This window comes from Schistocerca piceifrons, chromosome 1 (genome assembly GCF_021461385.2).
Source record: "Schistocerca piceifrons isolate TAMUIC-IGC-003096 chromosome 1, iqSchPice1.1, whole genome shotgun sequence".
NCBI lineage: Eukaryota > Metazoa > Arthropoda > Insecta > Orthoptera > Acrididae > Schistocerca > Schistocerca piceifrons.
In genome coordinates this window covers 185,635,809-185,772,324 of record NC_060138.1, presented here as the reverse complement: position 1 = coordinate 185,772,324, position 136,516 = coordinate 185,635,809, and the positions used below count along the sequence as shown (strand labels likewise).

Sequence of the window (136,516 nt, the reverse complement as noted above, 5' to 3'; positions counted from 1 at the left end):
TGTGGCCCACCACCAATCTCTGCTTCGACAAAGTGGTCCCCCAGCCAAAACTATTGCCACCCCTGATGTAAAGGGTTGAGAATATTGACGTTTTCCGTGTGAAACGCAATGGCTATTGAGACGAAATACCATGTACTGCTGGTAAACTTGTTTTATCAGAACGACAGCAACAGCAGCACTTCATTGCGGGAATATCGTCGACAGAAACGGCTGTGAAGAGAGCCATGTCAATCAATGCGCTAAAGAATATGAACCAGAAATTTGAAGAAGCAGGTGAATTAGGTGGTGCAGCAGGGAGAGGAAGGCGGCCCATTCCCATGGCAGTTGCTGGCGAAGTTGCTGCAGCTATAGCCGACAGTCGAGCATGTGCATCAAATTCTGCAGCCAGTGCGCGAGCTGTGTCGCAGGCATTGTCTCTCCCCTGGTCAGAAATTCAAAACATTTTGTGGCCCATTTTGCACCGGTATCCCCACAAGATTCTGAATGTGCACCAAAGAATCCCCAAGACAGTTTATACTGCCGTGACTTTGCCCTTTGTTCTTCGGCACGCATGGAAATAGATTATGTGTAGCGAGGGAATATTCACTGAATGGATGAGGCACATTTTACTCTGCACAGTGCTATGATTGCACAGAACTGTCGCATATGGGGTTCTACTCCGCTACGTGTGCAGTTAACATTCCCTGCCCTTAGCTTATATGACTGTGTGGTATGGTATCACAAACTCCTTCATTCTCAGTCTAGCTTCCTTCGAGGAGACGACACCTCCCAGGCCTAATAAGTGCATAGTGTTATCTACACAGTATGAGGACCTCCTTGTGGAACACGTGACACCAGCTTCGCAAGAACGCAACTGTGCCTCAAGATCTTCACGCAAGATGCGGATGACAACACATATCGCTTGTTAGGTGAAAGCTTTGCTTCGAGAAACCTTTGCTGATCACCGTATCGCAAACAGCCCGACCTAATCCACGTGACCTCTGGTTGTGGAGGTATCTGAAAGGTTGTGTCCATTAGGGATGTATCTGGACTCTTCCTGATCTGAAGTATAGCATACAATGACATATCTCTCCGAATACACCAGATATGCAGCAAGCAACTGTCGGCCACGCCGTGTTACGAATGCAACATGTCACTGAGTCAGAAGCACATACTGAAAACTTGTTGTAACCCGTGACCACATGCTAACAAACAGGCCAGAACAAGCGTTATCGTGTACTTGATCGTTCCTCCCCTTTTGCCACACCCACACCGCATTCTGCCTGCTTACAGCGCTATATTTTCACATGGTGACAGAAAGTGGAAATATTATTTTTTCAGCTCACTCCCTGCGATCCTGATTAATGAACATACATATGATGTTTCAGAATCCTGCATTGTATACAGCCTGCATTGCAGCACTCTAACACTATCACTTTAATAACAACTACCCAGTAATTTCTGCCTGTCAGAATATGGAAAAGAATCATTGTTGGATAGCACTTGTTGCCAATTGTGTATATGTGAATATATACAGTCATAATTAGTAAAAATTGATATTTTCTGTCTTTCAGAATGTAGAGAGGAGTAAGCGCTGTGTCACACTTGTCTTCAATTACGGTTGAGGTATTTTATTGTGTATTGTCGGAATGAGTTGCAAACAGAATGCTTACCTCTGACAGCTCAAGGTAGAGTTCAGGAACTGAGAGCTGCTGGAGAGGTCAAACCTGTCGAGTGGTAGAGCGTAATTGATTTGCAAAGGTATACAGCCACTCTAAGACAACTCTTCGACTAAGGTTAAGCTACTGAGAAAATAAATAGTTCTTAAATTGAATCATGAAGTGTTTGCACCTTTATCACTTCCTACAACTCACAATTTCTCCATTGCAGAATTTCCTATGCTGTGCATCCTAGGAGACTTTTTTCCTCTCACTCTGTTAAGATTGACTTAGTAGACTTCAGCCCTTGATAAAAAATTTTGTTGTCCGTATCCTGAGTGCACTATACAGGCCACACCCTCAGCCAAGGTGGTGATAGGATTTGTACCTGGACGTGTCAAAAAATCTGACTCTAGGTGTGGGATACATCGTGTAGAAGCATTCCAATGTATTCAATCAGGTGACCGAATAGGAATAGTATCAGAATCAGACCCTCGAGCCATGTCAGACAATAACACGAGTGACCAGGCTTGTGCAACGGGTCAAAAGAAGCAGAAGCCGCCTCGGGAGGCCTGCATAAACTTGGTTAACTTGTTTATCCCAGCAGAGGAAGAAATACTTCAAGGAGGAAGTACATGAGATAACCAGCAGAACTAATGTCTCACAAAGAGCTCAGGCAAGAAACAACAGCAATAGTTTTAAGACTCTGTGTACGACATAGTAAGATTACTTCCGCTAGCTCAGACGTAAGGTGTATCAGTGCAAAGGATGCGCTTGTATTAAGGAATGAGTCATTTAGTGGAGCTAAGTCCAGACTTAGGAAAATCATTAAGAGTGTAAATGCAGCATTCTAAATAGCGCAGAGGAATAATAAACCGATGGTATTTGAGAACATCAAGTCTAAAATTAGTAATCTCAGATGAAAATTATTCAGATAACGGCACCATTGACTTTAACGTCTGTTGGATGTTTCAAGCCACACAGCACCAAGGGGAAGCAATTGCATCATGGCGAAATCGAACAGATGAATTATCACAATCATTCAATGAGGCAGTCACCAGTGAGACAGGGCGGCACATTCACAAAGCACATCAGAACTGGTATGCACTCTAGCATGGGCTTGCTTCATACAGGGCCTAGCATGTGACAGGATGCAGACAGTTGTATGAAGCGGGAGTGATGCAGTGGAAGTTGCGCTGCGAGAGAGAAGCGTGTTATTTTCCATGAAAGGAAAGGGTTCCCAACAATGGTGTATAAGAAATTTGAATATGGAAATTGCATAGGGGGAAAATGTTATAATTGTGGGCAGAGGAATCACATGACCAGAGACTATGGAAAGCCAATGAGGACCACTAATGCACGACTGCGTAGCGTAACTCACGAAGCGGAAGAAGCCAAGAGCTTCCAGATTTTTTGTTATCCCTGTAATAAACCAGTTCTGCAGATACTGAATGTAAAAAAAGTCAAAGTGCAAAAGATGCAGGCATCAAGCAAAAGATTCTAAAACATCTAAGGTTACAGGTGCGACCTATATGGGCACATTAGGCCCCAGAGCAGTAAGAAATTAGGAACTGTACAGACAAGTTAAATGAGAAACTTAGAGTGTGATACAGCCACATGTTACCATGACGAAACGGCCAAAAGTTAAGCATTATAAAGGAAGAGAGGCTCATGAAAGAAGCAGTAATTAGTAGGGAGATATCTATAGGGTGAAGGGTGCGACGTAAAGTACAGTGAACACATTGGGAGCCACGTATCTGCAATTGCCAATTGTAGGGAAGTGCCAGTGAAGTACGAGTTCCATGTCGTAGGAAGAGGACCGATTATGACTGTTTACGGAGAAACGACGTCCAGAGGAAACAAAAGGTTGCGATTAGTGTTGGTGAAAAGGTGATAAGGATATAAGGTCTAAATATTCCGCTGCTGAGAGCGCCCAAGACAGAAGTAACGCCACAAGTTCCTAGGAGATCCACAGGTCGGGCAGCAACCACGATTAATGGAAAACAAATTTCAGACTACCTGAAAAAGTGATACATAATGAAAGAAAGCATATGTTGAGACAGTATGTGAGTCAGACTGCAAAGAAAGTGGAAATGAACGGGAACAGTAGAGGACAAAAAGGATCTACGAAAAGAATGGTAAATCCCACACGCAAACGAAATAAAATGAACCAGTGAACTTCATAGAATGACGAAGGAAAAAGTAAGATATCCAAAACAAAAACATGTCTTGAGACGAAAAGTGATGAGTTACCTTTAAGACAAAATAGCTTTGTACCAGAAAGTAACATGATAATGGTCCTTCGGAAAAAAACATTATATGGACATGTATAGCAACAGGGTCAAATCCTAGTAATGAAATAGAAGAAATTATTCCGAAATAGGAAATTGTAACAGGCATGCGTGTATCCAAATCGGTGGTACGAATAGAGCAAATGAAATGTATCCTCAGTGTATTGAATACGAATGAGGGTGAGTGCAAATCTCAGAGCAGGAAAGGTAGTTGGCGAACCAATAGAGAAACTGACACGAATATGAAATGTACTGGGGACAACAGAGGTAATGGGCATGTACAAAAATCACATCGCCTGGGTGAGTGGAGCAATCCGAACAGAGCAGTCGAATAAAGAGGAGCGCTACCAAAATGAAGAAACTGTAGCTTCATACACTCCTGGAAATGGAAAAAAGAACACATTGACACCGGTGTGTCAGACCCACCATACTTGCTCCGGACACTGCGAGAGGGCTGTACAAGCAATGATCACACGCACGGCACAGCGGACACACCAGGAACCGCGGTGTTGGCCGTCGAATGGCGCTAGCTGCGCAGCATTTGTGCACCGCCGCCGTCAGTGTCAGCCAGTTTGCCGTGGCATACGGAGCTCCATCGCAGTCTTTAACACTGGTAGCATGCCGCGACAGCGTGGACGTGAACCGTATGTGCAGTTGACGGACTTTGAGCGAGGGCGTATAGTGGGCATGCGGGAGGCCGGGTGGACGTACCGCCGAATTGCTCAACACGTGGGGCGTGAGGTCTCCACAGTACATCGATGTTGTCGCCAGTGGTCGGCGGAAGGTGCACGTGCCCGTCAACCTTGGACCGGACCGCAGCGACGCACGGATGCACGCCAAGACCGTAGGATCCTACGCAGTGCCGTAGGGGACCGCACCGCCACTTCCCAGCAAATTAGGGACACTGTTGCTCCTGGGGTATCGGCGAGGACCATTCGCAACCGTCTCCATGAAGCTGGGCTACGGTCCCGCACACCGTTAGGCCGTCTTCCGCTCACGCCCCAACATCGTACAGCCCGCCTCCAGTGGTGTCGCGACAGGCGTGAATGGAGGGACGAATGGAGACGTGTCGTCTTCAGCGATGAGAGTCGCTTCTGCCTTGGTGCCAATGATGGTCGTATGCGTGTTTGGCGCCGTGCAGGTGAGCGCCACAATCAGGACTGCATACGACCGAGGCACACAGGGCCAACACCCGGCATCATGGTGTGGGGAGCGATCTCCTACACTGGCTGTACACCACTGGTGATCGTCGAGGGGACACTGAATAGTGCACGGTACATCCAAACCGTCATCGAACCCATCGTTCTACCATTCCTAGACCGGCAAGGGAACTTGCTGTTCCAACAGGACAATGCACGTCCGCATGTATCCCGTGCCACCCAACGTGCTCTAGAAGGTGTAAGTCAACTACCCTGGCCAGCAAGATCTCCGGATCTGTCCCCCATTGAGCATGTTTGGGACTGGATGAAGCGTCGTCTCACGCGGTCTGCACGTCCAGCACGAACGCTAGTCCAACTGAGGCGCCAGGTGGAAATGGCATGGCAAGCCGTTCCACAGGACTACATCCAGCATCTCTACGATCGTCTCCATGGGAGAATAGCAGCCTGCATTGCTGCGAAAGGTGGATATACACTGTACCAGTGCCGACATTGTGCATGCTCTGTTGCCTGTGTCTATGTGCCTGTGGTTCTGTCAGTGTGATCATGTGATGTATCTGACCCCAGGAATGTGTCAATAAAGTTTCCCCTTCCTGGGACAATGAATTCACGGTGTTCTTATTTCAATTTCCAGGAGTGTATTTCATTTGAAAGGTGACAGAATGTCTTTACAACGACGGTAAGGCATGCACTGATATTGGCAGAACACCAAGAGAAGGCCACGAAAGCATCCCCGAATAGAATATTATAAGCACAAAAGATGGTATTACATAGGAGAAAATCGAGAAACTTGTTAACTAGGATATAATCTTTGGAAGTCAAAGTCTATGGAACGCACCTGTATTGCTGGTACCGAAAAAACAAAACGCCATCGGAATAGCGAAATATAGATTCATAGCAGACTACGTAAAACTGAACAAAATTTCAGTGGGGAAAGCTTTTTCTATTCCCAACGTAAGTAAGATGTTGAATCAGCTCGGAAAAAGTAAGTATTTCTCCACTTTAGATCTACCAGCAGAACAGAAAAAAAACAGCATTCAGTGCAAATTATCAGTATAATGACTACAAAAGCATGCCATTGGGACTAAAGTATGCAACAACTACATTTCAGAGACTAATGAATGTTGCTTTAGCAGAATTGCAAGGGACAAAGTGTCTAGTGTACTTGGGTGACGTAATTTGATATGGAAATCCATTAAAGGAACGTAAGGAAAAGCTGCAGGAGATGTTGCGCAAATCAAGAGTATATAGGTTGAAGTTATAACCAAATAAATGCAAATTCCCGAGAAAGGAGGTAATATTCTAAGGACACAATGAAAAAGACAAGCGTAATGCGGAAAATTTAAATAACTTTCCAGTTCTGAAACCCGCGAATGAATTACAAGGGTATCTAGGGATGACTGAATATTACCGTCTATTCATTTTGAACTTCAATAAAACAGCAAACTCATTACACAAATTGTTGAAGACCGAAGTGCCATATACGAATGCGGAAATCAACAACGACCAACAGTTTTAAAAACTAATAGAGAGATGAGTAAATCCTCCTGTACAGAGCTGCGCAGATATCCAGAAACAGTTTATACTAACGATGGACGCCAGCGGAGAGGCATTTGGAGAACTTCTGTCACATGGAAAGATAGGTGTGGATCTACCAATCACCTGCGCTTGACGATCGCTGAATAAGGCTAAAAGAAACTTCCTGCATTTGATTTAGACTGCTCAGCATATTGTAAGGGCTGCAAAACGGGTAAGACGATATTTGTGTGGGAGACATTTCAGTGTAGTAACAAATGAAAAGCCACTTATGTGGATTTTTTGTCAGTGATCCGTTATCAAGGTTACTAGAATGGAGTTTGAAACTAGGGTAATATTCTTATGACATTATACATAAACCTGAAAAGCTCAATGCAAATGCAGGCGCATTACATAGAATGCGATCTGATGATGTAGAGGATATAAAGAAAGTACGGAACACAAAAGAGTGATCAGGGAAAACGAAGAACAGGAGGAGGAAAACGATGAAATTAGTGCAGAGAAAAAGGCTCTTCCTCCTAGGAAGAGCGACAAGAGACACATTTCAAATTGCCTGAGCGGTCAGCACGAAAATTTTGTCTCCAGCATTAATAATCCTGACCACCAATGGAGAAAGTTCAAGAGCATTGTAAAATAATCTTTGGACAGGACTTCTGATATTATAAAATTCATCTCATACTCGTCAATATTAAGCACAGTCCTAGTACTTTAGCGTGCCATAGACCTATGACTAACTAGAAGTAAATATAAAAAATTTATGTATTCAGTACTCGGTAACAATATCTTCTTTGTAAGACCTTATAAATTTAATTTATAATTTTTCTTTTTATAAATCAATAACAATCTCTTCTTTGTAAGACCTTCTAAATTTAATGTATAATTTTTGTTTTAATAAATCAATAACAATCTCTTCTTTGTAAGACCTTCTAAATTTAATTTATAATTTTTCTTTTAATAAAATAACTAAATCCCTTCTCGTCTATAGAGAACCTAAAAAAGACAGAAAAAAATTATTTTTTGCCCTTCAACCCAATCACCAAAGCTAACCATCACATATTAAATATTATATTTAACAATTTAAATTATACCGCTCTTAATTGAGCTACACTCACATCCACAACTAATTAATTCTAACCTTTCATCACTTCCACACCGCTCGCCTGCACAGCGGTCAAACATACACACACACACACACACACACACACACACACACACACACACACACACAGACAGACAGACAGAGAGAGAGAGAGAGAGAGAGAGAGAGAAAGAGAGAAGCACATCTATTTCTATATACATTATGGACCGCCCACTGTCCTCAAAGATAAATTATTTTCCATTTGATAGCCACCTCACCATGTGGTGGGCCGCACAACATCAAAGTACCCTAAGTGTAGTAGGAGTTAGGTAATGAACAGTCACCTTGTTTAAATTATGTAAGATTTCACTTAATAATGAACAGTCACCTCGTTTAAATGATGTAAGATTTCACTTAATCAGGGCGACTGGGGGGTGGATCATGTAGTTTAACGTTCGGCTCCGGTATAGCTAGTGCAGCGTCTACTTCATACGTCTGCTTCATTAATAGCAGATCGGGTGGGGTGAAATTACTTATTTCATACTTTTAGCTAACTAGGAAGCGAATCCGCCACATACAGAATACACCTCATATAATGGGCAAGGCTAGTAGATAAAAATTATCAACTTTACATACAGCCATTGTACAATCAGTAAATTAATTTTATGTCTTAAAAATGATTATTTTATACTAAATCTTAAATTACAATGGTGATGAACTCTATGAAAATATGTGCGGGCTAAACGCTTCGATGAATCGCGTCTGCTATTCGCCACGTGACAGACTGTCAATCCTAAGTGCTCGGGTTCGATTCCCATCTGGGTCGGAGATTTTCTCGGCTCAGGGACTGGGTGTTGTGTTGTCCTAATCATCATCATTTCATCCCCATCGACGCGCAGGTCGCCGAAGTGGCGTCAAATCAAAAGACCTGCACCAGGCGAACGGTCTACCCGACGGGAGGCCCTAGCCACACGACATTTCCATTTACATTTCCATTTAAGAGCAGTTTGCTATTGTGTGGTAAAATTAGGAGTTGTTTACATCTTTGTGGCCTGTGTGAGATGATCACAGTCGCATCAGTGCGGGTGTTTTGTGACAAATATACTCCACGACTAAATAAAAGGGGCTCCAAATAAATAGAGTGCAGTCCTTCATTACTTCCCCGAGCAGCACAGCGCAGTCTGAGCGGTTTTTACGCAAAAACTGCAATCTGGTCAGATTGTGAGTGAGTCGAGAAATAACTGGACAAAATTTATCTGTAGATGAGTTACAGGTCTGGATGGGAATGAATATCTTGATGGGTGTGGTTGTGTTGTCGCGTGTAGTGCCCTACTGGAGTTCAGAACCTGCCTTATGTCAGCCTTACATATCGAAACCTATGAGATGCAGAAGTTTCAAAAATACACTCCTGGAAATTGAAATAAGAACACCGTGAATTCATTGTCCCAGGAAGGGGAAACTTTATTGACACATTCCTGGGGTCAGATACATCACATGATCACACTGACAGAACCACAGGCACATAGACACAGGCAACAGAGCATGCACAATGTCGGCACTAGTACAGTGTATATCCACCTTTCGCAGCAATGCAGGCTGCTATTCTCCCATGGAGACGATCGTAGAGATGCTGGATGTAGTCCTGTGGAACGGCTTGCCATGCCATTTCCACCTGGCGCCTCAGTTGGACTAGCGTTCGTGCTGGACGTGCAGACCGCGTGAGACGACGCTTCATCCAGTCCCAAACATGCTCAATGGGGGACAGATCCGGAGATCTTGCTGGCCAGGGTAGTTGACTTACACCTTCTAGAGCACGTTGGGTGGCACGGGATACATGCGGACGTGCATTGTCCTGTTGGAACAGCAAGTTCCCTTGCCGGTCTAGGAATGGTAGAACGATGGGTTCGATGACGGTTTGGATGTACCGTGCACTATTCAGTGTCCCCTCGACGATCACCAGTGGTGTACGGTCAGTGTAGGAGATCGCTCCCCACACCGTGATGCCGGGTGTTGGCCCTGTGTGCCTCGGTTGTATGCAGTCCTGATTGTGGCGCTCACCTGCACGGCGCCAAACACGCATACGACCATCATTGACACCAAGGCAGAAGCGACTCTCATCGCTGAAGACGACACGTCTCCATTCGTCCCTCCATTCACGCCTGTCGCGACACCACTGGAGGCGGGCTGCACGATGTTGGGGCGTGAGCGGAAGACGGCCTAACGGTGTGCGGGACCGTAGCCCAGCTTCATGGAGACGGTTGCGAATGGTCCTCGCCGATACCCCAGGAGCAACAGTGTCCCTAATTTGCTGGGAAGTGGCGGTGCGGTCCCCTACGGCACTGCGTAGGATCCTACGGTCTTGGCGTGCATCCGTGCGTCGCTGCGGTCCGGTCCCAGGTCGACGGGCACGTGCGCCTTCCGCCGACCACTGGCGACAACATCGATGTACTGTGGAGACCTCACGCCCCACGTGTTGAGCAATTCGGCGGTACGTCCACCCGGCCTCCCGCATGCCCACTATACGCCCTCGCTCAAAGTCCGTCAACTGCACATACGGTACACGTCCACGCTGTCGCGGCATGCTACCAGTGTTAAAGACTGCGATGGAGCACCGTATGCCACGGCAAACTGGCTGACACTGACGGCGGCGGTGCACAAATGCTGCGCAGCTAGCGCCATTTGACGGCCAACATCGCGGTTCCTGGTGTGTCCGCTGTGCCGTGCGTGTGATCATTGCTTGTACAGCCCTCTCGCAGTGTCCAGAGCAAGTATGGTGGGTCTGATACACCGGTGTCAATGTGTTCTTTTTTCCATTTCCAGGAGTGTATATGTCCCAAATAAATACACTCCATCCATCGGCCTATGGACTTAAATTATTTAGGAAAATTAGGAGTTGTTTGGCTATTTGGACGTAAATGTTTTGCATTATTTACGAGCGTTTGTAATGTCTGTAGGCTGTGCTATGCGTTATTTTTAACTGTTTACAATTAGCAAGCATGTGTCTAGAGCATTATAAATGCGTTATCTAGGAGTGTTTTGCAGGTCTGTATGATGTGGGACATTCCTAAATAAATTCGTTCCTCCATCCATGGCCCTAGTGCAGGGTGAGTCCTTTTAGCAGAAACGTGTAGGAAGAGGTTGAGTGCTGGTGGCTTAGTTTGAAACAATTTTCTTAGGTTGGTGGCGGAAGCGCAAGTGAGCTTTGTTCACTGGCAGATTTCAAACTTGACGCTGGTTCCTAGGAGGAGGAGGAGGTGGAGGTCTGGTCCTCAAAAGTAGTTGAAATTAGGGAGTTGAACACGTTTACATATATATATATGAAATTGTAAATTGAATTATTTAATATAGCGGGGTGGTGAGAGTCAATTAGCGAGCGTTCTCGCGACGATCAAACATGCTCTTATACGGTCATGGTGGATTCCACTGTGGGTCAAACTCTAGCACCAAACGTATCCTTTGTCTGGCATGTGGTCGACAGGTTATATCGTGTTGGGCATTAAGTGCTCGCGGTCGCGGCAGGATGTTTATGTAGCAGCCTCTGGAGCAGTGGCTAGTGTGGGCTGGGCTGCTAGTCGACGCCCTCCTGCCGCCCAGGGCCTTCGGAGAGAGCCCCGCACGTCGGCTGAACAGGGTAGGCCGTGTGTACATCAGCCGCGCTCTGCAGTCGTTGTGTGAGGGTGGAGAAGTCGGTTGGGACACACTTGCATGAACATAATGATTGAAATAAAGAGTCCTTTTCCCCACCTTGTCACTTTGGGTAGAACAAGTGATGAGCTTTTAATAATGTATGTGCAGGTGCTGATTTAGAAATAAGTGGCCAGATTCGACTGGCCTATCGACGGGTGTGACATCGGGGCGGATTCCACTTTCGAGCAAACAAATTTGGCGGCAAACGTGTGGCGTGGCGATGTTTGTCCCACAAAGCCACGTGGTGGATCACCAACTGACTGGCTGATGCTTACGCTGGCCGAGTGGCTCCTGTGACGTCAGCGGCGGCTTACTGGCTGGACCAGCGATGCGCGTGGGCTACCGCCAACCAACCTCTGCTGGCAACAACATGAACTAAACCATTTGGGCTCAGGAGTCCGTGGTGTGACCATCTCGAAGTCAGTTGGGACACACCTGCATGACCATAATGCCTGAAACAAAGTCATTTCCCCACCTGGTGACTTAGGTTAGTACAAGTGGCGCGATTTTAATAATTTACGGTGGAAGCATAAGTGACCGCAAAAATTCAAACTTGGTGGACGTGACCCAATTGGATTTCTTGCCGCCATATTAAATGACGTCATGGCGACGTCCTCGGGTGGCTGAGATACGAACTAACACACAGTTGGTCTCCAGACCTCGTAGCAAGCACGGTGGATGCTGCTGCGATCTCGAAGATTTGATGTTGGAAAACTAGTGATGTGCGTACTGTTTGAAATAAACACCTCAGTCCATTTCCCACGAATTCACAGGAGTTGACTTAGATTAGTGGAAGTGCAGTTTATTATTATTATTTGATGAGATTTTGATAGCTTGGAAGTGAAACAATAAATGACAGCGAGAAAATTCAACCCTAGTACGATGAGGTGGCCTATTTAGTATGTGTGACCAATGATCGTGTTGGAATTTGAACTTGTGACCAATTTGTTGTAACGGAAATGGCTTTCTTGCCTCCAAAATCAGGTGTATTGAATAAATAATAATAAATGATTGAACTTGGCGCAATTTTCCATGTTAGTGGAGGTAGGCCAATAATAATAATAAATAATAATAATAAATGATAATAAATGAACATAAATAATAATAAATGATAATGAATGATAATAAATAATAACGAATAATAAGAAACAAAAGTAAGGGGATTGCAGCCATTATCGTGCTGGAATTTGAATTTGGAGGGAAATTTCTAGTGGAGACAGGTCGATAACGATAAATAATAATAAATGATAATGAATGATAATGAATGATAATAAATGATAATGTATGTTAATAAATGTTAATCAATAATAACAAAAGCAAGTACGGTTTTTGCATGTATTATCGTGTTGGAATTGAAACTTCTCGCCATTTTTTCTTCTGGAGGCTTAAGTTAGTGGACTCAGCCCAATTGGGCTATTTTCCCGCCAGAATTCAAACTTCCCGCCATTTTTTCTTGGTGTTAGGTTAGTGGACGTAGCACAATTGGCCTATTTTCCCGCCAAAAGCCGCCATCTTGGATGACGTCATGCAATGTTGCCATGTCTACATGCCGCCATCTTGGATGACGTCACCGCCGCCATCTTGAATAAATTTGGCAACAATGCAGAGTGACCTGACATGAAGGTTGTCCCTCTACTAATGCGGTCTATGATATAATATAAGAATCGGCTTAATTTTTCAAGGAACTCATTAACAGAACAGGAGTGACCCATGAGGAAACTCTTCAGTTTCGATTTGAAAGCGCGTGGATTACTGCTAAGATTTTTTAACTCTTATGGTAGCTTATAGAAATGGATGCAGCAGTATATTGCACAAGAGTTAAGAAAGTCCGATCCAAATGCAGGGTTGATTTCTGCAGAGTATTAACTGAGTCAATGCTGCTTATTCTTGGGAATAAGCTGATATTGTTAACAAGAAATGGCAGTAAAGAATATAGATATTGAGAAGCAAATGCCAAATACGGAGGCTAGTGAACAGAGGTCGACAAGAGGTTTGGGAACTTACACCACTTATTGCCCGAACTGCCTGTCTCTGACCCAAAAATATCCTTTTAGAATGGGAAGAGTTACCCCAAATATAATACCATATGACATAAGCGAATGAACATCAGCAAAGTAGAATAACTTTCGTCTCGAACAATCACTTACTTCAGATACCGTTCGAATAATAGAATGGCAGCATTAAGTCTTTGAACAAGGTCCTGAATGTGGGCTTTCAATGATATTTTACTATCTATCTGAACATCTATAAATTTGAACTCTTCAGATCCACTAATCATATACCCATTCTGTGAAATTAAAACTATAGGGTTTTGTTGAATCATGTGTTAAAAACTGTAAAAACCGTTCTTACTGTGATTTAGTGTTAGTCTATTTTCTACAAGCCATGAACTTAATGTCATGAACTACACTACTTGAAACCAAACCAATGTCGCACACAATATTCTTTACTGCCAAGCTAGTGTCATCAGCAAACAGAAATATTTTAGTCACCCTTAATTCTAGTGAACATATCATTTATATAAATAAGGAACAGGAGTGGCCCCAACACTGATCCCTGGGGCACCCCACTCAGGCCCCACATCATAGCAATTCTCAACACTATGAACAATGACCTTCTGCTGTCTGTTGTTAAAGTAAGAGTTGATCCAATTGTAAGCCACTCCCTGTATTCCATAATGGTCCTGCTTCTGGAATAATTTTCTGTGATAAACACAATCAAACACCTTAGTTACATCAAAAAAATATGCCCAGTGTTGGTAACCTTTTATTTAACCCATCCAGAACCTCAAAGAGAAAAGAGAATTTAGCATTATCAGTTGTTAAACGACTTCTAAAGCCTAACTGTATATCTGAGAGCAAATTATGTGATATAAAATGATCAATTATCCTTACATACACAACCTTTTCAAAAACTTTAGCAATCACTGATGGCATAGAAATAGGTCTACAATCATCTACATTATACCTTTCTGCCTTTTTACGAAGTGACTTTCCTGCTGAGTACTTTAATCGTTCAGGAAACTGACCATTCCTAAAGGAAAAATTACAAATATGACTAAGTACAGGGCTAACGCTAGGTACTCCATCATATCCATGAGATTCCTTAGTCTTCAGTGATTTAATTATTGATTCAATCCCCCCTTGTCTGTATCACAGAGGAGTATTTCGAACAGCAATCTCAGAAAGGCATTTGCCAAGAGAGCTGTGTTTCCATGTAGAAACTAAATTTTTATTTAGTTCACCAGCAATGCTCAGAAAATGATTGTTAAATATTGTATGTATATCTGATTTCTCAGTAACAGAAATATTTTTACTACGAACTGGCGTTATATCGTTGACCTTGTGCTGCTGGCCAGACACTTCCTTCACAACTGACCATATGGTTTTAATTTTATCCCATGCATTATTTATTCTATTTGCCCACCTCATACTCTTTGCCTTCCTAATAATATTTTTAAGCACCTCACAATGCTGTTTTTAATGGGCTACTGTAGCTTGACTGACTACTTCTAACATTTTGATATAATTCCTATGTTCTAAATGATATGCTTATCCCACTAGTCAGCCACCTGGGCTGTCTTTCACTGCTAGTACCCCGTTTACAACGTTCTAATGGAAAGCAACTCTCAAAGAGAACGAGAAACATGTTAAGGAAAGCATTATATTTGTCATCTATGTTATTGGCACTATAAACATCCTGCCACTCTTGTTCCATGATGAGTTTTAAAAAACTCTCTATTGCTGTTGGATTAACTTTCTTGCATAGTTTGTAATTATATGCCCTTTTACTAACAGAATGCCCATCTAGTAATGAAGAAATATTGTCTATTGCTGTGCTACTGTTCCCCTGCACCCTAGTTGGAAAAAAACGCAGTGCACATCACATCATACGAATTTAGGAGATCTACCAACATCGTTTCTCTTGCACAGTCATATACTAAATTGGTATTGAAGTCACCACATATAACTAATTTCTGGTACCTCCTATAAAGTGAATCGAGAACCCTCTCTAGCTTGAGCAGAAATGCTCTGAAGTCAGAGTTAGGGGACCTATAAACAACAAAAATTAGAAATTTAGCTCCATTAAATTCAACTGTCCCTGCACAACATTCAACTATCTGTTCAATGCAGTGCCATGATACATCATTGGACTCTAATGGAATACTGTTTCTTACATAGCCATTATCAAGGCAAGAGGAGTTGTGATACAGTATTAATTTGATACTCCCCAAGTGACCAATTTCTTGTCCAGTGTGCTTGCATGTAACACAGAGAGAAGTGGCATGACTAGCGTTCAAAGGCGTGTGACGTTGGTACAGAGAAGGAACCAGCTCATATACTTAGTTACTGAGAAAAATAAATAAATGATTGAAAAAAGTGATATTGCAATTGAAGATTGTAAGAATAGTTACAAGAACATTGTAATTGTTCAGCAACTTGCATGTTACTGATTATTTATAATTAATTACTCATCTCATATCAATTTATATTCAGATCAAGATAACGAATAACAGACATCGATTTATTCGCAGGATAAAGAGACTGCAGTTCGTTTATCATAAACATTACTTGCTGAACATTTATTAGACATATAATGAAATGCTGCTTAGGTTTTTGGAGGTCTGAGAGGATGTTCTGGATGTGCAAAAAGCAATGTGAAGAACCATATAGGGCGAGTGTCAAAATGTGTCTGTATAAATAATTTATGTTTGAAGTGTAAAGGTTGATGATATGAAAGTGTGCGAAAGGAATCCCTGTTTAATAAATGGCAATTCTCCATAGTCATTCCCAGTCTGTTCAAAGGTTGAAATTGTGCTTTGACAGGTTAAAACAACGATCTCATCGAATGTTCCTATCTATTGTGGGAACCACATAACATGTGTGCGAGCATTACGAGATATAGACAAGTGTGACATATGGAGCACCAAAGGTATGCATGGATAGCCAAAGGCGACTGCTGGCGATAAGTGGGAAATCTGGCTTGAAGTCCCAGTCTGGAACAAATTTTCATGTGTCACCAATAAACAGTGTAGCTGAAGCCAATTTAGATTCGCAATTTGAGAATAAAATTTCATAATGCCAGGTCTAAATTGTCTATAATGTTGTTTTATAACAGTAGAAAACACATGTGATTAAAATAATGCACTAGACAGACAAGGTAGTTATACTGGACAATTCCAGACAAACAAATGAGCATTCATAATTCAAATAGTATTTAACACCAGAGGCTGATGGTGTGTGTCATAACATGGCAGTAGGTGTCAGTTACTGGAGGAATACAAATTATACTTGCATTAGAGAAAGTAATTGATATTAACCATATTTCTTCTACTCGAAATATTTTACAGTTCGAAAATTATTAACGATCCACTTAACCACCATTGCCTGACACACAATCAGCTACTAGAAAATTAGTGTAAATGACTACCCAATAGCTGTGTCACCTTTATAATCTCAGTACCTTTTATTAAAATTGGTAAATTCATTAAGAAGCATTATTAAGTATGATACAATAACTAGAACAATTGTAAATTGTTCAACTGCAATTTATAAGCTATTACTCTTATAGGTACGAAACAGAGGGTCATTAAGTGCTCCCAACTACCGATTTTTCGCTGCGTTTCAGAGATGAGAGTTGCTATGGTATCAGCTACCTAGATTTCGCTACTTTTCACCACCACCAGTGGAAGACACAATGGACCCTCAATTATTTTCGCATCACCCTCTCGCACTCTCTCTCTCTCTCTCTCTCTCTCTCTCTCACACACACACACACACACACACACACACACACACACACACACACACACAGCCCTGGAAATTATGAGTGACAGTGAGTGTTCACATCAAAACGAAAATTTCTGTTCCGACACTGACAATGTTGAGTGTTTATGGAAAAAGTTCAAGGCAATCGTAAAATGCGTTTTAGGCAGGTACGTGCCGAGTAAAACTGTGAGGGACGGGAAAAACCCACCTTGGTTCAACAACAAAGTTAGGAAACTACTGCGAAAGCAAAGAGAGCTTCACTCCAAGTTTAAACGCAGCCTTGGAAATTATGAGTGACAGTGAGTGTTCACTGTCACTCATAATTTCCAAGGCTGGAGAAATCTTAGTGTGGTGTATCACTTGGAATACATGTTTTTGTAATACACAAGAATAACTAGGGAAACAGCAGTGCTTCATCTCACCAAGGGCCATTTTAGGGGAGAAGAAGATAATGATTTATGTTCTACTTATGTTTGATAGGTGTTGCCCATGGTTGCCATTCTGAGGAAGGCTGACTATGACTGGATCTATGCTGCCAAGATTCTTTAAAAAATGTTATAGGCCATACAGAGCTAACTCCAAGATAAGATCAATAACATGTTTAGCCACATTACTGACAGTTCAGCACAATGAACTATACTAAAAAGGATCCATTTTCGAGAAACTTTCAATGCAGTGTATCAGTTAAACTGCCTACTGTGGATGACCCTTGCAATGCCAGAGTTGAGTTGAGTCAGTAGGTTGTCATCAGGATGATGCTTGATAGTCGCTCAAGGAAACATCATTATTAGTCATATGAGCTATTAGAAAACAAACTGCATCATTCAGAGTGACACTCTGCAGCAGAAACACCCCTCTCTTCTCCTCTCTCCCCCCTACATAAGAGTACTGATGACAGTGAATATGATGGTGCTGATGAAACTGGCAAGTGGCTGGGTAGGAACGCTGACATATACAGCTAGTGGCAGCACCAGCACACCTACAATCTGAGCGCAACTCTGCATCTCAGTGTAAAATACACAGTTAGGTGCAGTTACGTTGGCAGCCTAAGGACCAGCAGTAGGCTCGCTATTGGTAAATGCCAAGTCTCATGGTCACTGTTAGCAGAACCATGTCACCCAATTTTCAGATGTGGGCCTCACTTCATAGATAGTGCTGCTGGACTGGCATCCCTTTGACTAAAAATGATGGCTATTTGTACAGGTTCGGTGTCTACTTGTTTTGCCAAAACATTGCTTCCAAACATGTACACCAAAACACAAACATAGCATGGAGATGTAGTAACTGGCGTGCTGATGCTGCAGTGTGGTGGCCCTATCTTTCCACTGTATCGATGTTATTGAGTTGTGGGACTTTGGCTCAGCTTGCTATGTGGACACTGACCAGTGTCTTGCTGCATGTGAGTTAATGGTGGTTTGGTCTGTTCTGCAACTGTCAGCTGCTGTGACCATTTTGCAATAGCTGTGGCACTGTCGCTGTCTTACTCAGTAGCACCGAAAAATAGTAGCAGTGCTATACAACTACCGTCTCTGTAGACCTGGCGTCAGGATCTTAGTTCAGGGAAATTCTGCAAAGACTCAACATACATTTCCACACTGAAAATTGTGTATAATATATTCTTCTTAAGACTAGTCAATTTAAATAACAAGATTCATTGACTGCATACTACACCTACAGTAGTAACCAACTGGCTCCTCATTTTTACACGTGATAAGTAACTTCTTCCATTGATCACCTATGAAACAACAGGGTAAATCATCAAATTCTTCACCCATATTGTACATCCCTTAGTAAATGCTTAACAATTAATTGACTCAAACAATCCCTCATGAATTATCCAAAATTCCCTTAAGACACTAGGCCTTTTATCTCATTTGTGCATTGTAACACATGAAAAGTATCTGTAACATCACTCATTAAACATCTTAACCACTGAGAAACAGTCACAATAAATGTTCACATGAAATGACGAACCCTTTAATACCACTGCCAACAGGTACAGAACAAACTAAAAGTAATACTGAAAAATGATTTCATCTCTAAACAAACTCTCTCGACAAATCGTCTTTAGCAGTACATGGTCTGACTCCATTTCCTCTTATGTCGAGCATTTCTGTTTTTTATCTGAAGGTTTCTTAATCTGCTGTTTTGGCACATCATTCGGAGCTTTGTCTCTGCAACAACAGTTCCCGTTATGTTTTCTTAGAAAACACACCCCTGAGACCATTCTACCACAAAATACACGTAAGGTACTATTACACACAATACGCTGACAAGTAGTTTCACTTATTTCTCTAATTGTGCTAATCACAGACTGAATTCTTCTTGCAATGCTAGCCTTTCTTGTACCCTTGCTTATCCAAAGCAACTTCCATGTGCCTTGTGGCAGTGTATCATGCGAATTAAGCCTTCGTGATCTCACTCACAGTTTAACAGGCTTGTCCTTCAAGACAGATGAACTGTGTGACAGTATTTCACTGGCGATAGCTTTCCCCAGCTGGAACAATGTTCCCCTGAATGCCACCGTACATCGCCAGAGGTCAGTTTTGGCATGATGCTCGAACAGAAAGCCTAACCCTAGGGTTTACCAGTACCCTTTACCTACATTACACGTGTCATGCACAATGAATCGTGACTATGTTGTAAACAGTTTGTCATTTGCGTCAGCAGCCTACGCTTTCTAGCACTCCACAAGACTGTGACATAGCGTCACACTACTGCAACCTTCCGATCCCCATGCACACACTCCTCAGCCTTACAAATGCGTTCCCTCTCTCTTCTCTTACCCCCTCCCCGCTTCTGTAGGGGTGCCACCTCTTCAGGTGGCAACAAATCTGCGTTCTTTGGAAATAAATGCGTCTGTCCTACTCTATTGCTCACAACATCCACTACACTGTCAACCTTATCGAAAGTTTCTTGTGCATCCTCTGCAGTATCTACAAGAAAATTGCTGGCTGCAGTTCCACTTTTTACGATACACAAATACTTCACTGTATATGTGGCCCAGGCTCCACACCCTCTAAATAACACCCATTATCACCCAATGGAGAAGATAATACTGCACTTAGATTGCCTGTGTTACTATCCACACACTTATTTACTTCAGTAGAAGACACACATACCTCGTTTGACACTACAAACGATTCAGACTTCGCATTTTCACAAGATCTTGGAGCAGATAACTCTACATTTCTCCCCTTAACTCCTACAAAGTCAGTACTCTGAGCATCAACTAAACTTGCACTGTTAGCTTCTTTTCCCTTATTTTCTGCCCCCACATACGTATTAGTCTTTTTCCATCTTTCAGTCCTCTCCAGAATCCTCAAATCCCTTATCACTGGAGGTCCGTTTTTAACCAACCAAATGTCGAATTCTTTCTGACTCTTCTCCATATATTTTGGAGTAATGCTTCTGTGTAAGCTATGTTCCATTCCTCAATATTTATTTCCTTAGATAAACATTGTCTGCTTGCAGCTAAGCTTCTTGAGATGCTAAAACTGCAATGTTAACACTCGCAGTAGCCCTCCATGGTATGGCAAATGTTATGGCTGAACTCATACTTACACATCCACATAACATTGCCTGAATTTACTTGCCCCATACTGAATCTACAAATACAATTTAACCTCTGGCAAAACATTCATTGACTTACCATGACACTTGCAGTCAAAAAGCACACAACAAAAAACACTGCACCACCCCACTTCACCTTGAAGCTATGAATTGCGGCTAGAGATGAGGTTTCTGGTCCCGTTGCAGACGTTATTCCCACTCCTGGCACCAAAATGTAGAGACTCTGGGTGGATCACCTCTTTGGTGGCAGTGTTGAGGTGCCAGATTGTCATCAGGATGATGACCGATGGTTGCTGAAGCAAATATCATTATTGGTTCAAGTGGCTCTGAGCACCATGGGACTTAACTTCTAAGGTCATCAGTCCCCTAGAATTTAGAACTACTTAAACCTAACTTAACCTAAGGACATTATACTCATCCATGCCCAAGGCAGGATTCGGACCTGCGCCGTAGCGGCGTGGTTCCAGGCTGTAGTGCCTAGAAGCACTTGGTCACCCTGGCCGACAAATATCATTATTAATCATACATTTTACTAGAAAACAAACTACAACACTCAGAGTTATGCTCTTCATGATCAACGCCCCCATGGGAGTGTCCTGACGACAGTGAGTGTGGCAGCACTGATGCAACAAGCAACTAGTGGTATGCCTGACGTAAGTGGGTGGACAGAAATGGTGACATGCTGAGTCCATGGCACCATGCATATTGTCTGGGTATGGCTCTTTAACTCAGGCGAAATGCACCAGTAGGTGCTGTCTCCCTCCATGATTCTTGTAGTGAGGACATCCATCGGCAATGATGGCATAGGTGGTTACGTGGCTGCAGCAACCTGGGCACAATTGGGTGACCTCCAGGGCTGCAGGATACCACAGCTTGAGTGAGCCCAGAGGTGTCCCCCCAGCTAGAATGCGCTAAGTCCATGGTGTTGGACTAAGGAGCAGCAGTAGGCTCATCGATGGAAGAAATATGTTTCGTGGTAGCTACTTGCAGAATAATGACACCCTGTTGGCTGCTGTAGGTCTCTCCATTTAGATGGCACTGCCAGACTGACATTCATTTAGCTAAAACTGATGGCTATTTATAAAGATTTGATGTCTATTTGGTATGCTAAAGCACCATTTCCAGTCGCATACACCAAAGCAAGCCAATAGTTTGGAGGTGTAGTAACCAGCTTGCTGATGCCTCAGCGGCCTTGTCTTTCTGCTGTATCAATGCAACTGAGCTGATGTTCCCTCACTTGGCCTGCTATGTGAACATCGACCAGTGCATTGCTGCATGTGATGCAGTGGTATTTTGGTCGCTTCTGCGCTTGCTGGCTTCTGTGGCCCTTTTCAACAGTAGTGGCAGTGCCACTATTTTACTCAGTAGCTCCAAAAAATAGGGTGGCACTTCAGTATTTTCGTAACACGCCGGTATCACTATGAAAAGCACCAAATAAGACACGTTAGCTTCATGAAGACATAGATCAACATGGCGATTGCTGGGTTTAATTCCACATCCTCTTAAGTGTATGTTTCTAACTCTGATGCATAATGTAGCGGTATTAGAGAACTAAGTTCAGCACCTTAGTAAACAAATAGTCGTTAAATGTAGTTATTCAATCAGTTTTAAACTCAGCAAATGACCTTACTCTTACTAGATACATAATGCAGAAACCACTACATTTGGATACAATGTTACCATCCTTTTTAAGCAAATCAAAATCTGAATGAAGATTCATAAACAGATTTTTCATATACTCTGCACTGCAGTAAACCTTCTTGGATCCATTGTTTTTTGTGAGTACTATAACATGCTGCCATCTTCTGTTAGTATTAAAAGGAAATGCTGATATCTTGTATTCCTCAAGTATATCCAGATTTTTTTTTGCTATACTGTGTTTGAAGAAACCTGTATGTCTTGTTTGGACATCTGTAATGGCTTCCTCTTTTTCCAATAGCAAATTATATTCTTCCTTCATGGCAGTTGTTTTACCCAAATACTCCTGATTATGCTTGCTTTCTTTTTTCCTTTGCCCTCTTCCATTTCCAGTTTTACTTTGTTTGCACATAACAAGACATTAACAGTACTTAAATCAGTAATTTCTGTAACAAGGATGGTTTGAGTCAGTTAGATACATTTCTTCTTTTTCCTTAACACATATAGGGTACCATTATTTGTAGGAGCTAATCATAATTCGGCAGTATCCGAATTTGACGGTATTGTGGAGAACAATATCCTGGATTCAAAAAAGTATTTTTCTCTAGCTTCAATATAACACTTTTATATAATAAAACACAGGAAAGTCCAAGATAACGTAATTATAATACACTCATGTTCAGAAAAAAACAGAACACCTTGAACGAATAGAGATAGGACTTCAATATTTACAGGACACTTGGATTAGTATGCTCTGCAGAAATGATTAGCATTCAGCCATCTCGATACAGCATGTGTCCTGTTGCCTACTAGGCATGGGGTCCACCATGGGTCTTGATAACTTGTTCCGTACATGATGGCATCGACATGTATAAGTTGTGAATGGCTTCTTGTAGTATAGCTACCCATGCTGTATTTATTTGGTTCCAAAGTTCATCTGTGGTAGTTGGCATTGGGTCACAGCACTGCACCCATCGTTCCACCATATCCTACTGCGAGTTTGGCGATCTGGTGAGCCAGGGCAAAAGGCTGACACCCTGCGACACCAAGAAGTACGTGTTCATGCAGCAATATGTGGTCGTGCACTGTCTTTCTGAAAAATGGCGTCTGGGGTGTTGTGCAAAAATGGTATGGCTAGGGGTCACAGGTTGTCATTCATATAGATCCCACTGGTCACAGTGTCCTGGACATGCATGAACTGTGGCTTGTGGTTGTACCCAATAGCATCCAACACCATAAGGCCTCGAATTGGCACTTTATGTCTTGTGCTAATGGGATGCCACTGTGGCGAAAATGCAGCTATCATTTTCAAACAAACAGAACCTGTATTCATCCAAAAATACTAACTGATGCCACTTCTGTCCCCACTGACATCGTTCCATATGCCATTACCATCTAGTACGTTTCTACACATTCATCAAAGATAGGTGGAGAAGTGGATGGTGCACACGTAACTCATGCCATAATAAACGATGACAGAACTGTCACCCCTGACAGTGTATTATTTGTTACACTGTACCACTCTAGGACCAGAGCCGAGGAGGACACAGATCTGTCCTGCAATGCCATTCAGATGAAGTGTCCGTCATCTCGGAGGGTGATTGGGGTGGTGCGACCTGACCCATCCCATTATGTTCTATGGCATTCTGTGAACCATTCTGCAGACATCCATTGCACTGGTGAAACACTTTATCCAACACAAGCAGAAATTTCCCACATGGATGCAGCACATTCTCTCATGCTAATAATGCACTCTCTTTCAAGCTCCTAATTCAATGATACCATTCGGGCATACATCTGCAAGGTATCCTGCATGTCTGCTCAAGTCACACTGATCCATTATCTTCGGTTTATTTAGACAACAGAAGCCCGAGCACAATTTACCAGTGGGTGGTGTGGTGCCGCGATATCTATGTTGACCTTGAACCCATGGGCTGACATGGCTCAAATGCTAATCATTTCTGTATAACGTTCTAAGGAATATGTCCTGTGAATATGGATATCCTGACTCTAGTCGTTCAAGGAGTTCTGTTTATTTGTGAACATAGGTATATTTTCAAAATGATAGACTGCTACTCACCACATAGAGAAGATGTTGAGTCGCAGACAGGCACAATGAAAAAACTACTCTGCACACACATGACTAATGTTTTGGATGCTGTCGTCAGACTGAGTTGTAACTGCACCTCAGGAGAGGCGTAATAAGGTGTTGGGGCTATGGGGGCAGTGTCAGGTACAGAGGGAGGGAATAGCAGGGTGGGGTAGGGGAAAGTGTAGTACTGCTTGTGAGAGCATGGAGGGGTATGTTGGGGACAGGGTAGTGCTGCTAGGTGTAGTTGGGAGGTTTGGGGGGGGGGGCAGGGAGGAGAGCGGAAAATGAGAGGACTAGATGCAGGGGAAGGGACAGAGACTAACAAAGGTTGAGAACAGAGGGGTTATGGGAATGTGGAATATATTGCAGAGGGACTTCTCACCTGCGCAGTTCAGAAAAGCTGGTGTTGGTAGGGAGGATCCAGATGGTACAGCCTGTGAAGCAATCATTAAAGTGAAACACATTGTCTTGGCCAATATGATCTGGAACTGGGTAGTCCAGCTGCCTCTTGACCACTATTGGTGGTAATTCATCAGGCAGCTTGTTAGTTGTCATGCCCATATTAAAAACAACACAGTGATTACAGCTTATTTTGTAGATCACATGACTTCTTTCACAGGTATCCCTGACTTTGATGGGATATGAGGTGCCTGTGACTAGACTGGAGTAGATGGTGGTGGGAGAATTATGGTGAGCCATGAGGCAAGGGGTTGGGGTTGGGATAGTGTAAGTATGGATAAGACTACTGTGTAGGTTTGTTGTATGACAGAATACCATTTTTAGAGGAATGGAAAGACTAGTTGTTAGGATATTCCTCATTTCATGGCATGACAAGAGGTGGTCGAAATTCTGTTGGAGCAAAAGATTCAGTTGCTCCAGTCCTGGGTGGTACTGAGTCATGAGGGGAGTGCACCTTCGTGGTCAGACTGTGTGTCAGAGTTGGTACATGACTGAAGAGACTAGGCACAGGAGATCTGGTTCCATACAAGACTGCTTAGGTCATTTTGTTTTCTGAAGGATAAAATTCTCCTGCTTTGGAATCAAAAATTCCTGCATTCCACCTCTCACACTGAAATTCATGCCCAGCATGAACTAGAGCAACACGAACAGCACCACCCCAAACTTTTCTGCCTCCTACTCTCCCCTTGGACTACCACTATCCGCTACCTCTACAAGACCCTCCAAACCCCCCCCCCTCCACACACACACACACACACACACACACACACACACACACACACACACATTTTCTCATAGCCAAAAAACCCTGCCTCACAGACTCTCTGCATTTACCACGTCTCAGAGACTTCCTGGCACTGCTATCCAGAAACCAGAATCTAAACAGACCTGAAACACAGTCGTGAACATTACTTCCAAAAGCCTTGGTCCCACAGAAGTATCAGTCCTTCCCAAAGGCCTTAACTTTTGTGACACTCCTAAATCCAGTCAAGCTGGACTTAAAGACCTTCTCTCCTTCTTCCAGTCCCTACAGAGGAAACACTTTTTCGACACCAACCCCAACAAGCAGACTCAAATGAAAATTAATATTGGATGCTGCCCAACTCAGATCACTCCTCCGTCCAACTGTGATCCATCTCCACTGCTCCCTAATTGCCTCCTATTAACATTCCAGAATTTCCTAACCTCAAATCTTGCCTCACCATCATTCCCCAAATCCCTCAATATGGAAACCAACCTTACATCTCCAGAAACAACCGCAATCCACTACCTAAAAACTGACCATGACCTTATAATCCTGCCTGCTGACAAAGGATCCACACTGTGGTTCTAAACTGTACAGATTACCTGGCAGAAGAACTCTGCCAGCTGTCAGATTCATCCACCTAATAACACTGCGACGGTGATCTCATCCAGAAATCCAACAGGATCTCCATTCGCTCTACATATTCTTACACCAATGTTAGAACTTGTTCTCTGGGACTATCTCCCCCCTCACCCCTACCATTGTCTGCAGTCCTACCTTCTACATGCTTCCTAAAATCCATTAAACCAACCACCCATGGCGCTCCTTAGTGGTTAGTTCCTGTGACCCCAATGAGAGAATATCTATTCTTGTTGATCAACACCTTCAGCCTATTACTCATAACCTACACTCCTACATGAAAAACACCAACCCATTTCCTCCACCATTTCTCCATAGTTCCTGTTCCTTTAGCACATGGTGCCCTGCTTGTCACTGTTGATGCCACCTCCCTCTACACTAACATCCCCAATGCCCATGGCCTTGCTACTGTTGAACACTACTATCCTTCCCAACGCCTGACTGACTCCAAATGTACATCCTCCTTCCTGGTCACCATGACCAACAATATCCACACCTTTAATTACTTCTCCTTTGACGGCTTCACCTACAAACAAATCTATTTTACAGTAATGGTCACCTGCATGGCACCTGTCTAATCATAGGCCATCTAGGGGAATTCTTCCTAACTACCCAGAATCCAAAACCCTCACCTGGTTTAGATTCATTATGACATCTTCGAGATCTGAATGGAAGGTGAGGGCACCCTATCCATATTTCTCCATACTTGAACACTTCTCTCCCATTCACTTCATCAGGTCCTCTTAAACCCATCAAGCCACCTTGCTCGATCTTGACTTCGACCTCAAAGATGGCTGCATCAGTACCTATGTTCATATCAAACCTGTCAACCACCAACAGTACCTCCTCTTTAACAGCTGCCACCCATTCCATGCCAAAAAGCCCCTTCCATACAGCTTCGTCACACATGGTCATCACATCTGTAGTGACAAGCAGAGCCTCTCCTCATAGACCGGGGGTCTCACTGAGGCCTTCCTAGTCTGAAATAACCCTTTCAATATTGTCCAGTAACATATCTCTGGCCCCCTGTGTCTCCAGTCCTTGCTATCTCCCACATGTTCACTCCATTGCTACCGAGGAGCACTCCTCTCACAACTCATTACCACCCAGGACTGTAGCAACTGAATCACATTCTCCATCAGGGTTTGGACCACCCCTGCCTCTCTCTCTTTGAGGCTTGAATCCCCTCCAGAAAAATAGTACAAGCCACTTAATGGAATAATGTCTGAAGACAAATGTATTACATATTGCATGCCTTATCATACAAATTTTATATCTATAGACTGTATTGCAATTATATTTATAAAATAATGCAAAATTTTCAATGCTTTTGTATTTTGTAAACATTTTTTTTATTTTAAATTTGACTTGTGTCTCATAATAAGAATTAAATGTTTTGAAAGTTCTAAATAAAATACTCACTTTAACAGTAGTGATGAGTGTCTCAACTGGCAGACAGTTAAAAAAAACCTAGCAAAAATTCACATAGAAAATTGTAAGAACCTGTAGCTGGATATAATGTATTCTTCAGTTCCTTACATACTACTGCCATATAGATGGTAAAAATTTAATTATTCAACATCAGATAAATGGAAAGAAACTATAATACTTGGGGCAATAGTGGTTTATAGAACACAGTTCGATTTTTTAGAATGTGCAATACAGCATTTATTGTATTTATGTTTAACCAGACAAAGAAGTGTAAGTTCATTTAACTGACTTCAGACAACATATTCTCACTTTCCAACACAGTATTAACTTAGCCTGTCTGAGATAATGTACTTTTCATATTATCGTTAAGGGCACATAAGAAGTTGGGTGGTGGTGCAGTGTGCAGTGACAAGAGGGAATGTAAAATCCACGCGGAATACCGTGGCCCGTAGAACTGCAGATGGCAGGGCATACATGGGGAGCGCAGTAGTGGTGGAGGTTACAGGCAGGCATTGTAGGGGAAATGTGGAGTGCTGAATGAGAAGTGCAATTCTAAACTGAAACATATGCTCACGTTTTTTGCGCATATTAAGTGAGGCCCTCCAAGCCCACACTTTCATGTTGACCATTCACCTCTGCTATGGTTAGTATCTAAAAAGAATTCCGCCAAAAATGCATAGATTTTCTTTCGCCTGGCTTTTTAACCATTTGTAACTTTGAATGATGCGTCCTGAATGGCGAATTTTGAGTAAAACCTGCACAATTCTCTGGTTGTCACGTTAAAATTTGTTTCTTTTGCCAAAACTCAGCGAAGTTTACACAGTTCACTTCACTAATATGTTGTGCAAACACAACTGCGAGAGAATTCTGGAACAGTGGCCTGTTCAGTTTATTAAGCGAGGAAGGAAACATAAGCTGAGTAGCTTATGGAAAAGCACATCCTCGGTACAAAAACAAAAAGTCTAATGTCTTTACTTACGTTGTTCCAAAACCCATAGCATTTCTCGTTTCATGAGCTATTAATGGCCCTTAAAAATTACATTCCTTCGCCCAAAAAGTCAAGTTAGTGGAATAATATGACAGAGAATGAAGTTTTGCATAATAACGATAAGACAAAATACTCTCCTCTTTTTGTACTATCATTTGCCAAAATCTCATTTCGAAATCTGAAATCGTTTGTGAAACATAAGGAATGAACCTGGCCTGGAAAACCTCTGTGTAAAATTGAGAAAGACTGCAGGGTGTGTGCCTCGATTCTGACATCGCTGACTGGCCGAAGGGTGACAAATACTTGTCGACCTCCCTTTCCAAACAAACGAGTGAACTCGCCCAGCGCTTTGGACGAAAATTGGTCACTGCCCATCAGCCACTGTATTCTGCGTGGACTCTACCACGTGATGCTCCAGCCACACCCGAAATCGCCGGATCTCAGTTTCTTCAGCAATGAAACTTGGGTTAATTCTCCTGTTGGGGAAGACTTTTTCCCACAGCTTTCTCTCGCCTTTTCCAGCACTGCTTCCAGAACGAGGAGGTGCGTCAGTCCCAGATCTAATCCACCTTGCGGATTAATGACAAGGATTGATGTGCCGGCCAGCCTGGATGTAGTTTTTATGCGATTTCTGACATCGCACTAGGTGAATACCAGGCTGGTATCCACGTTTCGCATCAGCTACAAGATTCACAAGCGTTTATAAACATTTCGCTCACTTTCACATGAATAATACTACATGCAGACTGTTGTGGTACACGTATTCCTGTCCATGTGAGGAGGTAACCGGGTGACGACAAGATGGGGCTATGGCCACCCCTTAGGCTAACCATGGCAAGTACGATGATAACCCAGCCCACCCTGCGGGACAAAGTCACAAAAAGAATATTTTTCTCACAGTGCATTCATTACTTCCTTTGACAGTGTATAATAATCATCGCACGATTATTTTTACTGTACTGTTGTGATTTTAACAATTTATGATATCGTATTTTCTGAATTCCCTTTCACATTATAAGTCTTAGTAAAATGTTTGTTTAATTTTTTAACAACCTTAATGAATTTTTTTCTTACTCGGCCTGCAACCAAGCGAATTGGGTAGCATGCTGGAATAAATAAAATAGAAGTTCTCGATTTTTCCAGAACAGTCTTTAGAAGGCGCCGCATGTTCGATAGTTCGTCATTTCAATTCAAGCCAAGATAATAGGCATTACGGCAACCAACCGCTGCACAGCAGCAGAAGAAGCACTGTGAAAGTGTGAAGTTTGTAAACATGGAAGCTAATAAAATAAATTTTTGTGTAGTGTCTTGTGTATGTAGTGAGTTTGCGGATTGCGAAGCAGCTGGTGACGAGACCAGACTAATCCTGAAAATGTTGAAATTTGCTAGCATTCATAACGAAAAGTGAATGCGCAGAGCCTTGGCCAAAATGAAAGATATGATAAATTTCTTAGTGTAAAAAAGAATGATAGTACGTCGCAATGCTTGCCAATCCAGCAGAATCTACAGCTTAGATTTCAGGACGCTATGTCATTCTTACCTGCAAGGTGCTAAAAAACAAAAGCTAGTGTATTTATTCTGTGTTTCTAGGTGTTGGTGCCAAAAACAATGTGTGTGTTAATAGGCTGCGTAGGAAAGCGCTGACTATTACGCAATTTCGTGTCCTATATTTGTTCGCGGTCAGTTATGTGTGTCAGTGCCCTTGCCTTGTACCTACTTTCCGGACAATGCTAAAATATTAAATGGGACGAGTGTAAACACTGGCTCAGCGGAGTTTTGTTGGTTAATGCTAATGAATGACGTGCTACAGTGATCTCAGAAACTGGTAGTTTACATAAAATTTATAAATGTGAGTTACTTGCAGTTCAAACACTCCTTACATTTTTTTACGATAATAAACCTGTTCAGTAGGGTCAAATTTGATAAACAATTTTTTCATGGTATTTTCGTTTAAGGTCAAATAATTTCTAATTTGTTGTATTTAGATACAACGCATAACTCTCCACTACCGTTTACGTTTGTCTGCACCTCTGCATGGAAACATGGATGTTTGCTTTTGAGTGAAAATAACATATCTATTAATCGTTCTCGTTAGTTACCACAATAAACGGCGCTACAACTGCTGCTGTTTGACACTGCATGAGAAATGTCTCCAGAAATTCTGATTAAGAGGATTCACGTTATAAGTATACGAGCTGTTTCGTTCCAGTTTCAAGCAAAAGGCTGTTTTGTGAATGAATATATTAATAAGATAGCATCTCAGGTTGTATCATGACTGGGGATACTTTGGGCCAGCTTTTCATGTTTTCACTTGCATATTAATTAGGGCCTAATAAAAAATATAATAAATGAATTTTCAACGTCAAAATTGAGTTTTAACCAATTAACAAAGTATAAAGAAGTATTAACTTTTTTAAAGATACATTTTTTTTATTTTTTCACTATTTCATAAATGTTGGAACAAAGTAACCCCAGAACTTCCTGGCAGATCAAAACTATATGCTGGACCGAGACTCGAACTCAGGACCTTTGCCTTTTGTAGGCACTCCGCTGCAGATTGAAAATCTCATTCTGGAAAGTAATCCCTGCCCAGGCCCAACTTGGACCACTCACTCATTTCAATACAAATCACTCGTTAGATTACTGTAACTCCCTTACATAACAATCAGGTAATGAAATGACAGTACAAAGTAGCAAAAACAATTGTTTACTTATTTAAATACCTATAAAGAAAACAAAATTTTAGATTTGATTTGAAAATCATGAAAACCATTTATTTTTGTTCTACAAAATTTTTTGATGCTAATCTCTAATACCAACTCAAAATCAGCCATCTCAGGAACATTAAAGTGTCATTTCATGAGCTTCGGAGGGTTGATTTTTTTCTTCGTGTCATTCTGCTCGTAAACAAGAATATCCTTTTTGTCAAGCCACTTCCCGGACTTTTTGGTCTTCCTCTTACCATCTGCTGCAGAGCGTAATTCTCCCCCATTAGGCAGAAGTCACCTTCTTTCAAGTTACATTTTAATGATTCTAGGTCCGGTGCCGGTGGTGTTTCCTTGATAGGCTTGATGTTGCCAACTTCTTCATTGAAATCTTAAGATTTACTTTCAGTTAAAGAGAGGTATGAGCCATCATCAGAAGCATTGTCATCAAGTCACTTTCAGTTAAATAAAAGTGTGAGCCATCATCAGAAGCACTGTCATCAAGAAGACTGTAAGAACCAGAGTTATCTCATTTGTTTGCTAGTTCTTGCTTTCTACGCTGGGCCCCTTTTTTCGGCTTAGGTGTAGAAGTTAATGTGCCTTCAAAGTTCATTTCATTTTTGCTCAATTCGTCAAACAACTTTGAACAAAAACTTTTTCCAGCTGGAACATCCAACTTCTTATACTTCTGAGTTTGCCTAGTACTTTTTGTCACATCCTTCTTTTTTACCCACAAAGTGTTGCATGAAACTTTCTCCAATTAGATTTTTCATAGTGCTGTTGAAGTTACCATGTTGAGGCAAGTGCTCCAGTACTTTGGTTCTGTCGAAAGGTATGATACCTGTTTTTTTTTAAATCCAGATATCGTATTTTCTTTCTTCTCTACATACAAACAAAAGACCAGCTGTTTTTTAAAAAAAATGGCTCTGAGCACTATGGGACTCAACTGCTGTGGTCATCAGTCCCCTAGAACTTAGAACTACTTAAACCTAACTAACCTAAGGACACCACACACATCCATGCCCGAGGCAGGATTCGAACCTGCAACCAGTTGTTTTAGTGGTTTAGGAAATTGGTCCTTGGGCAAGTCTGCCATTGACTTTTTTTTTTCCTTCCGTGAAGTCAATATCTTACGCCACTCCCTTTTCATAGGGCCATAGTATGTGACATCCAATGGTTGATTAATATGTGTCAAGTTCAGTGGCAGACACACAAACTTTACATTGTTATCCTTCCAAGCTTTTACAATTTCTAAGTTGATATAAGAACTTAAGTTGTCCCCAATCACAACCTTGAAACCAGGCGGCTTTTTCAACCGAGGAAGTAAAGTGGTCATAAACCAATCTTCAAATGTTCCTGAACTGAGAACAGTTTGTATATGTTGTCAAAATAATCGTTGATTACTGTTTCATCAATAGCAGCTCTTACTCGTTTAATGTTGCTGTACGCATCGTTAACTTAGGGTGATGTTTTCTAAATGACGCTGCCCAATCTGGATCTGGAAAGCTGTTTTTAAAACTCTTTACTGGATGCCCCTGTTTGTCAAGATAGTATTCTCTGGAGAATGTTAAATCAAGATCAGTGATAGGAAATCCAAATGGAGCTAACTTTTCAATATGAGCCTCAAAGACTTATTCTTCGTCTTCATTGAAGACTGTAGGATGGCCATACCTTTTTGCAGGTAGGCCTACTGGTACCAGTAACCCATAGGTTTTAAGCTTATTTATTATTGTGTTTCTAGGTACATTATAATATTGACATGCACTTCGTTGTGTTTTTACTCAACTTTGTATGTCCTTCCAACAAGCTTCCAATAATCAGTGTACTCTCTTGAACCTGGCTTTCTCTTGTAAGTTCTCGTCATTCTACCATCAGCAACTGGAACAAAAACACCCAAAATAATATTTCAAAACAGTAACGTATGTAACAATGTTAGTAAAAATATTTTTGTTTTAATTTGAAAGGAAAAAACGTATTTGTAAATTGATGGGGCTACTTTAGTCCAAATTAGGCCTGGTACAAAGTAGCCCCAAAAAACTAATTTTTAGGTGAAGTTTACAAAAAGTTAAACATGTACTGTTTAAAAAAGAATAAAGAAAAACAATTATCACACATTGGTAATGGATTACAAAAGATATTTTGACACTTATCCTTATTTTTATCTTATTACTGAATTCGTCCACAATGAAAAGTTTGGAGTTAAACAAATCACACATCAAAACAAAGATTCACAAAAATTTCATTGTTGCCAATCGTAAAAATTTTAAATCGCCCCAGCCTATTAAAATACCCTGAAGTAGGGTTTAAAATATATTTTAAACCCAAAAAATACAAAAACACCAATATATCTTATCTTGTTTGTTTAGCACAAAAATTTAAAACTTTTTTTGGTGTTGGACCAAAGTAAACCCACAAAGACCAAAGCAACCCCGATCAATGGTAGTATTATAGTTGTAGTGAAACGGAATAATTTTTTGGATAACATCAGAAAGAATGTTAATGTTACAAATACGGAGATACGTTTTCTCGGGAGTTCAGCAACACAATAATGCTTACATAATCAGTAAAGAGACTGGTGATATTTGAAATCGCGCACTGAACACGTACACGAAATTATTTTTAATAACAGAACTAAAAGATTTTTGGTGGGATGGAAGCACTTAACCCAATAAGCCCAGATCTTTAACAATTTATGGAATATAATTAGCAAGTTTTTTTAGGGGGCAATTTAGATTTCAACATTTGCATTGTAAACAGGGCCTCTGTTGAGTACCTGTTGGACTGACTCTTTCATCTAGCTTTTTAAAATTGAGATTAATACTTTCGTATGTGTTGAATTCTACCTCTCTAGTGGCTCCATAAAAAAATTTTGACCATGTAAACACTCCATTTACCAACATCATCTCCATTCTGACTGGTGTCAACCATTCCACAGCTATTGCTGTGCCTTGAGATGAAGACTATACTACTCAAAATTGTATCCTCAGCCCTCAAATTAATGTTTCATCACCCACCCAAAATAAATATTTTAATCTGTCTCTATGTCACCCTGCTCCTACTACTGAGCAAAATTAATTACTACCATATGGACTCAGCAGATGAAAGAGCTGGCCAGTTCCACCTGCTACTGCAGTCCAGTTGCAAGTACTTCCTATTCGATTTAAGTTAGTGCTGTAAGTGAAAGCAGCAGAGTCATATGCCAGCTGTGCTGCTTCACTGTGCATTGCTATATAAGAGTATGCTGACTCATCATTTGCTCGATAACATGAATGGCCATTGCCAAACTTTGTCTCATCACAAACTCAGCCAACCAGTTGCTAAACAAGGTGCAGACCATAATACCAATGACTTCAACATCTGCTTCAATAACTACCTCCCTTCAACCCCCCCCCCCCCCCACCCTCCGGCCCCCCCCCCCTGCCCCAATTCCTCCCCATAGCATGTAAACTACATCATTGGGAACTGTCTTTGGAGCAGTTCCCCCATTCTCATAATCCCCACGGCCTAAATCTTTTCCTAAGATCCCCTTTTGTGTTTTGGTGCTAAAGTGTAATACTGTGGTTTGTCTTAGCAAAGCAATCACCAGTCCGAAGGTTATTTTGAACACTACATTGCATTACTAGGCATGGTCCTGTTGGAGGGTGTGTGCCATAGCCTTCTTGACCTATGAACTGACTTACCCAGCCATTCATAGGAGGACCTACAGTTCAATGTGGATTCCAAACCAAAGTACAACTCAGCATTTTTCACGTCGACAAACATTGCCAGAGTTGAAAGAAGTGACAGGTAAAAATTGTAAAAGGAGGATCGAACCTGTGATTGTTGGATTTGTTGTTTGGCCCTTTGCCACTGAGCACTAAGGTTCGTTTGTACAAGGAGAACATTAATAAAACCAACAAACTGCAGAGATGGATTTCTGACTGGAAATGGAGGAAGAAAGGTCTTATGAACATATGTCTGGAAATGAACTGTGTGCATGCAACACAAACAAATGTTCCAGTACGCAGTACAGAGCTGCATTGCATCCATATCACAACAGATGTTCAAAGTGGTCCCCATGGAACTGCAGGTGACAGGGATAGTAGTGGTTGTCATACAGGGTACATATAATCATACTTGGGCATATACAATGTTGGCGGGCCACTTGCCTGGAGCTTGTACTAGGGCTCATCTCAGTATCCTGTAGAAGCCGGTCCTCAAAATCTGGTAAATGCGTAATCTGCCCCCCCCCCCCCTCCCCTCCCCTGCCCGTTTGTCAGAAAGGATCCATGATCACACAAATGCCTAAAAAGGGCTGGAAATGTGCAGTGTGGTTGGTGTCTGTGGTATTTGTTTTGGTATGGCCATGCTGTGTCTCAAACTTTTCCATCTGCTTGGCCATACACAAAACACCATTTCGGCTTGTTCCTCATATGAGTACCAGACCATTCTGCTGCTTACAGTATGCTGCGTCAATCACACAGCCTGCGGCACACAAAGAACACATGGGATGTTATCAGAGGAACTGTCATGCGTCAGCACCGTCTATCATGGCAACAATGCATGTCCGGACACATGGTGGTAAGACCTTTTTCCCCTCAATTTCCAGTCAAGAATCTGTCCCTGCAGTTTGTCAGTTTTATTAATTTTCAACCTGTGTAGGCAATAAAAAGAGCCTCCATCCTCACAGTCCACAGACAGTTATTTTGCTCCGAGTTATTAATATCTTGTATATATGTCGAATACTTACTTTTATGCTACCTGAATGATATAACCAGTACAGTAATGACATATTTCAAACTGGCAAATTTTTTACCTGTTGGAAAATGTGTGCTTTATAAGTTCCTGATGGCTGGATGCTTATCTCTACTACTCTACACCCTGACATGTTTCACTTTCCTTCAAAGTTTACTTTTATGCTGACACCTCTGGAATATGACGTGCAAGTGAATGAATCATAAGCTGCTTTCTCAAAGACCTATCTTTTTCAAATGTATGTTAGGTTTATCCTAGATTTCAAATATTCCCCTGCTTTATTGTTGAGTTTACTTCTACATATGCAATGAGAACAATGGAGTTAAAATTATTTACAAATATGTCTTGAAAGGTGCAAATATTATGTTACATTGACTGTTTACCAAACATCTTTCTTTTTCTATCATTTTTACTTCACAAATACAAACTGTTTACTTTTGTACATTTTGTGCAGATGTAGTGCACAGTTAATAAGTGTTTTAAAAAAGCATGTTTATGTAGCACCAAGAGCTGCTGATGAAACAAAATTTATTTGCTACTACTTTTGAATTGCTATAGCAATCTATATGGACACACTTCCAAACTACTTTTTAGTACTACGTAAACAAAAATCAACTAGCCAGTTCTACAGTACACGAAGTGCACTCCATGTAACAGCAGTTAACATAACAATGGACAGTGTACAAATGTTAGCAAAATGTATAAGTGCACATTTGTCTTCCGTCTTGTCTTTATTACATGTGGGTCTCTCTCACCCTGGGATCTGAGTGACCTGTTCTGCCTTTTTAACCTTACCCATCTCTCTCTCTCTCTCTCTCTCTCTCTCTCTCTCTCTCTCTCTCTCTCTCTCTCTCTCTCGCTCTCTCTCTCTCTCTCCCTCTCTCTCTCTCTCTCTCTCGCTCTCTCTCTCTCTCTCTCCCTCTCTCCCTCTCTCGCTCTCTCGCTCTCTCTCTCTCCCCCCCCCCCCCCCGCTCTCTCTCTCTCTCTCTCTCTCTCTCTCTCTCTCTCTCTCTCTCTCTCTCTCTCTCTCTCTCTCTCCCCCCCCCCCCTCTCTCTCTCTGTCTCACCTTCCCCCCCCCCCCCCGCCTCTCTCTCCTCTCCTGACTGAGGTAGAAACTATTATTAGTGCTGAAATCTAGGTAGTGTCTCTCTTTTACTTCTATTCTATACGTGTTTGATGGCAGAACAACATATTTTGGCACTTGACAACAAATACTGTCCAGCAATTCCATCTCGTAATTTATTAGTGTTTTTGATAAGAGTTTTCGTTATACACTTGCATCACACATAATGTGTAATGCAAGTGATGTGACTAACAATTTATAATTATTAATGCTGCAGCAGTACTGATGCCATTGCATCAAGATATTCTTGATATATCTTTGGCTTCCCTCTGACAACCATGCCTCCATCCTTGCTACCCTCCCTGTTTCCCTTTCCCTGTTGCTTCATAACCTGGGTTGTGAGTAACTAAATCCACTTTCCCTTTTTTCCCGTCTCTCCTCCCTGATGAAGGAACAAAGTTCCGAAAGCTAGGAATGTAAATTTTCTGTTCTGTTTTGTGTTATCTATCGGCTGTACTGAGCTAAGTACAGGCCAGCCCCTCTATCTCTTTGTTAGTATTTGTTTCACATCTTTATATGAGATTTTCCATTAATCATTTAGATTCCCTAGAATTAATCTGATGAACATGCATTATTGGTTTAGACAATCTTCCTTACTTGTAACTTTTTACTAAAATAGTAGACAATATGGTTAATGAAATTATAGGCTAAAGTGCACTTATGGTGTCCACAACTCTTATGTTGCGTTCTGCTGTTGCCAATGTAACTGCCATTAGCTATAGTTCTGAAAATGTCATTTGAACAACTTGATGTGGTTGTAATCCCAAGAAGACTTAATTGTATTGTATTGTCATGAGGCTGCATTCATATCTACAACTGTTGCTTCTTTTAATGAAATTTCTGTTGGTTACAATGTGACATTCTTCTCACATTGCAGAACAAAGATGTAGTATTTTCTTGGTGTATGTGATAATAAAGTCTTTATGCCTCCAAAATTGTTCTTTTATTTGTGTGTTTCATATCAGCATAAATTTATGATTTTTATTGGAATGTCTAAATTGGCAGAAATCTGTCTCTGGAAAAACAAACTAAAGCTGAATGCAGAACTTTAGGACTATGTAGAAAGGCAATCAATCTCATACATTAGACATAGAAGGGAAAATGTAACACAACATAAATATTGATTAGTTTACATGGAAACGGTTGCTGCATTATAGATCACTTTCTGGACCGATAGAATTTTGCTTTTGATGCATGAAACAATAATGATAATCTGAAACTGCTCTAAAACAACTTAACTTAATCAGGACAAGAATGGTAAAAAATATTTCTTTTCAGAAAGAATAAAATAGGACTAACTAGATTAAGAATCTTAAACCAATTTTCCTTGTCAACAGTTTGCTCTGAGTGGCATAATGGAACAGTAGTTAGATGAGGATAAGATTAAATGCTGTATAGTATCATTTAATCATTGTAGCAGTTTACAGTATTTAAAATATGATTACTGAACTAGAAATGTTTGTAATCCAGGTATCAGTATCACTGAAAAAAGGAATCCCTACATTTACAAGTATCGGGTGTTTGAATTGTCTGCAAAAGTGTATTTTTTATGTAGAGCCACTGTGAAATCCCATCTCCCAAATTGTCCTTTCTTTATTGCTCATACTGTTCTTAATGTTGAGAATAGATTAGATTTATTTTTTGTTCCAGAGAACTATAATGAGGAGATCCTTAAGGATTCAAAGTGGATAGTAATATAAATTTCTGTCCTATATTTTCGAAGAATACATAATAAATTTTTAAAAAATGAGAGAAAGTGGTGTAAGCTAACCTTCTTACACAGATGCTAAGCAGAATGTTCCTCGTGTATGTGTAACAAATCAAAAAAATGAAACCTTTTTTATGTAAAATATAACAAACACACCACAAAGCATGTAAATGTATGTTACACTGGCCAAGCACCATCAATGAGAAAGCCAAAGTACAGGAAGGGAGGAAGAAATGCCATAGAACTTCAAGAGTGGACAGGGTATGTGGTAATTGCAGTGGTTACAAAATCAAGTCAAATTAACAAAGAACTTGGCAGTATGAGCCCACTTATCAGTATGACATTGCACTCCCTCTAGCCTGGATGCATGTACTGATTTGTTTGGGAATAGTGTCATAAGGCTGTTATATCCCCTCCTGGGCCAAACTGCCCCACAATTGTTGTAAATGACCCTGATATCCTCCATGCTGACATTGGGACAGAATTGGCATATCCAACATGGTCCAAAGCGCATTCTTTTGGAGGCAGATCTGAGGATCTTGCTAATCGCAGGAGTACCTCAACATTACGCAAACAGTTCATAAAGACATATGCCATGCATGAATGAGGTAACACTTGAGGGGACAGGATGTCCTTGCCATATCATCGTCCTTTCAGAATTTCATCAATTGGTACCAGCTGTGACCTGATGCCTCCCAACACCATGATGATAGGAGTAAGACAGCAACCTACGCATGGGATGGTAAATTCCTTAGTCCGGTTGCTGCTAGTCTCCAGCCAATCATGCAAGAGACACAGAGTGTTCCAGGGAGACCATTACTCATTCTCAGATGCCAGGTGGAGATGTGAAGGGGTTACAATGTGCTTGGTGCACAATACAGAGATCATCTATTGTAGTGGTTAGATATGGTTGACCAGCACCTTGATTATGAGTATGCCTACCCTCATGTTCCCATGACTGTCACAATCAAATGTGCCACAAATCTGGATATTTCACAATTCAACCAGCCAGCCACATGTAGACTTGCAATGAGGCCCTTTTCAAACTCTGTCAAGTGTTGCTAACACTGTCTCAAATGAGTACACAGCATCTCAGTGTCCTTCATAGTGATCACTCAACATTGATGCTGTTCAGTCCTCTAATATACCCTCCCAGACATTGTAACAATGCTAAACACAAACAACATTAATGTGGTGGACATTCTATTTGTCCCAGCAAATTGAAACACAGATGGTGAATACATGACGATGCTGTATTGGCATCCAACTGTGTCTTGTGGTTGCTTCACTTTTTTCTCAGGCTTTGTGTATACACATCAATGAGTTCTACTGAGAAATTCATCAGTGGTGTAGAAGTAGTTAGCCACTTGGAAGTCCGTTTGGCTCCTCTTAAACAGAATTGAATTAGTAGTTAAACTTTTTATGGCAGCTGGCAAATTATTAAAAATCTGTTTTCTAAATAATGGATCAAAGTAAGTGGCTTTAAATCTTTGTGCAGATGTGTAGACTATTCTTATTACTAGTATTGATTCCACAAACTATGCTGGAGTAATCTCCAGAAATGTACCCGCATCATTTTAAGTTTTGTTTGCACCGTGTCACTCCGGTCCACAGTCTGTTCAGATTCTTCGACGTCTGATAGTGTAGTTGGAAACCAGCAGCAGGCTCTTCCTGTAGGGTTTGGCTATTATTTCCAATTATTTTGTCCCACCACAGCTCAATTTGGCGAGTGGAAGGTGAAGAAGTAATTGCTTCAGTTGTTTGCAGGAAACACTTTCTGGGCTTCAGCCTTGAATACTGTGCTTCACTTCCAGACATGGGGTGCCTGGGATTGTTTTCCTGTTTTTTCTTTTCAATTTCTGCCACTGTTCTTTGTCTTATCTGTGGCGGTGCTATGCCCAGTTGGTAGATTTTGTTGACTGGAGTTGGTCATAGGCAGCCTGTCATGATGCGGCCTGTCTCGTTGAGAGCGGTATCAACATGCCCGGTGTGTGCAGAGTTCTGCCAGACTGGTGCTGCATATTCAGCTGTGGAGGAACATACAGCTAGGACAGATGTGCATAGGACATTTGGTTGAGCTCCGCATGAGCTATTAGTGAACTTGTGTATTACATTATTTTGGCTGCAGACTTTAAGCTTTGTTTTCCCGCAGTGACCTTTGGAAGTGAATGTTCGGTCAAGCTTTACTCCGAGGTATGTAGGGGTGTATGTATGTTGCAACTGCAGTCCCCTTCAATTTATATCCAGTTTTCTTCTAGCTTGTCTATTTCTCAAGTGAAACACACACACCTGTGTTTTTGGATGGGTTAGGCTTTAGGTGGTGGTTGTTATAGAATTTTGTCAGGTCTTCGGAGCTGCAGTATGTTTCATTTCCACCTCTTTAAATGTACGTCCTTGTGCTGCAACTGCTGTATCGTCAGCATAGATGAAAGATCTTGTATCTGTCGCAACAGGTTGGTCATTGGTGTATATATTATACAGCAGTGGTGCCAGCACACTGCCTTGGGGGAGACCATTCTTCTGTATTCTCCGTCAGCTTCTCTTGTTGTTCAGGATGACAAATACTGACTGTTTTGAAGTAAGTATTGGGTGAACTACATTTGTCGATAGTCCTTGGTGATTGTATAACTCTTCCTTATGAGCTGGTTGTGATTTACTGTATCATACGCTGCTGTTATGTCCACAAATGCCACACATGTAATTTGCCCTCTCTGTATGCTGAGTTAGGTTGAGGATCTGGCCACAACATGATTTTCCGGCTGAAATCCTACCTGTTGTTTGATTGGGCTCCGGTCTACATAAGCTGATATGTGGTTGAAGATCATTCTTTCCAACAGTTTGTATAGATGACATAGAAGAGAGACTGGTTGAAAGTTATTGGGATCTGTCGAATCTTTCCCAGGTCTCAGTTAGGCTACCACTTTTGGTTTACGCCATATTTTGGATATCTTTAGTTGAGAAATGAAGTTGTTAATTAGATTTAAAATCCACCTTTTAGTGCCTGGGTCGAACCTCTTTATTTGTTCTACTCGTAGATCATCCAGTCCTGGAATGTTGTTATTCTTCATGCAACACATGGCATCCTCTAGCTCTGCTAATGTGAAAGGGCAGTCAATAAAATCATTTTCTTCAGCATATCTTTGTAGTTTGGTTTTATTGTGAGAATCTACATCTACATTTATACTCCGCAAGCCACCCAACGGTGTGTGGCGGAGGGCACTTTACGTACCACTGTCATTACCTCCCTTTCCTGTTCCAGTCGCGTATGGTTCAGGGGAAGAACGACTGTCTGAAAGCCTCCGTGCGCGCTCTAATCTCTCTAATTTTACATTCGTGATCTCCTCGGGAGGTATAAGTAGGGGGAAGCAATATATGCGATACCTCATCCAGAAACGCACCCTCTCGAAACCTGGACAGCAAGCTACACCGCGATGCAGAGCGCCTCTCTTGCAGAGTCTGCCACTTGAGTTTATTAAACATCTCCGTAACGCTATCACGGTTACCAAATAACCCTGTGACAAAACGCGCCACTCTTCTTTGGATCTTCTCTATCTCCTCCGTCAGACCGATCTGGTATGGATCCCACACTGATGAGCAATACTCAAGTATAGGTCGAACGAGTGTTTTGTAAGCCACCTCCTTTGTTGATGGACTACATTTTCTAAGGACTCTCCCAATGAATCTCAACCTGGTACCCGCCTTACCAACAATTAATTTTATATGATCATTCCACTTCAAATCGTTCCGCACGCATACTCCCAGATATTTTACAGAAGTAACTGCTACCAGTGTTTGTTCCGCTATCATATAATCATACAATAAAGGATCCTTCTTTCTATGTATTCGCAATACATTACATTTGTCTATGTTAAGGGTCAGTTGCCACTCCCTGCACCAAGTGCCTATCCGCTGCAGATCTACCTGCATTTCGCTACAATTTTCTAATGCTGCAACTTCTCTGTATACTACAGCATCATCCGCGAAAAGCCGCATGGAACTTCCGACACTATCTACTAGGTCATTTATATATATTGTGAAAAGCAATGGTCCCATAACACTCCCCTGTGGCACGCCAGAGGTTACTTTAATGTCTGTAGACGTCTCTCCATTGATAACAACATGCTGTGTTCTGTTTGCTAAAAACTCTTCAATCCAGCCACACAGCTGGTCTGATATTCCGTAGGCTCTTACTTTGTTTATCAGGCGACAGTGCGGAACTGTATCGAACGCCTTCCAGAAGTCAAGAAAAATAGCATCTACCTGGGAGCCTGTATCTAATATTTTCTGGGTCTCATGAACAACTAAAGCGAGTTGGGTCTCACACGATCGCTGTTTCCGGAATCCATGTTGATTCCTACATAGTAGATTCTGGGTTTCCAAAAACGACATGATACTCGAGCAAAAAACATGTTCTAAAATTTTACAACAGATCGACGTCAGAGATATAGGTCTATAGTTTTGCGCATCTGCTCGATGACCCTTCTTGAAGACTGGGACTATCTGTGCTCTTTTCCAATAATTTGGAACCCTCCGTTCCTCTAGAGACTTGCGGTACACGGCTGTTAGAAGGGGGGCAAGTTCTTTCGCGTACTCTGTGTAGAATCGAATTGGTATCCCGTCAGGTCCAGTGGACTTTCCTCTATTGAGTGGTTCCAGTTGCTTTTCTATTCCTTGGACACTTATTTCGATGTCAGCCATTTTTTCGTTTGTGCGAGGATTTAGAGAAGGAACTGCAGTGCGTTCTTCCTCTGTGAAACAGCTTTGGAAAAAGGTGTTTAGTATTTCAGCTTTACGCGTGTCATCCTCTGTTTCAATGCCATCATCATCCCGTAGTGTCTGGATATGCTGTTTCGAGCCACTTACTGATTTAACGTAAGACCAGAACTTCCTAGGATTTTCTGTCAAGTCTGTACATAGAATTTTACTTTCAAATTCACTGAACGCTTCACGCATAGCCTTCCTTACGCTAACTTTGACATCGTTTAGCTTCTGTTTGTCTGAGAGGTTTTGGCTGCCTTTAAACTTGGAGTGGAGCTCTCTTTGCTTTCGCAGTAGTTTCCTAACTTTGTTGTTGTACCACGGTGGGTTTTTCCCATCCCTCACAGTTTTACTCAGCACGTACCTCTCTAAAACGCATTTTACGATCGCCTTGAACTTTTTCCATAAACACTCAACATTGTCAGTGTCGGAACAGAAATTTTCGTTTTGATCTGTTAGGTAGTCTGAAATCTGTCTTCTATTACTCTTGCTAAACAGATAAACCTTCCTCCCTTTTTTTATATTCCTATTAACTTCCATATTCAGGGATGCTGCAACGGCCTTATGATCACTGATTCCCTGTTCTGTACATACAGAGTCGAAAAGTTCGGGTCTGTTTGTTATCAGTAGGTCCAAGATGTTATCTCCACGAGTCGGTTCTCTATTTAATTGCTCAAGGTAATTTTCGGATAGTGCACTCAGTATAATGTCACTCGATGCTCTGTCCCTATCACCCGTCCTAAACATCTGAGTGTCCCAGTCTATATCTGGTAAATTGAAATCTCCACCTAAGACTATAACATGCTGAGAAAATTTATGTGAAATGTATTCCAAATTTTCTCTCAGTTGTTCTGCCACTAATGCTGCTGAGTCGGGAGGTCGGTAAAAGGAGCCAATTATTAACCTAGTTCGGTTGTTGAGTGTAACCTCCACCCATAATAATTCACAGGAACTATCCACTTCTACTTCACTACAGGATAAACTACTACTAACAGCGACGAACACTCCACCACCGGTTGCATGCAATCTATCCTTTCTAAACACCGTCTGTACCTTTGTAAAAATTTCAGCAGAATTTATCTCTGGCTGAAGCCAGCTTTCTGTACCTATAACGATTTCAGCTTCGGTGCTTTCTATCAGCGCTTGAAGTTCTGGTACTTTACCAACGCAGCTTCGACAGTTGACAATTACAATACCGATTGCTGCTTGTTCCCCGCATGTCCTGACTTTGCCCCGCACCCGTTGAGGCTGTTGCCCTTTCTGTACTTGCCCAAGGCCATCTAACCTAAAAAACCGCCCAGCCCACGCCACACAACCCCTGCTACCCGTGTAGCCGCTTGTTGCGTGTAGTGGACTCCTGACCTATCCAGTGGAACCCGAAACCCCACCACCCTATGGCGCAAGTCGAGGAATCTGCAGCCCACACGGTCGCAGAACCGTCTCAGCCTCTGATTCAGACCCTCCACTCGGCTCTGTACCAAAGGTCCGCAGTCAGTCCTGTCGACGATGCTGCAGATGGTGAGCTCTGCTTTCATCCCGCTAGCGAGACTGGCAGTCTTCACCAAATCAGATAGCCGCCGGAAGCCAGAGAGGATTTCCTCCGATCCATAGCGACACACATCATTGGTGCCGACATGAGCGACCACCTGCAGATGGGTGCACCCTGTACCCTTCATGGCATCCGGAAGGACCCTTTCCACATCTGGAATGACTCCCCCCGGTATGCACACGGAGTGCACATTGGTTTTCTTCCCCTCTCTTGCTGCCATTTTTTACAAAAAAATTACAGGTCATCCTTACCATGAGTCCATATGGCAAAGATGTCATTAATATATCTAAACCAAACCAGTGGGTAAAGGCTTATGGATCCCAGGAAAGCTCCCTCCAAGTGGCCTTTGAAAAGAAAGGAGCCATCCTGGTTCCGACTGCAATGCCTCGTATATGTTTTTATGTCTTCCCCTCAAAGATAAATTAGTTGTCCAAAAGTATAAAGTTGATTAAGGTGAACAGGAAGGATGTCATAGGTTTGGAATCAGTTGGGAGCTGACTGACATAATGTTCAGCAGCAGACAGACCAAGTACCTGGGGATGTTGGTACTGAGGGAGATGGCATCAATGGTGACAAGCAAGGTGTGTGGTGAGCGTGGGACAGACACAGGTTTCATACGATGTAGGAAAATGTTGGAGACTTTAATATATGAGGGAGTCTTGGTGCTATAGATTGCAGGTGTTGGTCAACAAAGGGAGACATACATGCATTGGGTGCATTGGTCCCAACAACCATGGGACAGCCAGGGTGATTGAGTTTGTGGATCTTAAGAAGAAGTTAAATGGTGGGAGCGTGTGGTTTGGGTGGGGTAAGAAGTTCTGTGGATTGAGGTGTTACTCCATGTAAAAGACCGAGGTATCAAGGAGGGACTGTAGGTCAGTTTGTATCACAAGGGTGAGATCTTGATGACAGATGCTGTACGTAAAGGTTTCGGACAGCTGGCATGATCCTCACTTACACACTCCAGTCATCAGGTACCACAGTGGTAGATTCCATATCTGCCGGAAGGATAATAATGGAGTCATCAGGTTTTAGGAAACAAAGAGCCAGGAGTTCTGCTGAGGACAGGTTAGAGTAATGTTGTAGGAATCTGAGAAAGAGTTGTGAAGCAATACTGGATGTTAAAAATTCTTGTAAGGCTTGTAATGGGTGATTTTAAGGTAGTGGTGGTGGATCAAGTTGGGATTGTGACCGGAAATGTGCAAGGCAGGGTTCAATGTGAGGTTTGCTGTTGGAAAGATTTTGGGATCAGGTTGCAGAGTGACATTTCCAGATCATTTTATATTGAAGGAAAGAAGGTCCTTCACCAAAGCAGCATGATTAAATGCAGGTTTAGGACTGAAAGCAAACTCTTCTATGAAGCAGATAATTCATGAGGGGAAAGTGCCTTAGACAAGAGGTAGAGAACACTGTGTTGTTGTGCCTGCTTCTTGTGATTATGAGTGGTCATTGCTATGAAAAGCAGCAGTGGGGGCTGCGGGATGTTAAGAAAGTTGGCCAAGCTTGGTTTGTAGGACAGGAGTGGTGGTTGGTGGTATGCCTGTTTAGGGAGCTGGAGAGGGACAGGAAGAGAAATATCACTTGGGGCTGGCAGGGTTTGATGTTGAGATTGAATAGGCTTTGGTTGGAGGAGTTGGTGGCAAAGAAGTTTTTCCCCTGTACAGAGTGGGAGAAGGAGAGTAGATCTTTCAAGGTCTTTCACAGGTCCAATATGGTTAAACCTGGGAATAGGGCTGAATGTGATGCCTTTGGGTAGTACTGAAACTTCCATAGGCTGTCTGTTACCTGCATCCCTAGGTAGCCCACAGAGAGTTCTACACTCTCCGACAAGCTGCTAAATGCTTCTCCCAACACCCTCCCGCCTCTCTCCATACCTCACCCTACCCCACATCCCCACCTCACCCCAGTATACCATCGGCCAGGAAAGAGCTGGCAGACTACTGGACACATTGTAGGGAGGCATGTGTGTGTTTGTGTGCATGTTTTTCCTACAAGTTGAAAAAGAGAGTGCATTCCGAAAGCTAGCCAAGCTATGTACCTTTTATTTTTGTACCTATCGATGATTCAGCACTCCTACCTTTTGGAGAGTCATCTCCCTTATCCCTAAATAATTCGTAATTCTCCGCCAGAACTTTCTGTACATTATTATACTGCCTAGTGGCTCCTTTCCATCCAAACTTCATGTCATCCATCCTTCGTTACTGTCTCCTATATTTAGCTTCCCTGTGTTGTCCATCTGTTTCTTTCTCTCACGTTTCTTCCCTCTCACCTTTATGACACACTCCATACCAGCCGCGACACATGTGGTTGCACATGACTTTTGTTACACCTTTTAGTACCCTGTTCTAAGCAAGCAGAAAGGTGGAAGGAGTATATAGAGTGTCTATACAAAGGCGATGTTCTTGAGGACAATATTATGGAAATGGAAGAGGATGTAGATGAAGATGAAATGGGAGATATGATACTGCATGAAGAGTTTGACAGAGCACTGAAAGGTCTAAGTCGAAGCAAGGCCCCGGGAGTAGACAACATTTCATTAGAACTAATGACAGTCTTGGGAGATCCAGCCCTGACAAAACTCTACCATCTGGTGAGAAAGATGTTTGAGACAGGCGAAATACCCTCAGACTTCAAGAAGAATATAATAATTCCAATCCCAAAGAAAGCAGGTGTTGACAGATGTGAAAATTACCGAACTATCAGTTTAATAAGCCATGACTGCAAAATACTAACACAAATTCCTTACAGACAAATGGAAAAACTGGTAGAAGCCGACCTTGGGGAAGATCTGCTTGGATTCCGTAGAAATGTTGGAACACATGAGGCAATACTGACCCTACGACATATCTTAGAAAATAGATTAAGGGAAGGCAAACCTACATTTCTACCATTTGTAGACTTAGAGAAAGCTTTTGACAATGTTGACTGGAATGCTCTCTTTCAAATGATGAAGGTGGCAGGGGTAAAATACAGGGAGTGAAAGGCTACTTACAATTTTTACGGAAACCAGATGGCAGTTATAAGAGTCGAGGGGCATGAAAGGGAAGCAGTGGTTGGGAAGGGAGTGAGACGGGGTTGTAGCCTATCCCAGATATTATTCAATCTGTATATTGAGCAAGCAGTAAAGGAAACAAAAGAAAAATTCAGAGTAGGGATTAAAATCCATGGAGAAGAAATTAAAAATTTGAGGTTCGCCAATGACATTGTAATTCTGTCAGAGACAGCACAGGACCTTGGAAGAGCTGCTGAACGGAATGGACAGTGTCTTGGAAGGAGGATATAAGATGAACATCAACAAAAGCAAAACGAAGATAATGGAATGTAGTCGAATTAAATCAGGTGATGCTGAGGGTATTAGATTAGGAAATGAGACGCTTAAAGTAGTAAATGAGTTTTGCTATTTGGGGAGCAAAATATCTGAGGATGGTCGGAGTAGAGGAGATATAAAATGTAGTCTGGCAATGGCAAGGAAAGCGTTTCTGAAGAAGAGAAATTTGTTAACATTGAGTATAAATTTAAGTGTCAGGAAGTCATTTCTGAAAGTATTTGTATGGAGTGTAGCCATGTATGGAAGTGAAACATGGACGATAAATAGTTTAGACAAAAAGAGAATATAAGCTTTCAAAATGTGGTGCTACAGAAGGATACTGAAGAAGGGATCAGTTGGTAGGACATGTTCTGAGGCATCAAGGGATCACCAATTTAGTATCGGAGGGCAGCACGGAGGGTAAAAATCGTAGAGGGAGACCAAGAGATGAATACACTAAGCAGATTCAGAAGGATGTAAGTTGCAGTAGGTACTGGGAGATGAAGAAACTTGCACAGGATAGAGTAGCATGTAGAGCTGCATCAAACCAGTCTCTGGACTGAAGACCACAACAACAACAACAACAGTACCGACCATTATGACAGCCGTGCACGCTACTCTACTTGCCACGTGACTCCCGATAACAGCATAACACTCTTCTAGCAACCCAAAATCATACCTCCCTCACACATCACTCCTGATTTGCTTGTCCTTGTTTCCTTTTTATCAGATATACCCCAGTGACAATACTAGCCCCTACCCCCAGCACAATTCCTTTCACCCATCAACATTATTCAACTCCCTCTACAATCATCTGACACCTTTACTCACCACTTCCAATGCCAACTTCTTTCCAGTGCTATCCCCCCCCCCCCCCCCCCCCCCCACAATGGACCCCTGCTCTATTTATCCGCACCAGATCAGAAAAGTTTCTGTATCCCTAGCCAAAACACTGCCCCATGTGCTGTTCCATAAATGCAGCCTAAGTCATGGAATTCCCCACCAACCCCCCTTCCCAACGGTCCAACCATAAAAATCCCTATTTCTGGATCTCACCCCTCTTTCCACAATGACCTTCATCTCTTCATATTCTGCCAGTCCATTTCCCTCACAAACCTGGTTCTTCAAAAACACATCTCCACAGCACAGGCATCCCTGAACCACCTCTAGTTCCTCCATAAAATACTGTTACTATGCAGTCCCCACTACCTACACCTCGTCATCCAAATTGAAATACTGACACTTCAACACATAGAAGAACATTCTAAACATCACCTATACAAGTTATGCAGCCTGCTGAAATCCTGCTTCTGCCTTTGGGCACTAGCATCCAACCCCCATCCTATCCACAGTGTTCCCCTTTGTTGACCCCTTATAGCACCCAGACCCTGCCTTGCTGACCTTTTCAACCTACCACATCCTCCAAAACCCCCTACCAACACTCGACAAAAACAAGAACTCAAACAATCCCAGAACACTGTTGTCAACCTCTCTACCATAATCCTCAGGACAACAGATGTTTTAGTCCTACCCAAAGGCCTCACATTAAACTCTACTCCCAGCTTTAACCATGTTGAACTTATGAAAGACCTACTCCCCTTCTCCCTCCCTCTACAGTGGAAACACTTCTTTCCCACCAACCCCTCCAAGCGAATCCAACCCATTTCTGAAACTGAACCCTTTCTTTCCCAGTTCATATCACCATCCAGCTGTGACCCTCCCACTACCACCTAACCATCCCCTGGTCACCTTCCAGGAATTCCTAACTTCCAACCTGGTCTCACTATCCTTCCACAGGTCCCTCCCTAAGGACAACAGCCTTTTAACAGAAGAAAGGACTGTCCTACACAACATAAAAATGGATCCTGACCTGATCATCCTACCTGCAGACAAAGGTTCCACCACTGTTGTGATGAACTGGAGTGCCTCTGCCGGCTGCCCAACACCTCCATCTACAGCCCGCACACCCACTTTCTACATGCTCCCCAAAATCCAAAAACCTAACAATTTTGGGTGCCCTTTCGTTGTTGGGTACAGTGCCCCCATCAAAAGAATCTTATCCATTGTTGATCAGAGTCTCCAACCAATTGTCCAAAACCTAGCCCCCCGCATAAAATATACCAATCACTTCCTGCACTGTTGCCACCATCAACACACCTTACCTGCCTGATCCTTATTCATCACTGTTGACACAACCTCCCTATACATCAACACCACTCATTTCATGGCCTTGCTACAATTGAACAATACCTCTCCCAACACCCAGCAGATTCCAAATCCACCACTCCATTTCTCATACACTTAACCAACTACATCCTAACCTATAACTGTTTCACCTTTGAAGGGAAGTTGTACAAATAAATTCGTGGCACAGGCATAGACATCCGCATAGCGCCCTCCTATACCAACCTCTTCATAGGCCACCTAGAGGAAACATTCCTACATTCCTAAAACTTCAAACCCCTGGTCTAGTTCACGTTTATTGATGACATCTTTATAATATGGACTCAAGGGCAGAACACCTTATCCTCATTCCTCCAGAACCTCAACACCTCTCCTATCCAGTTCACCTGGTCCTCCTCCACCAAGCATGCAAAAGCTCGGATTAGGAGCAAATGAGGAAGGAAATTGGCATTGCTCTTTCAAAGAAACCATCCCAGCATTTGCCTGAAGCAATTTAGGGAAGTCACGGAAAACCTAGAACTGCTGTCCTCCCAAAAGCGAGTCCAGTGTTCTAATCACTGTGCCACCTCACTTGGTTGTGTGTAGTCTACAAATGCAATTATTCGAGACATTTCTTCTAACTCTCAACAAAATAGTGTGGATTCCTATAAGTCTGGGGCAAAATGCCTACATTGAACCTGCAAGTTGTCATTTTGAATGTATACTGTAATGTTTAAAACTCTACCATTTCTGTACCAGAAGTAGAAGAGTAACTGAGAAATAAAACATTATATGACCCATACCTATCAAAACATTTGTGTTTGTTTCATTGTTTCTTATACTTTGCTGATGATGGCTCTATGTATTAAGGAACACCTCTGACTATCCTCTTTTTTAATGAGATTAACTTAATCACTCTCTCTCTAGCCAATGTAACATTATTTTGAAACTAATACTACTCATCACACAAGAAGTTATAATTCATAAAACAACATTAAATATTGCATTTTTCTTGAATCTGTACAGGCATGGGTGGTTACATATTATGACCAACTGCGTAATAATGCATTGGTCCACTTTCGGAATGTAGCACTGCAATGTGACAGGCATTTGACAAGTCCTTGGTAGTTTCTGCAGTTATGTGACGCAAGATGTCTACACACATCACGCAATTCTCATAAATTAAAGGCCAGTGGTTTGTGGGTGCGGAGCTGATTCCAAGTAGTGTTCCAGATATGTTCTGTCAGGTTCTGATCAGGCAAATGTTTGGCCAAGACATCAACTTGAGCTCACTACCATGCTCCTCAGACCACTGCAGCTTAATTCTAGACTTGAACATGAACATTACACTGCTGGAAGATGATATCACTGTCTGGGAAGACATCAACTGTGATGCAAGTGGTTCACAATAATGTTTACATAGTCCACATCTGTCATAGTGCCTTTGTTTGCTACCACATGCCCCCGGTTAATGTTGCCCATAGCATAATATTGTCCCCACTGGCTAGTGTCCATGGTATGATGCGTATGTCAAGTAGCCCTTCACCTGGATGATGGTGTATCGGACATGACCATTCACCTGGTGTAACAAGAAATGTGATTCATCTGACTAAGCAACATGTTTACACTGGCCCCTGATCCTGTGCCCACTGCAGCTGTAATTGATTATGTCTTTGGGTCAATGTGGGAGCACATAGGAGTTGTCTACTTTGGAGGCCTATGGTCAACCATGTGCACTCCAAAATGATCTGCTCCAAATTTCTTGTACCTGCACCAGTATTGCACTCTATCATCAGACCTGCCACCTATCCTGCTTTACAGCCTCTGAACCTCATATTTTGTGATTAGTTATGGACATCTAACACATTTTCACCTACTTGTGGTATCACTGACCTTCAACCCCTTCCCATAGATGCTCACGACAGTAACATATAAGTAGCCAACCAGCTTCACTGTTTCTGAGATGCTCATACCCTGGCACTGCCTTTTGTCAAAGTCGCCTGTGGCTCATTCATTAGAAAATGATTCCCCATTTGTCTCTGCTCTGCTGGTATACTTTCCTTACCATATTACATACCTGCAAGCAACTAGGTGGCATCCTGTCTCATGATGGGGAGTGGTATTAATGTTTTGACTCATCAGTGCATATTATAATAAATACAGATAAATTTTGTGTATTGTATCTGTGCCCATGTCTGCTCTACACATTCCGACATCAGGTGTTATAAAATGGACCAGGTTGATTTCAACAAGAAACATCCTGTTTATATTCGAGTTGCAGATATTTTGCACAATTTTATCCTTAAAAAGCATGGCAAGTGCATGTTAAAGGTCAGTAAGTGTTTGAGGGGGCGTGATAAATGTCAAAAACTACACAAAGCCTTAGTTTGGTCCTGTAAATAGTTAAAGTTGTAACACAAAATATTTTTCTCCTAGTGCTTCTAGACTCTTCCAGCGAGATTGATCATTTTAATGTAGTACGAATATGTAACCCTATATCACCTAATACGTGAAATAGAATAGGAAGTGTCATATAATCTTCTTCTGTAACAGCACCAAAGGCAACCAGGTATATTTTAAAAGCTTGCTTCTACAATTTCCGTCTCTGTGTTGCTGTTGTTTTAAGATTGGCTTGATGCAACTCTCCAGGCTACTCTATACTGTGCAAGCCTCTTCATCTCCAAGTAATTACTGCAACCTACATCCTTGTGCATCTGCTTAGTGTATTCATCTCTTCGTCTCCCTCTATGATTTTTACCCTCCACACTTCCCTTCAATACTTAATTTTTGATACCTTGAAGCCTCAGAACATGTCCCACCAACTGATCCCTTCTTACAGTTAAGTTGTGCCACAAATTTCTCTTCTCCACAATTCTATTCAACACCTCCTCATTAGTTACATGATCTACCATCTAATCTTCAGCACTCTTTTGTAGCACCACATTTCGAAAGCATCTATTCTCTTCTTGTCTAATCTATTTATCATCCATGTTTCATTTCCATACAAGAGTACACTCCATACAAATACTTTCAGAAAAGACTTCCTAACATGTAAATCTATACTTGATGTTAACAAATTTCTCTTCTTCAGAAACCTTTTTCTGGCCATCACCAGTCTAGATTTTATATCCTTTCTACTTTGACCTTCATCAGTTATTTTGATGCCCAAGTAGCAAAATTCATCTACTACTTTAAGTATCTCATTTCCAATCTAATTCCCTCAGCATCACCTGATTTAATTCAGCTACATTCCATTATTCTCATTTTGCTTTGGTTGATGTTCATCTTATATCCTCTTTTCAAGACACTGTCCATTCTGTTCCACTGCTCTTCCAAGACCTTTGCTGTCTCTGACAGAGTTAGAATGTCATAGGCAAACATAACATTTTATTTCTTCTCCTTGAACTTTAATTTCTACTCCAAATTTTTCTTTGGTTTCCCAAACTGCTTGCTGAGTGTACAGATTGAAAAACATTGGGGATAGGCTACAACCCTGTCTCTCTCTCTCTCTCTTCTCAACCACTACCCCTCGACTCTCATTACTGTGTCTGTTTTCTGTACAAATTGTAAATAGCCTTCTGCTCCCTGTACAAAGTGTACAACTTTGCTTCCGCTGTTTTTTCCGCAACATTTGAGGCATTAATGAAACAAATTGGTTACATATGTATCATTCAAAGTATTTTCCATCACTGGCCACTACTTTCTCCCATCTTTCAGGCAGTGTACGAATCCCGCATAAAAAAAATGGTCCATCTTTTGCAGCGATCCATGAATTGATCTAGTTTGTGACTTCTTCATGAGATCGGAAGTGTTGGTCAGCCAGGCCATGTGCCATTGATCTAAACAGGTGATAGTCAGAGGGAGCAATGTCTGGAGAATACAGTGGGTGGTGTAGGACTTCCCATTTTAACATTTCCAAGTACGTTTTGACCTCTTTTGCAACGTGGGGTCGAGCATTGTCGTGCTGCAAAATCACTTTATCATGCCTCTCACTGTATTGTGGCCGTTTGTCTTTTAATGCTCTGCTCATACACATTAACTGCATTTGATAATGAGCACCTGTGATTGTTTCACTTGGTTTTAACACCTCACAGTACATGGCGCCAAGCTGGTCCCACCAAATGCAGAGCATGATCTTGGAGCTGTGAATATTCGGTTTGACTGTTGATGTGGAAGTATGGCCATGATATCCCCATGATTTTTTTGCATTTGGGGTTATTGTAATGAACCCATTTTTCATCCCCAGTCACAATGCAATGCAGAAATCCCTTCTGTTTTTTCCTCTGAAGCAACTGTTCACAAATGCCGTTCAACATCTCTTGGTTTCAGCTCACACAGGACCCAAGTTAGCCTTGAGATATTTTGAAATGGCTTGCTATGTTGCTCCCAATAATGATGCCAGTTCTTCTTGAGTTTGACATGAGTCTTCACTCAGCAATGTCTCCAATTCTGCATCTTCGAAAACATTCTCTCTTCCACCACTATGCCGGTCTATGACATTAAAATCACCATTCTTGAAGCATTGAAACCACTCACGACATGTTCTTTCACTAATAGCATCCTTACCATACATACTTGAGAGCATTTGATGAGACTCAGCCTCTGTTTTCTTCATATTGAAACAAAACAGTAACACCTCCCGCAAATGACGAGAATTAGGCTCGTAAACTGACATTTTCAATCAAGAACAACTTTATGATGCAAACACGAATCGACCTATGTTTGAGTGAGGTTATGTTGACCAATGTCCAAGCTAACTGTCTGATGTCTGCGATCTGTTTCTTTTGACCGCTACTTACCGCTGTCGCCACCTATTGGCAAACAGGGAAAGCAAAGTTGTACACCATGTATTTTACCTCTGCCATTTTAAGAATTTGAAAGAGTGTGTTTCAGTCAGCATTGTCAAAAGCTTTATCTAAGTCTGCAAATGCAATAGATGTTGGTTCGCCTTTCCTTAACCTATCTTCTATGAGAAGTCGTAGGGTTATTATTGCTTTGTGTGTTCCTACATTTCTCCATAATCAAAACTGATCTTCCTGAAGTCAGCTTCTACCAGTTTTTCCATTTGTCTGGAAAGAATTTGTGTTAGTATTTTGCAACTGTGACTTATTAAACTGATAGTTCAGTAATTTTCACACCTACCATCACCTGCTTTCTTTGGAATTGGTATTATTATATACTCCTTGAAGTCTGAAGTCTGAGGGTATTTCACCTGTCTGATACATCTTGCCCACCAGATGGAAGTGTTTTGTTATGGATGGCTCTTCCAAGGCTATCAGTAGTTCTAACAGAATGTTGTCTATTCCTGGAGCCTTGTTTTGACTTAGGTCTTTCACTGCCCTGTCAAATTCTTCACACAGTATCATATCTCCCATCTCATCTTCATCTACGTCTTCTTCCATTCCCATAATATTGCCCTCAAAGCATCTCCCTGCTATATACACATTATATACTCCTTCCACCTTTCTGCTTTCCCTTCTGTGGTTAGGCCTGGTTTTTCATCTGAGCCCTTGATAGTCATTCAGGTAGCTTCTTTTCTCCAAAGGTCTGTTTAATTTTCTTACAGGCAGCATCTATCTGATATATGCTTCTACATCCTTACATTTGTCCTCTAGCCATTCCTGCTTAGCCATTTTGCACTTCCTGTCAATATCATTTTTGAGACATACAGATTCCCCTTTGCATGATTCATTTACTGGCTTTTTATACTTTCTCCTTTGATCAGTTAAATTCAATTTCCATTAGTCCCTCATAATGCAAATTTAAATTTAGAATTGTGGGTAGTTACAGTCATTAATTTTTCTTTAAAAATAGTACTTTCACTCTTTTAGTGATGTTTAGTGATGTGATGATTTTTAAGAAATCATGTTCATAATAGAGAACTAATTATCTGAATTATTTTCTGTAGTAATAATCAGGTACTAAGTAGATTAAAACTGTGTGCCATTCTGTGACTCAAACCCAGGACCTTGGCTTTTGTGGGCATATACTCTACTAACTGAGCTACACAAGCCAACTTACGACTCGTCATCACAGTTGTGCTTGTGCCAGTACCTGATCTCCTACATTTTAACCTTCACAGAAGTTGCATAAAACCAGCAGGACTAGCACTCTAGGAAGAAAGGACATTGCAGAGACATGGCTTAGCCACAGCCTGAGGGTATTTCCAGAATGAATTTCTCACACTTCAGTGGAACGTGCACTGGTATGAGACTTCCTGGCAAATTAAAACTGTGTGCCGGACTGGAACTCAAACCAGAGGTGTTTGTAGAGCACTTGCCTGTGAAAAGCGGAGGTTCCATGTTTGAGTGCAAGCCCAGCACACAGTTTTAATCTGCCAGGAAGTTTCATATCAGCTCATACTCCTCTGCAAATTGAGCTTGCATTCAGGAGGAGCTGCGGTCCAAGCTCCACCCAAGAATAAACATTTTTCCATTGTTTCCATAAATGATATCATGGGGATGCTGTGGTACTGATTACATGTAAAGATCTTCCATGCTCAGAATTATCTGTTGCCATCACTAGTATAGCAATGGAAAATCCAGGGTGGAATAACAATATTATGAAAAGGATAGATTGCTACACACCATATAGAGCAGATGCTGAGTCACAGGCAAGCACAACAAAAAGACTGATATACATCTGATCTTTCAGCCAGAAGGCCTTATTCTAAATTAGAAAACACACATACATTCAGACAAGCATAACACACACACACACACACACACACACACACACACACACACACACACACACGGCCACAATGGCCAGAGAAAGTGGTCACAATCACATCCGCGCACCCTTTGTGTGTGTGTGTGTGTGTGTGTGTGTGTGTGTGTGTGTGTGTGTGTGTAATCTAGGAAACAAATGTACAATAAATGTAAAAACATATTATTTCAGAAACCTCCTATTTGAAATGAGCAAAATGTATTTCCTTCAGAGACAGTGTAACATGTTCTCTCATTTCTGTAATGGTATTTTGAAGTTTCTCCAATAATGGGGTCCTACTACTCCTTCCCCCTGTCTTTCCCTTTCACCCCTCCTCTCTTCTGAAACATGTTTTGATGGTTTACTATTCATTGTATTGAGCCATACTGCTAGAGGTTTCATAAAATTATAATTTGCTTTCAGTTTTTACACCTCTTTTCCATTTTATTCTGCAGGTTCCTCTGTTGTTTTTCTCTATTTTTTTTTTTCTTTTCAACAGTCATAATTTCATTATGAATGAAATACTGGTTCTAATTGCAACAAATATACTGTGACTGGAATTGTATTTGATGTTGACTTCAGATAAATTTTAATTAGTTCCTGTTAAGATAGTGTGAAAATAAAGAACAAGAGATGTCTCCTTAATTTCACAACTGTATTCATTGTCAGACAATCATCTCACGTTTATAAATTAAAGTTCTCATATTACTGTAATGAGCCTTCTTTCTAAGTGAAGTTACTTTATTACCTGAAACATCAAGAACATTTTACTGTTATTCTTAACAACAAAATCATTTAAAGTTATGGAGTCATTATCAGTGATTTTTCTGTTTCCATTTCAGACACCATGGTAGGAAATCCGCACAGATATCGTGCTGCCTTACACCCACTAGAAAATAGACATGCTACTGCAGGTATGCTCAATTTTTTAATTGTTATGAACACTGAATGTGACTTTCCCTCGCCATTGTATAAATTATATATAAAATATCGTGCTTGATAATTGATAAATATGGAATATATAAAGCAGAAAGTAGAAATAATTTACAGCATATATACCTGACAAATTTATAAACGTCTGAGCAAATACTAAGATAAGCATGTGTTAATTGAGTACCTTGACAATACAATCATTATCGAGAAAACTGCAACAGAGGCCTACTTTTCAGCTGTACAGTCAAGATTAAAAATATTGCGTCTCCCACCAAAAAAATATTTTCTGAAAACTGTCTTTTTAAATGCGTAGCACATAATTAGATATGCTATGTACCCAAAAGTCCCTGGATACCTGAAAGAATACTGTTAAATTGAAAAGAAGGTTAAGTTACTCCAATATACACACCACAGCAAAATGGTGTTGCAGAAAGATAAAACCACACAATTGTGGGTTGTGTGTATACTATGTTGAACCCTAGTAAAACTGTCAAAAGAACTGTGGGCAGAAGTGTACGGTATTGCTACATACCTCCTGAATCACTCTGGGAAGTCCTTTATTGAAAACAAACTCCCTTATGGATTGTGGCATGGACAAACAATAGATAATCTGAATCACCTGAGAATCTTTGAAACAGAATGTTGTGCACATGTGAACAAGAATTTCTGTTCAAAGTTTGATAGAAAGGCTGTGCTTGGGCATCCGGGTGGTCACAGGAATGACAGAGATGGCTTTGGGTCTCAATTCCATCTCGGAACAAGGTTCTACTAAGTCACAATGTAAAATTCAAGGCTGAAGTTGTATTCAATCTGCACATCAGTGTCACTTAATTTTGAAGTTGTTCATGATAAAACTGTCTGACAGAGTCAACCTAATCAGACTTCTGATGAGAAAAAGGAATCAAATAATGTCAGCATTGAGAAGAGGAGAGAAGGTTAAGTGAAGAGGAAGAAGATTTGGATACAACATCAAATTCCAGAGAAGGTTCAGTATTAAGGCAGAAACAAAGATGCAAATGCAAAAAAGAAGAATCCAGAACTGATGACCAATGGAGACTGTGTATACATGGCTGGAACTCCTACCACCAGGGAAAAGGATACAACCTCATATACTAAAGCTTTGTAGACTAGCAATAAAATTTAGTGGCTGGAGGCCATTCAAAAAGAATTGAATTTCCTGAATAATACTTGGGCATTAATTGAGCATCCAAGTGGTGCACAGATTTTGCAAAATTGATGCATCTCATAGAAGAAAATCAAACAATGGAAAATCCAGGATGGAATGTAACAATATCATGAAAAGGAAAGAAGTTGTCACTCACCATATAGCGGAGATGCTAGCCACAGATAGGCACAACAAACAGACTGCCACAAATTAGCTTTCAGCCAGTAAGGCCTTCATTAAAAATAGAAAACACACACACACACACACACACACACACACACACACACACGACTGCAGTCTCAGGCAACTGTAGCCACACTGTGAGCAGCAGCACCAGTGCATGATGGGAATAGCAACTGGGTGGTGGTAAGGAGGAGGCTGGGGAAGGGAAGGAGAGGGATAGTAGGGTAGGGGTGGCAAATAGTGAAGTGCTGCAGGTTAGGCAGAGGGCAGGGGAGAGGCGGGGAGGAGGGGGGGGGAGGGCAGTGGAAAAGAAGAGAAGTAAAGAGACTGGGTGTGATGGTGGGATGAGGACTGAGTAGTGCTAGAATGGGAACAGGGAAGAGGCTGGATGAGTGAGGACAATGATTAACGAAGGTTGAGGCCAGGAGGGTTACAGGAATATTAGGATGTATTGCAGGGAAAGTTCCCCCTGCACAATTCAGAAAAACTGGTGTTCTTGGGAAGGATCCATATGGCACAGGCTGTGAAACAGTCATTGACATGAAGGATGTTGTGTTGAGTAGCATGCTCAGCAGCAAGATGGTCCACTTGTTTCTTGGCCACAGTTTGTCAGTGGCCATTCATGTGGACAGACAGCTTGTTGGTAGTCATGCACACATAGAATGCAGCACAGTGATTGCAGTTTAGCTTGTAGATAACATGATATGTTTCACAGGTAGCCCTGCCTTTGATGGAACAGGTGATGTTTGTGATCGGACTGGAGTAGGTGATGGTGGGGGAACGTATGGGACAGGTCTTGCATCTACGTCTATTACAGGGGTATGAGCCATGAGGTAAGGGGTTGGGAGCAGGGGTTCTGTAGGGATGGACAAGTATATTGTGTAGGTTTGGTGGATGGTGATATACCACTGTTGGAGGAGTGGGAAGGATGGTGGACAGGACATTTCTCATTTCAGGGCACGATGAGAGGTAGTTGAAACCCTGGCGGAGAATGTAATTCAGTTGCTCCAGTCCTGGATGGTACTGAGTTACAAGGGGAATGCTCCTCTGTGACCGGATGATGGGAATTTGGTAGGTGGTGGGAGGCTGGAAAGAGAGTCTCACTGAAGCCTTCAGAGACTGTAATTATCTTCCTAATCTTGTACAAATGTGAGTGGCAACTTTCCTTTTCATAACATTGTCATGGAAGAAAATTGCAGAAAATGGGTGTTTGCTTCTAGGGTTGACTTGCAGCCAAACAATGCATAGGTGGGTCTAACCAGTTAGCTGATCTACTAACCAGACCATGGAAAAGGGTCCCACTCAAGATGCTGTATGACAGACTTGGAATACAGAAGATTAAATCCATTTGAAATTCAGTACTTGCTTTTATACTTTTCTTTTGAGCAAATGTTAACATTACAAAGAAAAATACAAAGTGTGTTGTCATATATGTGTTAGATGAGTTTTTATATCTTTGTTATGCTAGTGCAATTGAATCTTTGGATTGGTAAAACAGAAAGTATTTGTTAATATGTTGTTGTGAGTGTGTCTCTGAGTAACCAAGCTGTTGTGGATCTTATATAATCTTAACAAGTATGCTTAGTATAACTTCAGCCTTTGTTTCTTCATATGAAAGAAGACACAGTGTGTTATATCATACATATTTGCTCTGTCACAGTGAGTAATGGTAATAATTTATAATTGTAGAAGTTCTCAAGTTTAGGCAGCGTGTAAGAGAAATTTCACAGAAGTTATATGTTTCCATGTCCTTTATTAATAATATTATTGTAAACTGTAAATCTCAAGTAACCACTAAACTAAACCAAATCATCACTGTGGTACATGTAATGCATTAACTGTGATAGGGACATACAAGCTGAAAGGTGCTCTGTGAAAACAAATTGTCGCAGACCATTCTCGGATGACTTCCATTGCGACTCAGTTACAAAGCTAGACTAACCTGTTGGAAGCAGGTAGGACTCAGTTGTCATAATTGTGCTGCTTCTGAACACAAAAACACATGTGTGTGCCACCACATACAGTGGTGCAAATAGTGCTACCGCTGGGATGTGGGTGGTGTGTGTGTGTGAGGGGAGGGGGGGACAGAGATGGAGTTGCGCACAACAGTATAAATAGATTCACACATATACTTGTAGGGAACTGACAGATTCTTCCAAAATGGTACAAATAATATTCATTTAAGTGGGTTTCGGTGATAGTGAAATTGACAGAAGTTCTGTCATAATGTGTTGATGTACTGCCCGATTTTGGCTTGGACCATTAGTTTTGACATTTGAGTGTTAGTAAAATGAATGCTAATGTTCATAAAAATTTTTTAATATAACCAACTTATTGTGACACAGTGGTACCAAGTTTGAAATCACATTTTAAATATGAGTTATGGCAGAAAGTAAGTGTACTAGATTTTTACATATATTTTTTTTTTTTTTTTTAGAAAAAGTGTAATTGAAAAAATTACAGAATATTGTTCATATACTTATGGCTAATTGCCATCATGTTCAATGCATGTGGTGTACTGGGACACAAGTTTCAATATGCCCTCCTTGAAGAACTCTCCCACCAGCTCCTTCCCTCACTTCAGAACCTCGTTCAGCACCTACTCATTGCTTCAAAATATAATTCCAGTCCTATGAGCCTTCAGGGAGGTGAAAGGATGATAATCTGAAGGTGCTAAGTTAGGGGAATATGGGTGATGGTTTAAAATGCCCCAACCAAATGAGTCCAAGAGAGCCTTGGTGGCTAAGCTGTGTGAGGAAGGGGGTTGTGCATCAAGCACCCTCCTCTCATCAGCATTCCCCTCCTTTTATTTTGAATGTTCCTTTTGAGTTCATTTAGGGTCTCATAACTTCACTGTGTGTTAATGGTCTCCCACTGAGGCAGAAGTTCGACCAAAATGATGCCTTTTCAGCCCTAAAGCAATGAGGCCATGATTTTTTGCTCAAATGGTGGTTTTGAATTTTTGGCAGATGAGGAATTGATTCAGAGCATGTGACAACTGTCTTTTGTTCTCAGGTGTGTAATGAGCCACCAAAGTTTCATCTCTAGTCACAGTAGAGCTCAGAAAATTCTCACCTTCCATTTCAAGTCACTCAAGGAACTTGCAGGCACTATTGGCCCGATTTTTCTTATTGCTGCTCTGTCAGCTGTTTTGGGATTTGTGTGCAATTCCTGTATCCCAGTGTTTCTGTGAGTGTCCTGTGTAAGACTTGTAGAAACAGTGCAGAAATTTCACCCACTGTCTCTTGATGGTCTACATGAACAGTCTTCTTGATTTTTGCACCAACTCATTAGTCAAAATGAAAGGTCTCCTATGCCTCTTTTTGTCATAATTATTTGTTCTGCCTTGACTAAGCTTCCTAAACCACTTAAACATGCTCATTCTGATCATAACATCCTCTCTGTAAACTGTTTTGATTAACAGAAAAATTTTGGTAGGCATTATACCTTCTGGGAATAGAAAGCAGATCACATCAAGTGGCTTGCACTTGGCAGGATTTCTTTCCGACATCTTTCACACAACTAAAGACTGCAACGTGAGTTTACATACTGTCATGTTTCTGTGATGCTCCCTCTGTTCAGGTTATCACCCTCTACCACTCAACGTTACCATTGTGGTCACAGTACACTTAGTTTCTGAACATGCCTTGTAACGACTTTTCTGTCACACTGTAGTAAAAGTTTGGAATCACAGCCTTTTTTTATCAGTTCTGGTACAATAATGATTTTTTCCACAAAACAAAGACCATTTAATTAAGATCAAAAGAAGATTATGTAAAGCTGCTGTAATTGTGTTCTTGTAATCTGACTGGAACCACTTCTGACATATTTGTGATTAACTAGTTTTGGTTGAGTGCCAGAGGCAGTTCTTCACCTCATATCAGAAACAAGGGTACTTAATTTTGCATTCTGTATATCACAACTTAGTTGAAATCCTGTCCCATGACAAAGTTCTCAAAAACCCTATTAGATTCATAGCTGAGGTTATCTTTGAAACAAACTGAAATGAACCAAATAGTATACAATAAATTGTTGTTAAGTAACCAAACATGAAATTTGTATTTCATTGTAAACTATATCTATATCTATGTGCAAACTCCAGGAGATGGCTTTTTATATTCTCAAAATGACAAGTAAATGCTATTGTGATCCAATTACGGTTGTGAGTGACTGTAAAAAGTCATGAATTGTGAAGAATATTAACTTCTGCAAATGCATATTGTTACTTTATTTACTTTGCCTATGGTATTTTCCAATGTGGAACAAAAAATAAAAGCAATAAGGAATTCATCAAAGAATGAAGTAGTTGTGCTTTCAAAGATATAGCTAATAACTGCCTGTTGAACCAAGACTGCTACAGACTTTTTACAGTAGTTACGAATAATACACAAAAAATTTAACTTTCCACTGAACTAAAGACTGTGTTAAGTAACATTCATGTCATACAAATGAAAGTATTGTTGAGGGATTAGTTTAGTGTTTTACAATGTCAAAATAATGGCTTTGCCACATTGCCACAATTGGTGATAAAGAACTTGGACTGTTGTAGTGAAACTGTGGGAAAAGAATATTATCATTGGCCTTCAGAAGAAACAAACACCAATGAACAAAAAATGGTGTATAAAATGACTGACATGGCGTGAGTGCCTCAGATTCTTTTCTCGAGAATTCATAATGTTGGATTTCATTTTTTGCTGGCAAGGCTACTAAGTATAAATGTTTAGAAAGAAACAAAACATGAAGTATTGGCAATGAAAAAAAAAATGGTTCAAATGGCTCTGAGCACTAAGGGACTTAACTTCTGAGGTCATCAGTCCCCAGCAATGAACTAAATAGAAATAGTGTATCTAGAGCACGATGAAAAAGTAGTGTGGAAAATGAATTGGATGATGTCTACATAATGTAGATGCAGGTGCAGAAGAGCATTTTGTTGGAAATAGTACAGGACAAGCTGGAGGAAGGAAAGAAATCATGGAAAATTTTCTTGAAAAATCAAGAAATTTTAGAAGGTTCTCTATCACACATTATTTGAGCCTTATAATTTCATACACAAGATGAAATATGACTTTACTTTTTCTTTACTAAGCATACAGTTATGGTAATCTTTTATAGATGTAGTGTTAATTTTAAAGTTTGGATAATTGTAAATTTCCATTTGCATTCAGGTTGCATGTTGGCAGTACTTCTGATGTTTCCACTGGCAGCACGCAGCTATGGCTTACCTGTTGTCACAGTCATTTCACTGCTGTATGTTGGGATTGTAGTGCCAGTAGCAGCAGGGTTTATGTCATTGTCAACTATCATACATGCCCTTAGGTAATGTATATTTCCATTGTTTATGTTATGAAAGGTATTTTATTTTGAAACAATATATTAATAATGTGCTAATACATTCTTTGCTTCTTATATGCCTCCATTCAGCAAGTTAAGCAAGACAGTATCCAAAACTTTATATACTAGGGTCATACAAGTGCATGACGTAACTTTGATAAAAGAATGGCATCTCAGCGGACTAAGGCCTTAAGTGAGCACATTTTTGTCTTTTAAAATAGGACACAACTTGTTGTATTTCCCATCTTTATCCTATCTCAGCCTGCACTCCACCTCTAGTGACCTCATTATTGATCGGTCATTGAACCCTAGTCTTCCTTCCTGTCCTATTGGAGGAAGCATGTCACTGCCTTACTCTGAAACCAGTGTGTCCTGAAAATCTGAAACCTAAAATATATGAATTTTTTAAATCCTCAAACAATGGCTTCTGCTCCTATGGCTGCATAAACCTTCTTCCAAGATGTTCACAATACTTGTAAAGGCAGTAATTTGAATCACAGTTTGACACGGCAGTAGACATGCCTCCAGACCAACTATCAACACATCTGTATCCAAGCGAAAGTCTTCTCTTAGGTCTTACATGAGAGAGGTAATCTTTTATGTTTATAGAAGGTGTCTCACATTCCTCAGTGATTATACGAAGTGTCATAAAAAATTAAAGGGAATTTTTTAATTTTGTGAGGTTTATACATTTGATTTTCAGTTTTATCTTGTTGGTACACATGTCCCTGATGCATGTTTGCATTTTGAGTTGTTCTGAATATTTAGTTTATTGTTGATAGTCAAAATGGTTACACATGTTTTTGAGAGCTCGGTGAATTTTTACTTTAAAAAAAGATGGGTCAAGGGTTCTCCATTAAATTTTGCTTGAAAAATGCAATAAAATGCGGCACCACATTGGAAATGTTGATTGTGGCTTTTTGCAATCTACTATGAATAAGGCAAGAGTTTGTGAGTGGTATAAACATTTCAAAGAGGGTTGAGAAGCTCTTGAAGATGACGACCATCCTGAATGCCCTAGTACATCAATTACTGATGACAATGTGGAAGAAGTAAGGAGAATAGTTCATGGTTCTGTCAAGTCACAAGATCACCATCAGAGAGGTTGCTGATAAAGTCGACATATCCTTTGGTGCATGCCAAGCTATTTTCTCATCTGTTTTGAGCAAGAAATGTGTAACAGGAATGTTTGTTCCAAAATTGTTGAATTTCAATCAAAAATGACTTCAAATAGGCATCATTCAGGAACTGTTGAATGAAGTCGACAACAATCCAGAACTTCTAAAGAAAACTATAACGTGTGATGAAACATGGGTGTGTGGTTATGTTGTTGAAACCAAGGCCTAATCATCCCAGTGGATCTGCCTGAAGAGCCAAGACTGAAAAAAAATTGACAAGTTTGATCACATGGGAAGATTCTCCTCACTGTTTTCTTCCATTACAATGGGATAGTGCATCATGAGTTCCTGCCTTATTGTTGTATGGTCAGTAAGGAATATTACATGCTAGTAATGAGCTGCTTGTATGAAGCAATCTAATGAAAGCAACCAGAATTATGGTAAAACCACTTGTGAAAACTGCATCATGATAATGCTCCTGTGTGTACCTCAATGCTTGTTTGTGGTTTTTTTGCCAAAAAGCAAACCCATTAGTTTACTTCACCATGTTATTCACCAGACAGGCCTCCTGCGACCTCTTTCTGTTCCCAAGGTGGATGAGAACCATGAAAGGATGTTGTTTCCCACCACTCATGTGATAGAAACAGAATCACTGAAGTGCTGAACACCAAAATGAAAAGTGACAATATTATGAAAGGAAGGTTGTTACTCACCATATAGCAGAGATGCTGATCTGCAGATAGGCAGATAGCTGACAAATCCTATATCGCAGACCTACTAAATTTACCCTACCCTCCAAAACACCCTTCCACTACCACACAAAATCCAGAACCAAAACAGAGCTGAATCACAGTCATGAACCTTTCCTCCAGAAGACTTAGCCCCACAGAAATATCAGTCCTTTCCAAAGGCTTCACCTTTTGCCCCACTCCCATATTCAACCATGCACCATTTGTTAAAGACCTTCTCGCCTTCTCCCAATCCCTATAGTGGAAACACTTTTTCGTCACCAACCCTACCAATCAGACTCAACAAGACCAATATTGGACACTGCCTAACTCAGTTCACTCCTACATCCAACTGTGATCCAACCCTGCTGCCCCCAAATCACTCCCTGTTAACTTTCTAGAATTTCTTAACCTTGAGCTTTCCCTGACCATCATTCCACAAATCATTCAACATACAGACTAACCTTACATCCACAGGAAGAACTGCAGTACACCATCTAAAAACTGGTCCCAACCTGATAATCCCACCTGCGAACAAAGGATCCACCACTGTTGTTTTGAACTGCAAGTATTACCTGGCAGAAGGACTCCGCCACCTGTCAGATACATCCAGTTACAAACCTTGTCACAGCGACCCCGTTCCAGAAATCCAGTAGGACCTCCAGTCACTCCTCAAATCCCTAGACCCTTTCCAGAACCTGTCCACAGAGTTCATTTCTGTGCTCACCTCTACCACTCCCCATACTCCAACCTTCTACGTGCCTTCTAAGTCCATAAACCCAACCACTCAGGAGGTCCAATTGTGGTCAGTTGCTGTGCCCCCACTGAGAGAATCTCTGCTCTCATAGACCAACAATTTCAACCTATTACCTGGAACCTACCCTCCTATATAAAAGATACCAACCATTTCCTCCACCAACTCTCCACAGTTCCTGTCCCTTTACCACATGCTGCCCTGCCGCCTCCCTTTACACTAACATCCCTAATGCCCATGCCTTACCACTATTGAACACTACCTTTCCTAATGCCCGATAGATCCCAAACCTACAACCTCATTCTTAGTCGCCATGATCAACTATATAATTGCCCAAAATTACTTCCCTTTGAAAGCATTACTTACAAACAAATCTGGGGTACAGCTAAGGGCATCCGTAAGGGATCATGCTATGCCAACCTATTCATGGGCCATCTAGAGGATCCTTCCTAAACACCCATAATCCTAAACCCCTCATCTGGTTCAGATTCACTGATGACATCTTTGCAGTCTGGATCGATGGTGAGAACACCCTATCCATATTCCTCCAGAACCTCTACCGTTTCTCCCCCATTTGCTTCACCTGATCCTACTCAGCCCAACAAGCCACCTTCCTAGATGTTTACCTCCACCTCAAAGATGGCTACATCAGTACTTCTGTCCATATCAGACCTGCTAACCACCAGAAATTCCTCCACTTCGACAGCTGCCACCAGTTCCATACCAAGAAGTCCATTCCATACAGCATAACTACCTGTGGTCATCGCATCTGCAGTGACAAGTGATCCCTCTCAAAATATACCGAGGGTCCCACTGAATCTTTCAGGGACCATAATTATCCTCCCAACCTTGTACAAAAACAAATCTCCTGTGCCTTATCTTTCCAGTCTCCCACCATCTCCCAAAGTCTCACCGTCCAGCCACAGAAGAGAATTCCCCTCTTAACTCAGTACCATCTAGAACTGGAGCAATTGAATTATATTCTGTGCCAGGGTTTGGATTACCTCTCATCATGCCCTGAAATGAAAAATGTACTGCCCACTATCCTTCCCACCCCTCCCACAGTGGTATACCAACGTCCACTGAACCTACACAATACACTCGTCCATCCCTACACAACCCCTGCTCCAAATCCCTTACCTCATGGCTCATATCCCATACATCCTCCCACCATCACCTACTCCAGTCTGGTCACAAACATCACCTATCCCATCAAAGGCAGGGGTACCTGTGAAATGAGCCATGTGATCTAAAAGCTCAGTTGTAACCACTGTCCTGCATTCTATGTGGCCATGACAACTAACAAACTTTCCACATGAATGGCCTCCGACAAGCTGTGGCCAAGAAACAAGTGGACCACTCTTTTGCTGAGCATGCTGCCCAACATGATACCCTTCATTTCAATGACTGCTTCACAGCCTGTGCCAAATGGATCCTTCCCACCAACACTAGCTTTTCTGAACTGCGCAGGTGGGAACTTTCCGTGCAATATATCCTTTGTTTCTGTAACTCTCCCGTCCTCAACCTTTGTTAGTCATTGTCCTCACCCATCCAGCCCCTTACTTTTTCCCATTCCAGCACTACAAAGCCTTCATTCCACCATCACACTGAGTCTTTTTACTTCTCTTCTTTTCGGCTATCCCCCCCCCCCCCCCCCCCCCACCTCTCCCCCGCCATCCGTCTAACTTTGCAACTGCACATAACCCCACCTCATCCCGGTGTGCTCCACAGCAGCATTTCGCTGTCCTCCACCCCCACCCTACTATCCCTCCCCCTCCCCACCCTAGCCTCCTCCTGACCCTCACTCAGTCGCCACTCCCACCATCATGTACTCATGTACTGGTGCTGCTGCTTGCAGGGTTACTTCAGTTGCCAGCGACTGAGCACTCCTGTGTGTATGAGGTGCATTTGCAAAAGTGTGTGAGTGTGTGTTTGTGCGTGTGTGTGTGTGTGTGTGTGTGTGTGTGTGTGTGTGTGTGTGTGTCATTTATTTTTGATGAAGGATGTACTGGCCAAAAGCTAATTTGTTACAGTCTTTTTGTTGTGCCTATCTGCGACTCAGCATCTCCCCTGTATGGTGAATACCAACGAAATTTTGATAATATTGTTACATTACATCCTGGATTTTCCATAATGAAAAGTGAGTTCCAGAAGTGCTTCTAAGACTGGAAAAAGTGATGGCACAAGTGTGTTATGTCTGAGGGGGTTACACTAAAGGGGACAAAGTTGATGTTGATGAATAAATAAATATTATTTTAGAAAAGCAAACATTCCCATTATTTTTTTATCACATCTCATATTCGACACTTTTGAGAGAACATTAAACTCTAACCTTCTTTCCTTCAGTCATTATATATAGCATGGTTTTACACAACTTGCACAGCACCTCACTGTGAAGTCCTCAGGTAACTATGAAGTGTCAGTATAAGTTACGCCAATGTTTAAAGGATTTTAACTGAAACTTAGTTTAATGTTATGTTAAATTTCATATAACAGTGATCTTATTTTAGTTGGGTGGTATGCCTTCTGGCATAATAACTTATACCAAAAATATTATATTTGATTTCCTCCAAAATTGATTTTCTTTTTCAAGTTAATAGCTATCCCCATATTCAACAAGGCACAAATTAATGTATTCCACCTAAGCAGTTGTACCTGTTAACACCTCATCTAAGTCATCTCTATTTGCTTCAGTCCTAGTACCTGATCTAGATGTGACATTGTCTGGTCTCATATACACATTTGAACCACAAAGAAAAGCTTTCAGTTTCTGGCTGCTGCTACATGTAGAAAAACAGTGTATTGCCTTGATTCTGCTGCCTAAGGAATTTGCAAGTATGATGTTCTCAAGATACTGTTGGGTAGGTACTTCACTCTATAGAGCCACAGACTTTGTTCCTCCAAGCTCTCCAGCCTTCTTCCGGTAGGTAATAGTATCTTACGAGTAGCACAACTGTCCAGAACCAGGCATATTGCATCATTGTGTTTTAAGAAAACAATTAGTGGGCTGTTGATTGGGTTGACTACTTTGCCTACTGCTGCACGCTTGGTGAGAAGAATACAGTAGGGTTTGACCAAAAAGGCTCAGGGGGGTTTATCTTAAGTTTGGATTCTTAATTTGTTAGTATAGAATAATTTTCATGAAAGTTATCATGGAACTGTAGGTGCAGCTCCTGTAATTCAGTTTCTCCTGACTTCTTAATCTTACCTTGTTTTCTCGGTACACCATCATACACCCTATCTCCTACTTTCAAGGCTCATCAGGTACCATATATTAGCCCATAGAGAGTACCTACTAATTGGCTATTTCAAAATTTTAGTATTTTTTGGGTGACTGTGACATTTTGGTTGCTCTAGCACTGCACCTCTATGTGTATATGCTGATATACATTTAATTTTTTGAATTTTGTTCCAGGAAGCCAGAAACACTTCTAAAAAGGAGCTAATTAATATTTCTGGCTGTATCTTTTTCTTGCAGGGATTAAATGCAATGAACATTTGATTCCAGATATTGTTTTTATTGTAAACATAAAATAGTGCAATGTAACAGATTCATTCAGAGCATGAGGCAGTCCATAAATTTGTACTCCAGTTTTCTTGTGAAATTATCAGTATGTATTTCCATCTTCAGATCCGTAAAACCAGGCATTGGTAGTTACACCATACAATGCTTAAACCCTTCCATCACATTAGGACTGTACTTAGCATATTGTATAATCCTGTTGTGACAGAATAGTTTAAGCATTGTATGTTGTCCCCCTGCGGGTTTGGGGGTTAGAATAGGCCCGCGGTATTCCTGCCTGTCGTAAGAGGCGACTAAAAGGAGTCTCAAACGTTTCGGCCTTATGTGATGGTCCCCTCTTGGGTTTGACCTCCATCTCTTTAAATTATTCCGAAGAGCAAGCCAATTGGGGAAGGGCACCTTACATGGTGCACTGTATCCTTCGTGCAATTAGACCTATAGCCGTCTTTCTCGTCGTTGCAATGGTGTCCCGCTCGTTTTCGATCTCTTGGGCGATTACCACGCTGAACTCTGCAGTGTTTCTTTTAACTGTGACGACGACCTTGGCCATTTTTGCACCTAAGATCCAGCACGGTAGCCAGTCCGTTGTGGTGGGGTCGCCATGTACCCTCTTGGTTGTAGCCCCCTGACAACACAGGGATCGCTCTACTGATGCCTGCGCCGTTCACTCCCCACGTATGCCAAGGAGTAGATGCCCATCTCCCTGGGGCATCAGGACTCCCGGCAATGGCCATCCTGCCAGGTGGCCTTTGCTGTGGCTGGGTGGCGCCCGTGGGGAGGGCCCTTGGTCGGAGTAGGTGGCATCAGGGCGGATGACCCGCAATGAAGCGTGGTACATCATCTGTCGCTGGCGGCCAGCCGTCAGCAGTCTCTAAGCGTTCGAGAGCCCATTTTAAAGGCAACGTTTATGACCCCAAATCGTTCCCCTCCCTCGCCACACCATGGGAGGAACGACAGGCATTGCGTGACACTGAGACGTATTCGCCCAGATATCTTGTCTGTACCAGAGCTGATGGGGAATCTTTTCTATCCGTGAAGCCTCAGTTCTTTGTAGAGCATTTAGAGGACAAGTTTGGGGAGGTGGAGGGCTTGTCCAAGATGCGGTCCGGATCGGTGTTGATAAAAACGGCATCCTCCGCCCAGTCGCGGGCCTTGCTCGCTTGTACTAAGCTGGGGGATGTCTCTGTCACTATCACGCCCCATAAGAGTCTGAACATGGTCCAGGGCATTATCTTTCACAGGGATCTGCTTTTACAGTCCGACGACGAGCTGCGCGCCAACTTGGAGCGCCGAGGTGTCCATTTCGTCCGGCGCGTCCACTGGGGTCCGAGGGATCGTCAAGTTGCCACCGGTGCCTTCATCTTGGCCTTCGAGGGTGACACGTTACCTGAGAAGGTCAAGGTGATGGTGTACCGTTGTGATGTCAAGCCGTATATCCCTCCCCCGATGCGGTGCTTCAAGTGTTGGAAGTTCGGCCACATGTCTTCACGCTGTGCGTCCGACCTCGTCTGTCGCGATTGCGGTCGACCTTCCCATCCTGATCATCCCTGTGCGCCGCCTCCCATCTGTGTGAACTGTGGTGCGCCCCATCCGCCTTGCTCGCCAGACTGTCCGATTCTGCAGAAGGAGCGGAAGATCATGGAAATAAAGACTGTCGACCGCCTGACGTACACTGAGGCGAAGCGGAAATATGATCGGCTTCATCCGGTGCGCATGACAGCTTCCTATGCCGCAACTGTCACTCCTTCTACAATTCCATCCGCTCCAGTCAGCTCACAGAGTCGAAGTCCCACACCTGCCCCCTTGATGGTGGGGGGCACTAAACCACCTGTTGCTCCTGCTCCATCTCCTTCAGGAGCAACACCCCCCCAACCATCGGGGACATCAGTCCCACCTTCCCAGCCGGAGAAGCGTAAGACTTCTTCGGCTACTCTCGTAAGGAAGGGGTCCCTTGGGGGCCTCCCTTCCCAAGTTCCGTCCGGTACAAAGGCCGACAGCCGCAAGTGGCTTAAACAACCGCCGATCCCTGGTCGTAGGGACACACGGTCGTCGTCTGTCCCTGAGACCGACCCAGTTGCGCCCTCCCAGCCTGCGCCACCAAAGGCACAGCGCGAAAAGCAGAAGAAGAAGAAACTCCCCAAGGCTACCGACATTGCAGTGGCACCCGTTCCACCGCTTCCTACAAGCTCTGCGTCTGAGGATGAGGTGGAGATTCTGGCGTCCGCTGAGGACATGGATCTCGCCGGTCCCTCGGATGCAGTAGATGGCTGTTGTCCAGGTGGTGACTCAGTAGCAGCAGGGGCCCCGGAGGCGTAATCTGCCTCCCCAGTCCCTTCACGCCTTTCCCATCCATGGCTAATAACATCCTCCAGTGGAACTGCAGCGGTTTCTTCCACCATCTAGCTGAGCTCCGCCACCTTATCAGCCGTCATCCTTTCCTTTGCATTGCTCTGCAGGAAACTTGGTTTCCAGCAATGCGAACCCCCGCCATCCGTGGCTATCGGGGTTATTTTAAGAACCGGGCAGCTTATGCAAGGGTGTCTGGTGGCGTCTGCATATATGTCCTGAACTCTCTTCACAGCGAGTTTGTGCCTCTACAAACAGCTTTAGAGGCTGTCGCTGTTCGGGTGTGGACGCCCCAGGCCATTACCGTCTGCAGTATTTACCTTCCACCTGATGGTACTGTCGCGCAGCATGTCCTGGCTGCTCTGATAGCACAACTGCCGCCACCTTTTTTGCTGCTGGGCGATTTCAATGCCCACAACCCTCTATGGGGTGGGACTGTCTCCGATGATCGTGGTCGGGCCGTGGAGCATGTGTTGGCTCAGCTCGACCTTAGCCTCTTAAACACCGGTGCTCCCACGCATTTCAGTGTGGCCCATGGCTCGTTCTCGGCCATCGATCTCTCTATTTGCAGCCCTGGACTTGTCCCATCCCTCCACTGGAGGGTGCATCCTGACCTGTGTGGTAGTGACCATTTTCCCATCTATTTGTCGCTGCCACAGTGTCATTCTTCTGGGCGCTTGCCCCGCTGGGCTCTCCACAGGGCTGACTGGCCAGCATTTACTTCCGCTGTAACCATTGCGTCTCCCCCACAGGGTGACATTGACGAGGTGGTCCATGTTCTCACCACGTCCATCATTTCAGCGGCCGAGGCTGCCATCCCCCGTTCCTCTGGCCTCCCTCGGCGGAAGGCTGTCCCCTGGTGGTCGCCGGAGATTGCTGAGGCTATTCGCGACCATAGGCGGGCTCTCCAGCGTCATAGGCGGCACCCGTCTCTGGAGACCCTCATCGCCTTTAAGAGGCTCCGTGCCTTCGCCCGTCGTCTTATTGCACGGCGTAAGCAGGAGTGCTGGGAGAGGTACGTCTCCTCCCTGGGCTCCCGTGTCTCGTCCTCGCACGTGTGGTCCCGGATCCGGCGGATTTATGGCTCCCAGACCCCTATGGGTGTCCCTGGGCTCTCCTTGGACGGCGCTGTCTGCACGGACGCTGCCGCCATTGCTGAACGGCTAGCCGCGCACTTTGCTCAGAGCTCTGCGACTGCATCCTATCCCCCCGCCTTTCGCTCTCTAAAGGAGCGAGCCGAGCGGACGCCGTTCTCATTCCACACGCGTCATTATGAAACCTACAATGCTCCTTTCAGCGAGAGGGAACTCCTCGCTGCCCTCGCTGATTGCCCTGATACAGCACCAGGACCGGACTGCATCCACGCGCAGATGCTGAAGCATCTCTCCAGGGACTGCCAGAGACACATCCTCACCATCTTTAACCGCATTTGGAGCGAAGGCGTGTTCCCGTCGCAATGGCGAGAGGGTCTTATTGTCCCCATATTGAAGCCCGGTGCGGACCCACTGGCGATGGACAGCTATCGTCCCATTACCCTCACCAACGTTTTGTGCAAATTGCTCGAACGTATGGTGGGGCGGCGTTTGTGTTGGGTCCTTGAGTCGCGCGGTCTCCTCGCTCCATGCCAGGGTGGCTTCCGTCGGGGCCGGTCTGCAGTGGACAATTTGGTGCGGCTGGAATCCGCTGTCCGTATGGCTTTTGCCCGACGTCAGCATCTCGTTGCTGTGTTTTTCGATCTGCGGAAGGCGTATGACACCACATGGAGGCATCACATCCTCGCCACATTGCATGCGTGGGGTCTTCGTGGTCGGCTCCCGGCTTTTCTTCAAAGCTTTTTATTGCGCCGCTCTTTCTGGGTGCAAGTCGGTGCCACCTCTAGTTCCTCTTACATACAGGAAAATGGGGTCCCGCAGGGCTCGGTGTTGAGCGTCTCCTTATTTTTAGTGGCCATTAATGGTCTGGCTGCAGCCGTGGGGTCGTCGGTGTCTCCTTCTTTGTATGCCGACGACTTCTGCATCTCATTTAGCTCCACGACTACGGGAGTCGCCGAACGCAGGTTGCAAGTCGCCGTTCGCAAGGCAGCATCCTGGGCTCTGGCTCATGGTTTTCAGTTCTCTGCTGCCAAGACTCGGCTTATGCACTTCTGCAGGCGTCGGACGGTCCACCCTCATCCTGACCTTTACCTCGACGGCCACCTGCTTGAAGTGGTGGACACTTGCCGCTTCTTGGGACTCGTGTTTGATGCCCGGCTCACATGGGTTCCTCATGTTACTCAGCTGAAGCAAAAATGCTGGCGGCACCTCAACGCCCTCCGCTGCCTTAGCCACACGTCTTGGGGTGCAGATCGCTGCACCCTACTGCAATTGTACAGAGCCCTTGTGCAGTCCCGGCTTGATTATGGGAGCCTGGCCTATGGGTCTGCGTCACCCTCAGTGTTGAAGTTGTTAGACCCCATACATCACTGTGGGGTTCGGCTTGCAACTGGCGCTTTTCGCACCAGCCCCGTGGATAGTCTACTGGTGGAGGCCGGGGTTCCCCCGCTGCGGATTCGCCGCCATCGTCTGCTCGCCGACTATGCTGTCCACGTACATTGCTCGCCAGGCCATCCCAATCGTCGCCTGCTTTTCCCTGCCTTGGTCCACCACCTGCCCGAACGGCGACCTCGGTCTGGGCTTTCTGTAGCTGTCCGTGTCCAGTCCCTGCTGTCAGAACTGGGGTCATTCCCTCTACTGCCTCCCTTCCGGGTCCATACACCTACGCCTCCCTGGTGTTTGTCCCGGCCGTCCGTCCATCTGGATTTGGCACAGGGACCTAAGGACTCGGTTCCGCCTGTGGCCCTCCGTCGCCGTTTTCTTGCGCTCCTCGACTCATTTCCGGGCTGTGAGCCTGTCTACACTGATGGTTCCCTGGTTGATGGTCGCACTGCCTACACTTTTGCTCACGCTGCCCATGTTGAGCAACGCTCCTTGCCGGCTGGCTGCAGTATTTTTACTGCAGAGCTAGTGGCCATCTTGCGAGCTCTTGAGCATATGCGTTCCTGCTCAGATGCGTCCGTCGTCATCTGCAGTGACTCCCTGAGCAGCCTCCAGGCCATCGACCGCTGCTATCCCTCTTCTCCTCTGGTGTCCTCTATTCGGGAGTCTGTTTCCACCATTACCCACTCTGGTCGTTCGGTGGTTTTTGTTTGGACGCCAGGTCACGTTGGCATCCCAGGGAACGAACGTGTAGACAGGCTGGCCAAAGGGGCGATCGACGCCCCGGCTTTGGAGATCGGCCTTACGGCTCGCGACCAGCAGCTGGTGTTGCGCCGTAAGCTGATTGGGATGTGGGCTGCTGAGTGGCGTGGCATGACAGCCCCGAATAAACTACGGGCTGTCAAGGCGACGACTGATGTGTGGCGTTCCTCCCTGCGGGCTTCTCGCAGGGACTCAGTCGTCCTGTGTCGGCTGCGCATCGGCCATACATACCTGACGCACGGCCATCTGTTGCGTCAGGAGGATCCCCCCTTGTGTCGGTGTGGGTCCCGGCTCACGGTCGGCCACATTTTGCTGGAGTGTCCTCGACTGCGCACACTCCGGCAATCTTTTAATCTCCCGGGCACTTTGGCTTTGGTTTTATCCGACGATGCCTCCATGGCTGATGACGTTTTAAATTTTATCCGTGGTAGTCCGTTTTATGGTTCGATTTAGGGAGGTCCTGCACCTTTCCCTTTCTGTGTCTTTTGTCCTTGTGTCTGTTGCTGTTCTGGTGTGCCGTGAGATGGTTGACTCTTTCCCTTTTTTTTCTCGTGGTCAGTCGACCAGTCTCCGGCCATCCTCCTTTCTTCTGTTTCTTTCTGTCTGGTGCTCCTCTGTCCTGTTCTTGTCTGTAGTGTTTCTTGCTGCGTTTGTGTTCTTTTAGCGCCTGGGGGGACGTCTCCTCCCCCTTTGGTTTTTATCTGCTCCGTAGATTTTCGGCTCACCTGATTTTGGAATGGGGGACTGATGACCTTCGCTGTTTAGTCCCCCTTAAACATCCAACAACCACCACCACCACCATTGTATGTTGTAACTACCACACCCTGTATCTGAAGATGGCAGTATGCATTGCCAAAATTAGCAATCTAGTAATTGTGGTAAAATGGTGATCTTGGTAAATAAATTGGTTTTCATAAGAAGACTACAATGCTAAAATATTTCTGTTGAGCCATTCAAATTAATGACATTCATTGGACTGGCTTTGTTCAGGTTTTTCTGCCTATGTTTTAAGCCAGTTAATGACTGCATTCAGGCATTCATTACTGGCTACACAATGCCATCATACATTTCAGACTTTTTGTGTTTCAAATAAGGTACACATTTGTAACTTCTGGTTCAGTGTCCTTTAATGTGGTAATTAATTAGCTCATATATGTATTCACTAACTGACCTTTCAGTTCCCTCCATGTTAGCTGTAAATTGATGTTTGTCGTTATTTAAGTATTATTGCCATTGAGTGTACAATTCACTCCACACAGTTTATATGCTCTCAATTGTTCTACAAAAGTCAGTGAGGCCTCTTTCAATATTTTGTGTTAAGGCCTAATTAATTTCTTTGATTTCCAGTTACTGAGCATGCTTTTTACTTCTAAGTGGTGTCATTTCATTGAAGTTTGCATCTCCATTAAATCTCTTTCAATTCAGGTTCTAAGTGCTCCTTTAATCTTGTTCCTTTCTTTTCAATTGTAAGAAATTGGGCTTGCCTTTCTATGTGTGTGTAGTAGTATGAGGGGGGGGGGGGGGGGGGGGGGGAAGACAGCAATTCAAATCCCCATCTGCCTATCCAGCAACCAGATAAGTCCCATTATGGCATTTGTGAAATACTTAAAGACTGTACCTTCTACATAACCTTTACTATTGTTAAAAGGTTAACAGAAATCTTGGTTTACCCAACTTACAGGAGATACATGTAGGATGGTTTTTTTTCTTTAAAAGGAAACAGCCAATTTTCTTCCTCATCATTCCTAAATCTGAGCTTGTACTCACTAATGATGTAATTTCCATTGAGACACTAAACCCTAATCCTTCTTCTCTCTTTTTGCCTCTTTCTTCATCCTGTAGCAACACTATATTTTACATCATCAAGGATCACCATACCCAAAAGAATTCTGATGATAACTTATTTGGTTAAAGGTAACACAGTGGAGTGTGTTTGGGGGAAGGGGGGGGGCTGATTTTGTGTACTGCAGCATCTGTAAATCTTCTACTATTCTCTACAGCACTACCTGCAACTGATTATGTGGTAAACACACTACAGGTTATTGGCATCAAGATGCTTAATGTCATGCTGTAGATTTGGTGACATAGTTATTATGAAGATTGTTTTGGAAGGCATCAGAATACTCACATCTACCTTACTGATGGAATGTAAGTTCATTTGGTTTTGACTTCTTACCACATGTAAAGTAATCTTCGTGTTGCATATCTTCTCTTTTTTAGGATATACTCTGTCACTACTATCAACATTAAGTATTTCAGTAATGGAATTTATCATCCGCCATAAAATGGGAAGCAAGTCCACAGACTGTAATGTGCTTGTTCCTTGTACAACCTTGCCGTCACTTTCTTTATAAACTTATACATTTACATCCATACTCTGCAAACCACCCTGAGGTGCATGGCAAGGCGTATGCCCCATTGTACCAGTTATTAGGCTTTCTTCCCGTTCCATTCATGTATGGAGTGTGAGAAGAATGATTGTCTGAATGCCTCTGTGTAGGCAGTAATTATTCTAATCTTATCCTCATGATCTGTATGTTATCAATACATAAGGGGGTTGTAGTCTATCCCTAGAGTAATCATTTAAAGCCGATTCTTGAAACTTTGTTAACAGACATTCTCAGGATAGTTTACACCTGTCTTCAAGAGTCTGCCAGTTCAGTTCCTTCAGTGTCTCTGTGACACTCTCCTACAGATTAAACAAACCTTTGTCCATTCATGCTGCCCTTCTCTGTATACGTTCAATATCTCTTGTTAATGCTATCTAATAAGCGTGAATGATTTGTAAGCAATCTCTTTTGTAGACTGAATGCACTTCCCCAGTATCCTACCAATAAATTGAACTCTACCAACTGCTTTACCAACAGCCTAACCTATTTGATCATTCCATTTCATATTCCTACAAAGTGTTACACCCAGGTATTTGTATGAGTTTGTCATTTGAATATAGTCATAGGATAATACATTTTTTCATTTTGTGAAGTGCAAAAATCTTACATTTCTGAACATTTAGAGCAATATGCCAATCTTTGCACTGTGTAGAAATGTTATCAAGATCTGACTTAATATTTATGCTTCTCCTCTCAGATCGTACTTCGTTACAGATAACTGCATCATCTGCAAAAAGCCTGATTTTACTATTAGTATTGTCTGCTAGGTCATTAATATACAACATGAACAGCAAAGGTCCCAACATGCTTCCCTGGGGCACACCTGAAGTTACTTCTACATCTGACAGTCACTCGCCATCCAAGATAACATGCTGTGTCCTCCCTACCAAAAAATCCTGAGTCCAGTCACAAATTTCGCATGATACCCCATATGATCGTACTTTTGACAATAAGTGTAGGTGCAGTACTGAGCCAATGCTTTTCAGAAATCAAGGAATGCTGCATCTACCTGGTTGCGTTGATCCAAAGCTTTCAGTATATCATCTGAGAAATGGGTGAGATGGGTTTCACATGGTTGACGTTTTCGAAATTCGTGCAAGTTGGCACTGATGCATCATTCTGTTCAAGAAGACTGATAATGTTTGAGCTCAGAATATGTTCTAAGATTTTACAACAAATCAATGTCAAAGGTAGTTAGAAGAAGGGCTAACCCAGCCGCAAACTCAGTATAGAATTTGACAGGGATTCTATCGGGGCCGGGAGTTTGTTCAGTTTTAATGACTTCAGCTGTTTCTCAACCCCACTGACACTAATATTTATTTCAGTAATGAAGATCAAATTGGGGCAAGTCTCCTGGGTTTTCCTTTGTAAAGGAACATTTGAAAATAGAGTAAAGTGTTTCAGCTTTTGCTTTGCTACTCTCAATTCCAGTTCCTGTCTCATTTGCTATGGACTGGACATTAACTTCGATGCCACCAACAGCCTTTACATACAACCAGAATAATTTCTTTGATTTTGTGAAATGTTATTTGACAATTTTCTGCTACGGTAGTCACTGAAAGTATCACACATTGCTCTCTTGATAGCCAAACTTGTTTCATTCAGCATTTCTGTATCTATAACCCTGCGCTTTGTCTTACACTTATTATTCAGTAATCTCTGTTTCTTTAGAAGTTTCTTTACAGTGACTCTATACCATAGAGGTCCCCTCCCATTATGAGCTGTTCTACTAGGTACATATCTATCCACTGTGTGGTCAACTATTCTCTTAAACTTGAGCCAGAGTTCCTCTACATGCTCCTGAACTGTGCTGAAAGTTTCAAGTTCCTCATTGAGATATGACACTACTGATTTTTCATCTAGGTTACTGAACGTACATATCTTTCTGCATATTTTAGATGTCCTTTGCACTTTGGTAATCATTGTTGCCATAACTTCATCATGGTCACTAATACCAGTTTCAATGTGGACATCCTCAAAGACATCAGGTCTATTTGTTGCCATTATATATATGTTTTTAAGAAATTCAAATAGATTAACTTCCAGGCTTTCAAAAAACTATGACCTAGAGAGCACCATATTAAAAGAGTATATGTTCAGAATATCATTAAAAGGTGTGGCCTAAAAATTCACGGTTCAACATTTCTCAATAAATTTACTTCAAGGTATTCAACATGAATTATTTTGGTTCAAAATATTTGACATGAGCTACTTGCATGCCCTCTCTTTGTCAATTTGATAACTGTAATGACACTGTGATATTTGTTTTAACATTTTTTCAAGAAAACTTCAACAAATGTTTATTGATTATGAATGAAAACACTCACAGCACTGTGTAATGGTCCACAATATTTATTATTTATTTTACAAACTTTTTTTCCAGGTACACCATCATCAGATTTAAAGATAAATATGTGCGGTGGTGAAATTTTTGTCAGATCAAAGATTCTAAACTAGTGCATCTACAGAGTATCTCAGTTTCCAAACATGAATGGCAATTGTTGATATTTGCTTTAGGACTAAAATTAGAGAATTATTTAACTTAGATAAAATGTATGACACATTAACTGATTAACTATATAACAAATTACAACAGTGTACATCTACATACTGTGCAAGCCACTGTACGGTGCATGGCAGAGGGTACCATATACCACTACCAGTCATTCCTTTCCTGTTTCACTTATAAAGAGAATTGTATATTATCTTCATGGTTCTTACACAAAATGTATATTGGTGGCAGTATAATCATTCTTTAGTCAGCCTCAAATGCCAGTTCTCTAAATTTCTTCAATAATACTTCACAAAAGATTGTTGTCTTCCCTCCAGGTATTCCAATTTAAGTTCATGAAGCATCTTCGCAATACTTGCATACTGATTGAACCTTGAACCTACCAGTAACAAATCTAGCAGCATGCCTCTAAAATACTTTGATGTCTTCCTTCAATCTGAGCTTGTGAAGATCCCAAACACTTGAACAGTACTCACGAATGTATCACACTAGTGTTCTATACACCTTCTCCTTTATGAATGAACTACAATTTCCCAAAATTCTCCTAATAAAGCTAAGTCAACCATTTGACTTCCCTACTATCAACCTGATGTGCTCATTTCATTGCACATCACTTTGCAAAGTTACACCTAGATATTTAATCGATGTGACTGTGGCACGCAGCATCCTACTAATGCTGCATTCAAATGTTGCAGGATTGTTTTTCCTATTCATCTGCATTTACTTACATTTTTCTACATTTAGAGCAAGCTGCCATTCATCATACCAACAAAAAAGTCTCTCTTCTTAGTCATCCTGTGTGCTCTTACAGTCACTCAATGGTGATACTTTCTTGTACACCACAGTGTCATCAGCAAAAATGAATTGCTCTCACCCCATGCATCAGATAATTTATGTATAAAGAGAATAAGAGTGGTCCCATCAAACTTTCCTGGGGCACTCCTGATGATACACTTGTCTGATGCATGCTCACCATTGAGACAATGTACTGTGTTCTATTGCTGAAAAAGTCTTCTGAAAAGAAAAGAAATGAACAATAAATTTTGGTGACATGCTCTAGGGGAGTGCCTGAACTAAATAATAATCCTGTCTGTAACAGGTCCTTATTACAGATATATAAGGTACACTAGTTAGATTAAGCATGTACAAGAAGCAGCAGTGATTATACAAAATAAAAATTTGTAACAGATCAGTTGAAATTATAGTAACTGAAATAATGGAAAAAAATGTGGCATGTGAGCAAGTATGGTAATTTACAACATGGCCTGAATTGGATTATGAGTAACATTTGACAAGTAAGTGACAAGTAAGGGAACTATGTTTGGTCATTCAGTACTAAGCTTGGGCAAATGGACATATGTTTATTAATATCCATTATTCAAAGTAGTTCATCTTCCTCCATTTATGGATTTTAAGTCTTCAAGTGGCACCTTGTAATTATAGCCCTCTTTAGGCTGGTGGTTTGAAAAAGTAGAGTCTCCTTTACTAAGTTTCCATCTTCTGTGGTGTTCTTTCAAGTGGGCGCCTGCTGCTCAGCCAGACTGGCCTATATAGGATATGCCACAACTACAAGTGATTTGGTATATTCCACTCTTTTCCAAAGCTGAAGTGGTGTACGTACCATTGGGCAAAAAGCCCTATTGGACATATTTTGCCCAGTGGTAAAGACACCACTTCAGCGTGGGAAAGGAGTGGAATACACAGAACCATTTGTAACAGTGGCAAATTCTATATGAGTGAGTTGGGCAGGGCAATATGCACTTGCTTGAAAGAATACTAACAGGTTGGATAATTAGGAAAGGAGACTAATTTTTCAAACCCCCTGCTTAAAGAAGGCTATAGTTACAAGATGCAAACTGAAGTTTTACATCAAATCCATATAGGGAGCAAGATGAACTACATTGAAATGATGTAAATTAATAAACGTATGTCCATTTGCATAAGCTTTGTACTGAATGGCCAGACACAGTTCCTTTACTTATTACTTCTAACTACAAGTACTATTCATAATCCTATCCAGGCCATGTTTTAAATTACCCTTCTTACTCACATGAACAATTGTTGCTGTTATTTCAGTTACTATAATTTCAGTTGACCATTTACAAATTTTTATTTTGTGTAGTCACAGTTGGTTTGCTTTCCTGCTTAATCTCACTAGTGTATCTTATCTCTTTGTAACAGGACCTACTAAACACAGTCCATTAGAACATGTCACCAAAATTTATTGTTCAATTTATTTTCTTCTTAGAACAATTGTTGTAATTTGTTATATAGTTCATAAGTTAGTCTGTCACATTTTTATCTAATCATATTTTCACTGAAATTATTCTGCCTATTTCAGTCCTAAATCAAATATCAGAAATTATCAGCTTTAGAAACCAAGATATTCTGTAGAAGCACTATTTTAAAATTTTTGACCCTACATGAATTTCACTGCCACACACATTTATCTTTGAACTTGGCATTGACGTAAAAGCTGAAGATTTGTTTGTTTAGTAAATAATAAGTGTTATAGAATATTACACAGAGCTGTGTGTGTTTTCATTTATAATACGTAAGATATTTTACCAATAACCAATGAAAAAGTCAGTCAGTGCATTTGCTTGTGAGCATTACTGATTATTTTCTGATGCTGAGATGTACTGAATTTTTGCATAATTTATACGATTTCACATTTGGAAATATGAAGTAGTAATGATTATGTTCCAGGCAGGTGTGGGAGCAGGTACATGAGTGGGCACTGCGTGGGCCTGCGTGGTGGCTGAGACTAGCATGGCTGTTGTCCGTGTCCATGCACCGTCTCATTGTTAATCGGGTTTCAACTAGACTGCACATCACTCTCAACCAGGTGTGCAGGTGCCACACATGTGATACAAAGGGTGCATTAAGTTAATCCACACCTGTGTTCATTTGAACAAAATATTTCATTCATTCTAGATACTGTTTTTCATCACTATGGAGAAGGCAATGTGTCCAAATCAGAGATGCGTCAGTTTGTATTTGTTGCTGTTTTATTCAGTGCTGTTGTATCTTCATCAATCTCTCAAGGTGAGTTGATGCTGTCTTATAGCTAATATGTGACAATTTTGAGAAATGTCCAGTCTAAATTTAGAACACATGACTATTTTCATAATTTGGACAATATGTTTGTCATGTACGAAGCGTGTTTTTTAAGTAAGTACCGTTTTGAAATTAAAAACAGATGTGCTAAGATATCTCAATAATCTTATTTTTACATGAAAGCCTGTACCTTAATCTACTTTTCTACATAATTTCTGTCAATATTGAGGCACTTGTCATAACGTTGTACCAGTTTTTGAATATCCTCCTCATAGAAGTCTGCTGCCTGACTTGTTAACCACTGCATCACCACTGTTTTGACTTCGTCATGAAGATGCTGACCGCCCAGGTGTTTCTTCAAGCCCAGGAATAGATGTTAGTCACTGGGTGCAAGATCAGGGATGTACAGAGGATGATCTAGAATTTCCCATCGAAAAGATGTGATGAGATCTTTGGTCTGATTCGCCACATGTGGACGGGCATTGTCTTGCAGCAAAATGATGCCCTTGCCCAACTTGCCATGTCTTTTGTTCTGAATTGAAAACAGTGTCTTATAGTAAGCTGCTGCATTGATTGTCTCATTATGAGGCATAAATTCCACAAGCAATACTCCTTTTCTGTCCCAAAAAACTGTGCACATGATTTTCCATGCAGAAATTGTTTGCTTAAACTTCAATTTTCTGGGTGAATCTGAAAGCCACCATTCCATGGACTGTTGCTTTGATTCTGGTGTTATATAGGCCACCCATGTTTCATCTTGAAGAAACACCTGGGCGGTCAGCCTCTTCAAGACGATCACGAAGTCAAAACAGTAGTGATGCAGTGGTTAACAAGTCAGGCAGCAGACTTCTATGAGGAGGGTATTCAAAAACTGGTACAATGTTATGACAAGGGCCTCAATATTGATGGAAATTATGTAGAAAAGTAGATTAAGGTACAGGCTTTCATGTAAAAATAATATTATTGAGATATCTTAGCACACCTTTTTTTAATTTCAAAATGGTACTTACTTAAAAAACATGCCTCGTAGTACTCACACTATTTCAAAATTGAAGACCATTTTCACAAAACCTGCTTTATGCGGTTCTTTTAAATTGCTTTGTTTTCTTAACACATGCTGTTCAGCTTCCTCTACAAACCTATCCAGCCGGCTTTAGCAAAACTTGCTTTATTCCACCTTATAGAACAGAGAATACAGCCTGTTTTTGGAAAATTTTCTTCATGTTTATCTAGGGGTAATTTCAAAGCTTGCTTTATGCTACTTAGTTTAATAAAGACATTCGAGGTATTGCTGGGTTTCCTCATAATTTGTTTAATGTGTGATAGGTGTCACAGCATGTAGTTATATGACTGTGTTATGGCCCTCCTGGAATAACTATTTCACTTGGCAGTAGATGGCAGTGTGTATTACTGTGCATGCCAACTAAGCTGAGAGTCAGCACAGTGGCTGATGGGAGCTCACATTAGCCACAATGGAAGTTCCCATTGACTACCGCACTGGTGTCTATTTAGTTCGTGCGAGCAGTATTAAATTAAGTTTGTTGATGATAGCTGTTATATGATTTGGGTGCCAGTTTCCACCATTTTGTGTAAGTTGAGTGTAGAAGACTACACTTGTGTTAAATAGTGAATATGGAAGCTGGTGGTGAATATAATATTCCTGTGATTGAAACACATGGTGGGCATAAAAGAAGAGAAACAGAGCAGTCAAACATCTCCAAACCAAAATCATCTTGATATTCAAAGCAAAATGCTGCACCTGACATTGGCTGTTGGCATTGTGAAAGGAGTGAGGCAAGCATCTGTGGAGAGAAAGACTGTCTTGCAGGCAAATTATCTTAAGCTGACTTATCATATTTCAATATTATATATTCTTCAATATTATATGTTCTTCGGGAGACAAGAGCAAGTAAGATGCATTCCTTTTGTCAAACATTTTACATGGGCAGCTCAGCACCAGCTAGATATGTGTAGATCCCACTGAGGCTAAGGCTTCTAACTCAGTGTCAACAAGCATATAATAATACTTCAAAATGGATCCAAAGTAGCAGTTTGTGTTGCTACATTTCAAAAAATAACATGTGTATTGTGGGATCACTTAGCTCGGATTGCTCAGCACTATCAAGAACTGCACAACAGGAATGAAAAGGTGGCTCAAGAACAACACAGGCCAACATAGTTATGATGCAAGAAGTGAAAGAGCACATTTTGACATGTAAGTGTAGAGAGTGTCATTAGAGCAGAGGGAAAATGAGTAGGTCATATTTGCCCCAACATTAAATGTAAATATGATATGGGAAAATTTTTATGAAGAACAAAGACAAATGGGCAAAAAAGGCTGTAGTGTGTCAAAATTTAAGACACTGTCTTTTATGAATTTTAATCTTCGCTTCAGTAACCCTCACAGTAACACCAGCTCAACATGCAAGGAGCTCCAACTGAAAATAAAGAACGCAAAAACTGAAGAATTCCAGGAAATGTGTAAAACTAACCTGGACATGTGTAATGCTCATGCAAAGTAGTTCCACACATCATGAACAAATACTCTGAAGATGCTGTAAAAACTGTCTTTGACATGCAATGGAATGAACCTCTGTCAAACCTTTCTATTGGAGAAGTCTTTTCTACATGACATGTATGATTCTATAACCTGACTGTGGTGATACATGAACCAAAATGAGGTACTGAAGACGTTTTTCAGTACACATGATGTGAAGTAGAAACTGGAAGTGGTGCAAATGAAGTCACATCTGCACTACAGCATTTTCTGCTATATTTTTTGGAAGAGAGGTCTAGAGATATTGGTAAGAGAGGATTGAAACTTGAACTTCTTTCAGCCTCAAGCAACAGCCAGAACAAGAATTCTGTATGCTGGCTCATTTTATGGAATGTACTACAGTGTTCTCTGAATTTACCCTCTAGTTTTCTATTCATGGACACAGTTTTATGCCACGGGATCATGTATTCAATAGAATTGAGAAGGAATATCAGAAGGAAGAAGAGATCATATCATCTTGTGAATACAGGAATATTCTAGTGAGGTTTGGAAAGGTGCTGGTGTGGAGAAGACTGGTTTTCCTATGACTTCAAATGGATTTCTAAATAAATATTGGAATCCACCTTGCCTTTCTAAATGATGGATGTACGAGCAAAAACTAACAGATGAATCCCTGGTAAGATTCAATATGCTGTTAAAACAAAGTATTTCTCTGGATCAGAAGTATGTTGTTATGTTTTGAAGAAGGATGTTCCTTCATTGAAAACCATGAAATGTGCTGCTATTATTCCCAATATTAATCATATGGGTGTTTGCAAGTGGTGAGGAATGTGAAGATTATGACAGCTCACATAGAATTCATGAGGATGAAGAGTCCCCTGAAGTTGTATAGAAGAGAAAGAAGAAATATTATTTTAAAAATTTAATGTAAAAAGCAGGCATTTAAAATTCTGGTGCTATAAATGCCTACAGATGTCAAGTATGCAGTTGCCCATAACACAGAATAAAATTACTAATACTTTGCCAAAAGAAAGCAGCACAAGATTCACTAATATCTCTCAATTTGGGCCCAGTTTATTTGATTTTAAATTTATGTAAATTGCAATGTGCTATACATCTTGATGGTGTTAGCAACATAATATGTAATTTTAACTTAAAAAAGTCTGTACCATTTGACAAAGAACATTGTTTCTTGAATACGTCCAATTGAACAGTAGTAGTAAAGTAAAACTTCAAAAAGCATGATCTTAAAACACCCTCCCACCTCACATTTACTTCCATATCTTGGGAATTTGTGGTCATTAGAGGTTAACAGAAGCATAAGTGGCAAAAAGCAATCAACATGATGGCCAATAATACCACTCTTGTTGCACACTTGTGGCCACCATTAGAAGTCTCGTAGATTTTGGGTTTTGAGGCAGTCATTGCAAGATGGTAATGCACATTGCTCACCAGAGTGGGGAAAGTGGAAGCCTCTCTTGAACTGATGGAATCCTGTGAATTGAAACTTGCTGGCAGATTAAAACTGTGTGCCGGACCGAGACTCGAACTCGGGACCTTTGCCTTTCGCGGGCAAGTGCTCTACCAACTGAGCTACCCAAGCATGACTCACGCCCCATCCTCACAGCTTTACTTCTGCCAATACCTCGTCTCCTACCTTCCAAACTTTACAGAAGCTCTCCTCCTCATTCTGGAAACATCCCCCAGGCTGTGGCTAAGCCATGTCTCTGCAATATCCTTTCTTTCGGGAGTGCTAGTTCTGCAAGGTTCACAGAAGAGCTTCTGTAAAGTTTGGAAGGTAGGAGACGAGGTAGTGGCAGTAGTAGAGCTGTGAGGATGGGGCATGAGTCGTGCTTGGGTAGCTCAGTTGGTAGAGCACTTGTCCATAAAAGGCAAAGGTCCCAAGTTCGAGTCTCGGTCCGGCACACAGTTTTAATCTGCCAGGAAGTTTCATATCAGCACACACTCCGCTGCAGAGTGAAAATCTCATTCTGGGTCCTGTGAATTGATTGAAAGGTCATAATTTAAGCTATGTCTGTAGGGTGGTGTAGTGAGCTGGAAGTTTGACTTGATATTGCAAAAGCTTGAGTGACTGGCTGCACTTGGCCAAGTGACTGATCAGTTAGTATTAATGCTTCATGCTGTGCATGTTCACTGGTAATGTGACAAATTATTATGTCCCTAATAAGGGAAATGGCACTGGACATTACTACACATTAAGTTGTACATATTACTTAATCTATGTGAGTCGCCAATCCAAACACCAAGTAATGTGACACAGTGGTAAGACACTGGACTGTCATTCAAGAGGTCAGCAGTTCAAATTTCCATTAGCCATCCATGGTTCTTCCTAAATCAGTTAAGGCCATGTTCAGTGGTGGTTCCTTTGAAAAGGACATGGCTGATGCCCTTCACCATCTTTCATCAATCTGAATTTGTGATACATCACTAATAAACTCGGCATTGACGGGATGTTACATACTAATCTTCCTTCCTTCCTTTCTACCTTATTACGCAAGCAGCATATGTTTGAAATTGCTTCTTCTGACATCAGTGAAACTTAAACTAATGACTGTAATAGCCTTCTAGTATTTTACACAAGTGATCAAATGGTGTATGACAACAGCTGCACTTCCAGCAACGAAAAATTATAGAGCAATTGAACCAGTTCTAGTTCTACCTATGCAAGAAAAAATGTGCACTGTTACTCCATATCAAGTAATCTGAAAGCAGAGAAGTGCTACTAGAGCTACTGGCAAACAAGCCGTACTAGCTGTTGTTCTCTGATAGTCTGCACTGATTTGAGCTTGCATTGTTGGAAGTCTGTTGTTTGCCATGGCACTCAATTATAGTCCAAATGTGAAGTCTGAGTAAGATCAAAATGAAGGGCCAGTATTGTGCACAGTATGATGGGCATACAGAGAGCAGCCTAATCATGAAGGCAAGAGTAATTTTAGTTGCCTGTGGTGACTACTTTTATTATGTCCAGAGCCAGCTATTTGTCACTTTGTCACAAAATGGGGTTGATGATACAAATTTGCATATTCTCACTTGTGGCACTAAACAGTAAGGCAAGCTCTGGATGTGCTGCATCATCCGCTCTATTGTTTAAGCAAGAAACTAAAATTTCTGCTTCTACAGAAGGTGATATTATGTTTGCTTCTAAAGTGTCATTCATTCAACTCTGTGAGTTTTCTTGCTGTGTCATTCATAGAATCTTTTACCTTGATTCACATGTATGTAATATTATGCTGCAATTAAAAGTATGGATGAGTGGACACATATTTTTATTTCTGTCTTAGTGATGTCTTATTTAATGTTGTGTAATCTTATATTGAGATAGATTTTTCCATTAGATGTGTTTAAGATTTTCTACCAATATGCTGACTCAAAATGCTATTTGAAATCTCAAACACAGTAAAAGATAGTTGCTTATTCTTTTCAGTAAAAAATGACTAGCCAATGCCTGTTATTATTTTTATAACTGCTTGTTGTTAAAAAGGGATAGGCTGATTCTTTTAAACATGTGTGTCTGTCAAAACAGGCACGGCACTGGGTGCAGCTCTCAAGTGATACAACTACAGCTGACTTGTTGCGACTTACAACAGCTTTCATTATGGCACGGCTTGCCAAAGGAGTTGCTTTGTCATTGGTGCTTGTGACATTTACAATGCATGTTGGTGACTTAGAACCAAGCTTCAGTTTTGTTCTTGTGACAGCCATGTACTTCTTGTTGACAGAATTCCCAGGTACAGTTCTCGGGCTGAAATGTATATATCATTTAAATTTAAGGCACAAGAATGAGACAATAATGTATTGCTAATTTCATATAAGGATTTTTAATTGGTTGTACTTGGTGGCACATTTAGAGCTCATTGTATAATAACCTAATTCCATCAAAAAATTACAATGAATAGTAGAATGTTTACAATTTGTGTTATTTTAAATTGTGTTCTATTTCATTTTCTATTCATGATAATGTATCTAACGTATTTCCTGAAGAAATGAACTTATCAGAACATTGTTTTGACTAATATGTAATGCCTCTTTACCTCCAGAAGAAAGAACATACAATCCCGAAAGTTAGGATTACTATTTTATACTTTGAAATGTTTCTGTCGGTAGTACTAGGAATTGTACCTATGTCTTATTGTAATTTTAATAAATTTCTTGACTGAATTTTCTTTTTTGATACAAATATACTAATATTTTCAGTAGTAAAATAAAAATTAAATGTATGCTCTCACACTCAGTGCAAGTAAGCTGTACTGCATGCTTTCAGCACTTCTCAGCAGGACACAGGAACACAGTTGTTAAATGTTAAATTTGTGGGAAATATTATGAGATTTTAAGACAGGCTCATATCCTTCCATCAGAGACGAAAGTTCCATCCATTGTGACATAGAAGTTTTTTGCTGATTCCTTTAATCGCTTTAGCTTAATTTTCAACTTGCTTTCCATTCAACTAACATGTCCACACCAAATCAGCATGTTTCTTTCTGCCCTGACTGAGAGAAGTAATTTATTTTACTTGTTTCCAACTACATAATTTTTGTTTTATAAGATTCAGTATTAAATTACATCCTATCCGTGGATCAGTTACAAACATGTTCAACTATTATCTTACACATATCTATATGCTGTTGTTTAAGTCAGAGGTGACTATGTCTCTGTTGGCAGTGAACATTATAATTCTCAAATGTTACATAAAAAAATAGCAGTCAGATAAGATAATTTTATTTAAGGACAAGAAAGGTAAAACAGATATATGATTTTGGGACCAGATGTTTCTCGTCCTGGTGAAAGAAGGGAAAGTATTGAAAACTATGGAGTTATTTAGAAATTAGACTGGAAAGTTATATAAAATCCCAGTCCAGGAACAAAACACAGGACTTCATTCCTGAACAGCTGTTTCCTCAACCTCTTTGATTTCTTTTGACAAATGAACAAGTAATTAAAATCATACATAGTACAATAATGTAAGTATAGGTCAGTGGGAACCAAAACACCAGACTCAAAAAAATACTACATTTCTTCAAACTCATGAAAGATTCTGATTGTGAGTAAGACTGTGATATAAATCCTGACCCTTAACTTTTAGAGGCCGTGTTCTACACAGCTACCCCATCCAAATATGTCCCATAGCTCTTATTGAATCTTCAATCTCAGATAGTGTCAACTGAAGCTTTCCGCTGGACAATGAGGGCCATCTCTCTATATCACTTGACAAGAATATTCCCTACCAGAAGAAAAGGTCCAGATCTGAAACATTCACGAGTATTATAACAGTGTGCACTCTACTACACTCTGCTACAGAGTTAAAGATGCTTCCTCCATTCCAATTACAGTTTATTTCTGCCAGAGGTATGCTCTCCCCATGAAAAAGAGGCAACAAGGCACCATACAGCAGGAAACAATATGTTGAAGCATACATTATTACCAATTGTTTCCATTAATTTTCTGTGTCATGGGACCATAAATCATTGTTACCATAGTAAAGAGTAAATAGTAAAATAAGTCTTCATTCAAGCAGTACACAGATAATTTCTTATTCAACTTCCCTGAAATTTCCACTTCATGATGAGATCTTTAGAACTTATTACCTGAGTGACTGATTGAATTTGTCGAAGCTCCAATTTTGTGCTCATCTTTGTTTGAGACTGCAGTATGATATACACTCTAAGACACAGAAAAAAAACACTGCACCACAAAATAATTATCCAAATGGGATGGAAATTGGTAGGTATGATGTACATGTACAGAGAAAAACAGATGACTACAATTTCAGAAAAACTGAATGATTTATTCAATAGAAAGTGCTTCACAAACAGAGCAAGTCAGTAATGCATTTGTCCACCTCTGGCCCTCTTGCAAGCAGTTATTCAGCCTGATATTGATTGACAGAGTTGTTGGATCTCCTCCTGAGGGATATTGTGCCAAACTTTTGCCCATCTGGCACAATAGATCATCAAACTCCTGAGCTGGTTGGAGGGTCCTGACCATAATGCCACAAATGTTCTCAATTGGGGAGAGATCCAGTGACCTTGCTAGTCAAGTTAGGGCTTGGCAAGTATGAAGACAAGCAGTAGAAACTCTTGCCATGTATGGGCAGGTATTGTCTTGCTAAAATATAAGCACAGGATGGTTTGCCATGAAGGGCAACAAAACGGGGCATAGAATATCAATGACATGTCACTGTGCTAAAAGGGTGCTGCGGATGACAACCAAAGGGGTCCTGTTACGAAGAGAAATGGCACCCCAAGACCACCACACCTCGTGGGGCTGTATGGTGGGTGACAGTCAGGTTGGCATCCCACTGTTATCAAGGGCATCTCCAGACACATCTTATACTTAGCATCATGGCTCAGTTTGAAGCAGGGCTCATCACTGAAGACAATTCTACTCCAGTCAATGAGATTCCTGGCTGAAGACATGTTTGGAGACACCCTGGACTGTAATAGGATACTATCCTGAGTGCTGCGCACCATACAACTAACAACCGGGACCAATGCTCTGGGATGCCATTTCTCTTCATAGCAGGATCACTTTGGTTGTCACCTGCAGCATCCTTACAGCACAGCAGTACGTCAACAATATTCCATGCTCCATTTTGTTGTCCTTCATGCCAAACCATCCTGGGTTTACTTTCCAGAAAGATAATGCCCACCTGCACATGGTGAGAGTTTCTACTGCTTGTCTTCATACTTACCAAACACTACCTTTGCCAGCAAGGTCGCCAGATCCCTCCCCAATTGAGAATGTTTGGAGCATTATGGGCAGAGAGCTCCAACCAGCTTGGGATTTTGACAGTCTAAATGTGCCAATTGGATAGAATTTGACGTGGTTTCCCTCAGGAGACATCCAACAACCTTATCAGTCAATGCCAAGCAGTGTAACTGCTTGTGTAAGAGCCAGAAGTGGACCAGTTTGTTATTGACTTGCTCAGTTTGTGAAGATTTTGCTCTTTAATAAATCATTCAATTTTTCTGAAACTATAGTAATTTGTATGCCTGTACATGTACGTCACATGTACCAATTTTTGTCCTGTTTAGATAATTTCTTCAAGGTGCACCAGGCTTCTCCCATCCCCCCTCCTTGAAGTGTATATTTCCAAAGTACCCAGATCTAACTACTATGAATAATAATACCAATAACTATCACATTTGAATGTGAATGCTGATTTGGACAATTACACAAAATCATAAGAGAGGTGCTGCAGTAGTTCCTTTATCCCATGTAAATTTTGTTATAAAGTTATGTTCATGATAATAAATGTTCCATGATATGTATAAGAGAAAGGTTTCTGTACATTAAGTTTAAAGCCTGCTGAAACACATTGTCCACAATGTTTAGTACCTTTATCTTTTTTAGCCATATTTGATATGTAACTTGTTTAGGGTCTGTCCTTTTTCTGTCCTAATTTATTAAATATCAGCATGAAAAGTTCATAAAACATTTTGTTTTTATAATATAGTTTTTTGTGACAACATTCTTGAATAAATACATCATGGTGTTCTTGCCATATCAGACTTCTATTGAGTCTCAAACTTTCGACGACTTCCTCTATCATCCTCGTCAGGAGATTTCAGTAAGCTGTTAGGTACTTTATTTAGATGGCTGAGTTAGGTTATGAAGAGGTCAGAAAACCTCAAACTTCCATGTGCTATCAGGGATTATGTCTGTGTCTGAAAAACATTTTTAGGGATGCTGTGTGGTGTAACTGACTTGCAGGGGATAAATGTTGTCAAAAGAAAATTATTCAGAGTAAACATCTGTGCAAAATGTAATTTTTTTAACAGTATCCAAACTAAATGTTCTTAAAATTGGGTGGGTGCAACTCAGTGTGTTCAAAATAATAAGCATTGACCAGAACTTACCTTCATTTCATTGCTTTGCTGCAGATGATTCATCCTGTAATTTTCTTAAATGAGGACATACCAGAGAATGCTGCAGTTCCCAAAAGACATGTCAAGTCAGTTAATGTTTAAAGTGTACAATTTATTACAGCACAGAGTGCTCCTCAAAATCTTGCATTGTACTGGACTCCCCTTGTGATTTCTTGTGGGTCTTATATACTCATCCTAACAGTTGATGATGTGTACAGCAAATTTGCTAATTACTATTACAGAAGTTGTTGATAATTTCAAAAAATATTATCACCTAATGGCTGCAATTGTTTTCATGAAAAAAGTGAAATTATACTAATAAACAAGAATGATTACATGTTTGTTAATTTCTCTGAATTTACTTTAAACCAAATATTCCTACCATATTTCGTATTTCAAATATGAGTACATTATTTTTTTAGTGTGCACAGAATTTCAATATATATACAACAACCCAAATAAACACTTTGCTTACATTGTTAATCTGTTTTTGTTTTATTAATTACAATGAGGTAATTAGATGCTGTTGTGTTAGCCAATAACATAGTAAGCAGACAGTATGACAAACATAGTTGTTACTGGTTTCAAACATTATAATTACAGTGTATTTGTTATCTCTTTTGTTACTATATTGTTCATAAATGAAAAGCTCTAATTGCAGTTAAACAAATTGCAATAATGTTCCTACCAATCAGTGGAAGTAATATTAGTGAGTACTTTGACATAAAGTTTGAGAGTTATGTTACAGAGCTCAAAAGATGAAATTAATTACATGGATCCTACCTAATGACATATCAATTGATCAAGCAATCCAAATTAGCTTTGAAATAGTAAGAAGTATGAACTGTTAAATTTCACCTGATTTCATTAGAAGGTGGTGACTCGACTGATTTCTCTGTTGCTTTTCACCATCAAGTCCATTTCAGCATACCACTAAGGGTATAGCTGCTGTCCCAGGTGAAGTTGTTGTTACTCATTCTGAGCCCAACGACTTCTTTGATGACAGAATCTCAGTAAGTAGCTGCATGGTATAATATTTGCATTTCGTCAAAAATAATGTACCTGCTGGGATTCTGTCATCAAAGAAGTCATCGAGATACGGATCTGTAACAACTACTTCAACAAGGACAATGCCTACACCCAAAGTGGTACATGGAAATTGGGCACTAGATGCTGAAACACAACAGAGAAGTAAGTTGACTCATCTGTGATCTAACAGAATTGGCATTACTACTAATATTCTACAGTCATAGACAGTGACACAACCTCTGGTAGTGTACAGAATTTCGATGACTTCATGAAGTCAACTGAAGAAAGTACCTAACAGCTTGCTTAATTCTCCTGATGATGACAGTGGGTGGAAGTTATTGAAAACTTGAGACTGAATACAAATCTGACCCTGCAGGAACTCTGTGAAGCATTTATTCAACTTTTTTTCTGGGTTGACCAAAGATTGTCACATTCCAAATTCAGACCATTTCCTTTCATTGTTATTTCCTGTCCTTCCATCATTATTTCAGCTCTTCTTTTTCCATCAAAGGTGCTCTTATTTTCTTGGTTTCCCCACCTTGGAACTCTTCTAAGTTTAACACATTTTTTCTAAAGAAACTTCTTTCAGTCATTTTTGATTCTTGAAAAATTATTTCTATTCATGCATTTCTTAGCCTCTTTGATCTAAGATGTTGATGATTTATTTTTGTAGACATATTAGAATTGGTAATCCTTCCCATTCATTTTCTCAGAATGTAAAAAGAAGATCAACCTGCATTCCATTATTACTTCTAGTATTTTCTGGATATTCTGATAGATTTCTTCAGTACTCTATTTTTCAAACAATCCTTTGTTTGCATTACTGCCATTATTTTTCTTACAAGTCTTCTTTCTGATCTGTCCATTAATCTAGCTTGTAATCAGTTGGTAAGCTTTCATGACAATAATTTTATTTAACCACTGTGCTGTAGTGAAACTTTGAACAAATAACGTAATTTTTATCTCATTTTATAATTTTGTCATTTTCTACACAGCAAGGCCTGCCGTGAACCACTGGCTGATAGAAGCTATGGTTAGTTTAGATTTGACAGTTTTGGAAGGCTTAGAAGAATACTGGCTCCCTGTACTGTTCAGCGGAGGTGCTGTGATTCTTTCAGCTCTGGCTTCCATTCTAGCTGGGCCAAAATACCGGTTATTGCGTATTATACTTGTGTAAGTAATATACAAACTGTATTTCTAAACAGCTTTTCTTTTATTTACACCATTTAGTTATGGTGACATAACTTCACAGACATGGATGCTACTAACCTGCACCTTGCCTTTTGACATGTTACACATCATAACGGTTTTTCTGTACAATTGATCAATGGAACAAGTAACTAACTAACTAACTAAACACCTCATAATGAAAATGTGAGGGGATTGTTTATTATGTATTCACTGTAGCTTTATTAAAAGTTACTTGATGTACACATTTTCTTGTTTATATACAAACTGTATTTCTAAACAACTTTTCTTTTATTTACACCATTTAGTTATGGTGACATAACTTCACAGACATGGATGCTACTAACCTGCACCTTGCCTTTTGACATGTTACACATCATAACGGTTTTTCTGTACAATTGATCAATGGAACAAGTAACTAACTAACTAACTAAACACCTCATAATGAAAATGTGAGGGGATTGTTTATTATGTATTCACTGTAGCTTTATTAAAAGTTACTTGATGTACACATTTTCTTGTTTTCTTAATAGAAACTTGAGTAGTTTATTTGCAAATGTAATTTAATGGAAACAAAATTATGAAAACTGTATCTGGGATTTATACGAGCCCACCATAGCTTTACTGACATCTCATATGAAGTTTCATGCCCAAAGGCAACATAAAATTAATGAGAGGCTAAATCCAAATGATGGAAGGAAAGATTATATACTGTTACTCTGCATGTTGTCTTTTGGACATACTCATATCCAGTGAGTCCACAGCTCGTGGTCTCATGGTAGCATTCTCACTTCCCGAGCACAGGGTCCCAGGTTTGATTGTGCCACACTGCTGATACACTGCCTGATCAGCATTACAGAGAAGAACCCAAACAGCCTCACAGCCGCCCTGATAAATAGGTATCAACCAGCCTCAGAATAAGCACCAGTAAACGTACCAGCTGTACCCTACAAATTAAAATACCTTGGAGAATACTTCATGCAAAAAGGTTACATACTAGGCACAGCAGGAGACACAAGAATGAGGATGACCAAAAAGCTCTATGTGGAACTAAGAGGAGAAACGAAATGGAACAAGATTGTATCCAAGAAACCCACGCACAATTGGAGACAAGTGTGGCTTAACCTGCAGGAAAGCACACTTAATACTAACGTCAAAGCAACGTGGTACAAAGCAATAAACAACACTGTACCCACAAATGAAAGGTTAGTGGCAATTCACCTCAGATCATCAGGAAAATGTCAGACCTGTAATGAAAATGATACTTTGGAACATCACTTCCAATGCGGAGAAAGGAAACAAATATGGGAGACATGCGAAACGATGATGCCACTGATAAACAGAAGTACACCTGAAAGGATAAACATCAAATTATTAACCACCCTGGACATAAAACCTTTCCCCAGACAAAAGAAACAGAACACCACTTGGATTTTAGGTTAAACATGTATGCAGTAATAGAACAAAACCAAGAAGATGTCATGCAATACCTCTCGCACTTATTGGAGGAAAACAATAAAGCCATAAGATCCAAGAGGTACAAAGCAGAATTCTCGAACTTCCTGAGAATCGCCATAGAAGCAGCCTACAAGAGAGCCATGCCAACCCCCCCTGCCGCCTGCCGTCACTGCCAACCTGACTGCCATGGATGGAGCCCAGCTGAGGGAGGGCAGCGGACCACGGAAACGCCCACCGCTGCTCCAGCCCACCACTGCAGATGGTGCCATGCCTACCAGCCATCCCAGAAAAACCAGCAAAGTGCTTCTGTGAAGTTCTCTTTCAGTGCTGAGGGCAGTGTTTGTTTTGTGTTCAGTGCTACACCAATGCCCACGCTGGGAATAGTTAAAGTGAAAGCAAAAGCAAAATCACCCTTCTTACACCAAATCAATAATAAGCAAATAATCAGTTGCCAAGTCTATGTCCTTTTGTTTTCTAATACATTAGAAAAATATTGTCCACATTTATCGCTGCCAAAAAACTCATAATTAAAAACGATCAAGTCCATTATCATGACACAGCAAGACACAAATTTGACAAAATTTCAATACAAACGGAAAAGGTTTTAGAAATGAAATAAACGAACTGAACACAGTAATGCAATAAAAACAATAACTATGAAAATGTAAAACTGAAAACAAAATGTAATGAATTTTAAAACTAAACTTATATCTACTATATACCTTTGAATTGAATAAAGTTTTAAGTACTGTTAAAAAAAAAAAAAAAAAAAAAAAAAATTCCCTGTGGGGTCAGTGATTTTCACCTGCCCCCAAGATGACTGGGTGGTGTTGTGTCATCTTCATCATCATCATTCGTCCCCATTACGGTCAGAGGAAGGCAACAGCAAACCACCTCCATTAGGACCTTACCTAGTATGGTGGTGCGAGTCTCCCGCATCATTCCCCTACGCTCTGTCAAGAAGCATGGGACTTCATTTCATTTCATATCCAGTGAATACAAATTAATGTTATTCTTAAGTGTTCAGATTGTGTTTAAGGTCTAGACATCAGATAAAGAGATTATAGAGCACAATATTGTTCTTTGTGGGCTTTGGACCTTTAGGCACAGATCAAATTAATGTTGCATTTGAGTGGGAGATAATGAGACATGTGCAACAGACAACCATACACTTTTATGGACACCATATTAATTGTGGACTGCTACCCCACATTTTTCAGTAAACACTCCACAAAAAAGTCATTATCAGAAACTCAGTTTACACAACACGGAGACAGTATTTGAAGAAGAGTCAGGATATGCACATCAATCTTTTACCACAGCCTTGATTTTGTATTCACAATAGTTAGTTTCACCAACTCACATTCAGACTGTCACCATCTGACAACCTAGACCTAAGGCTATGCTCCACAACCATGATTTCATCTTTGGAGGGGGGAGAGGGCTGGGCAGTTTTCACTCCTCAGCAAATAGGAACAGTTTATAATCACTCCCACTGGTGGTAATGCTTAGACTGGTGGACAGTCAGTTCCTCTGGCCAGTGATGATAGAGTGCACAAAGTGAATGTGATTAAACAGAAGCACAGTCCAGAGGGTAGCGAAAGTCATCCTAAACGTGCACCAACATCACAGATAGTGATCCAGATCGAAAAACATAAACACAGAAATGTCAATCACTGTACTATCAATGTTGCATATCAAAGGCTTCAGAGAACAGTGAGAACTGCTGGACAAGTGCGGAACCGCATCAGTAGATAGACTCACATGACATCGTGATATGCCCATGGCAGTGGGTGAATTAATGCATCTGCCAGATGCATGAAAAAACTTTACAGCATGGCATCATTGTGTAAACTAAACTGTGGAGGGACAAAATGGAAACACATAACCTATGTGGTACACTAATATGGTATCATTTATTACATCTGCAACAGTGTATGTGGGCATACGTCTTGGGTACTTGTGATTCTGACTGCATGTTTTGTGCATTGGGAATGTATTATTCAAGTGCTAGGGCAACAGAATGGCATAGCAGAAATGTCTTGATGACTTCATACATGACTGGATTATTCAATGGAAAATCTGGGGTGGATAACGACAATGTTACAAGAAAGATAGACTGCCACTCACTATATAGTAGAGATAGTGAGTCGCAGACAGGCAAAACAAAAAGACTGTCAAACAAGTGAACTTTTGACCAAATGGTCTGATTCTAAGGTAGACAACACACGCGCGCGCGCACACACACACACACACACACACACATATATATATATGTTCACGCAACCACAACTCACACACACATGACCGTTGTCTCCAGCTGCCAAAGCTGAATGGTGAACAACTGCCAAGTTTGCTTCAGCAGCTAGAGACAGTGTTCATGTGTGTGTGTTGTAATTGCATGAATGTGTGTATATGTTGTCTACTTTAGAACAAGGCCTTTTGGCCAAAAGCTCACTTGTCTAGCAGTCTTTTCGTTTTGCCTATCTATGACTCAACATCTCCACTGTATGGAGAGTAGCAATCTTTCCCTTTCATAAAATTGTTATGATTGCATTGCTGGCAGATTAGAGGCCAACCATTCAGTGCAATGTTGGCTAGGAGTTGAATGCTGTCCAAGCTGTCTTATTACAGGCATGGTGAAGATTCCAGGAAGTAGGAATCATTCAGTGGCTGTAAGGGCCAGGTAAGCCATATATTACAACCCACCATCAATATTTTAAAAATATTGCAAGTGCCAGAAGACATCAAAGTGACATATCACATGGCCTGGCTAGAAACCTCATGGCAGCCTCTTCTGGCATATGACATATTGTTGACTTAGGTTGTTTTCCTTCAAAGGCACTGCATCATTCAAGAAATGTGGTATCCTGCCCACTGTGTGAACCCAGGGACGGGAATGAAATAAATGAATGAATGGTGTTGGATCTGTTCACATATACATCACAGTTTAGTCTAGAGAGTAATTCTTGCCAAATGGGACTTGTTGCATTTCTGTCAGTTCTGTAGAAAAGGGAGAGTGTAGTGGACAAAAGTTCCCATTGGTGTGAGCATGTGCACTGCTGCATATGTTTCCTTAGGAGTACTGTGATGACTGATATCCAATAGGGCTGACACCATGCAGACCAATATTTATTCCTTTTTTTGGTGCTTATGGACATGTGTTCTGTCTGATGAATAATGATGGCATACCACATAGGACTGGTGTGGTAGACAAGTACCTGCAGCATAAAGACATCACATATATAGAGTGAGAGCTCTTTGAACTTCAATTTCACTGGTATGAAACGCTCAAGACTGAGGAGGAATCACAGACTAATACCACCACCATGGAGCATTGCTGACCTTGGGAGGGTGCCTTTAAAGTAACAGCTCATCCACATTGCTAACAGTTCTCCAACTTGCTGGGCTCTATAGAACACAATGAGTGAATGAATGAATGGGGGGCATTATCACAAGCTGGCATTTTCTGTATTGCCGTGTGATGCTATGCCATCACAGGGAGGACACCACATTTAGTAAAAGCTACCCATTGCCTGCACCCAGTTTTCTTGTGTATCTTGCACCCGTCTCCCTATATCCTGCGTCAGAATGTTACCAGGTCACGTATTTGTCTATCCATAGTCACTGTACCTCACATTACTTGAGGAATCTCAAAGAGCTCATAACTTATGGATATGAGTGTATGTTTTTAACAACTGGGCCTACAAAACACCTGTAATGCTCATCTCTTATGTTGATGGCATTTACACCTACCTTTTCTACTGTATGTAACATTACAGTTCTGTATGAGATTATTGGATATCTTGAATGCAGTATTTTAGTGAAATATGATTCTATGTTCTCCTTGCACATTCTGTGAATATTAGCCCCCTATTTGTATCTCCATGAGGAGGTTGCATGGGACTGGTGAAATTTGTGGTGTACATTAACTTTTCTTAGCTCATTAAATGTGGACCAGAATTTGTTTATTTCTTTGGAGACATAAACAGTGAATGGCTTTACTTTGAAGAGAATTCCATCACTTGACTTCCATGTCTTTATTAGACAATGACCATTTTGTGTGTCATCCAGCACCTGTTCTTCCAGTTGAGAAATGTGAGAGTTGACAAATAGTAGGATGCATACTGATGCCAGTAACTAATCAATAATTATTAAAATGCTGGGAAAGTGGGTAATTAAGATTAGTGACAGCACATGAAATTCTTGCTACAAATACTTTTAGATAGTATACACAATGATTTGCAATTATGCAGCAAAATTTATCTTGCTAAAAAATACTGATGCTTTCCTCCACTGGACCATAAAAGAATATAGGCACTGGGTATCCCTACTGCAAATTAATCTACTTAACATGGAATTCAGATATGCTGACGCCTTATAAGATGATGCTATGAACTATGGTTAGCAAGGGAGCTACATCTTACACATTACCTTCTTCATTAGAAAACTGAGAAAACAAGTACTTTTTTCTAGTATTTTGATAGAAAATACTGAAAACTAAGTTGAACACTTCTGAAACTTATGCAACGAATCCTATATTACCTTACTTGACATTTTGCATATTCTGTCATCAGCTAATGATGTTTTAAAGTTTCTGAAAGATTTATGAGCTAATGAAATGTTTAGAATGTTTAAAAATGTGTTAATTCATGCTTGAAGTAAAATAATTGTTGTAGAACTGCTAAAATTATAACAATTAATGAGATTGAGGACAGAAAATTCTTTTTGCAAAACTCAAAAAATATGTTTGAAAGCCTTAGTAACACAGTAGATTGCTCTCATCCAGTTATCAAAGTCACCAGCATAAATATCTAATATCAGGTATCATTCATAAGGAATGTTTTTAGTATATGCAGCAGAGAATATAAAAGGAGAAAGTGATGTAACATGCTCTTGCATTTTAAATTTTGCGTATGGTAATAGTATGTTCCATTAAATCTCATGATGATATTATTTGTGTAAGTTTGACATTTCAGGTTAAGAGCTTTAATTCAATTTTAAATTATTCTCTCAAGTTAAAAAAAAAATTCATTTCAGTTTTATACATTTTCAGGTATCATAATGTTTGGGCAGCAAGTGACTATGCATTGGAAGAATGTGTGATGCCACTGATTCAACAGTATCGTATGCTACAACAGTTTCCTTTGGCATCTCATAAACAATTAGCAGACACACCAACATGTGCCGTGTGTCTCGACGACATGCGCATTCTTGCAACCCGAGTGACTCCTTGTGGTCACCTATTTCATGCAAGATGTCTGCGTCGATGTCTCCTACTTAGCAGGCTCTGCCCATTATGCAAGCAAGTTATGTAATTTTTTGACTAATAATATACTTGTTTGTGTGTTGTTTCAGGCTTGATTATACTTAATCAAACTTCTCTTTGACTGGTGTTCCCAATGCAGAATCATGAAATTTCACATAAGTTCTCACGTCATAATTGATCCTTCATTTTGGAGGTAGTAATAATTGCAAACACCTTTACTATGGCATGGAGTGAAGTGGGTTGTAGCTGTCAATATAGTTGCGGAATATGGTTAAGTGTGTTCGGGAAGGTAATACAGCATAATGATATTTGTGTTTGTCATTCATAGTATGAGGCATAAGGCTGATGTGATGCTCTAGTGAAAACAATTCAGGTAATCAAAAGTCATCCTCAGGAAAAAGTGTATTACCATGTAGCATTATGTAGGTTTACCAGCAGCTGCGGAAGTTTAGGTTTGCAAGTGTTACATTTGAGAGTTGTAGATGACAGGTGATCATGATAGCAGAGGACTGCTCATATCTTTATAAATCACAGCTGTTATCAATAATATTCATGGAGGTGTTACCCACTAGTAGGAGAAGGTGTCTGACCAATGGTACTATTAATACAAATATGAATATAGCTTATATTCACTGTACTGCCACAGAGCAAACTGTAAACATTTCTTCTGTAGAACTTTTATATAAATTCAGATTCACAAAGGAATGTTTTCTGTGTGCAGAATGAAAATTATGATGTTAAAATATCAGTCTGATGCCCTTTTAACTGTAAAAAAGTATTTTTATTGTTTTCTGGAATATTACTACTTCCTGGATCTTATTTCTTTGAGATGAAAGGAACTGAATGTAAAGAAAGAACTTTCTGACAGTGTTCAAAAGTTTGAAATGGGGGCTTAATTCTTTTGTCACCCACTGACAAGCAGCATATAAATTATTAATACTGAACAGTGTATTAAAGATCTGTAATGATGAAATTTACAGTTATGTTCTGACAAATATATCAATGAAAACAATCAATTTTTGATAAAATAATTTAATTGGATAGATTGGATTGATTTCCTTCTCATCGCATCTAGTCAGTCTCTCCTGACCTGTGGTTCTGAGTGGCTTTCCCAAACTCTATCCCTTTTCCTAGACCTCTCCAGTCCTTTTCCTGCACTTCTCTTCCTCACCCTTCAACCCTTCTGCCTGAAGAAGGACCTTCTACCCCTCTTCCTGAAGAAGGAGCCACTGGCTCTGAAAGCTTGCTTAATTATAACGTTTTCTTATATGTGTGTTCAGCCACAGCTTGTTGCATAGATTTTTATTTGTCCAATTAAGTTATTTGATAAATCTATCACAACATACAAATTCAGATCTGAAATAGAATGTTTCAGCTGTGACTTAAATGCAACTTATTGTTTCTGTAAATGCTTCAAGAGCCATATACAAAATAAAAATGTGTTTTTGTCTCAAAAACCACTTATATTTGAACAACATGTTTTTAAAAGTCAACTTGAGATTTAACAATTAATGTGCACAGTGTTTTTATAGAGTTTCTTATTTTTCCCATTAACCTTAAAGGCAACAACACAGTTACTGTAATGACATGGTCAGAAGTCCAAATCTTCACACCTTATCAGCCATGTTGAGAAAGCCTGCAAGATGAGAATGTTAAATTACATTTTATGCATTTGATGAAAAGAATAGAAAAGGGGCAAGGAGAGTAGGATAATTACTATCTCAGTAGCTGATACTGACCACAAAATTGTCTGCTTGTCCATGGAGAAATACTGTAGCCCCATTCATTAACAAACCAGCCTTCTTTGCTTCATAATATATTCCATTACTGAAACATAACAAAAATTCTTGCACAAGTATTATTGCATATATGAAAGAAAGCCATATTCATATTCTCACATTAATACACCCCTTGACATGTGCATAGTATGCACAATAGTTAGTCTACTATTTTTTGTTAAAAGATGAAAGATAGATACTGCCTGATACAAAAAGTGTGTAAAAAAATATTTCCTTTGGCAATAGTTGTAAAATGATTAACTGGGGGACCGTATACTTAGAGAAGGGTCACTCTGAAAATTTTGAGGAAGTAGTGGTAATTCCCACTTTTCCAGAAACTCAACTGCACATGTTTTAAAAATAACTTACTTGAGTTGTATCCACTGGTAAATTCTCTCAAACCATTTCATGATGGCTCCTCAACATTTCTTCTTGGTAAGGTGGGAAGGAAGATTAGAGTTTAACCTTGTCAGTTCAAGGTCATTAGAGACGTAACAATAACTTTTCATTTATCAGAAATGATTTGGGATAATATCTGTACTCTACAAACCACCGTGAAGTGCATGGTAGAGAGTACTTCCCATTGTACCATGTACTAGGGTTTCTTCACATTCTACTTGCAAATGAAGTGCAGGAAGAATTGTTTAAATGCCTCTCTGCTGATGTAAATAGTCATTTCTTGTCTTCACGCTCTCTGTAGGAGCAATATTTGTGGAGGTGCACTATATTCTTAATACCAATTCTTGAAACACTGTAAGTTTGTTTAGGGAAGATCATTATCACCTATCTTCAAGTGTCGGCTGGACAGGATTTTCAGAATTTCTATGACTTTCTTCCATGAGTCATATAAACCTGTGACCATTCTTATTGCCCCTGTTTATATACATTTGTTATTCCCTACATGGTGTAACAGAGAATTGGAAACTGTTATACTCATGCCTCTTCTTTAGTCTTCTTCTTGCTTCTTGTTTATCCTGGCTTCTTGAGATCTCTTGTGAAGAGACACGATACAACAAGTTCAGTAGTGGTGTGGGACAATCAGTGAAGTTACACAACAGTTAGTAATTAAACTTTTGAAACCGCCAGTTTATTGGCATTCCTGGAAATAAAATCACTCTCATACGGTCAGCAAATTTCGTGTAATGGTTTGTATGTGTAATGGGACTTATTACATCGCAAATCGTTCTAATGAATTAATTAATCTGCATTACAGTGTTGCTAAGCAATGTGATCAACAAGGTGTCTCAATTAAAACAGAACCTCGATAGTTTGAATAAACTTTCGGTTCATTTTTGTCAAAATTAGCACTTGTCTCAAAATTAATTTCCAACTTCATGCATTAAGTCCAAGTGTGTTTGCAACTATTGTACGCGATTCGCTGGACAGCTCGATCACACACTAGTGTATAACATATTTCAAATCGAGTGCGCACGTTTCCATTTTTCCTAATAGGCTAAATGACTCTTTTGTAATGCTGTGATATGTCTGTCTCATGAAAGTCTAAATGAAACTGGATTTGTCTCCATACGAGTCACAATCACAAAAATAAAATTCACCGTGCAGGTCAGCAAACTGTACACATGCACTTTTTTACTCATCTCAGAGTAAAAGCCGCACATAAATTCGCACTTTTTCATGCTTACGAAATTCAAAACACCTTTATATTAAACAGATAATTTATGGCCTGCAATTACTAATTAACATTTCCCATTCTAAATAAACTTCAATAACTTTTATCTCATAATCAATAAAATTTATCACCTGAAAGAAACTATTAGTATGCTAAAACAGATTCAGATTACAGTCAACTCGTGTCTAGATGATGATGTCATGAATCAATACTTGCATGGAATGAACGAAATACCTATACTGAAAAATACTGTCCATTGAGTAATTTACTGACTTTTATAACAAATTTGGCACACCTAGCATCACTACGCTGTCACACTGCTGTTGTTACTGCCTTAACAAATACAGGTGAGAAGATGACATAATTAAATGTAATGCATGTAAAGGCAATTGATTTTTATTCATATATTTAATTTGTATCATACTACAGCTGTTTATTGCATGAATGTTTCTTTTCTCTGTTTCATATTGAGATCAGGGGGAATGCAGTACTCCGACAGTAAAGTCTTCACTGCAGTGGACAGAGATACTGTCCTGTCCATTGCGATATCTGAAGCAACTACCAGTATTAGCAAGAAGATACTGCTGGCAACTGTTGCAAAACTCTAGTTTTCACAGGGCATTGTTGGAACTAGCACAGCTAAATAAGTAACTCTGAATATGAAAAATGCAGGAATAATTTTAACATCCATAGCTACATAGGATAGCACATTACAGTATATAATTAAGGTAATGCCACAGAGTATACAAAGCATAGTCATAGAGGTCTATTACACTCTATGCAGTACACTTCGCCGCACACACATTCGCTTATGAAATATGTAGTTCATATATCCCAACACCCCACTTTGAACAGATATTTCGGGAGTTTCTTTCACAAGTCAAACAATATTTTCTCACTATTTTCCAAAATTTCTCCTTGTTCATAGGTTTGGTTAATAGATCAGCCAACATCTCTTCCGTGCATAAACAATCTATTTCAATATTCCCTTGTTCTGTGTGATCCCTTATAAAATGGTGCTTTATATCAATTTGTTTGGTGCTGGCACTAGTAACATTATTTTTGGCTAAGTTTATAGCTCCCTTGTTGTCACAGAATACTGATATTAGGCTCCATATCACTTATTTAAGTCCTAATCCACAATGCTTCTTGAACTGATGTTTGACAGAGGCATATACTCAGCTTGTACAATCCTCAAGGCTGCTGTTTTCTATCTTTTACAGGACCAGAGTGTAAGTCCTCCCATTAATCTAAAACAACATCCAGTAATTGAATGTCTGCTCTCCAGCTCACTTCCCCAGTCTGCATCACTATAGCCCTCAAGTTCTATGTCTTCCTTTTTATGGTACCTTACTGGCCGAAAGCTTTATTTGTGACAGTCTTTTTGTTGTGCCTGTCCATGGCTCAGCATCTCCACTATATGGTTGTTGGTTGTTAACTTGGTTCATGGTTCTATAGGTGTAGAAATGGGTTTACAGTCACTCATGCCAAACTTTTCAAATTTTCTTCGCGTAAAATCATTGGTCTATGCGTAACTCTTCTGTCTTCTTATTTTTAAAAATTTTCATACCCCAATTTTACCTCTCCCAAGTCATGCATGTTAAACTTGGTTCTTAATTGTCTTTTACAATTGTTCATCTGTTCTTCACCTTTATTTAGAATGAAGAAATCATACACCCATATAACCACAATCGTGGTCTCTTCTTTACTTCTGCTATAATACAGACCAGGACCTGTCTTTGGTTGTTTCATACCTATCTTTAGCAAGGTTTCATGCAGACATCTGTTCCAGCAGTAGCCACTCTGTTTCAGCCCATAAATACTTTTCTTCAATTGCCAAATCTTCCCTTTTTCTAGACAAGTTTTTCTAGTTTCTTCTGGTGGGATCACATACATTTCTTCATCTAATTTCCCATTTAAGTAAGCTGTTTTACTTCCATTTTGTGAATTAGTGAATTTTCTTTTATTGCCAGGGCTAAAAGATATCTGAGTGGTTCCTATTTTACTACTGGCAAAAACATTTCTCTGTAGTCCATCCTTTCCTTTTGTGAACTTCCCTTGAATACAAGTCATGCTTTATATTTTGGTGTAGCACTCTCAGGAATTTTTATGTTAAACACCCATCACGATTGTAACTGTTCTTTCCTTTCTGATATATCAACCCATTCAAAAGTTTCATTTTGACAAAATGATTCTAATTCTCTTTCCATAGCTTCTCCCCATTGTTAAGAATTCAGACCACTCAGAGCCTCTTCAACTGTTGTAGGTCCAGTGTTAAAAGGTTGTTTATGTACATTTAATAATCAGGGTATTCTTTAGGTTTAGGTACATGAAAAGAATGTCTCAAAATAATTTTTCCTCTTCTACATCCTCTAGAACTTCATCATCACAGAATGTATCTTTGTGCTCATTGCCATCTTCTTCTTCTTCAGCTTCATTTTCTGTATCTTTTCAATTTGAATGAAGTGGTTCTACTTTCTTGATGTCTTGATGATCCTCTTTTATTTTGTTCTTATTATTCTCCAAAACTACAACTTCTCTACTAGTGAGTATCTTCTTATTCATTGGATTCATGAGTCAGTACCCTCCAAGTCTTCACAATAGCCTACAAAAATATATTTGTTATACTTTTGGTCTCATTTTCCCGTCAACTGTTTCAGGACCTGTACCATAACCTCACATCCAATAACTTTTAAGTTTCTTAAATTTGGCTTCTTCCCTGTCGACACTCCATAAGTGTTCTGTTTTTTACTGCTTTGGTAGGCAATCAGTTGATCAAAACATTTAGGTAGCCCAGCAACAGTTAACTTACTTCCAACTTTTTCAACACTAGTTCTATTTCCTCTGTCTATGACTCCATTCTGGGTTGGACTGTATCTTGATGGTGGTTTGGTGTCTAATTCCTACATTCTTTAAATGTTTCTTGAATTTTTGATTGGTCTACTCTGTCCCATTATCAGATCTGACAATTGTAATCTTCTTTCTCATTTCTCTTTCTGCCATATTACAAAAATTCTCAAAAATATCACTCACTTGATATTTATAACTTAAAAAATAAACATAGTTTATATCTTGAATAGTTGTCTATAAAGGCAATAAAATAATGTCTTCCTCCTATAGATTCACACTACATCAGTCAACAATTATCCATATGTATTAACTGCTAGACATAAAGGATAATGCACTGTGGTTCCCTTGTAAACATATTTCACAGATTTCTTTACACATACCACAGTCTTCCAGTCCTGTCACTATATCATTTTATAATAATGTGCCTTTTCTGTTTAAGTGTCCAAGTCTTCTGTGTCATAAGAAACCTTTTGCACAGTACAGAGACTGGTTTACAACTTCACCTACATCTTCAGCAGTATCTAACGTGAAAATTTCCCTTACATTTGTCACTGTAGCTATAACTTCCCCATATTGGTTAACTACTCATATTGTTGCTCCATTTATATTGAAGATTACTATGTTTGCCTTCTTGACTATTTCACTTACGGATAACAAGTTAGTTGCATCATTACATAGTAAACATCATCTGACTTAATATTTTCTTGTTCTCCATTTACAGTTATCTTAAGATCAACTTTACCACCAAGCTCACACTGGAACTTGGAGCCATCCACTGTGGGTCTAACCATATGCATTTTATTAAGAACATCATAAAGAGCTGTTTTGTCTCTTTATAATGTACACTGATGCTCCTGAATCTAATACCTATTCTGGTTATCTATACTCATTACTCGAAAGAGTAACTAATGGAGAATGCCTTCTCTTGATCAGCAGTTCTTCTCTCTGGACTATTAGTGTCTTGCTTTTTTTCCTTTGTACTTGGCCTTTGGTTACATTGGGATGCAATGTGACCGATCTTGTGACAGTTGTATCATTTGGCTGGTTTCTTCTTTTTCTTCTTAGAATTAATTGTTGTAGCTGTTTCCTCTTTCAAATGAAGGCACACTGACATACTTTTCATATCCTGCAGGATCTTCACTTTTATGCTGTCTCCTGTAATCGGTATGCCTGAGCTTTCTAACCGCATAATCATGAGTGCATACTTTTCGGGCAGTGCTGCTAGCAATACTGTGCCTACCCACTCATCAGCAATCTTGTATCCAGTGTCCTTTAGTCAATTTGATGTGGATATTATCTTATTGACATACTCATCCATGTTCTAGCAGTTATCCAGTCAAGTGATTATAAGTTCACAGTGTAATCCGACTTTTCTTGTAAGGCCACCATTTTCAGAAGCACTCTGTAACTTGTCCCAAACTTCTTTTGCCATCAAAACTTTCTCTATGTGTACATAGTTCACTGGATCAGTCAAGAGTATCAGCTTTGATTCTTGCCTTCAGGTACTTATTTGCGTAATTTTGCTCAGTGGACTTCAGTGTACCATTCACTATGTCCCATACATCATCCTACTGTAAGTATGCTTCCACAGAAAATTTCCATGTAGCATAGTTCTTGTGATCTACACAGCTCTCTATTTGTGGTATTTGTGCTGCAGTCATTTTCACAATTATTTTTACTGGTAGTAAAGACAGTATTAAACTATGCTGCAATTGACTTGCCTCAGTAGCTTTCCCTAACACTTCCAGGACTATTTTGATGATATTTCCTTCTATATATCAAAATATGTATTGTGAACGCATTCAATGGTACCAGGACCCATAACTTGTTGGAACTAGCAAAGCAAAATAATTAAATCTGAATATGAGAAATGCAGGAACAAGGCAAGCTATATTTTAACATCCATAGCTACATAGAGCATCACATTACAGTATGTTGTTAAGGTAATGCTACAGAGTATACAAGGCACAGTCATAGAGGTCTATGACAATCCATGTAGTATACTATGCAACTCATAAATTCACATATGAAATATATTGTTCATATGTCCCAACATGCATGAATAAGTGATATTATAATAAAGAAAAAAAAATCTAATTGTACTTGAAATGATGTAAAGGGTAGCCTGCCTATGGTCGTCTGCTACTGAGAACATACGGTATATATTGTCCTATGTATTAGAAGTCATCAAAAGTGTATAGAGTTGAAAGTTAATTTCATGTAGTATTTACTCCTGAAGTAATAAGGCTAATTTATTTTCAGATGAAGATTAAAGGCAGATTTATATGTTGCCAAAGTTTTGAAGTATAATAGTGAAAGATTTCTTTAGTAAATCTGCAGATCCATTGTATTGGAAAGACACTTGAATGGAAAAAAGAGATTCATTCTCTTCTCAAAAATCAAACAAACACACACACACACACACACACACACACACACACACACACACACACAAATTAACTTTCATCTCTATACACTTTTATTGCTTTCTAGTGCATAAGACAATACGCATGCTGACAACAGCAGATGGACTGACACTTTACAGCATTACAATTTCATTACAAGGACAACTAGATTTTCCCTTTTTCTTTTAATTAAAACATCATTGAGTGATAGGCAGTTAAAACCACAATTTCGCAACAGTCACTGGCAGGTTCTTGCTATTGCTGACCTCTGCTTCATTTGTGACAGCAGCAAAGACTCCACTGTTGGTGTATAGCATTGTCCTTGGTTTCAACATGAAACAAGGAAAACAAACATCCATGATGCAGTAAGATACAAATTTAGTATATGAATTCAAATTATTTACATTTACATGCATTAAATTTAATTACATCATCATCTCACCTGTACTCGCTAAGACAATAAGAACAGCAGTGTGATAGCTTCCAATATTCTGTTACCCCAAATTTCCCTCTTGCCAACCTAGCGATACAGGTGACAAAATTGTCACTATATACATGGTTAATGGATAACGGTTTTTATACCTATGTTATAGAACTACAGACTCCGGGAGTAATTTAATATATTCACCCTAAACTTTCTTTCAAAATGATGCTATTTTTAGCAAACTTTAACCATCTATCTTTTGAAATATTGATTCATAAATTCTATTACTCATAGCACACAAAATAAACACCTGATCTTAATTCACTCCTTAATAAATTTCCACTTTCCTGATTGAACATTAATTCTGCTACAGAGCACAGAGCTTGTAATAACATCATTTCTGTCTCATTACTTCATGCCTTCCAGGTTGAATATTCAATAAACACCCTTACATTCTTGTGTATGTTATTTATGGCTCCTGGGCAAAATAAGTTTTTGACAGCTAATTATATCTAAAAACGTTACACCTTCAATGTCAAATTGTACATGGTTACAGTTCCTGTTTAAAACCAATTTACACCTACTGGGTGAACATTGCAAACATTAAATTCTCAAAGTTTTAACACTTCTTATGGTATCTGTATTAAATTGGCAAACTTAAGTACTACTGGTTATAACACATTATATGTCTATTAGGCAGAATGTCCACAGAGAATTCAGTAAATTAGCACCACATAAAATGCCTCTTGGATGAGATTGTTACTACTTGTGCCCATACCCATAATTAATATGCAGATCAGAATGTCAACAGTATTAGAAATATATATAAATATAATAGAATATCACCATCAAGATGACACAATGAGATGCAGACAGGCACAATGAAAAGACTGTTACATATAAGTTTTTGGGTAAAACTTCTTCAGAAAAGAGAAATGCCCACGTATACAAACAAGCACACCTCACATGTAAGACTGCTACCTCCGATGTGTTTAGACCAGAATTCTACAACAACAAATATATAAATAACTTCTATGCTTCAGTTTACTATTAAAGTATTGTGAACATAAAGAATCAGTTTCTTTAATAGCTATTCTCTGAGAGCTGAGACTAATATTTGAATTAAAACAGCAATATTTAAACCTGTCAGTACTGTAAAATGGTAGGACCTTCCTTCGAAAAGGTACACCATATACTTTATGGAATCTGGATGCAAGGACACCTACCATTAGCCGTCTGTCAGATCTATACTATTAATATATTTAGCCCCATTCTATCTAATTAAAAATTTTTCCATAGGGATGGAGTGATCTCTCTCCATGTTGATGATTTGGTTTAGTGTCCTTGCATCAAAAACCAAACCTGCACCCCCTCCAGGTTTCCTTACAGATAAAAGTGGGTTATCAAAAGCACTTTGTGATTGTTCAGTAATACCTTGATCTATCATTTTTACAATTTCTCTCACAGCTGCTTCTTTTAATGCTAATGGTATAAGATATGGACAATTAAAGAAAGGAGTTGAGGTCTTGATTTTTAATTTATATTTGTATCCCCTGATAGCTCCAGATTTATCAGTGAATATGGGGCTAAATTTTAACAACAGTGCCTTTAATTGTTTCTTTTCCTCCTTATGTAATGAACTATCCACATTACATTTGTTTTCTGTCTCCTACTTGATACTACTGATGGGATAGTTTGTCACTAATTTCTGTTTCCAAAAGCAAGTTTGTTGAAACAGCCATTTGAACTTGAGTATTTAGTGTAACCTGTACCTGTTCTTCTGAATCCAAAAAATAAACAATCATGTCTTCATCATAGTTTTGTAGGCTCATAAAATGATTGTTGAAATCTAATAAACTTCAGTGTTTTCAAAGCCAGTCAACACCTCATAAAAGAGAAACATTTAAATTTGATACTGCCAGAAAAGAATGGATAAATACTTCCTCTTTTATACTAAAGGTGAGTAACACTTCTTCTGTAACTGATTTGCTTTTACACCCAGGGACACTATGACTGATTCTCACAGACAGTAAGACAGGACAATCTCAGTGTTTATGTATATATTCATAAAGGACTTTCACAAGAATACTAACATCACTCCCACAATCTAGGATAATGGTCACCTCAATATTTTCTTTGATTATAGTTTTCCTACAGATAATATTTCTAACTGAATTGTTTTGCAGTTAACAAAACATCTTGTAAGTTCATATCACTATGTCCTATAAAATTTATAACTAGAGGCCAATTATTATTTAACGTTTGCTGTCCCAGAGATTGGCCCTTACCTTATTATCTCATTAGTTTTCTGGATTTCCAATAATCACTTCCCCTATGGGATGTGGATTTTTCATTATGGTGTGGTTCCCATATATCTTACACATTTTCTTTAGTATCGAAGAATAATGGTTTGGCTTCCCCACCTAGCCCATGTATCAATATAGAGAACACATCAGAAATACTCAGACTCCAGATGAAAACCATGGACCATGCCAAGCATGTGAAGTGGTGCCATCCTCTGATGACTTTTACCAATGTATCCCAGTCCAGAGATTGCCAGCAGTTTTCTCGCTAGTTTCTGAAGCCTGAGTATGATGGCACTGAACAGCAGAGCATATTGACCTTGTGTGATTACGTTTTGAGATTTGGATTTTCACCTGGATTGTTGTAAATGTTTGGACAACTGTGCTACCCTTGGACAAGTGTTGGTTATACATTCACCTTGGTATCTTCACCTCTGTGCAGGCCTGCCTGTTAATTCTGCTGGTTTCCATGTTGCCACCAGTGCAAGTTGTTATAAGCTGTGTTTTGACCTGTGTAGAGCATGATATAAAACTGGCGACCATAACTTGCTCACTGTGTGAGCAAGTTAAAGCAGAACTAGACAGTTGCAAATTGTGGGTGTTCTCTCATCAGTATCATGTACTCAATGGACTACTCCATGTTTGCTGTTCAGAATCATAATGGATCACTTCTCTTCTGAGGTGATTTTAAGCCTACCTTTAATGCTCAAGCAAATATCAATTTGTACCCACTTCTTTGACAGGAGGAGTTGACTAAATTCATTGAGGGCCAATATTTCTCAAAGATAGACCTCGCTGAAACCTACATTCAATCAGATGAAAGTTTTTAATGCTTAATATGCTCTGGGCATGTGTCATTATAATAGGCTGCCATTTGGGGTTTCAAGTGTCCCATGATATTTCAGAGATATCTTGAGCAGCTCATCCAAGTTATACCCAACTGTAATAATTATTTAGACACTTTGTTTGTAACTGGGGTCATGCAGGAGCAGCACCTGTGCAATCTCCAAGAGTGGTTTGAACGTCTCCAAGCCAGTGGTCTATGCTGCCACCTAGAGAAATGCACCTTGTTTGTGTTGAGTGTACTTGTGTCATGTATTAAGCTTAACCCAATGCAGGGTTGTGTAGTCACCATTATTGGCTTACCAGCTCCTAAAAATCTCAAAGATCTACAGTCATTCCATGGCAAAGTAAATTATTATGCCAAGTTTATTGTAAATGCAGCCCAAATTTCCCATCCACTCAATCAGCTGCGTAAAGAAAAGAGGTTAAATTTGTGTAGTCAGAGGTGTGCCAGAAGGTGCTCATGCAACTTAAAAAACGTCTTAGGTCAGCCCCTTGTTTAGCAATGTTCTAGTGCAGCATGCATTTGACCCTGGCCACTGACACATTTAGTTTGTTGCATTTGTGTCATGCTATCCCACAAATGCACCAACAGTATAGAACAGCCCATTGCATTTACATCAAAAACATTTAATTTTTCACAAATTGAGAAGCAGGTGTTGGCTATCATTTATGGTCGGAAGTTTCATGTGCCTCTCTGTGGTACAATGTTTCATCTGACCACAAGCCCCTTATTTCACTGTTTGGCCCCAATTTGAAACTTCCCAATAAGCAATAGTGGGCGCTGTTCCTCCGTAACTATACCTAACTGATCCATTATTGGGCCACCACACAGCATTCCAATGCGGATGCACTTTCTCAGTTTCTTGTGGCACGGATACTGAATGTGATAAGCATGAGGAACTGTGCTTTGCCTAGAAGCATGCAAAGTAGCAGTAGAAATGGCCTGTGATATGCTCCGCCAAACGGTTTTGTCTGCTCTAGGGTGTGACTGGCCGAAGCATTTCCCAAAGGAGACCAACCTGCACCTATTTTATGGTATGGCAGAGGCTTAACGTCACTGAAAAGATCATTTTGTTGACTGCAGATGATGCTGAATGCCAGGTGCTGGTTCCTCCCACACTCTGCCCCTGCATACACCATCTCCTCCATACTGCACATTGGAGAATGTGCAAAATGAATGCAATTGCACACCGTCATGGGATTGATACTGCCTTGCCTGTGTCCACAACCAGCCCACTCCAGCACATTTGTTCAACCCTTGGATGTGCCCTGACAAACCCTGGCAGAGGTACATATTGATTTCATTGGTCCATTCTGGGGAACTATGTGGTTGCTTATTGTCAATGCCCCATGTAACTTCCCCCCATATTGCAAACAGATAGCTGCAACTACTGCACCCTATCATATTTGTGATGGAGGTGACCCAATCCACCAAGGTTTCTGACAACAGTCCTCAGTTCATTGCATTTGCAATCAGGATGTTTGTCGGCACAGTGGAATTTAGCACCTGACCACTGCCCCTTTCCATACCTTGTCCAACTTGGAAGCCAAGTGGGCAGTTAGGTCATACATGACACAGATTCGCAAACTACTGATGACACACAGCTCCAGTGAAGTGTTCACCAGCTTCCTTGGCTCCTACAGGTCCGCCCCATGAATGTTCATATCCTTGCTGAAGTTTTACATGGACACAGACTCCAAACAGTGTTCAACCTACTACATACACTCTATGGGGCCATTGCCTATGCACACAGCCATATTACAGTGTGAGTATCCCTGTCTGGGTTTTTACTTTCAGCTGGAACTGCAGATGGACCAGAGGTATTGTTGGCAGTAGGAGGAGGCACATGTTTGAGGCTGAGACCAGCCAGGCACCAAAGTCAATTCCGTCTGCCCCATGACATAACCAGCCTCCCATTTCTCACTACTGCCAGCTGGGAGTGCTTACTACAGCCACCCAGAGACAGGTCACCCCCTGTCCTGCTTCTTACTTCTATAACCTCCAGCCTCATTTTAGGTGTCAGCAGGAAGTAGGCAATGACCGGCATTGGGAGCTGTGGGGGTCAAACCCCTTCTTCCATCTTCACCACTTCTAGCTCTCACCCCTCTATCAGTGGCCCCCTTCACTCATCATAAGGAAGTCAAATAATATCAGCCTATGGTGCCAGGGAGACTGACCCATTGGTCCCACCTCTGCAATTTCTGATGCCCCCTGTCCTGCAGGCTGGCTCAAGCTGCATCCCAGACTCCATCAAACAGCCAGCACTCTCCCACCCAGGACGATCACAATGGGGGCCCTCCATGGATGCCTTTAGTGGGCATTCCTACATCCCTCTCTCCCCTTCCTCTGCCAAGATGATAGAGTCTGGGCTTTTGGCCCTATGTGCTGGTTGTGTTGGTTATTCGTTCACCTCATGATCTGTGCTATCATTCACTTGTGGACTCTCCTGTTTGTTCCACCAGTCTTCACATTGTCACCAGTGTGACTTATTATAGACTGTTTTGACCACATAGAGTTGAACTGAAAAATTTTGAACCATTCCCTTTTGTTCAGGTGTCAGCTTTCATCTCTTAACCTGATAATATTTCTAAATTTTGTACATGGCTGCACGTTTAGAGACCGTGAATAGTTACAATTGAAAGACAAACAGCCCTCGGTAACTATTTTTAACAAATTAACCTGGTTTAATCACTGCTAGGAGTGTCTTCTCCAGAATTTAAAACATGGTCTGTATTCTATAACATGGTCACAGAATAATTATTCTATAACATGGTCACAGAATAATGACTAAAAACGTATGATAGGGTATAAGTACAGAATCATCATAAAAGACTGACAGTACTTATATGTCATTTATAAAACAATAAATATGCCAAAAGGGCATGGTCTTTGTGACTAATGCCCTTTTGGCATATTTATTATTTTATAAATGACATATAAGTACTGCCAGTCTTTTATGATGATTCCTTACTTATACCCTATCATACGTTTTTAGTCGTTATTCTGTGACCATGTTATAGAATATAGACCATTCTTTGTTTTAAATTCTGGAGAAGACACTCCTAGCAGTGTTTAAACCAGGTTAATTTGTTAAAAATAGTGACCGAGGGCTGTTTCTCTTTCAATTGCTGATAATATTGCCTGCTTTTATCATTATTCCTCCTCAGGCCCATATCCATATGTAGAAGGCATTGGCTGCTGTGGTGTGGGCGGGTCCAGTTCCATCAGTAGAATGGAGGAGGTGAAGGCTCCATCTCCATGGGGTCGTCCCACGGAGCTGTGATGACACCCTCTGGCGGCTGTTGTCGCCACACTGTCCTCGGGATCCGTGAATCTGGGGAAGAGATACAGAAGGATCACCATGCACGTGACAGTGGCTAATTTGATTATGATGTCAGTGCTGCAATCCGTCTGGGCATAAAATTAGATACACTGATGTGCCAACTCAATGAAGGATCTCACCTCGTGCCCACCATCTGCTGCTGCTAAAAACCATGAAAAACACAATGTCATGTGGCACGAAGCAATACTTGTGGCCTTCCTTTGGTGCCAGTTGCCAAGGAGCCTGGAGCATATGGAGCGTGTCCAACGGCGCCGGCTGTGAAGCAGTTTTGCTGGCAAAGGCCCATCTTGTGGATGATAATGATAGGAGCCAAGAAACAGTTGCAATGCTTGATCCCCGGTGTGTGCACTGTAAAGTTTGCTCATCTGTTGCTTTAGGATTCTGACAAAACGTTCCACTTCACTGTTTGTGGATGGAATCATGCACTAATTAGATGCTGTATGCCATTGCGTTCACAGTGTGTTTCAAATTCATTTGACATGAACTGAGGGCCATTGTCTGACACTATGACTTCAGCCAAACAAACTTGCTGTAAGAGTCTACCACAGTAAACCAATGAGTGTTCCAAAAAAGTCCCACAAAATCAATGTGCACAAGTTGCCAAGATGTGCAAATGTATTTTAGTAAAATATTAAAATCTGAATCATCTTCCATGGCCTGTGCAATGTTCCTATAGTTCGGAGGAAAGGATTGAAGCAATTCAGAATCTTGAATATTGATGTGACAACAAGATGCAGCAGAAGCGTCAAAGTCTATATCATGACCAATCGGAAGACGTGAAAGTGCGTCCGCATTACCATATTGAGCTGTCAGATGATACACAATCTCATACTGATATTGAGACAATGACAAAGCCCATCATAGCAATTTTTGGGCAGTTTGTACAGGTACTGGCTTCGTCAGATGAAACAAGGATTGCAATGGCTCAGACACTATGACACCTGAATCATACTGATCTAGAATTTGTACTACATGCTGAAGTGATGGATCTGGCTGTTTCAGAATCTGTTCTCTAAGTCTGACATCAGTTACATTGTACATGATTGCATCATGCAACATATCATCTGAATATAAGGCATCACAAGCACATCCGAATTTGCATTTCCTCGTCATACCCTGCAAATCTGTTACCCACTCACGATAAACCTTTTCTTGGAATGAAAGAATTGGTACTTTGCAGCGACTACATTCACTTGTTGTTCATAATAGTTAGTTAGAGAATCTACAACCTGATCATAGAAAAGCTCACTCAGATTGGCGTTAGGGAACAATTTTTGAATGAGGCAAAAGACTGCACTTCTTGCTGTTGAGAAAAAGCTATGTAGTTTCACAGGTCCTGATATGTTGGGAGCAATAATGTGGGCTTGATGTTGTTGCAACCACTTGAGCCATTCCTCCTCTTTTTCATTAAACTGGTGAAAAGGTGATATGGCACTCAGAGCCACAGTTGTATTTTGTGCTGTGTTGGAGCTTGAATGGTTAGTAGCTGCTGTACCGTGTTTAGCAGTGTTGCTAATTGCTGCATCTGAAACTGAAACATCCGTGTTAGCTGTGTTGCATCTATCATTTGCAAAGGTGTGGTGCCTGAGCAGGGGGAGGGAGAGGTGGGTTGCTCAATGTGGAATATGCGAATGAAATAAACAGACAATGCAAGCAATAAAAAAAAAGCACACAAGCAAAGAAAATTTCTGCAATGGCCACCTGAAAATGCTGATTAGCAAAAACACTATAAGAGACTCAGTTAAAACATGTAAACACACCCCTGCAAAGGAAAGACAAGATAGAATTAAGGTGCCAGCATAACACAAAAGCCCACGACAAAACAAAATTTGTGGCAGCCAGGCTCTTGATTCTTCTTACACCTCGTTGCCAAATATGTGGTGTTTAGGAAGCCTGGATATTCAGTTCACTAGATAAATCATCAAACCAGTCGTATTAATGAGTTTTATTACAAAAAGAAAATTACAGTACTTAACTTTTACAATCATACAGATGTGTTGCAAGCATAGGGTGACATACAAAACAAGCAATCTTCTTCAGTATAAACAATTCCAAGTCTTTGCTACATGGAGAGTACAAGCGAAGAGTCCAGCATTTATGATGCTATCCAAGTCACTATTCTTGATGCCTTTATTGAACTAGGTTGTCACCAGTCGGTTGCGGCACTTACGTCCTCTTTGCATAGGGGCCATTGCTGCTGTGTTGTTGTCCTGGAGGGAAGTGAGTGTGCGATTGGCTGATCTCTTCTCACAGCCTTCCCTTCTCTGCCATTCCTGGCTGGCATGCCGGCACTTGACTTTACACTTTAACATTAACAGACAAACAACACTGTATGAAATAACCACGAAAATCAATGTGAGATGAATGATGAAGATATCCATTAGGACAGTGCAGCAAAGTTTGGTGTTAACAGACTATTGCAGTAGATGGCCAATGCGAGTGCCTTTGCTAACAGCATGACACTGCTGGCAGAGCCTCTCCAGGGTTTTTCACTATCTTGGTTGGACCCTAAGCAACTGGAATACTGTGGCCTTGTCAAATGAGTCCTGATCTCAGTAGATAATAGTTGATGGTAGGGTATGTGTGTGGCACAGACCCAACAAAGCCATTGACCCAAGTTCTCAATATGGCACTGTGCAAGCTGGTGGTAGCTCCATAAAGGTGTGGGCTGGGTTTATATGGAATGGATTGGGTCTTCTGGTCCAGCTGGATGAATTATTGACTGGAAATGGTTATGTTCAGCTACTTGGCGAACATTAACAGCCATCGATGTACTTCATGTTCCCCCAAACAATGGTGGAATTTTTATGGGTGGCACTGCACCAGGCCACACTTGTTCACAACTGGTTTGAAGAACATTCTGGACAGTTGAATGATTTGGCCACCCACATCACCCAACATGAATCTGACTGGACATTTACATGACATAATCGAGAGGTCAATCCATGCACAAACTCTTGCATCACAAACACTTTCACATTTATGGGTTGCTACATAGGCAGCCCATGCTTCAATTTTTCTGCAGGAGACTTCCAAGGACTTGTTGAGTCAATACCATGTCAAGTTGCTCCAGTACAGTGGGCAAAAGGAGGTACAACACAATATTACAAGATACCCCATGACTTCTGTCACCTTAGTGCTTGGGGATCGATCTTAGATAAAGGAGAATGGAGAAGGAGGAAGGATGAAGAAATCTACCACTTGATGCAACAACCAACAATACTACAGAAGCTGAAAGCAAATTAACCCAGTGGACATGCCATGTATCCCATATTCCAGAAGAAAGACAGGAGAAGAAAGCAGTTGAGAGGAAAACAAACACCAGATGCCCCATAGAATAGCTGAAGTGACACTGGGTCAGTGACCTGGCAAAGGATCTAACAGTCCTGAGGGCACCTGGAAGAACCGAGTACAAAACAAAAAGGAATGATGGCAGTTTGTGGAACCACCACATGGTCTGCAGGTCCTGTAACTGCTGGATATATATGAATACATGCATGCAAACATCAACAAACAAAGGAACACAGACCAGACCAACAAAATTTGGCATAAACAGATTACAGTCCACAATAGCAGACCTACTGCAAGGAATACAGCTAAACTAGACTCAAATGTGTACATGTACAATGGCAATACAGTACCTTACAACTACAATCTCAGCTAAGTCAAGAATCAACTACAACAGCTAACAAAAAAGGGAAATTTAGCAGAATACTTTTATGAACTTGGAAACAAAAGCTGTAAAGATCAATCAGATAAGAAAATACCAAAGGGCAATCTGTAATGTAACCTCTGCTTGAGTTTTAACATGCTGACTCCCACAAGGCCACCAGCAGCCACAGCTGAGTTTCATGCCAACAGTGTAACACTATGTGTGTGACAGTCAAGGTGTTATGGGAGTTTTCCTTCAGCATTCAGGTGAATGCTGAGGTTGTGACAACCCTTCCAACAGCAACAAAAGAAGTAAATGAAATGAGACTGACCAAACCCAATTTTTAAAAATGAAAGTAACCACATCATAAAAGACACTTGCAAGGTTGAACCCACTGAGAGGTAGGAATGAGTAGCTGAGCCCTCCCGCCCTAGAAATTTTTTTTCAGAAAGTGAACTCGCATCCTACCCTGCCAGACAGACAGACAGATGTAATTAAATCAGTTCAGCATTCATTTGAAGAACAGATTCCTTCTCCCACCTCAGGTCATGGGTATGCTCTTGAACACTTGTTGAAACCAACTATGCTCAGCAGCCCCAGATCTATGGTATTTCCAAACCAGGGCAAAAACTTGACAGATATGTAAACTTTCTTACTTCTTATTCCTCTTAGTCATTCCTTTCTACTCTGGTAATCTGAATCTATGGGTTTTGCTGATAATTATTATAATGCTTATCATTCACACACCCAGTCAACCACATAAACAAATAGTGATTGGCATTCACCCGTCTGGATCTATTCAGCTCAGCTCGAATAGCCCCGTCAACACTTGTATGCAGGAAAGTTATTTATTTCTAGATGTGATGGGGATTTCCCTGGCAGAGACATCACATACACTATACATACATTCAAAAATCAACGTATGATTCTTTCAGAAATCAACTTAGAATACATTCAAAAACCAACAGAATGCATTTCAAAATCATATGAATCATTGTGAAACAAGGTTTTTTTCCTTCAAGGATATGCATTTGGCGCCCCCTGAAATCGCTGCCCAGGGCAGGTACCACAGTTTGCTGCCCTCTAGATCCAGGCCTGATGCTCAGCAGTAGTCCATCAATACCATAACGAGCAGGGAATAAAATCACAAGTTATTGGCTGGAGTCTATGCAGTGAGTACGCTTAAAAATAATTGCTCACAGCGCCTGAAAACAATGAACAGGTTTCTCGTAAGTAAAAGTATGTCCAAAAAAGGAATAAGTCATCCCAGTTAGAAACCCAAAAGATACCATCAATACACTTGTCACTATATGTGGAGGTAGCATACAACAAATTGCAGTAATTATGTGTAACATGGAGACTACCAAATGGTGGAAGACCAAGAACATATGAAGGAGATCAGCTGAAGACAGTACTTACAAATAAGAGCATATTCTCGGCTATTGCTTGGCGTTTGTGCCTTCTATCTGACTTCATCCTAAAAGGTCAAGCCTCTCTACATGCTATCATCAGAATTTAGTCTTGAATGAATTCAGACCCACCTACCATTACTTAAAATCTTCGCCAACCATCCCATACCATCCCAATCCTGTTTAGATGTAGGATGTGTCTAGTACAGTCTCAACTGGCACCAGTGAAATGTGTGTCTTGTCAGCAGCCATCATCATTCTCTCAAGAGCTTCACAGCGCTGTCAATATGGGATTGATCGTACAGCTGTAAAAAGAGAACATTAATGTACAAATTCTGAATAACAATCCTGTCCAAATCACCATCTACATCATATACCCAGACCCCATGAGGATTATTCCCAGCCCCTCCCACCATCACCGCTTGATCCTCTTTAGTAAAATACTCTGCCACCTTACTCAGTCCAGCACCTGGTTTAAAAATGCTGGTGACCTTGTGCTTCTTATATAAAGTCTCCTGGAACTGTGAGCCTACACTGTGCCCCTGACTACTACCTAGCAGCAAAAACACTCTTCTGCTTAATTTTCCTACCTAATTTCAACTGCCCATCAAGCTACATGTTACTTGCTTCTGCAAACTACTAGAGGCTCCATAGAAAATATCTGAGACCATTTGCAACAGTGGGAATAACATAGCAGTCAATATCCTTGCAGTGATAGGGCATACCTGAAGAAACTTGTGGACTCTGTTCAACTCTGAATTGAGGCCATTATCAAGGACAGATGTACCGTTACATGGTATTGTGTAATGCCATTGTGCAGTGTGCTTGTGTCACATGCCCTCCCTCCATGAGACATTGTCGAGAGGTTCGGTAATTAAACTAGGACATTGGCATGCAGTCTGGTGATCAAGAACTTAACGACCACCTCTCTTCCCCCTTCCGACCAAATATTGGCGGTGAACATTTCATTTTTTACACCACCAGGATTTAACTGATTAGAAGTTACTGAACTGAATTGTAGAAAAAAGAAAGTTATGAAGCAATCTGATTAAAAGAAGAGAGAGGCTTGATAGAACACTTGCTGAGAGATGAAAGAAACATTAATTTTGTAATGGAGAGAAGTGTGTAGTTGGGTGGGGGGAGGAAGGGATTATAGGAGGACACTGAGCTGACTGGAAAAGCAGAAAAAGTTTCATTTTCTACACCACCAGGATTCAAATAAGCTCCCCCCCTTCCCCAACTCGAACGCCTGTGCACAAGTACGCATTAGTGACCTCACGCACAGAGGTAGGTTGGAAGTAGTAGTTCTGAAGAGAATAAGACAGGGCTGTAACTTACACTGATGTTATTCTATTTGTAGACTGAGCAAGCAGTAAAGGAAATCAAGGAGAAAATTCAAAATGGAATTAACGTTCAAGCAGAAAAAAGAAAAACTTTGAAGTCTGGCGACGGTACCGTTGGACTGGTTTTGTCAGAGATGCCAAAGGACCTGGAAGATCATGTGAGCAGAGCAAATAGTGTCTTGAAAATATCAACAAAAGTAAAACAAGAGTAGTGGAATGTAATCGAATTGAATAAGGCAGTGATGAGAGAATTGGACTAGGAAATGGGACACTAAAAATGGTAAATGATTTTTGCAATTTGAACAGCAAAATTACTAGCTGTGGCTGAAATAGAGAAAATATAAAATAAAGACTGCCCATATTAAGAAAAGCATTTGTGAGAAAGAGCAATTTGTTAACCTTGAATATAAATTTAAATGTTAGAAAGTCTTCACTGAAGATATCTGTCTGGAGTGTAGCCTTATATGGAAGTGAAACATGGACATTACACAGTTCAAAGAAAATGACAGTAGAAGCTTATGAAATGCTGTGCTACAGATGAATGCTGAAGATTAGTATGGTAGATCATATAACTGATTAGAAGTTACTGAACTGAATTGGAGAAAAAAGAAATTTATGAAGCAATCTGATTAAAAGAAGAGAGAGGCTTGATAGAACACATCCTGAGAGATGAAAGAAACATTAATTTTGTAATGGAGACAAGTGTGTAGTTGGGTGGGGGTGGGGGGGGGGGGGGGGACGTGGGGGAGGAAGGGATTATAGAAGGACACTGAGCTGACTGGAAAAGCAGAAAGAGTTGACTGTAAGTTTCAGTAGTTAATCCAGATTTCCATAGGCATGAACTTACACATGTATGCCCTCACCACCAGTCACGTAAGCCAAGTTACATGTATAAACACTCCACTTGCACACTGTGATGCAAACTCGCATGTAAGTTACAGAACTTAAAAAGGCATTCAACTTTGTTGTACAAAGTTGCTTCCGCCACCATCACCTATAAGTTTCCGCAACTATTGCTAGGTGGATCTGGTCCCATTGTGCTTTCATTTGTTCGACAGTACAGACCTTGAGTCATTGTTTATGTACACACATCAAAAAAAGTTTTGAATCACCCCAGTTCCCAGAGCTGCTGAAGATAGTCATTGACTGTGGATATTGTATCACAGAGACAGTCCCTGTGACTGTTCAGAGATGTCACTAAACCCGCTCAAAGATGTAAACAACCATGCATGAGCAGCACCTATTAGATGGAGGGGGTCCGACAGCCGATCAGTTCCAGTCATTCCACCAGGAAGGAGGTACACGGCTCATGTTGTCTGTAGTTCAACCATGCCTAGATGGTCAATACCATGGTTCGATCACATCCGCATTGTTGCTTTGTACCAGGAAGGGCTGTCAACAAAGGAAGTGTCCAGGCGTCTCGGAGTGAACCAAAGCGATGTTGTTCGGACATGGAGGAGATACAGAGAGACAGGAACTGTCGATGACGTGCCTCGCTCAGGCCGCCCAAGGGCTACTATTGCAGTGGATGACCGCTACCTACAGATTATGCCCAGAGGAACCCTGACAGAAAAGCCACCAAGCTGAGTAACGCTTTTCGTGCAGCCACATGACATTATGTTATGATTCAAGCTGTGCACAATTGGGTGCATGATGTGCAACTTCACTCCCAACGTCCATGGTGAGGTCCATCTTTGCAACCACAATTCCATGCGGTGCTTTACAGATGGGCCCAACAACAAGCCAAATGGACCGCTGAGAATTGCATCACATTTTCTTCACTGATGAGTGTTGCATATGCCTTCAACCACATAATTGTTGGAGACACGTTTGGAGGCAACCCGGTCAGACTGAATGCTTTAGACACACTGTCCCACGAGTGCAGCAAGGTGGAGGTTCCCTGATGTTCTGGGCTGGCATTATGTGGGGCCGATGTACGCCACTAGTGGTCATAGAAGGCACCATAATGGCTGTATGATACATGAATGCCATCCTCCAACCAACAGTGCCACCATATCGGCAGCATATTGGGAGACATTCGTCTTCACGGAGGACAATTCAGGCCCCCATCGTGCACATCTTGTGAGTGACTTCCTTCAGGATAACGATATCGCTCGACTAGAGTGGCCAGCATGTTCTCCAGCCATGAACCCTACCAAACATGCCTGGGGTAGATTGAAAAGGGCTGTTTATGGATGATGTGATCCAGAAACCACTCCGAGGGATCTATGCCAAATCGCCGCTGAGGAGTGGGGCAATCTGGACCAACAGTGCCTTGATGAACGTGTGGATAGTACGCCACGATGAATATGGGCATGCATCAATACAAGAGAACGTACTACTGGGTATTAGAGATACCAGTGTGTTCATCAATCTGGACCACCACCTCTGAAGGTCTCGCTGTATGGTTTTCATGAGCAATAAAAGGATTGGAAATGATGTTTATGTTGATCTCTATTGTAATGTGATTTTCTATACAGATCCGGAACTCTCGGAACCTAGGTGATGCAAAACTTTTTTTACGTGTGTGCATGAGAGGTCCACACACTGGTACCAACGCTGGCGTCGTCATTGGCCAATTTTTGTGGGACAGTGCCCACTCACTGGTGTTCATATTCAGTTGAACTTATAAAGAGCCTACGTAAAGATGTCGACACGCAGAATGTGACCAGTGCATTTGTAGTTTTGAGCATGAGTAATATTGCTGTACTTTCCCTGTGACGTATCGAAGAACTCAACTTGGAATTAAATATGATGATGATGAACGAACAATCTTGGTTTTGAAACGGCAAGACAGAAAACAAACAACAATGGGAACAACGTATGGCCGGTGTATCGATATTGGCCCAGCGTCCTTTGATGATGGATCGAAATATTAACAAGGAAAGGAGTCTGAATGAAAATGGGTTAATAAGTGCTTGAATAATTGGAAAAGTTGATTGTAAAGAAAAATTGAGAAAATTTTGAAGATAGTTTATGAGTCTGTGGACAATCTTGGGAGAAGTTTAACTGATACCAATATCAACAGACCTTGTATAGGCCTGCCATTACAGTCAAGGTCAATAAACATAATCTGCATTACGTACTGCTGCTTACAGTAGTGTGCGGTACCAAATAATCCTGTCAGCCATTGAAACTGTTGATCTGTCTATAAGTTCCTAAATATATGAAGCACTATATTTTTAGTATAAGAAAATGTAGTTCAATAGGTGCCTATCAAGTTTGAGTCAATACCTTCACATTAATTCCATTGTGTTTAGTTTTGAGTGTGACAATGTGAATGCAAGAACGCTGCTCCAGATACGGCGTTAATTATTCTTGTTTGCACCGAACCTCTTGATGCAGGATCTCGGCGGCGAGTGAAATGATGAACAGATAGGAGTTGACCTTAAACTATGCGAATAAATATTCCTTTCCTTTCTAATAACTTTTTGTAATACTTCTAATGAACGGTTAACACGTTTTTAACAAAGCTGATACGACGGATCCAGGCATACGTCTGTAAGCTAGGGTCTACCACTTCCTGGAGCAAAAGGGTGAAGGTACATGAATTAATAAACTGAAGAGCGCATTTCTTAATTTGTTTCATACAGATATTTACCGATGTATCAAAACATTATCCTTGCCACAAAACAACTCATTAATTTACTTTTGGCGGTGTCTTTGGTTTACAGCTCATTCAGTTTATGGATAGCTTAATTATATAAGAAAAGAAGAGAACGAAAAATATGATTCTGTAAACGTTGTATCAACGCTGGAGCAAACATTGCTTCGAATGGCATTTCATTGATGCACAATGGTGGCGCCGACGTTGGCAAAATAATGGGCTTTGTTCTCACCTAAGTAGTAGTAGTAGTAGTAGTAGTAGCTTTATTCATCCGTAGATCTCTTTTTATAAGGATATAGGACATGTCAAAGTATTTACAAATTTAGACCAGTTTAAAATAAGCTAATTCGTATACATATGTATTTACTGACTTCTAGTTAGAGACAATCATTAGATTTACTCCTGGTATAAAATACTTATTTTACAAATAACTTATTAAATAGTGTAATGCCACATTGTTCACTCATATCTCACTCTCAGTCACTGCACACACTATACACACACTGTTTCATAACACCACACACACACACACACACACACACACACACACACAAATATCTACTTTGTAAAGCAGCAAAATGTTCATAAGTGTGTGACAGGGCTTTTATTGTAGCATTCAAAAATTCTTTATAATCACTTATTTGAAATAAAGTAACACATATCATTTGAAGTGACGAAACTATTGGAATGTTAATATTACAGCAGAACAGTCAATATTGTTAAAGTATTTTGTATTTCAGAATAACGATAATTTTTTTTTTTTTTTTTTTTAGTCACTGAATGCACGAATTACGGCGAAACGGAAATGTACTTGCGGTTTTAGAGAATTAAAGCTAGTTGGTCGGTGTGGCCGAGCGGTTCTAGGCGCTTCAGTCTGGAACCGCGAGACCGTTACGGTCGCAGGTTCGAATCCTGCCTCAGGCATGGATGTGTGTGATGTCCTTAGGTTAGTTAGGTTTAAGTAGTTCTAAGTTCTAGGGGACTGATGACCTCAGATGTTAAGTCCCATAGTGCTCAGAGCCATTTGAACCAAATAAAGCTACTGTTGACCCTAATTAAAATCTTGTGTAAATATAACAGTGTTCGTACTAGCGCAGTTAGTGGGTAATGACGTATTTACAGCATCTGTCACTTATAAAAACCTTATGCGACTCTGATAATAAAGACTAAACACAACGGTTAAGACAAAAGCCTTACTTTCCGATGTACCTTCAGTATATTGTGGATTGCATCCAGTACTTCACATAAAAATTTAGAAATCTGGAATGCGATAGATATATTGTAGTGTTCCAGTTGCCGGATATCAAAAAGTTATTGGGTTGGTGCGTAAATTCGTTGCGTTTTTCCATAAGTTTAATAAACACAACAGTTACGCATAACGGAGACTTAAGTTATCAATGATATGTTCTTCTTCTGTGCCAACACTGGGCTAACATTGCGATTCGCGACCGTAGAAGTCACGTGGTTTTGGGGCGAAGAACTCGTCGAACCATGTTCCGAGAGCATTTTCATCCGGAAAGGAAGTTCCTTAGACGTTGTTCGATAGAGAGTGGAAAAGGTGAAAACCCGAGGGCGTAAAATCAGGTGAATAAAGTTGGTGTGGAATACGGGCGAGCGTTATCATGGAGTAGCGTCACTTCTCACAGTCTTCCTGGTCGTTGATCGTGGATTGCGTCCGCGAACGTCTCAGTTGTTGGCAGTAAATGTCAGTAGTGATAGTTACACCTCGGGCAAGCAATTCGTAGTATGTCACACCGTCGCTGTTCAACCAGATGCATGACATCATCTTTTGTGGATACGCGCAGGTCTTTGTACGGGGAGTTGCTGCTTTGTTTGGGCTCAACCATTCCATTCTCTTCCTTATGTTACCATAAATACACCACTTTTGTCAACAGTGACGATACAAGACAGAATGGTAGGTGCTGTTCACGAGCCAATCCCTCACGAGTAAGCAGAGATACACATATGGCCACCAGGTGATTTTTGTGATTTTGGCTTAGAGCATGCTGTGCGCATACACCCCATTTTTTAATCTTCTGCGTTGTATGCAAATGTCGCACGATGATGGAATGATCACAGTTCATCACATTTGGCAGTTCTCGAGCAAACTGGCGTGGATTATTGTGGATTAATGCGCTTAAACGATCTTCGTCAAACCCCGAAGGTCATCCTGAATGTGGAGACTCACTAATGTCAAAACGATCCTCCTTTAAACTAGAAAACCATTTTCTTGCCTTGATCTGCCCAATGGCATTATCCCCGTACACGGAACAAACGTTATTGGCTGCCTCCGCTGCTGTCACCCCTCTAATCGACTCAAGCAGAAGAACATGTTGGAAATGTTCTGACTTCTCCTCTTGGCACTACATTTTCCAGCGTCGACAGCTCCACTCATTTATTTCAAAATGACGCTGAGCTGTCTAAGGCGCTGCAGTCATAGACTGTGCGGCTGGTCCCGGCGAAGGTTCGAGTCCTCCCTTGTGTGTGTTTGTCCTTAGGATTCAAATGGCTCTGAGCACTATGAGACTTAACTTCTGAGGACGTCAGTCCCCTAGAACTTAGAACTACTTAAACCTAACTAACCTAAGGACATCACACACATCCATGCCCGAGGCAGTATTCGAACCTGCAACTGTAGCGGTCGCGCCGTTCCAGACTGTAGCGCCTAGAACCGCTCGGCGGTTAAGTAGTGTGTAAGCTTAGGGACTGATGACGTTAGCAGTAATTCCCATAAGATTTCACACACATTTGAACATTTTTTTCCAAATGACAATGTGTAAACTCAAACAGTAACATCGAACTACAAATAAAAAATGACAATCGATAAATAAACCCATAGCAACCGGAGTACCGACACTCAAAACAAAAACGCTACAAATTTAGGCACCAACCTAGTACTTCTAAAGCATCAAACGCGTATTAGACTTTTATATGGAGCCAGAAACGTCTTAAAAGTATTTCAAAACTGATTTTACTCATTCGGAAATGATTTTCGAACGGGATGCCTTCCCAAGCCTCATTAGCATATTGGATATCCCCAAACGAGAATCCCATTTCTGTACCTAGCATTTGTGGGTCCTATTTTTTTTCTTCATCAGGGTCACTATAAGCGCTTTGGCTAAACACTGTGCAACTCCTGTACGAATAAAGTTCACTTGTCGCCATCATAAAGGTCGCCTATATATCGTTTCCATCTTTAGTGTGTGGAAATGCTAACTTGCAAGGGGGGTTGCGCGTGTAGTTCATGGCTAGGTCGGCCAACAATTGATCATGGCTTTAAGGGACATAATCAATATCAGACCATGATTTTAAGGGAAACTTGGTGACGAAAAATTTCAACTGCACAGTTACATCGTAGTTTCTTGGTGACAATGGAGATATAAATATTAAAAATCCGGCTTACTTTGTTCGTTTTTACTGCGTTATCATACTCAGTATGGTAGTTTGGCGTAACTCCAGAAACTGAAAGTTTTTAGAGTATAAAAGCCTGTAATAAGACTCAGTATAAGAGTATATGCAAGGGGGGCAGGGGACCTGTCTTCCCCCCTCCTCCTTTCCCGAAATAATGAATATAAAGAAAAAAAGTACGGTATCTGAATCATGTTAATGAATGATGTGTGAAGGCATCGCAGTGCTAGACAGTCATACTTCCCTGTATTGGTGAGGGGAGGGGGGTGTTACTGGTGTGAAGTTCGTGTCCGTCAGGTTTGATTCGGTCCGTATGCGCCAATTACCATCTTCGGAATAAAGGCCAATTCACACTATCCGTCTCCGCTGCTGCTCATTTCCGTCCCTTTCAGAGTCCGTTCCGTCTCAGAAAATGGTGTAGCATTCATGTTAGCTTCTGTCAGCATTCCGTATGTTGACGTGACATATTCCTTTTTCTCATCGTCCAGCTGTTTTTGTACGAAGTGTGAATGTATAATGGATTTAAAAACCAATTTCATACCGTGAGCGTAAGGGAATATATCAAAATACTTGTCAAATCGCGTCGACTCCGTTTTGCTTCAGTTCAAAAACAAACTTGACTTTTTATCAATATACATGGTTCGAAACATGTTATTTGCTTTCGGTAATTGTAAAAATTTAAGCTGATTTCTCCACAAGTAATTCCTGAAAGGGGTTTTAAGAGATCTTGTTCAAATGTCATGTAACTTAGGTTCGTCTGAGCTGAAGCTATGTTTGAGACAAAAAGTTTTGTGATGAAATTCTGTAAGTTGAAATATGTCCACACCAGCCGCTTAAAATTACAAAAACTTCTGACGTGTGATGTTTTAGTTTATTTATAAGTGCGTAGTATATATGCGATACACTGGTTCACTATTAATACATATCACACAACCTTTGATAGGTAAATTAATAGAGGAACAGAAAACTGAATTGTAACAGCATTCACTAGGAAAGGAATGTTGCAGGGTGACAACACAGCGCATTTCTTGAGATCTTCTCGCGTCATACCAATTATTTGCTAAAGTAGGAATGCCGCGGAAGTAACAATGTTTCGTAAAAGCACATTATAAACACATTCATGTTCAAATGTAGATTGTCATGGTGTGAACAAATGTAATGATATAATAGGCTCTTTTTATGTAGCACTACCCATTGTTGGCGTTTGTCTCAACGGCGACGGTTACCGACACTCTAAATTTGTATTTGTCAGATGCGAGCAAAATACCTTCTGTATGGGTGTCATAAAAAAAGTCCGTGGATCTTTCATTTGTCAGCCAAACGAACAGAAATATTGAAATCAATGATTTATGATTTTGCCCAGAACGAAAGAAATAGAAGCTTATTTCACTGTGCGAAACCCGATGGGTAGAAAGCCACAACCCAGTACTTTTATTTAAAGACAGTTGGAACCTATCTTTCTCTCCCTTTGCAAAATAGAAGGGGAATTAAGTGACACGGCATCTAAGGCTCACACTCTAAGTAGTGCTATTAATCAATTTGCATTGCTGGTTAATCTTTCTGTTTTGAGCCGGATGCTATCAACCTCCCGTAACTTATGTTTCAAAACAAAAATATTAATCTTCCACAGGCCTTGACTAAAGTTACGGGGACCGATGACCAAGCAGTTTGGTCCCTCCCCCGTTTTAAACCAACCAACCAACTAAAGTTACGAGTATCTTACACCTTCTGTCAAAGGAGAGGGCAAATGCAGATGACTCACTTAAAGCTTTGTATAATGAAGTGAAGACATTCGCTGCAAAACTTGACATTAAAAAAGAGATTCCAAGAACTTGCTGCCTTCAATTAGCACGTGGCAACGTCCCTTACACCACAGAAGAAGAATACTATCGACTAGATGTTTATGTGCTGTACCTGGACGATTTTTGTACCTCACTTAAGGAACGCTTAGAATCTGACAAGGAAACAGTTGCATCCTTACAAAACACTCTTCCACAGTTGTGTATCACAACAGATTTCGGTTCATTGGACGCTGCTTTTAATTTCTACGAGGAAGATTTGTCACTCACAGAGATTGTGCAAAGTGAGTTTGTGTTGTGGAAAAAAAAGCGGAGTCAGGAAAATCCTTCAAATCTTCCAAAAACAGCTATGAGGTCTCTTGAAAAATGTGACACGAATTTTTTTCCCAACATTTATACCCTTCTGAAATTACTCGCAGTTCTTCTCGTTCTGTCGCAACCGTAGAACAATCTTTCTCCAGTATGAGAATGATGAAGACTTACGTAAGGAACAGTATATTTGAAAGTACACTTAGCGGGCTTGCATTACTTTCTATCCACAGAGACATTATAGTTAGTGACGATGAGGTTCTTGATACTTTTGCAAGTGTACCAAGGAACCTGGACTTCGTTTTGTAAACAATGTTCTATATAAAAAGTGAAATGCCTTTTTAATTTTATGTATTCTTTTTGTTGTTAGTTCGACAGACAATTAATAAAAAAATTGTTTACATTGTCATTTGTCAAACAGTCAATTTAATAAACATTCTTGTAAGGTCTCTCCAAAACAATACCTATTCAAAAAAGTCTTTTGAATTATAGGTGGTAAAATACATATGGGTGTATACACAAAAAGAAAAAAATAGGGATGTTGGCAATTAATATATGACAGAACAAACCAATAATCATAACTATACTCACTCCGAACACGATAATCACAATCGCGTTTTCACTCTTTTAATTGGATAAGTGTTTGCAGATGAGACGTTCTTAAAATATTGGCTAATCTTTGAAATACAGGGTGAGTCACTAACTGTTGCGACCAAGAATAACTCCCAAACTACGATAAGAGCTGAAAAGTTTGTGGGACAAAAGTTGCGTTGGATAATGGGGGCCATAACATGACGTTGGTTTTTTGTTGATAGGTGGGTTCGCTTGAGAGATATGAAGGTTAACTTTATTTAAATGGGGTGCTATAGTTTGGTACTTATTTTCTGATAGCGGCTATCGATACGAACCCAATTATGTGTAACAGTAAGCGCTTTGAAAGTCAACGAAGGCCACAAAGGTGGCATGAACGTCCATTTACAGAAGGTGTTCGAAGTGATCACCATTGGTATTAATGCAGTGCTGCAATATTCTTATCATGGATTGAGTGGTATTCCTCATCACATCGGCACTTATCGAAGCACGCGCTCTGACAATTCTCTCTCGCATATTTTCAGGTGTAGTTGTAACATCTTTGTAAACAATGTCTTTTACAAATCTCCGCAAGAAAGAATCCAGAGGCGTCAAGACTGGAGAACGAGCCGCGTCCAATCCAACGATTTGGGAATTGTCTCTGCAACTCATTTCTAGCCATCAGCGAAAAATGTGTCAGACACCCATTGTGTTGATACCACATTCTGTTCCTTGTTCCTAAAGGTATTTCTTCCAAT

General features: G+C 40.8%; 1 protein-coding gene across 1 annotated transcript; it reads left to right on the top strand.

Annotated features, from left to right (window-relative positions):
* Positions 1 to 29,939: 29,939 nt before the first annotated feature.
* Positions 29,940 to 105,097, top strand: LOC124793304. The gene is made up of 8 exons (XM_047258009.1): positions 29,940 to 30,568; positions 58,318 to 58,389; positions 64,922 to 65,072; positions 84,404 to 84,542; positions 84,632 to 84,742; positions 90,796 to 91,000; positions 97,162 to 97,339; positions 103,869 to 105,097. Exons 2-8 carry the CDS (start codon positions 58,323 to 58,325, stop codon positions 104,128 to 104,130), a joined length of 1,113 nt encoding a protein of 370 aa, XP_047113965.1. The 5' UTR covers positions 29,940 to 30,568; positions 58,318 to 58,322; the 3' UTR covers positions 104,131 to 105,097.
* Positions 105,098 to 136,516: the final 31,419 nt, after the last annotated feature.

Coding starts and splice junctions, on each gene's coding strand:
- LOC124793304 (XM_047258009.1), top strand. CDS start 58,323: ATGGTAGGAAATCCGCACAGATATCGTGCTGCCTTACACCCACTAGAA. Junction 84,743..90,795: donor ATCTTCATCAATCTCTCAAG/GTGAGTTGATGC, acceptor CTGTCAAAACAG/GCACGGCACTGGGTGCAGCT. Junction 91,001..97,161: donor CTTGTTGACAGAATTCCCAG/GTACAGTTCTCG, acceptor TTTTCTACACAG/CAAGGCCTGCCGTGAACCAC.